General features: G+C 45.0%; 1 protein-coding gene across 4 annotated transcripts; it reads right to left on the reverse strand.

The window, feature by feature from the left end:
• Positions 1-14425: 14425 nt before the first annotated feature.
• Positions 14426-118152, reverse strand: LOC147443610 (uncharacterized). Of its 4 annotated transcripts, none has more exons than XR_015190095.1 (11): positions 118040-118149; positions 117781-117944; positions 93572-93643; positions 76937-77014; positions 76733-76852; positions 61179-61255; positions 60746-60815; positions 15544-15621; positions 15327-15469; positions 15111-15219; positions 14426-15030 (listed from the first exon to the last, which is right to left on the reverse strand). XR_015190095.1 is itself a non-coding variant. In XM_086527691.1 (11 exons), the coding sequence occupies exons 1-11, from the start codon at positions 118083-118085 to the stop codon at positions 14939-14941; spliced, it is 1044 nt and encodes a 347-aa protein (XP_086383817.1). In that variant the 5' UTR covers positions 118086-118152; the 3' UTR covers positions 14426-14938. The 4 variants fall into 4 exon arrangements, 3 of the variants coding, with proteins under 3 accessions (XP_086383817.1, XP_086383816.1, XP_086383818.1); XM_086527691.1 differs by having other exon boundaries at positions 15317-15469; positions 117781-117929; positions 118040-118152; XM_086527690.1 differs by having other exon boundaries at positions 15317-15469.
• Between the last annotated feature and the right edge of the window lie 26027 nt (positions 118153-144179).

Raw genomic sequence — 144179 nt, forward strand, 5'->3', positions numbered from 1 at the left:
CTCCTACAGTCCCATCTCCTAGCAGAGGTGGGAAACATCATCGACATACAACTTCTCGGACGAGGGTACTACCAGATCAAGTTTGAGACTCTCGAGATGGCTGCCAAGGTCATTTTGATGAGCTCGTTCGCCATCCGAGCGATCAGGGTCGCATTTTCGACAGTGGCGTCATGGTTTCGACCCAGCTTTAGATGTTATTGTTGAGGAAACCCATCTGCCCATCTTGGTCTGCTTTCCTAACCTGAGGAACACTCCTAGGCTCAAACATGAGCAGGGGTCGTACTTCCACTTCTAATTTGGATCAATGAGAATTATATCGTGAAAATGATCCAATCTTTCTACAAGATTTGGAGGATATTGCAAAAGATCATTCCAAGATTGAGCAACAATGTCAACTCTAGATTAGGAATCCATTGCCATATTGGAAAACTTTAAGTAGCATTTCATCCATTTCGTGAATAAACCCAAAGGTGTTTTTCCCAATTTGAGTGCTCCTATGCAATGTAGCTAAGCATGTAGCTTTGGGTCTAGAGACACTATCCATGCTCTTACAATATGTAATAAAACCGCTTATTGCATTTTTCTCAGTGTTTGCATAAAACACTAAACCTAATAGAGGATTGATAGCAGAATGTTGTTGCTGCTCGCCTGCATCCCCCCCCCCTCGCCTTCCTTCCTTGCGCTGCCCTCTCTACCTATCCACCTGCACTATCCGCAACCCCCATGTCCCCCTTCCCTCGCTAGCTAGCTTGCACTCCACCCCCCTCGCTGTCCCTACTTGTTTCCGCCCCTCCTCCCCCTTATCTCTCTATTCCACACGCCACCCCGCTCCACATTGCCTCCCCCTTCCCATCCCATCCATCTTGTTGCATCCTCTCCTCGGCGGGAGTCGTCAGCGGCTCCTCGGATTTGTCGTAAAATTTCACCCCAACAAAAACATTTTCTGTCCTCATTTGTAGTAGCAGACATAGATGGAAGCTCATGCTCCGTCTCAAAGGGACTCAAATGAAGACTCCTTGCCCGACCCCGCCGAGCCCACCATCCGACTTCCTCTGTCACCAGCAGAGAAAATGAGCCTTCTAGCAAAGGTGGAGCGTCTATAGGCTACCTCTGTTATCTGTAAGATCATTGGTAGTTGATCCAATAGAGGTGAGGTGCGCGACCTCCTACAGTCCCATCTCCTAGCAGAGGTGGGAAACATCATCGACATACAACTTCTCGGACGAGGGTACTACCAGATCAAGTTTGAGACTCTCGAGATGGCTGTCAAGGTCATTTTGATGAGCTCGTTCGCCATCCGAGCGATCAGGGTCGCATTTTCGACAGTGGCGTCATGGTTTCGACCCAGCTTTAGATGTTATTGTTGAGGAAACCCATCTGCCCATCTTGGTCTGCTTTCCTAACCTGAGGAACACTCCTAGGCTCAAACATGAGCAGGGGTCGTACTTCCACTTCTAATTTGGATCAATGAGAATTATATCGTGAAAATGATCCAATCTTTCTACAAGATTTGGAGGATATTGCAAAAGATCATTCCAAGATTGAGCAACAATGTCAACTCTAGATTAGGAATCCATTGCCATATTGGAAAACTTTAAGTAGCATTTCATCCATTTCGTGAATAAACCCAAAGGTGTTTTTCCCAATTTGAGTGCTCCTATGCAATGTAGCTAAGCATGTAGCTTTGGGTCTAGAGATACTATCCATGCTCTTACAATATGTAATAAAACCGCTTATTGCATTTTTCTTCAGTGTTTGCATAAAACACTAAACCTAATAGAGGATTGATAGCAGAATGTTGTTGCTGCTCGCCTGCATCCCCCCCCCCGCCTTCCTTCCTTGCGCTGCCCTCTCTACCTATCCACCTGCACTATCCGCAACCCCCATGTCCCCCTTCCCTCGCTAGCTAGCTTGCACTCCACCCCCCTCGCTGTCCCTACTTGTTTCCGCCCCTCCTCCCCCTTATCTCTCTATTCCACACGCCGCCCCGCTCCACATTGCCTCCCCCTTCCCATCCCATCCATCTTGTTGCATCCTCTCCTCGGCGGGAGTCGTCAGCGGCTCCTCGGATTTGTCGTAAAATTTCACCCCAACAAAAACATTTTCTGTCCTCATTTGTAGTAGCAGACATAGATGGAAGCTCATGCTCCGTCTCAAAGGGACTCAAATGAAGACTCCTTGCCCGACCCCGCCGAGCCCACCATCCGACTTCCTCTGTCACCAGCAGAGAAAATGAGCCTTCCAGCAAAGGTGGAGCGTCTATAGGCTACCTCTGTTATCTGTAAGATCATTGGTAGTTGATCCAATAGAGGTGAGGTGCGCGACCTCCTACAGTCCCATCTCCTAGCAGAGGTGGGAAACATCATCGACATACAACTTCTCGGACGAGGGTACTACCAGATCAAGTTTGAGACTCTCGAGATGGCTGCCAAGGTCATTTTGATGAGCTCGTTCGCCATCCGAGCGATCAGGGTCGCATTTTCGACAGTGGCGTCATGGTTTCGACCCAGCTTTAGATGTTATTGTTGAGGAAACCAATCTGCCCATCTTGGTCTGCTTTCCTAACCTGAGGAACACTCCTAGGCTCAAACATGAGCAGGGGTCGTACTTCCACTTCTAATTTGGATCAATGAGAATTATATCGTGAAAATGATCCAATCTTTCTACAAGATTTGGAGGATATTGCAAAAGATCATTCCAAGATTGAGCAACAATGTCAACTCTAGATTAGGAATCCATTGCCATATTGGAAAACTTTAAGTAGCATTTCATCCATTTCGTGAATAAACCCAAAGGTGTTTTCCCAATTTGAGTGCTCCTATGCAATGTAGCTAAGCATGTAGCTTTGGGTCTAGAGACACTATCCATGCTCTTACAATATGTAATAAAACCGCTTATTGCATTTTTCTTCAGTGTTTGCATAAAACACTAAACCTAATAGAGGATTGATAGCAGAATGTTGTTGCTGCTCGCCTGCATCCCCCCCCCCGCCTTCCTTCCTTGCGCTGCCCTCTCTACCTATCCACCTGCACTATCCGCAACCCCCATGTCCCCCTTCCCTCGCTAGCTAGCTTGCACTCCACCCCCCTCGCTGTCCCTACTTGTTTCCGCCCCTCCTCCCCCTTATCTCTCTATTCCACACGCCACCCCGCTCCACATTGCCTCCCCCTTCCCATCCCATCCATCTTGTTGCATCCTCTCCTCGGCGGGAGTCGTCAGCGGCTCCTCGGATTTGTCGTAAAATTTCACCCCAACAAAAACATTTTCTGTCCTCATTTGTAGTAGCAGGCATAGATGGAAGCTCATGCTCCGTCTCAAAGGGACTCAAATGAAGACTGCTTGCCCGACCCTGCCGAGCCCACCATCCGACTTCCTCTGTCACCAGCAGAGAAAATGAGCCTTCCAGCAAAGGTGGAGCGTCTATAGGCTACCTCTGTTATCTGTAAGATCATTGGTAGTTGATCCAATAGAGGTGAGGTGCGCGACCTCCTACAGCCCCATCTCCTAGCAGAGGTGGGAAACATCATCGACATACAACTTCTCGGACGAGGGTACTACCAGATCAAGTTTGAGACTCTCGAGATGGCTGCCAAGGTCATTTTGATGAGCTCGTTCGCCATCCGAGCAATCAGGGTCGCATTTTCGATAGTGGCGTCATGGTTTCGACCCAGCTTTAGATGTTATTGTTGAGGAAACCAATCTGCCCATCTTGGTCTGCTTTCCTAACCTGAGGAGAGAGTACCTTGCACTTCTTTTGAGGATTGGTTTTAGGATTGGGAAAATCTTGGAGACCTTGTGCACGGCAGCTGCAGTTGTTTCCAAAGTTGTAGGTATTCCCAAAGTACGTGTTTTGGTTCGAGACACTCGAACCCTCCCAAAGGTAGTCCTTCTACCTAGGGTGAGTGGTGGGTGGCTACGCCAAAGGATGAAGTATTCGGGACTCTCAAACCAATGCTTCATTTGGAGACACATGGGCCACTTAGCAAAGGCATGTCCTCGCATGAGATCTCGACCTATAGCGCATGCTCAACTCCCCAAGGTTGAGCAACATGCAAAGCAGACAAATACCCAGGACACACAGGTTTGCACTTCGACAAAGGCCAGCGCGACTAGCCAGCTGAGGGCTAGCAGTAGTTGCACGACCTCTATCAACAGGGAAGTGCTCGCCACACCCCCCTGGTGGTCGACCTCCTACAACAGGATCCAACTAAAGAGAATCCCTCCACCTCAGCTTCAATGCCTCCAGATAGCCCTCCCTTGCCCCTGCCTACCGACTCCTACCGGGCGCATGCCACCTCACCTGTCAAGTCCGCCAAAACGACCGCTGGCCGCCGCTGCCGACAAATGCCTCTGCTCACAGCCAAAACACCTCCTGGCTCTGCCCGTCGCGGCCGCACGCAGAGCCATGGGCGCCACCGCAACTCCCTGCCATCGATGAGCTCCTTAAGAACTCTCAGCTACATACAATTTGAAATGGGCTCCCGTCCCTAGAGTTATAAACCATCTTTGGTGCCCAAATTTTTGCCTGAGAGATATTCCACCCGCCACATGGCGGATGCTGGTGAATTGCTCCCCTTGGGTGGGAAAAACCTCCCCCAATATGCAAGAAACAACTTCTTTTCTCTCCTTGCCTTTAGGGCTTTACCCATCTCTGCTCCTACACCTAACTATCAAGCCATGAAACCCGGCCAGATCCCCACCATGTCAGCTACGAACCATGCAAACTCCACCCCCCTTCGACTCCTCCGAGCCCACAAACTAAGGCCATAGAATACGAAGAAAATCATTTGCGTACGCCCCGTCACCAAATACTCCCAACTTTACCAGGCCGTAACTCGACGCTCGTGCATCCGTTTGCCAAGCCGTTTCTTCCATCTAGGCTCCATGCATCACCCATTACCTTCTTGAGCTCTGTCAAGGTTCAAAAAAATATAGATGACATGACTTCCCATGTGGTCAGTTGGGCACAAACCGGCCCTCGGCAAAACTTCAACTAGCCATAACTTGATGAGGCACCGAGGCTTTGGATATAATGGTAGGATTTTCCTTTCTGTTATGTGGCAGTTATCATACGGAATGGATTTTTCACATAGTCCTTGACTGGTTTCAGGTCCAGGCTTTATAGTTCTCACATCCACAGGGGACTTGGAGGTGACAAATTTGACACAGACACTTTGGCCGCTAGGTAAGTTCACTGTGACGCCACCAGATGCAGCTGGATGTAGACACATTGTGATTCACTTTTTCGTCGACACTCAGAGATTCCCTTACTATGTATATGAGGATTCTTGGAGTGAGGATGTAGCCCTACTGACTGCAACTCTTCTTGGGCCTAGGTGGGATAGTCAATTCAAACATGCCTATCTTGAGGTCGCTCAGATGGGGATTACTCTCTATCCCAGGCGACCTCAAAGATAGCAAGGTTGGTTGCTATTGCAACATCGATCTTTTATCATTGATCCCATCACGATTGTCTCATGAAATGTACAGGATTTAGGTGGACCACAGTTTCACTGTCAGGGGGATCGCTTGCGTCAGGAGCTTTAGAAATGCCTTGTGGGTGGTATAATTTATATACTTATGCTTCAATAGCACCATCTTTGTGAGATCTGCATTCGACAATGTGATCATATTCTATATGGTTGCTATGATACCATTTGGTCAACTGCTTTTGGGCTAGAGGCATCCAGGGAGGTGTATGTATGACTATTGCGGACTCATGGCAGCAAGCCATTGTGGGCAAAGGTATTATTGTGCCAGGTAGGGACAAGTGGATTACTATGTAAGTTCACGGTAGCCTCATGGGCTTCCTTAACATCTATGCATCCAACTAGGCGAGCGAACGAGCTGAGTTTTGGTTACACATTGTGGAGACTTTGTCTCATGAACAATAGTAATGTGTTGGGAGGGACTTCAACATGTTGGAGGACCCCTCATATAAGATTGTGCTACTGTGCACGGGGCCGAGTTGGCAGCTTGGGAGCACTTATGTATGACTTTGAGGATTTGGCAACATGCACGCTTTGTGCAACCACCAGATAGCCCAAATCTATCTTGGATAGATCGCTTCTATGCCAGTGACTGCATCTATGACATGGGAGGATCTGTATGTATTTTGGCAAGGACTACCTTTTCAAATCATGCACCAGTGATTCGTATTGCGACAAAAAGACAAAGGAGTGGGAGTGCAATGTTGCGCATCCCCGAGAGGATTCTAATGGATACAAAGCTCTAAGAGCGCGCGAGTGGTGGCACTTTGGGCAAAGAGTTTGGGCACTCAGGGTACCCCTGCTAGTAGAGTGGCCACTAGACTTGCTAAGCTTAGTCACTACTTCTTCTAAGAGTCTGCAGCTCGCTTGGCTGTAGCCAAGGAGGAAGAGAAGTGTCTCAGAGAGGACATTTCTTCCTTATAGCAGATGCAACCAAGGAGGAGGAGAAGCATTTTAGACAAGGCTTTAATTCCTTATACATTGGATGAATGACTTGACTTTCCTTGGTTGGAGAAGCAAATGCAGCAGGCTTGATAGGAGCTGACCACCATTGAGGAGTGACGTCATGAGTTTGTTTTCCATTGGCAAGCATCTCAATGGACCTAGGTGGGTGGCAGAGTTACTGGTGAGTTCTTTGAGATTGTGGGTCCTCGCCATACGCGCACCAGTGTTTGCCAATTGAGGAGACTTGATGGGTCAGTTCCTACAGAGCTTGAGGATATACATGTAGTTTCTACCGACTTTTATCATGATTTTCTTTCAACTGATCCACAATCAAAGTGCCAGGATGTATGCAAAGAGCAAGTTTGGACGCAAATTCCTTGCCTAGTTATTGATTAGAGACTAGAGATGCCTCTCCAACTGGACAACTGGAGGAGCTCCACGAGGCTCTCAGGGCACTCTCCCAAGGTAGTTGCCCAAGGGAGGATGGTTTGACTCCTAGCTTTTTCGTGGAGTACTGGGAGCTACTTGGTCCGGGTTTTTGTAGCGCTTAACAACACATTCTTTACATTGGTGAGATGCCTGATATCATGAGTGAGGGTCTGATATAACTTATCCTCAAGGAGAGAGGCTCCTTGGATGTGATTTGACAATGGCGGTCCATCACCATTCTCAACTCAGCCTACAAAATCAAAGGCTCTAAGTTTGAGGATTCAACTGATACTTGAGAGAATTATGCGAGACCCACACAAGTTTTTTCAAGGAGCGTAGTATCCTTGACAACATCTTTACCTTTTGGGAGGCAACTGCCCTCACACATCTTTGAGGAGAGGATCTTATGATACTCCTTCTCAATTTTGAGAAGGCATACAACAGAGCTGACTAGGATTTCTTGTGCGCAAGATGGGGTTTTTAGATGCTTGGATCAAAGGAGTGTCAACTCTCTACAGATGTGTGCACATTCAGGTGCTCTTGGCAAGGGGAAGAGGGGAACACTTCATGCTCATTCATTTGGTTAGACAGGGTTGCCCCATTCCTTTTGCTCTTCTATGCTGAGGCCGATGAGCCGATTCTTAACTAAACAGGAGGTTGGTTTGTGTGGTTTAGAGCTTCCTATTAGGGAAGAAGAGCTATTGGACACTGAGTTTGCTGACGACTCAGGCATGTACTTGGAGGGCCAGGAGGCCAATCTGCATAGGTGTGAGTAGGCTCTTGAGGTGTTTTGTTGTGCATCATGAGCACTGATCAACCGGAGGAAGACAATGGCTTCTAGGTTGGCAGTGCGCCTACGCGCGATTGGTCGCCAGGAGAGGTCTTTAGGTGGATTCTCCCAGGGACTTCTATATGTTACTTGGGCAGTCAAGCCGGCTTGGATCTGTGTCCGGAGTAGCAAACTGCTCCTCTCCATTAGGAGGAAATTGCTACATTGGAGCTCGGCATGGCTCTCTTTGGCTGACAGAGTTGTAGTGCCCAACCAGGTACACCACGTCTCGCTGGATCTTCTCAATCTTCTGCATTAGCTAGCCGAAGAGGCTCATAAAAAAAAAAATTGTGGTCAGGGCGCGACACATAGTCGGCCTAGGTCAAAGTGTCTTGGCAGGTCATCAATTTTCCATGTTCTCAAGGAGGCCTGGGATTTATCCACCTAACAGGGCAGAGTAGAGCCCTCCTTTGAGAAGCTTCTGGTCAGAGGAATTCTTCCAGGGAAGGAGCCTTGGAAGGAGCTGTTGCTACACCAGATTCACGCCCCTCATACGGACAACCCTTGCACCTATCCATCAACTGGATTTTTACAGAGATACACTGCATTGGCTTGAGCATGAGTTGGGAGGACCGCTTTGCTGTGAGCGTGCTTAGGTCCTAGGAGTAGCTGAGGAGTGGTGTGGAGAATCACCAACCCACATGCATGGAGGAGCGCTTGAGGTAGCCTCTTGTTTGGAACCCCATGTGTAGCACACAACAAGGCCACCTGGTTGGTAGCAGGCCTTATGTTTCTTGGGGTCCCATGGTAGAGGGTCCAACCCGCAAACTCGCTATATTTTTCAGGCCTTTTGGAGGAGATTCAAAGAATCCGCTATGAGGCAAGATGGGGGTACAAAGCATGTGTCAAGATATTACAATGGCTATACCTCTTTAGTGGCACACCTCTCTTGAAGCAGCAGCTCCCAATTGGATGGGAGCTTTCATGCGATTGAAGGTCCTCATGGCAATTAGGGCTTGCTCAGAGTCAATAGCCTACATGTTTTTTGAGGTTCAGGGAGAGAGTCGTCTTCACAGAGTCTCGGTAAAGGCACCACAGGTTGCAGAGTGCTATTTTCAGAGGATTTGAATTGTGGGCATCTGTGGGAGGACTTGTGTCATAGATCCAGACCTGACACATGGACACTGACCTCGCGAGATCCTTTCTCCTCAGTCGATCACCCAGGGACTCCTTTCTCCGAGTACATAGCTCGTTTGGGGCGCCACATACTGGCAGCACAAAGCGAGGCTCGCCCTGCTGCATCACTTTACTCGTAGGAGAAGGGTCTTACAACCGTGTTCTTGTTAGAATTCTGGGAACGGTTGTGAGACAACAAGCAGCCAAGGAGGTCTACCATGTTTCAGTGGCTACTTGCGCATAGAGCTACTACAATTGGGAATTGGTTGGTACACAACGGCTTCTCAGCAACATGTGCAGCCTGTGGCCACTCTTTGGAGAGTCATCGTCATTGTCTGTGGGACTGCCCCATGGCACAATAGGTTTTGCTTCGTATTCTTTGGCTAATGACAACACTTTTCATAGCCCGACAATACACTTGGGGTGTTGCAGCCTGGTCCACACTCTCAAGCCTTGCCAACAATTTTCACAGCCCGACAATACACTTGGGGTGTTGCAGCCTGGTCCACACTCTCAAGCCTTGCGCCTCTTTTTGAGATGGCTTCCACTAGCAGGATGATAGTGATTCAGAGGGGTCGACCTACACTTCAGCTTGCCTACAGAGCTCATCCCCTAGTAGTGGTGCAGTGATAGAGAGTGGTGTCAGGAGCTCATCTGCGGCTTGACACTATGGTTCATCTGGCGGGCCCGTTGCTTTCACATCTTTGAAACTTGGTATGTCCCACCAGCCACTATTCATGACATTTGGTTGGAGCTGATCCATACACTCAAGGGTTAAAGTTAGAGAGACTTCAGGGCAACAACGATCGCATGCGGGAGCGTTGTGAGGCTTTCTTGCAACTTTGGCGCCCAAGACCATGGTTTAGGGTGTGCCTAGATGGCACTACCGGCTGCCAATAAGGTTGTTTCCTCCTCCCATCTCATGATTTATCCCTCATTGTACATAGTGTGTCTTCTCACTGGGAGAGTCTCCCCATGTTTCTGAGTAGCCCTCTCTAGCAGAGGTTGGTTGTAGCCCTTGGGGCAGTTTTATTAACCAGGGGAAGGATCTTTTTCTTGTTAAAAAACAACACTTAACCTAAAGACCACTTTATGCTATGGTATAAGAAATCCCCTTTAGGGGGGATGTCTGGCCTCTAAGCCGTCCAAAGGTTCTGTGTGGCTCAATCTCTGAATCTCAAAGTAGATGCCTTTAAGCCAAGTAGGCTTTTGTTTAGCTCTTGAGTCATGCATGGTTAGTTTATCTAAGGTTGTGTTGACGCATCATCTCCTCAGAACCATTTTTGGGGTCCATGCTAGCTTCCTTTCCATTTCAGTCCAATATTCTTCTTGCGCATTGTTAGCCCTTCCTATGAGCTGAAGGGAGGAATGTTATGCGGGATTCATACCTATGCTAGCTCCCTAGACCGGAAGTAAGCACGAGGTCAGCACATCCTACTTATGATGCAATCAAAGAGGTCATTTACATTGATGTCCTACATTCTTATGTGTTTGATTTAGTAGAGATTGACTTGCGTGTTCTTCTTCCATCTTGTGTCAAATCTCTCTCTCTCTCTCTCTCTCTCTCTCTCTCTCTCTCTCTCTCTCTATATATATATATATATATATATATATATATATATATATATATATATATATATATATATATATATATATATATATATATATATATATATATATATAGGATCCGTTGGTAGAATTTTGTGCTATGCCATTCATGTCAAGTTTTCATGAAGCTCTTTGATCGCATCGTCTTTTTTGGACATACATGTCTTTAATTTTCCCATCCAAGACTTGAAACAAGCAAGCATATAATCTATTTTGTTGTCAATCATAGATTCCAATACATTTATCTCCATTATCAAGAGAGAGTGCATTTTCCCTTTTATGGTTGCAAGCATCTCGGATCTCTTTCCTCATTTGGACGTACATGTCATTCCTACGAGCTTCCATAACTACATACATTTTCTTTTCCATGTGTAGCCTCATGTTGCTACACATTAGGAACATTTGTGGTTTACCTCAACACACCTTTTATATTCGAAGATGTGTTTCTACATGAAAATTAATAATGAGCCAATAGGACAAATGAAGCTAAAAATTAATATGATGCTCTTTTTCTATTACATTGGAGAATCCAATGATGAGGACGAAAAATATCTTTACCTAAAGGAGCATTGAACACACAATATCGGAAATAAGTGGCCATGGTTTCATGTTAAAAAGCTAGTGGTGAAGATTGCATTGTCAGCACCACTAATGAGCTTGCAAACCAAACAATGCACCAACTACTGAATTTTTCTATTGTAGATCTTGTCTGGGAATTTATCCCCATTACAAAATCCTATGTCATTCGGATCTTTACTTCTTGAGCTTGTTAGAAAGAAAAATACTTTTAAATGGTCGTGACAATGAATTTTGGTGAATAAAGATATCCCAATTGGTAATGAGAATCCCTTATGGTTGAGCCAAACGAAGCTAGATGTTATGTGAGATTCTCGAAGACATTCTACTATGTGGAGACTATGAAGATGCAAAGGATCGTTACCCAAAGGTGCATTTATCTTTGACAAACAATAGCTAGGTGATGTTTATGTGATGCAAAGAAAATCGAAACTCGATCACATTTCAGTAGGGGTTGGTGTGAAGATGTACTCAATGATAGTGGTTGAAATCGGTAAGTATTGCATCATGAGCACCATTGGTAATACTTGTGCAAGTCAAAGAGAATGCATCATGAGGTTCTTTTCTAATTTTTCTCAGTATTGGGATGAGGTCATGGATATCACCCTGCATATAAGAACCTCATGATGCATTCTCTTTGACTTGCACAAGTAGTACCAATGGTGCTCATGATATATATATATATATATATATATATGTATATGTATGTATGTATATATATATATATATATATATATATATATATATATATATATATATATATATATATATATATTGAGTCTCTCTATTCCAAAATAAGAGTTTCTTTAAATGAGTTGTGGTATTATCCCATGTTACTTGATTGGCATGTTTTGTAGTGGTTAGATTAAGCCAATGTACAACAATATTAATATTATCTTTTCATAGATTCTTTTGGTGGATGGGTTATTTTTAAAAAGTTATCTTTTCACTTGCATCTCCCTTTTTTAATTGCGCATGGATTTCATTTTAGGCCTTATATTGAAAACATGCAAATTGTGATGGCATTTAACTTCCAGTGGCCATAGCAAGGCCGACTCCATTTTCATCGTAGAAGCAATTACACCAAACTTGGGAAGGGTCACTATATTTTTGCGTTGCACTTGGAATAGGTGGAGTAGGTCTTCTCAGATTTTGGAACATTCCCCACCTCTCCATGCATTATGTCTTATTGTCCTACTTTGGTACCATATGGAGTTAGCTACGTACATGCATCTTATGATTGTATTCCTAAGCATATGGTCCTCCTCTAGATTTAAAGCTTCCTTCATCATTACACTCTGCCCACAACAATCCAAAATTGTGAGGTGTCCTTGTGTTTCCTATAGAAAGTAATCTTCCATTTGTGCCCATCCCTAAGGAAAGGGTATGGTCCAGTTTTCTCTTCATGTATGGCTTTCTAGTATCGTGCTTGGATTTCTCATTTCTCCCTCTAATGCAGTCTTTGAGCTCAGTACCTCCGTTCCCTGGTCGTCTGCAAGCTTAAACGATCTCTACCTCTTATAATGTGATGCCCCTCTGGGTGGTAGGAAAGGGTTTTAGAGTAGCTCTTTGAAAAAAGTTGCTAAGCTAAACTATTGACCTCCATTAGAGGTGGACACTATCATCTCTCTAAGTGTTGTCTATCATATGAATAGCAACATAAAGTGACTTTTATGCTCTCATAAGTTAGGCATCTACATGCATAATGCACCTCACTCTCTACTCTTCATGCTCTATATATACTTTAATCTCAAGAAATTTGTGTAGCCCAATCTACCTTAATCTCTAGCCTCTTCGATAAAAATTTGAGTTGTCCTATCACAACCAAGACGTGTAACATGTATGTGTCCATTTATCCATGAACCCATCCTCCATGGTAGTCAAGGATTGGTCTCTATAGTACATATTCGGTGGAAGAGGCTTTCTAGGTTTGATCCATGTCTTTGTGATGTGTGTGTGCGCTTGCACGCGCGCACACACACACACACACACTACAAAAGACTTTGTTGAGGACCTAAAGGATTCATTTCACGCACGCACACACACACACTACAAAAGACTTTGTTGAGGACCTGAGAGGATTCATTTCACTAATACTACCACCCCGTACTTATATACCATAAAGAAGTCTGTGTTACCCTCACTAACACATGCTTTTAAATGAATTGTAGGCTCTCTTCCAAGCTTCAACATGAAACATAGTTGGAAGCTCATAGCCAAGGTAGATTCTTTTTGAAATGCATCGAAGCTCACTATTATGCTTCATGATGATGTGCAACACATTGATGCCATTTGTGGTTGGTGGGAACCTCAAGTTATACTCTTAAAATTTCCCCTTTGGTATACGGCAAAACTAGGAGTACGACATTAGCGGTAAGAACTTCCACTTCAATTTCTTCTTCTTGCATATACTTGAGGACCGCGTGCTCCAACTCATCAATGCACTGCCAAAAGAGAGTTGGTGAAAGTGAACACCTTCGAAATTACATCACTTTTTCATATACCTGAAATTGCATGCATATATTCACTTACCTACTGGCTCTCTAATAATTAAAACCCATTACTTTCTTAGATGCTTACGCTTCCCCCCCCCCCCCCACCTCGGCACTCCATTCTCCCCACCTCCGCGGACTCCACGCTCTGCTGAAACAGCGCCTCCCCTCTCTTCCGATGCGAGTAAAGACCTCTCTCCAAATGCAGTCGCCTATGCTTGCACCTTGCTGGCCTCCTGTGCAAGCAGAGGATAGATGGCCTGCGCACGAAGTAAAGGCCTCTCTCCAAATGCAATCGCCTATGCTTGCACCCTGCTGACCTGCGCCAGCTTCGCCTCCACCTCTACCCACAAAAGACCTCTCTCTCTCTCTCTCTCTCTCTCTCTCTCTCTCTCACAGGCTGCGCACAATTCAGGCTACCCTGCACTCTCCATGCCCTGCAACCAAACAGAGGCTAGGCGCAAGGAGACACAAGCTGCTCCCTCCCCGTGACAGAAATGATATTAAAAGGCTGGATACACTGCCAATGCGGGTGCCCGTCACTTTTGATGATGGGCGGGCATGCATTACACACTGGCTACATTATTTTATCATAAAGCAAAATCATTTTCAGCAGCTGCGTCCATCGCATTGGTTCGCCGCCTGATTTTGGCTGACCTGGTAAAAGCTCAACCCCCGCCCTAGCCTCGGCAGGGGGTATCGCCTGTCCAAGACCTTGTCCTTTGCCCTTTCTGCCCTGCGTATCAGCAAACGTCGCCTAGCCTCCACGTCCGAGCGCCCAAGGTCTATAACCAGCCTAAGTCCTTCCCCTTTTCTTTCCACACTCATACATCATTTTTACAATTTATCTCAGCTGGTACCTCCTACTCACTTGTAGTCCGAGTTCCTCCACGCAACTCCAAAAGATTGTACCACGTCAAAAGTCTTATAAAGAAACAAAGTGCAATCCAATCACATGTTTTCTTTCTGGTTTATTTGAGCGTTTCTAGCTACATACCATGCAAATCATGTACCTTACAATTTGCCTTTTCTAAAAAAAAGCCACATAAATCCTTAATGGTCAAGGGAACATGAAAGAGATATATCGTGGCATCTCACTTGTATTTGGTTGAGCATATAGAGAACATATCCTGGCATCTCGCTTGTATTTGGTTAACTTAAAGCGAAAATTCACTTCAAGCCAAAAAGAAGCGACCCACTTGATGCCATACAATTTATAGGATTACATGTCATCTCTTAAGACTCTCTCAAAACTGAGGGGGAGTCAGTGACACTCATGCAGCCAATTTACTCAACACTTGAATGTGGATGGAAATTTTGCCCTCTTTTATTGCACTGGCTGAAGGGTAGACAGACACTTGCCCTGAAGGCTCCAGATGAGGACTTGCACAGTGGTGTGGCTGGTAAAAAATATGGCATCTATGTTCACTCAATTCGCCACGTCTGGGCAGCTCCTATTTTGACGATTCCTGCAAAATTGGTTCCAAATCACTCTTACCAAAGTGTAGAACTTCTGCGCAAAACTCACAACGTACTTCTACATGCCCTGCATATCACATGAGCGGTACAAATTCAGTGGGAGAAAAAAAGGGGTGAAAGGGGGGGCTTGTAAGGACATGTCGATACCTTGCTCGTCAAGAAGTTTCTGTACATCAGAGGGTCCTAACAATGCCACTGCCCGAAGCATTCGTTCCTTCAGTTCAGAGACATCGCATGGACCATACCGTGGATTCGACTGCATGAGACGAATGGCCCTTTCAGCTCTTGCCCAAAGAAAATATGCACTCACAACAGACCTGTAAGCACTTAAGCGGAGAGCTGAGGAGCCTTACAAATACGTACATGTCACCCATGCCAATACCATCCAGGATGGATTCTAGGATTTCAAGGGCATATACTTCTTCACTTGTCTCAGACAGGGGCCGCATTTTCTTTATATTCTCCTCCAGCTTTGTTAATGTTTCTTCAGAACAAAAGGGTAAGACCTGATCTTTACACATGATGTCAGTTCTTAGAGAAACAGTAGTTTGAACACAATGGAAATGCCAAGTTGACACACCTGCACCAAGAACCCATGTGCTGACTGGACGGAGCCATCTTTTTTAAGGGTCACACCGAGTCCAATTGCAGTGTTCACCTACAAATCCAACGACAGTAGCAGCAATTTTTGAGATACAGACAAATAAACTGTTAGAGCGAAGTTTCTTAATTTGCAAAAAGAGAAAAAGCACAACCCAAAAAAATTCCACCCAAAAACAAGCATGTCTTTACCCTTAAGGAAACATTTCATGAACATAAATTTTAAGTCACTGAGGTGATGAAACCATTTAGGCTAACCATCCACCAAAAGAACAGAGAAACCTCTCAATAGTTTGAGAACAATCCTGAGACCAAATCAATCCACCACTTGTAATTGAACTCAAGACCTTGTATCCTTGAGAAATCGTAAACTATCTCCCTTGCAAAAGCTCTCCTCTGCTCTCCAGCTCTGGATACAGGCGGTCCATGCTCACCTCAAGGTATGATATTGGTGCTAAATACCTACATTTTTGAACTTAAAAGTTTGTTTTGAGTGTCTTAAAGTTTCTCGAGAAAATAGTGGCAAACAATGGCAATTCTTTCACACTTGTTGATGCACTTTATGTGTCACGGATCAAAAAGAACCTTTTGTCTGTATTTGCACTTGCAAGACTTACAATTCATGATCTCAGTTCCGGTGATGAAATCGTTGCATCTGACATTTTGTGTTGTGGAGTGTATAAGCTCACTTTGTAAGACAAGTGTGCATAGAATTTTGCAAATGCATTTGTGTATTCAAAGATTGTTTCAGTTGCAAACTTTGGCATGCACATTTTGTGCATCTGAATTTTGCCAAGCTTGCTGCATTTGCAGAAATCTGATCTCGTTGCAACTTTGCCGCCTCTTGAAGCACCTTCTAAGCATGTTTGTGAAGGCTTTATTTTGGGTAAGTTCATCGTTCGAAGTTTCCAAAAGAGGGTTCAGTAATGGCTACATGCAGGTTACAACTTGTGCATAGTTGATGTTTGTGGGACTATGCCAACTCCATCCTTGGATAATTACCTGAACTTCGTGACTTCCATTGCTGATTACTCCAAGCATGCATGGGTGTATCCGCTTGAAGCTAAGTCCAACGTATTCATGTACTTCAAGCAGTTTTTGGTTCTGGCCGAAAATGTCTCTAAATGTACTATGGGTACCCTGCATTCAAATTCAAGGGGGGAGTATATATCTCATGAGTTTAAAATGCATTTCTGGCTAGTCGTGGAATAAAACACCAATGTACAGTGCGTATACGCCTCAACAAAATGGTATTGCTAAAAGAAAAGCAGGTCGCTTACGGAGACGGCACGATGTAAAGAGTCAAGCTTTACTACATTTGTTTTGGCTTGAGGCTTCCTGTGTGCTACTTAGGTACTTAGCAAGTGTCCTACCAAAGCCTTGCAGTCTAAGACTCTTTATGAAGCATAACATGATAAGAAGCCATCTATTGATCACATGAGCGTCTTCGGTTTCTTAGCTTATGTCACAAGGCGGGCACCACGTGCCAATAGAAAAAACAGGCTGAACAGACTTTTAACCTTCAATAACAACTGACCTGAAAGAGAGAGACGACACGCAACACAGAGTGGCGGAATTCAACCCCAGAGAGTATTGGCCCCAAACCTTGGCGCCCATTTCGGTATTTCTTTATATTGCATCAACACAGTACAAGCCGATACTCCAGACTCTGCACCTTCTCCAGGAAGCATGCTAGAGAATGAGCCCTAACCTCATATTTAAAGGCCCTTGGCCTGAAAAGCAGTTATAGTGAAAAGCCTTCAAAACTCAAAAGCTTCTGGTCCAAAAAGCAATGCCAAAAGCTGCCAGCATAAATTACGAAAAATTCGTACAGCCTGCCACGTCATTAGCCAACGAAAAACGCGGATTTCCTTACAGCATGCCACATCATCATGTCAGCACAATTTTCGAAAATCTGCCACGTCATCAGCTTTTGTGTGTCTGCGGGTCCTGCTTTATTTTAATCCTTTGTGTCACTTGGGGCCACATCAGACGGGGTCCGCATAAGTTGGTAGGACTTCTTCTTCTGTTACTTGTTCTTCTTAGGGTTTAGGCCCCTTGGCCGACATCTGCAAGTTGACTCCATTCTTCAGGGCTTTGACACGTCAGCAGTTTGTTACATCTCCCCTTCTTGAAAGAGAGTAATCGTCCGCGATTACAACATATCTGCAAAACAACTCAAGTTAACTATAAAAAAAAAAATCTGAGGGACAATCAATTTGCTCTTTTTATTAAGGAGTTAGCTTCTCCTTTCTACTCCTTTCTACTCTTTTGATCAAGGAGTTAGCTTCTCCTTTCGGCTGTTTTGATCAAGGAGTTAGCTTCCCCTTTCTGCTCTTTTGATCAAGGAGTTAGCTTCTCCTTTCATCCAGATCGGAACTCTTGATATTCCGGTGTGGTAAAATTAGCCATCACACCTAGACCGTACTAATCTTCCACGGGTGTCTTGATGAACTAAAAAAATTACAACCCAAGGCAATCTCATCCAATTAGGAATATTCAGTAATTGGCACATCACAATGCAACACAAATGCTGACATATGCATGTTACAAGACATAGAAACATAAAGCCGCCGATGAACACCCCCCCCGCAAATAAACATCCAGGTCCGGGCCATGAGCTGTTCAACGACTCCCTCATCACTCCTCCCGCAAATAACCTAAAAAGGTCCGAGCCATGAGATATAGAGGCCTTTTACAACAAAACGCCCCCCAGACCGTACCCTGCGTCGTTTGGAGGTGCTGAGAGTAACCACTGCTCAGACTTCTTAATAATCCCCCCGTAAATAACCACAAGGGTCCGAGCCATGAGTAAAAACAACACTTTTCAATCATTCAATACTCCCCCCGCAAATAACCACAAGGGTCCGGGCCATGAGTATGAACAAGCATTCTCAAACATCTTTTCTCACTACTCCACCTGGGAGTAAAATCACCAATCATTGAAACCAGTATTAAAACCAGAGTGAAACAATTCAAATCGGCACCAAGACAGGTTCAAAACAGATATCATTCATTTCAAACAAAGCTTCAAACAATACTTTCTCAAACAAAGTTCAAAAGTATCTAACTATAGAACAACTAGAGAGTTCATTCAGGGTTTTGTTCGGACAACCGAACTTTGAGGACGACTGGCTTGCCCTTCTGCATCACGATGATGGTTCGGTTCCGAACTTGGAGAGTCGCATCGTTCTTGTCATGCCAAGGCATGCCTAATAGAACGTCACAATTGCCCAACTTCATAATGTGGAAATCGGCTTTTCCATGATAATCTTGGATAGTCACTGGAAGAGCACCAATGAGTGGTACCACTTTGCCCTGTGGCTAGCTCAGCTTCAATTCTCCACCCTCTGCATCATAATCAAAGTCCATCTGCTTCAAGAATTGTGGATGGATGAAGTTCTCTGTAGCTCCTGGGCCAAAGAAAATTAGGGCTTTCAAACCATTGACTTTGCCATACGCTCGACACAATTCATTTGTACTTTCAAGGCGTATGCCATAGATGTCAGGTACTAATCCAATGGCCGGTTTAGCTCGTTTGGCTGGAGATGGTCCTAGGTTTCTGTCGACCGTCGACGCGGGAGTCGACTCCGCAGGTCTGTCAGTGCGTTGGGGACAACCAAAATAGCTATGTCCTGTTTGAAAGCATCCAAAACATCGGCCTTCTTGTAGTAAGGTGTCTCGTTGTTGAGGTGTCAAACGAGGCCTTTGTGGTTGACTTTCACGAGACTCTCAAGAATTTGTTCGTTGTTGTCGAGAGTTGTGGTTAGTGGCCAGAGATTCTTATGTGGTAAACTCTAGCTTTCCCTTCATCAGTTTGTAGCCGACCGCGGCATGGTCCATAAGTTCTTGCATGGTAGAGACTTGCTTGGATAGACAATATTCCTGCAATGGTGATGGTAGTCCAATGGTGTATCGCTCGCATTGGGCCTCCCAGGGAACAGATCTAAAAAAAGACACCGGAAGGTATACATTGAGAAACCTTTGGTTTTATTCGTCCATGGTTTCAATGGCTAGCATTTTCAAGTTGCCCCACTCTGCCAAAATCCGGACTTTAAACATCGAAGTCATGTAACTACGTGCAAAAACTGTCTTGAAAGCATGCCAGGTCCTTGGAGCATGTTGTTGTGTCGCGATTGAACTCCATCATTGCATAGCATTATCTTTAAGAAATCCTGCTGCTCGAGAAATCTTTGATTCTTCTGTATAGTTCCCCAAAGCATAGATGTTGACGAATTGCTGTAGGAACTGCAATGCTTTCTTGCGATTTTTCACCTTGGAAAAAGTGAAAAAATTCACTGTCATGCCACCATCTTTGAAATCTTTGGGTTAGTTAGGCGCATATCCTGGGTATGGATAATAAGGGTATCCATATGGGCTCCAACCATTGTAGCCTGGTGGCGATGGTGGTGGAGGTGGGGGCAATGGCGGTGGCAAAGGCGGTTGCACTGGATCAGGGTCAGATGGCTGCACCATATTCTTGAAGACTCCCCGGATTGGAACAGACGGCTAAGAAGGTTGCCGGTTGGAAGCTCTCGTACTTTTTGCTGCCAGAGGAGGAGGTACCACCTAGGGCATCAGAGGGGGTAATGTAGTTCAAAAATTGTTGAAAACTTTGCAGCATCGGAAGATTTTGCTGAGGATGCCGCGAAAGAATGTCGTGGAGTTAGCTGAGCAGGAGCTGCAAATATTCTGTTGAATCCATGAATTCCAAGTATTGGGTTCTTAATTGGCTTATGCCCTGTAAGACACTGCGGTGAAGACGGGAGCGCGCCCGATACGCGATGAAGTAAGGGTGGGAGTGGCTAATAAGTCCGGGTTGGAGGGCGAAGATACCTCAATTAAAATTCCAATAGCTTTGTCTGCTCTTTTGTAGGACCGGTATGCTTTCAGAAAAGCACAAGGCGGGCACCACGTGCCAATAGAAAAGAACAGACTGAACAGACTTTTAACACTTCAATAGCAACTGAACTGAAAGAGAGAGACGACACGCGACACGGAGTGGCGGAATTCCACCCCAAAGAGTATTGGCCCCAAACCTTGGCACCCCTTTCGGTATTTCTTTATATTGCATCAACACAGTACAAGCCGGTACTCCAGACTCTGCACCTTCTCCAAGAAGCATGCCAAAGAATGAGCCCTAACCTCATATTTAAAGGCCCTTGGCCTGAAAAGCAGTTATAGTGAAAAGCCTTCAAAACTCAAAAGCTTCTGGTCCAAAAAGCAATGCCAAAAGCTGCCAGCGTAATTTACGAAAATCCGTGCAGCCTACCACGTCATTAGCCAACGCAAAACGCGGAATTCCATACAACATGCCACGTCATCATGTCACCGCAATTTTCAGAAATCTGCCACGTCATCAGCTTTTGTGTGTGTCCGCGCGGGTCTTGCTTTATTTTAATCCTTTGTGTCACTTGGGGCCCCATCGGACGGGGTCCCCATAAGTTGGTAGGACTTCTTCTTCTGTTACTTGTTTTTCTTAGGGTTTAGGCCCCTCGGCCGGCATCTGCAAGTTGACTCCATTCTTCAGGGCTTTGACATGTCAGCAGTTTGTTACAGCTTATGCTTTGGTACCACAAAAGCAGCACACAAATGATAAGGCTGCCCAATGCATTTTTGTTGGTTACAATCCTAAAATCAAGGGTTACAGGTTTACCATCCGCAAACAAAGCGTATCTTGGTTTCACAAGATGTTGTATTTGTGGAGGATTCCGCTTAGCTCTTGTTATCACGTACCAGAGACAATAATGTAAGTTCATAGGACATTTATGAAACTTTGTTGCCTCTTTTTAATGGTGGAAACTTAAACATAAGTTCCAGTAAGACAACAGACTAGCCAATTAGGGTTTTTAAAAATGTCACACATCAACTTATTACTGATATAGATGTACATAATGTACTTGGTGTGGAAAGGGTTGAGAATGAAGAGGCTAGGGTTATGCCTAAATGGCTCGTGCATACTTTGCATGACAATGAATTGGATGCACCTATGTCTAGTCGTACTCGTTCAAGTTCTCGCCATGCATCATATGCATCAGATTGTTATGCTTTGGAACCTCTTTCTTTTGATAAAGCGTTGGTATGAAGTGGATTTATAAGTTAAAACGTAAGCCGTATGGTCAGATTGATCGCTACAAGGCGAGACTTGTCACAAGTTGGTGACGTGGCGTGCCCAACCTGAGAGGACAAGGGGTTAGAGTTCAAAACTCTAACCCGGCAAAAGTTGTGGCCGAGGGGCCTAAGAAGGGATTAGGATTTTGAAAACCTAACCCACCAACTTAAAAAACTGTTAGAGCACCGCCTGAGCAGCCTAAACCCTAAATTATCAAGAGCTTGAGATCTGGAGTAGATTTCCGCGACTTGCATTGAGGGTGACACATGAAACTGTTGTACCAATTTCCACGATTTGCACTGGCTGAAAAGCTTAAAAGATAGCGCTTGATTTTGAGAGCAGTTTCTTTTGGTGTCCTGGTGCTTTTGGATGGGAGTTTTTGGGCATCCCTTGTACTGTTTATAAGGACTCGTTTGGTCAGTCTCTCAAGAGTATCTGCATGTCGAGTCTCACAGAGAAGTGGACCCTCATGTTACAGGCTTGGACACTCAATATCAACACACGAACAAACTGCAAAATCACTAAACTTTATGAGAGAAGAAGAAGAAGAAGAGAGTTTTAACGTCGTAGGAATCTATCCCAAGAGACCTTAAAGATCTAGCCGATGAGGAGTTGAACTCAAGACTTGTTATTCAAGAGGGAAATGGCATAACCAATCTACCACACTTGGGTGATAGAAAGGTTATACCGTTTTCCTCTTTTTATTAGCACCCACACACACACACACACCCAAGAAGAGGAGAGAGAGAGAGAGAGAGAGAGAGAGAGAGAGAGAGAGAGAGAGAGAGAGAGAGAGAGAGAGAGAGAGAGAGAGAGAGAGAGAGAGAGAGAGAGAGAGAGAGAGAGATGAAATGAAATGAAATGTTATGTTAACGTCTTCAAAAGGCCAAAATGACCTATGAAACCAATCTGTTACAAAATGGTGAATCTAGGACCATGTCTGGGTACAAAAGAACTAGAACAAAGATACTACTAGAATCCATCCTCATCTGCACTCTAGATGTCAAGAGAGTGGCTCGAATCCTCTGCTGTAGTCTTCGTCGATGCTCTATAGCCCCGCTCCTCAATCGTGGCTGTCTTGATCTCCATAGCTCCAGTGCTCGGTCGATGAGAGTGCCGGTAGTGGTCGAATGAGTGTGGGCCAAGCTCAACGGTGATGGCTACTCCTCTGGCTGTCCCATATCTAGTGAAAAGAAATCTGTAATGTGTCTTTGGGACTGTCTCTCTCTATCTCTCCCCAGTAAAGTGTCTATATCTGTGTAACTCAAGTAGATATAGCCCAAGACATCTCTGATCCTCATAACTCATGACCCTAGAGAAAGGACCGAAACCCTCTCTGAATAAGCAGTGGAAACGGCCCCGTATATCATAGTACACAGTGCAATGACATATGTAATGTAGATCTGTCTCTGGTTCTAGTTGGCATAAGCGGCATATCCTGTTGTCTGTTGGTATCCCTCTGAATCTACTAGTCTCAATCTCCAGCTGATGTGAGGATGTGCGCATCTGACCAATGGCACACCGCAAACCATGAGACATATGTTTGTCCATGTAGCTGGGTCGAATCACAAACCCATCTCCTGTGAGGTGGAGAAGATGCTCTCTATAGAAAGCCATCTTCGTGCCCAACTCCTGTGGCGGATCTATCCATGTCCTCCTGGTATCCAGCTGGATCAGGTCCTAACGAATGAGTCTAGTAATCTCCACCCGCATCGAGGGTGCTTGAAGAGAGTATCGGAAAGGGGGCAGCCTGTCCATGGTGAAGCCATGCGTCTGAAACCATGATGTCATCTGTGCATACCAGCATGATGTGTCCCCCTCAAGAGCTAACTGTCTAGAAGACTCAAAGGCCAATCTAGCATATCTGTCTCTAGTAGCATCCCACAAGCTGTGCACAAAGGAGACTGATCTGGTAAGCGCCTCAATCTCCATAGAAGGGGCAACTAGCTCTGCTCGAATGATAGAGCATGAGGTACGGATGCCTTGGCTCTGATCAATCAAGAGATCATAGATACCAATGGCCTCTCCATACGTCTCCAACCATCCTGGCCTATAGAAGGTCCCCATATCTGCACCCCATACAACATAGCTGAGGCTACCAAAGTATCAAAGAGCCATAACTTTGTCCGAGGTTCCTGGAACTGAACCTGCGAATGCATCCTCTCCAAGCCTCCCAAGGCCGCAAAAGCTCTAGTCAGTCTAGTCTCTGCTGCTCTCCCCAAAGAAAACCTCGGCCAGGTGAAGACAACCCCAAGGTAAGTGTACGCATCTGTATACTCTACAATCTCCTGACCATATGTGAAAGTCGGTGCTGATCTCCTGATCCACTGTGGTGTGGTGTTAAACACCATAACCTTGGTTTTACCAAGGTTTAGAGACAATCCACTATCCTCTGCAAAACTGTGTAATGCATCCAATTGTCGCTGCATACCCTCTGACGAGTCAGATATCAACACAATATCATCAACATATAACAACAATGGGATCCACATCCCTGCCAGCTAGGCACCTCTATCACCCTCTATGTCAATGTAATCAGACACCTCATCAACGTACATACCAAATAGAGTAGGAGACATTGGGCAACCCTGTTTCACCCCAATGGTGGAGTGAACTAAATCAGATATCCCCTCCGGAGTGCGTACATGTCCCATCATTGATTTGTATAGAGCCATGATCCCCCGAATCAACATTATGGGCACCCCCATCTCCTGCAGTCTGCGCATCCATCGAGCTCTCGGTACCATGTCAAATGCTTTGCGGAAATCCACAAAGCCACAATAAATCCGTCTCCCATGTGACCTGCCCTCCTCAATGATGGCTCTGAGTGTCAGAATATGATCAAGAGTGGAGAAGCCCCTCCTGAAACCGGCCTAGCCCTTTGCTCGTACACCCTCACCCTCTGTCCAATTACTCAACTTCTGCTCAAGAATGGATGCATACAACCATGCCAATGTGTGCCCAACCATAATAGTGTGGTGATTCCCAAGCTCTGTAGGATCGCCTGCTTTGAAGATAGGCACAATAGTAGACAAACCTCCAAGTCTCAGGTAACCCCTCACACATAGCACGATTGAACAACACTGCAAGAACCTCTACCAACATATCTCTAGCATGTATAAAGTGCTCTGCTACTAGACCATCATGATCATATGCCCTGCTGGTCCTAATCCTGTCAATGGCTCTCTTTACCATCTCAGTGGTAAAGAAGGTGCTGGTAGGTGGGCATGGCTCTGTAGGATCTGGGAGGGGGTCTTGTCCAGGAACCGTATATAACGATGAGGCATACTGGCCCCACACATCAGGAGAAGTAATCACTAGGGGAGGGGAGTGCTCATGAAAGAATCGCCATGCCTCTCCTGAGTCTCTACTCAAGAACAACTAATACAAGTCTCGCTCCATCTGGGCCAAGCAAGCTCGTTTCTTCCGTCGCACAAGGCGCCGGGAAGCAATCCGAGATTGTCTGTAAGTGATGACTCCTAAAAGAAGATCCCTCTGAAGCTGGGCTCTCATCTCTCTGCACTCCTCATCATACCAACTATTATGGGGCATGCTCCCAGAATGTCGTCTCCGACCCGGCTGAGTGTGTGGATATGCCTTTGATGGTGCAGCATGCAATGTCTCAGTCACTAAAGTGGTGCACTCCTCCACTGAGAGGCCAGGACCAGTCGTGCATAGACGACTATAGATCTCCTCTGTATAAACTGAGTCAGTCTCTGGTGTAAATGTATAATGGGTATGTGACCTGCCTCCTGATGTCTGGGTTGTACTATACTGCTACTCCTCTTAAACCTCTACTCTCATATGCGCAACTATCCCTAAATAGCCCTGCTACTCCTCTTAAACCTCTGATCTCACGACTATCCTGTGGGCTGTCTCCCCTTTGTATCCCACCACATGTGGCATAAGCTGTCCAGGCCCCAAGGGCCTGATGAGTCTATGAGAAGAAAACAATGTCCATGTCTCTGAAACTATCCTCAAAGGCACCAACTTCCAACCTCATAGATCCATTACAATTCCAAGTAGCCATCTTCACTGTGGTCCCATGGTCTCACACCGTCATGTAGAGCGCCGCTCTACAATCACCACTCTCGACCATCTTTCCCTTCTCCCTTGCTGCCGTAATCTCTAGCACTACCTCTCTCATATGCGCAAGCTGTGAGAGAGTGAGATCATCACCGAGGAAAATAACTGTCTTATTGAGAGTAGGCCTCTTTCTCAAGAATTCCTTCTTTTCTTCCAAGGAGAGGAAGCGTAGTATCAGAGCTCTCCCTTTTGAAGATTCTCCCGCGCCATCGCCCACTCTCCATGCCTTTGTGTGTGAAGGCTTGTCCACCCCCATCATGGATGCCAGGCTTGTGACCTCTTTTTCCGCATTGTTTATGTCCTTGAGGCCGGTTACCCTCACATGTAGAGCCCGCATCCTCCTCCTTTGTTCCTCTTCGAGGGTCATGTTAATAAGAGTGGGTGTACAAGGAGCTTCCTTACCTTTCCCTTTCTTGGCAACCTCAACCCATTTTTCAGCATCCTCTACTTTCTTTTGTGTTGCGGAGATGACTGCGGCCCATGACTCCTTCTCCTCACCTTCCTTGATAACCCGTATTTCTTCTCTCATGGCATTCAATTCTTCCATCATGGATACCTGAATTTCGCCTTCTTCGAGCGGCCCACTTTTTGGTTGTAGATTTCGAATGATGGAATCTTGGATGACCACTTTCTCCTCGAGCGAAGCGATCCTCCTACGCATGTCGTCTCTTTCTTCGGTCCATCTTTGAAGAACAGTGCTCCTCTCCTTCCTCCACTCTTCCACTTCGTTTCTCCATTCTCTCATATCCTTCTCTATTGCCGACATCCTTTTCCCTGTCCGCATGAAAGAGGCTTTGTGGGCGGCTGGCGACAGATGCGTCTTCTTACACGTGGGGGAAGCCGACGTGGGGGAAGCCGTTGGCACTTCGCCAATGCTTTCCATGAGAGAGAGAGAGAGAGAGAGAGAGAGAGAGAGAGAGAGAGAGAGAGAGAGAGACTCTAAAACAACAAAAAAAATACAAGAAACCCTAGAAAACAGCAAGAAACGCATGTGAAACCTTAAAAAACGGTAAAATACAGATTTGAAACCCTAAAAAACGGCAAAAAATAGTACCAAAACCCTAAAAACAGCAAGAAACGGTGACAAACCCTTAAAAAACAGAAAAAAACAGACGAAACCCTAAAAAACAGCCAAAAAATAGTTTTGAAACCCTAAAAATAGCAGAAAAACAGTGACAAAACCCTAAAAACGGTCAAAAAGCAATTTCGAAACCCTAAAAACAGCAAAGAGGAAGTGGCGAAACCCCCATGTGAGAGAGAGAGAGAGAGAGAGAGAGAGAGAGAGAGAGAGAGACGACGTGACACGGCGGAGTTCCGTGCCCAGGAGCACTGGCCCCAAAGCCTGGTGCCCCTTTCGATATTTCTTTATTATTATGTCGCAACAAGACAACTCCCGAGGGTCCTCTACTCTCAGACCCTGCGTCCAGATGCTCCGCAGCGTAAGGCGAAAGGGCTCTTTTTAAACGGGCTCGTAGGACGGTAGACTTTAGCTTTTACCTGATTCTTTACTTGAAAAACTTTACGACACAGAGGAACTCACGAATCACAAATAAACCTGTGACTGGAATTAACACTTCAAACCAACCACAGCCTAGCAACTAGAGTGCTACCAAGAAGAAAGCGACACCCTGTAGGCAAAGACTGGCACCCCTTTCGGTATTTCTTTATTCTTATTGCGAATAGACGATCCGAACACTTTCACCTAACTTTCACCAAGCTGCCCAAACCTGTCCATGGCTGTAATTGCAGGTTTTTGACCCAATTTCGCCAACATAACGACGCAAAAACCTCTGTAGGTCAAAAGTACACGTCAAGGACACTTTCCCTTGCGGTTTGGAAGCTTTCCAGTGAGCAGCAAGTCAATTTCAGTTGTCATTCCCTGTTTTGACATTGTCAGGTGCCTAAAGCCCTGCTTAAGCATCCCGAGGGTTTCCCAAGGCTCCTCTAGCGATTAACTGCAGTTTAGGTGCAAAACCCTAAACCTACAGAAAAACACAGCAGGCTGTAATTTTCTGTTTTGGATCGTTTTGGGCGGAGCGAACACGTCTACGCGTATCTTAGATGCTCCTGTACGCAATGGGATAGCTCCCCTTTAAACGGACAAGTTTTCACGCGAGAAAACTCTCCGTTTTCGCAATCCCTCGCGATGGAGTTATGCGTATCTGTGGGGGATTAGCAATTAGCTAATCCGGTTCCTGTACAGAAGGCCTTTGCCTTGGCAAACGTGCATAAAACCCCACAACTGTACATGGTCATATGAGAAGCCCAACTAGTGGGGCATTACCATATGTGCAAAGGGGAGAGAGAGATGCACGAGAGCAAATCATCGCACTACATAGAGCAAGGGAGAAGGCAAGTTTTCCATTAAAGTTGTGATCACCTACACCCACTACTCACACACACACTGTAGTCACTTATGAAGCTAAAAATCAGTCCCCCTCTCTCAAAATGGGCGCCCCCTCAAGGACGAGGCTTCTAGAGAGCGTGTAGCCTGCACGTTGCTCTCCTACTGCCATGTGTCCAGTTTGCCTCTTTTGAGTTAAATTTCCTAGTACCCACCAACTTATAGCGTGTGGCGAGGGGCCTAAATGACTTTGAATTGAGCCGAGACACCCTTTCACTGCTCGGATTCCAGTGCCGACTAGCCCGACCATCTAGTGGCGACCTGCCCTTCTCGACTGCGGGTGAAACTCTCAGCCGTCCGCCGTTTCACACTGGCCACACAATGTTTGACCATTTGTGACTTCAAAAAGAGGGTCCCAAAATCAAAGAAAAATCAAGGGAAAGAAACCAACAACTAGGGTTAGTGGTTGCCACAACCTCGTGACACTTTTAAACTTACATGGGATGCCTAAAGAGGATGAGGTCTCTTCCTCTAAACTGCAAGATGGTTTCATGTGCCTTCTAGACTTTTCTTACTTTTTTGGCTTTTTCTACGCTTCTTCTGCATTTTTCGACCTCGCTAGAACTGGAGAAAGACGAATTGGTGGAACTCTCCGAAGACGAAGAAAAATTTGGGTCGTCCACGAAACAAACACGCTTCTTGGATCTGCCCCACCATCTCGAAAGTCGATTTCCGGCCCAAATAATCGGGGGAAATCCATTGATTTTCTGCTCTAAGCTTTTCCTCAATTGGTTTGCCTTTTTTTCTGGAGCTTTGTCAAACTCTTTCTACGAGTACAATTTCTCCTTTTTTGCACTCGGCCTATCTTTCTGCTTCATTACCAACGTGAGAGGAGAATTGACGACCTCTTGTCATCTAGAATGAATCTTGTCAAGCGGGTAATTCTTTAGGTGATTCACATATTTCAGCTCCTTGGATTACTTGATCAATCTTTTCATACACATGATTACTTTACGGGCTCGCTGCTGCTGCTACACCTTCGCACGCCCCCACTCCCCCCCCCCCCCCCCCCCCCCCCCCCCCCCCCCCACCTCAGCCCGCTGCCTCCCCCCCCTGCTCATATGCCTCGCTGTCTACCCCCGCCCGCTGCCTGCCTGCCTGCCCGCCCACTGCCTGCCCCGCGCTGCCTTCTAGCCACAGCCGCCCCCGTCACCCCCTCCTGCTACCGCTAGCGCTTCGACCCTCCCCAGCCCGCTGCCCCCCCCGGCCCCGTCTTCCCGCCCGCCTCGGTTTCTCCCCGTCAACCCCTGTAATTCGCCTCCTCAGCATTGTTTCAATTTTTGGGGCAGTGTTTCCTGCGCCTGATTGCAGCGTCCACCCGTCGACCTCTTCTTACGACACAGCAGTAGACACAGATGGAGGATCCAGCTTCGCCACAGAGGGACTCGCCAGAAGCCCCCTCGCCCGACCCCGCTGAGCCCACCATTCGACTTGCTCTCTCGCCGACAAAGCAAGCGAGCCTTGCCGCAGAGGTAGAGCGATTGTGCAGGCGACTTCGGTCATTTGCAAGATTCTCGGCACCCGACCTAGCAGAGGAGAGCTGCGAGACCTTCTCCAGGCCCGCCTTCTCGCAGAGGTGGGCAAGATCTTGGATGTCCAGATTCTCGGACGGGGGTACTATTAGATCGAGTTTGAGACCTCCGAGATGGCGTCCAAGGTCATAGCTATGAGTCCACTGGCCATCCGAGCATCACGCGCCCACTTTCGACAGTGGCAACATGGTTTTGACCCGGCTTCGGATGTTCTAGTAGAGGAGGCAGACATCCCATCTCAGTCTGCTTTCCGGGTTTACGGAGGGAGTACCTACCACTTCTTTCCAGGATCCGCTCCGCCATCGGGACTGTCCTGGAGACACCTCGTACGGCAGCATCAGTAGTTGCCAAGGCGGCTGGCATCCCCTCAGTTCGAGTTTTGGTCAGAGATACCGGTCATCCTTCTGCCTCGGGTGAGTGGGGGTTGGTTTAGACAGTGTGGAGTACTCAGGCCTCCCGAACCAGTGCTTCATTTGCCGACAGATGGGCCACCTAGCGAAGGCCTGTCCACGGAGGAGGCCGCGACCTGCACCACAGCCTCAACCCTAGCCTGTCAGGGTTAGACCGCAGCCACAATCAGCGGCACAGCACACAGATTCAGAGCCACCCTCCGAGCTTGGGGCTCAAGCGGAGGAGGGGTGGCAGCAGGCCCGTGGCCGTCGACGCCAGGGGCCACAGCGACAGCCTGGCACTCAAAGTGGCCCTCAGGTGCCTACTCAACAGCAGTGGGTTCCCACGGGGAACCGCTTTGGTTCCTTGAGCAGGAGGAGTCCCCTACGCCAGCCTCCACCTTCGCTTCACCCTCAACAGCCGCTCCCCCTTCAGAGTTCCCCTCCTCCTCCTCCTCCTCCTCCCCGCCTTCTGCTCCCGTCGCCTCTCCACCTCGCCCCTCTACCTCTGTCGCCCCATCCCGCCCCTCTTCTCCTCCGCTCCCCCCAGCTCCTTCTCCCCCCCCTCCTGCTCCAGTTCCACAGTCGACTCAGGAGACTGGTCCCTCTCCGGCGGCTAGGAGATCTCTTGGCAGTGCCTTTGCCACGAGTCGCCTAGCGAGAGAGGGTCAGCCCTTCTTGCGGCCCACTCTGCAGATTTAGACATCTTCCCTTGCAGCTATCCCTCGTGGTCTGACGAGCATTGACCTCCGACGCCGCTGGGACTTCTTCGACTACGGGTTCACTTGCTTTCTCGGCGATTCCGCAGCAGACCACGAGGCAGCCTGCTTCAGGGTCCATGCTTTGTTCCTCGCCGCTAGGGGGACAGAGGCCTTGGACTCAGCAGTTGGTTTCTCCTTCCCCCTCTGTTGTATGGCCGAGACAGAGTGGTCACTCGACTCAGTGTTGGGATGGTTGCATACACAGGTCCTCGAGTTCTCTCATCACATGGGAGAACTTGGAGTTACAGATTTGCTACAGACTTTGTGGCCATTGGCCAAGTTTGCGGTGACACCCCCAGACGCAGCAGGCTGTAGGCACATTGTGGTGTACTTCTTTGCTGATACGCAGTGTTTGCCTTGCTATGTATACATTCATGAGGACTCCTCGACAGAGGAGGTTGCTTTACGCACGGCTCGCTCTGCTTGGGCTTGGGCTAGGCACTCACTATAATCACGCCTATCTAGAGGACGCTTGGATGCGGATTACTCCCCATCCAAGCCAGCCTCGAAGATAGCCCGTCTTGCTGTTGCGGCAGCATCTGTTCTCTCTCGCTCCCTATGAGGATCGTCTCATGGAACGTGCAGGGACTAGGTGGGCCCCAGTTTCAGCAACAGCGGGGCTGATTGCGTCACGAGCTTTAGCGTTGCCTTGTGGGAGGAGAGATTGATCTCCTTATGCTTCAGGAGCACCATCTATGTGAGAGCCGAATTCGGCGATGTGGTCAGATTTCGCGTGGATGATATGATACCTTTTGGTCAACTGCTTTTGGACCTGGAGGCATCTAGGGTGGGGTATGTATGACTATTGTGGATTCATTGCAGCAGGCCATTGTGGGCAGAGGGATTATTGTGCCAGGCAGGGCTCAGTGGATTACTATGCAGGTTCAGGACAGCCTTGTGGGCTTCCTGAACATCTATGCGCCCAATGTGGCGAGTGCTCGTGCAGAGTTTTGGTCACAGATTGTTGAGTCTTTGCCGCAGGCCGATCATTGGTGTATAGGAGGGGACTTCAACATGTTGGAGGACCCTTCTGACAGGATTGGAGGCAGCCATGCTACTGTGCATGGAGTCGAGTTGGTAGCTTGGGAGAGGTTGTGTATGACTTTGAGGGTCTCGGATACATGGCAGCACTCTGGCTTTGTGAGGCCTCCAGCCAGTCTTGCCTTCTCTAGATCGGACCGCAGTGGGAGGAGTGAATCTATCGCGGATAGATCGCTTCTACACTAGTGACCACTTCAGTGACTTGGGGGGATCAATGGGCATCCTCGCAGGGACATCCTTCTCGGACCATGCACCAGTGATCCTCACAGTGGGGCAGACAAGCAGAGGAGTGACGATGCTTCGCATCCCAGAGCGGGTCTTGTTGGACTCGGCACTCAAAGAGAGGGTAGAGGCTCTCTGGACAGAGGGCATGGACAGCCAGGTTCCCCCTGCAGACAGAGTGGCCTTAGGCCTAGCTCAGCTTAGCCACTTTTTTCTTCAGGAGTCTCTGGCTCGCCGGGCTGCAGCGAGAGAGGAGGAGCAACGTCTCAGACGAGGCATTGCTTCACTACAGAGGATGCAGGAGCAGCATCCAGACAGTCCATGGTTGGAGGAGCAATTACAGCAGGCTCGACAGGAGCTTGCTAGCACAGAGGAGAGGCATCATGAGTTTGCCTTCCACCGACAGGCATCTGAGTGGACTCAGGTGGGTGACAGAGTGACTGGTGCTTTTTTTGAGACAGTGGGACCTCGGCACTCGCATGCCAAGGTCAATCAGTTGAGGAGACCCGATGGGTCAGTTGCTTGTGAGCCCGAGGATATGCGTGTAGTTGCTACTGACTTTTACCGTGAGTTACTGTCGGCTGAGCCCCAGTCAGAGCGGCAAGATGCATGCAGGGAGCAGGTTTGGGCACAGATGCCTTGTCTTGTGACAAAGGAGATGCGCTAGAGGCTAGAGATGCCACTTCAGCTTGAGGAGCTGCACACGGCTTTTAGGGCCCTCCCTCATGGTAGCTGTCCAGGTGAGGATGGGTTGACTCCCAGCTTTTTCTTGGAGTACTAGGACCTGCTTGGCCCAGATCTTTGTAGTGCCTTTTAGTACATTTTGCACACAGGGGTGATGCCTGATAGCATGAGTGAGGGCCTAATCTACCTCATTCCAAAGGAGGGTGGCTCCTTGGATGAGATTCGACAGTGGCGCCCCATCACCATCCTCAACTCAGCCTACAAAATTCTTGCCAAGGCTCTGAGTTTGAGGATTCAGCCACTTTTGGAGAGCCTTATACATGGGACTCAGACAGGTTGTGTCAAGGAACGCAATATCCTTGACAACGTCTTCACTTTTTGGGAGGCTTCTGCCCTGGCACAGCTTCGTGGGGAGGACCTTGTGATTCTTCTTCTCGATTTTGAGAAGGCATACGACAGAGTTGACTGGAACTTTCTAGAGGGCACTCTACGCAGGATGGGCTTCTCAGATGCTTGGATCAGAGGGGTGTCAGCTTTGTACAGACAGGCTCACAGTCAGGTGCTTTTGGCAGGAGGTAGACGTGAGCGCTTCATGCTCACACGCTCGGTCAGACAGGGTTGTCCTCTTGCCCCCTTTCTCTTTCTGTTCTATGCGGAGGCGATGAGCAGATTTTTGGTGTCACAGCAGGTTGGTCTGCGGCAAGGCTAGAAAAAAACATTTTTCCTAACCGAAGAAAATAAGGGCAAACTTGAAATACTCCCGGTTTTTAGGTCGAAATTTGAAGCTTTTGCCGGTAATTACACTAAAACTCGTGAAAATTGCCCGGTTTTTTTCAAGGCAAGCTCAAAATCTAACCTGGATTTTAGGATTTGAACCGGTTAAAATACACTAGACCCCGGTTTTTTTCTAACACTCGTCTGCGGGGCTTAGCACTCCCTATTTGGGGAGATGAGCTATTGGACGCTGAGTTTGCCGATGACTCAGCCTTGTACTTAGAGGGCCAGGAGGCCAATCTGCACAGATGTGAGCAGGCTTTGGAGACCTTCTGTTGTGCATCGGGCGCACTGATCAACTGGAGAAAGACAGTGGCTTTCTCGGTTGGCAGTGCTCCTGTGCCAAATTGGATGCCAGGAGAGGGTTTCAGGTGGATTCCCCCAAGGACTGCAGTTCGGTACTTGGGTTGTCAGGTTGGTTTGGACTTGTCCCCCGAGCAACAGATTGCTCCTCTTCTCCTCTCCATAAGGAGAAAGCTGTTACATTGGAGCTCAGCACGACTTTCGCTGGCTGGTAGAGTAGTAGTTGCCAACCAGGTGTTGTTGGCGACTATCTGGTACATCACTTCTTGCTGGATCTTCTCGAGTTCTTGTATCAGCCACGTAGAGAGGCTGATCAGGAACTTCCTTTGGTCAGGACGTGACACTCAGATTGCCCGAGCCAAGGTGGCTTGGTCGGTCATCACACTTCCTTGTTCTCAGGGAGGGCTTGGGATCATTGATCCAGCACAGCAGAGCAGAGCCCTTCTTGGGAAGTTCGTAGTCAGAGGACTTCTTCCAAGAGAGGAGCCCTGGAAGGAGTTCTTGCTGCAGAGGCTTCGTGCCAGGGTGCCTCACTCAGGAGGCCCTTGGCAACCTTCGACCAGATGGATCTTTACAGAGTTGCGCCAAGTTGGTTTGAGCAGGAGACTGGAGGACCACTTCGCTGTGAGTTTGCTTCGATCTTGGGAGCTCTTATGGCGTGGCCTGGAGCAGAGACAACCGACGTGCACGGAGGAGCGCCTACGGCAGCCCCTCGTCTGGAACCCCATGGTTAGCACTCAGAGAGGCCACTTGGTTGGTAGTCGGCCTCATGTTTCTTGGGGTCCCATGGCAGCAGGTCCAGCGCGCTCTCTAGGTGACTGGCTAGAGTTCACAGGTTTGTCAAAGGAGGTGCAGGGTTTCCAGCTACAGGGCATGAGAGGGGTGCAGAGCATGTGTCAGGACATCTCAGAGTCAGTTCCAGCTGAGTGGCTCACGCCTCTCGAGCCAGTAGCACCCCGGTGGATGGGAGCCTTCACACGACTGGAGGTTCTCATTTCAGTCAGGGCCTGCTCAGAGACTGTCTCAGCCCTGTTCTTCGAGCCTCAGGGTGGGGGACGACTACAGCGAGTTGCAATAGAGGCCCCGCAGGTAGCAGAGAGTTGTTTTCAGAGGATCCGAGTAGTGGCCATTGTGGGAGGACCTGCGTCATAGACCCTGACCCAGCAGTTCTTGAGACTGGACACTGGAGGCTATGGGCTTGGGAGTGTTGTCCGTTGGCACGAGTACAGTGGGATCCTGGTGAGTGGCTATGGAGGGACCCCTTCTCTTCTGCAGACCACCCAGGAGTCCCGTTCTTTCAGTACAATGTTCGACTGGGACGTCATATACTAGCAGCACAGAGAGAGGCCCACCCCGCTGCAGCACGTCATTGGTAGGAGGAGGGTCTCATAGTCGAGTTCTTGGCAAACTTTTGGGAGAGGTTGTGGGACTCCAGTCAGCCGAGACGAGTCACCTTGTTTCAGTAGCTGGTCGCACATAGAGCTACAACAGTAGGGAGCTGGCTAGTGCATAGTGGTCTCTCGGCCACATGTGCAGCTTGTGACCATTTGGTGGAGAGTCAGCGTCACTGTCTTTGGGACTGTCCCTCGGCCCAGCAGGTGTGGCTACGAGTTCTTCGCCTAATGCCTGCTCTCTCCACGGCTCGACAGTACACTTGGGGGGCAGCGGCTTGGTCCACCCTCATGGGCCCGGCACTTCAGTTTGAGCTATCTTCCACCAGCAGGATGATAGTGATGCAGGGGGGGCGACCTACACTCCAGCCTGCTACAGAGCTTACTCCACAGGAGTGGTGCAGTGAGAGAGAGGAGTGTTGGGAGCTCATCAGTGGCCTGACACTTTGGTTCATCTGGCGGGCCCGCTGTTTCCACATCTTTGAGGCTCGCCCTGTGCCACCAGCAGAGACTGTTCGTGACTTTTGGCTAGAGCTGATCCATACTCTCAGAGGACAGCTTGAGGGACTACAGGGCAGCTCCGACCGCATGCGGAAGCGCCGCGAGGCTTTCCTTCGACTCTGGCGCCCTGGGCCTTTCTACACCATAGTCCAGGGTGTGCTCAGATGGCACTACCGTCCACCTGTGTGGCTCTTCCCTCCTCCCATCTCTTGATTTAGCCTCATTGTATATATGCTGTTTTTTCATTGGGAGAGTCTCCCCATCATGTTTGTCGTAGCCCTCTCTTGCAGAGGTGGTTGTAGCCCCATGGACTGTTTTCATTAACTAATAGAAGGATCTTTTTCTCAGGAAAAAAAACAAAACAAAACCTGCAATTGACGTTTGTACTCCGCTCTGTCGAGATTCCCCACCAGATACAAAGGATGCCTAAAAGCACAGCCCCAAAAGCTCCCATCCAAAAGGACTAGGGCACCAAAAGCAATTGCTCTCAAGTTCATGCGCTATCTGCTAGCTTTTCAGCCAACACAAATTGCGGAAACCCGTACAGCAATGCAACGTGTCACCCTCAGTGCAAATCGTGGAAATCTACCCAAGACCTCAAGCTTTTTGATCATTTCAGATTTAGGCTCCTCGGCCGATGCTCCATAAGTTCTTTAAGTTGGTTGGTTAGGTTTTTAAAATCCTAACCCCCCTTTTTGGCCCCTCGGCCACAACTTTGCTAGGTTAGAGTTTTTAGCTCTAACCCATTGTCATCCCAGCCTTCTCCTCTTGGGTTGGGCATGCCAGGTTACCAACTTGTGACAAGACTTGTTGCCAAAGGTTATGCACAATAGAAAGGCATTGACTATGAAGAAACTTTTGCTCCCACTTGTCGTATGACTATTGTTCGTTTTCAATGTGCATTGGCAACCTAATTTGGATGGAATGTACATCAATCAGATATTGTTACTGCTTTCGTGCGGTGCCTGCCTCCTTCTGTCCTTGGCTCTTCTGCCTTCTTCTGCTAGCACTAGGTCTTTATTTATAGGAAATAGATGTTGGGTAGGGCAAGCTTCCCAACAAAGTTACAAAAAAAAAAATCAAAAGTCACTTTTAATAAAATGACGTATAAGAGGTGTTTCCCACGATGTTGCAAAACTCGGTCAATGCGGTGGAAAATGCTCATGCTAGGTACTGTATCATGATGCTAATGCAATGGCTTGTGCAATCAAAGGTGTCCAGCTACTCTAAGTGCCTGGACATGCACGGCCTGTGCACAGGCTCACAATGGTTGCCAAAACACTTCCTAGGCTACCTAGACTCTATAAGTAGGAACAACTTGTCCATGTACCCATAGGGTTAGATGTGCATGTGACATCCCCCCCCTTTTCAAGGTGAGATACTGGTATCGAGTTGGATGGCGGCGACGAAGTGCGCCAACAACTCCTGGAATCCTACGAAGAACTCTTCACCGGCCCCTCTGTTGCGTGGGTCGTGCAATACTTGAACTTCATGAAAGTCTGCAATACTAGCTTCTTTGGCCGCGCCGAAAACGACAAAAAAATAAACTGTCGCGGCTCCAATGCTTCAACTTTGTCTATGGTCATTGGTCCACCTTGTTCAAGAATCTCCGCTGAGGACTATCCCTGAAACCACTTGAAACACAAAACCGTATACGTATCCGTTCCATGTAGAGTGACTAGAAAAATACTATTCTCCCTAAATGACTGTGCATGCAATGCAGATGAACAAAGTGACAGTGCCAAACCGTTAATCCAACACATGCAAAAAGTGAGAGTGAATCTTGACCTTTCGACCTAAACCTATCAACTGTGATAAATCACAACGGAATTGCCAATTCTTGATGGACAGTGACTGGGTTGTTGGAATCTTCGTCTCTACCGGTGCTACCTGAGGATTTGCCAACCTCCTTGAGAGGCTCGAACTTTGAGGAGAGTACCTGTAGGACCAACTCCTTCATGCGTTGGTCTCTCTGCACCTCTCGCTCTAAGTCCATAGCCGCGCGCTTCTCTTCCGTCCCTATGCGTTGAGCCTTGCGCGTTTGATCACGCTCGAGCTCCATAGCTGCCCTTCTTTCTTCACGATCGTGGTCCATGGCGACGCGTTGCACCTCTTGTTGTAGCATCATGTCCATCATTGACTTTATCAAAGTCTCCATTGGGTTTGGTGGAACCCGTGATGTAGATGGGGATGGGGGAGGATTGGGGAACAATCCTCTTGGTGTAGGGACTTCTGAATCTCCAACTCCACTCTCATCACCTTCACGCAAAGTACCCATTCCGCTTCGGGTGATGACCATGCACTGAGTTCTTGGGTACTTGGGCTTCTTGGGTTCTTGAGTTTCTTGAGTTCTTGAGTTACCTGGCACTCTTCAAAAACACAGATTAGGGATCGACATGCCCAAGTGGTCTTGGGTTACGTGCGATCACAACGAACAAAAAAAAAAAATATTGTGGTTCTTTGTGCTTCCTTCCTTGAGTGATGTACCAAAGACTTCCAAAGAGCTGAGCTCTGATACCAATGTAATGTGCAGCGGAAGTGAATGATGGTGTATGCCATAGATCAGTGGGTGCTCAAGGTTCCTTTTACTGACGGAAGGGAGAGCCTTCCTTGACTTAATGAGAGAATGTGCAATGACCAAGACAAGAGAGTGGAATGCAAACTGAGTGAGTGTGCAAGAGAGTGCTATAGAGAGAGAGCAAAGAGACGACACCAGATGGGGTCTCAAACCCCCCTCCAAGGGCCCCCTCCTCTATTGCTAGAGAGGTATTTGCTTTAGATTGCACAAAGTCTGGCACAATGATTCTAGATGTTGTGGTACTTGATGATAACTATGTTGACAACGACGATGTCGATGCACGACAACGGAGACTGACAATGACGACGATGGTGTCGTTGTCAAGTCCAGGATCTGCGATGATGGCGACGAAGGTGTCGTCGTCAAGATAGGAATCTGCGATGACGATGCAATGTCGACGATGACGGCGTCAAGGCTAACTAAAAATAGATGCTCTGCTATGGATCTGCTACTTTGGCGGTACTCCGGCTTAGATTTGCAACCGCCAAGTTGCACTTGGGCTGAAATGCAAAAACGCTAGGCTGCCTGACTGAAAATGCAAAACGATGGCTGATTTGGCTGTAAACTGCAGAACCCTGGCTGATCTGGCTATAAACTGAAAACGATATGTTGTTCTTGATTCGGCTTGGTCGATGCGGCGAGGATCTGATACGGGATGTGCTGTCACAACCCAGTGACGTGGCACCAGTACACACACACACACCCTCTGGCTAGAAACAGAATTGCACACATGGCTGGCTGCCCACAGGGCTGACGCGTGGCAGGCATTGTACGGACAGGCCGGGATTTGCGGCGCAGATTACGGGATGCTGACGTGGCAACAGCGTACCGACAGAGTGCGGCAATTTGGGGCTTTGCTTTTCTTACGCAATTCAACCAGCTTTTGGCTACGTAATTTGGCTATGCAAATTGAGAGAGAGAGAGAGAGAGAGAGAGAGAGAGAGAGAGAGAGAGAGAGAGAGAAAGAGGGCTCGTTTGCTTTATTTTAGGGGCAGTTTTTATGGACAGCTTTTGGAAGCTTTTGGGCTCTGCTTTTAGCATCCCTTGTAATCTTTAAGTATGCGGGTAGGCCTCTCACAACTCAGAGCATCTGGACGCAGAGTCTGAGAGTGAGCGCCTGCCTGCACTCTTGTACTTTGAACACAAATAAATACAAAAAGAAATACCGAAAGAAGCGCAAGTCTTTGGGGCCAATATCTCTAGGCACGGAACTCCGCCAGGCCAGTGTCGAATCAATTGTGAACTGTGAACTGTTTGAAGTAATTATTTGTGGTGTCGCGATAGATTCTCGACTTGGAGTGTCCAAGTCTGTTACAGTGGTATCAGAGCGCGGCCGATTTCTCTCCTACGGGAAATCCGATCTTTTTTTTACGTGGCACCTATGGCTTCAGGCAAAGATCAGTCGACTTCCTCTACATCTGGAGATGCGGGAAGAGATCACAACGAAGATTCACGAGAGAAGTACGGCTTGCCTCGGCCTACTTCGGCACAGCGTCAAGAGATGGAGCGTCGACAATTGATCGGCGATGCAACAAAGATGATGCTTAATTTTGCGAAGGACCCGAAATTTGCGAAATATATGAGCTAGACTTCTTTCGATGAGGTGTACACGCAGTGGCGGAAGACCACAAAACCACCCCACAAACTTGCTCTCAAGAAACCTCCTACTCCCATGAAGTATGTAGACCAAGAATTAGAAGAGGTGGTTGATGCACGAATTGCTCAGCTTTTTGACGTGCAGAACAAAGCTAAAAAGCACAACAAAAAGCAAAAGAAAGGTGCTGACTTCCCGGGTTATTTGGGTCGTCCGTTGTCACGTGCACATCTAACCCTATGTGTACGTGGAAAAGCTACTTCATGACATGGGTTCAGTTCAATACAGTTAGCTTAGGAAGTGATCTGGCACTTTTGTGAGTCTGTTCGCAGACCGTGCATGTCCAGCAACTTAGAGTAGATGGATATCCTCTAGTTGCACACAACATGATCATCAGATTTCCATCAGAACCCATCAGGAGCATTTTTACAGTGCATAGACCTATTTTCCATATTTTTGAAATTTTTCACTTATTATTTTTAAATGACTTTTGTTGGGAACTAGGTAGGGCAAATTCACTAAGCATGTATATAAGAAAACCTAACGCTAGCACTTTCTGGCAGAAGAGGCAACAAGAACCAAGGGTTCAGCAAGCCCCTTCTCAGCAAGACTCCCCACCGGTAGGAAGACTCCATGTTTTTCAACCATCAACAAGATCAGCCAGCGTTTTTGCACTTGCAGATTCCCGACGACAGCAGAATAGCAGATTAGCCTAGCGTTTTGCATTTGCAAGACAACCGGCGACAGCAGGACCACAGAACCACTAGCGTTTTTGCATCAGACAAGAATTCAGCCATAGCGTTTTTGCATTTGCAAAACCTCCGAACGTTTTGCAGATTCTTCGCGACAAGACCTCAAGAAGGACCAGTGTTTCCAGTTTTCAGCAGTCCGACTCCGCAGTAGAACCCCCGAACCTCGCAGATCTCACCTTCTCGCAGCAGATGCCTCGCCGCACGGTCACGTCCAACATAGTTTGCAGATTCAGTCCGGAACGCAGATTTCAGCATCTCCATTTTCAGCACGTTGTCGTTGCATCGTCATCGCCATCGTCACCGACATAGTGTCAGAATTCAGCAGATAAAGATTTGCAGATTTCAGCCCGTCTCATCGTCGTCCTCATCGTCGGCAAGTCCAAGCAGTGTAGAGATTTGTGCAATCAATAGTAGACCGCTCTCACCATAGAGAGTGGGGCACCACTTTCTTTGTGTTCATTGCACTCTCAATAAAGGAACGGAAGGCTCTCCCTTCCGTAAGTAAAAGGAACCCTTGAGCACAGTTCGGAGCACTCATCTTGAGCAAAGTTCAACATTCACTTCCGCTGCACCTTACATTGGTATTAGAGCTTTGGCAGTGCTCTGTATCACTCAAGGAAAGAACCGCATACTTTTTTTTTTGCTTGTTGCGGTCACACATAACCCAAGTTCTCTTGGGCGTGTCGATTCCTAATCGTGTTTTTGAAGAGTGACAGGAATCCCAAGAAAGAAGGGCTTGTCCAGCCTCCCCTTGTGCCTCTTTTTACTCATTGAGAGCGGACTGTGCACTTAGCGGCCGGCCACTCGACGTGAGGTGGGAAAAAGCAACCTTGGTGTGAGCGCAAGGCCGCCAAGGGGTGCACCCGCCGGAAAGAGAACTCCTCGGGTGAAGATCTCTAACACAGATTGCAAGCTAAAGAAGAACCTCAAGACTCCAGAACCTCAAGAACCTCAAGTCTCAAGAACTCAAGAACCTCAAGACTCCAGAACCTCAAGACTCAAGACCCTCAAGAACCCAAGAACCCAAGACCCACAAGAACCCAAATTCCTCGTGAACTTAAGAACCCAAGACTTCACTGGATGGTCATCACCCAAAGCAGAATGGATACTTCGCATGGAGGTGGTGAGCATGGGAGTGGCGAAGAAGAGTTTTCCCCACCAGGAGGTTTTTCCGATCCTCTCTCTTCCCCATCTACGCCAAGGATTGCACTAATTCCTATGGAGGCTTTCGACAAGATGATGATGGACAGTAAGCTAGAAAGCGACAAAAGAATGGCAGCTATAGAACGTAAATACGAAGAACGAATGGCAGCCATAGCACGTGAACGCGAAGAAAGATTGGTAACCATTGAGCGTAAGTACGAGCAAGCATGTTGGGAAGACAAAGCAAGAGAAGCAAAAGTTGATCGCGAGAACAAAGCAAGAAAAGAGAAGAGCGACCAACACATGAAAGAGTTCTTGCGACTCTTTTCAATTGTGCAGGCGCAATTTGAACAGAATCAGGAGAAGGAGACTCTCTCAGTCTCTTCTTCTCCAAAGCATGACACACATGAAGATTTGCATGATGATTTGAATGACAATGATAAGCATGATGAATTGCATGATAATGACAAGCATGATGATTTGCATGAAGATGATGTGATTGTTCACAAGGATGATGTGTTAGTTAATACTTTCTCTAGTGAAGCTAAAATCATTGTAGAGACGATCAATCACGAAGCACCGATCTTGGCTCTCGAGTCGAGGTCCAAAGAACCCCCTCAAGAAGAACCGATCTTGGCTCTTGAGCCTAGGTCCAAAGAACCCCCTCAGGAAGAACCCATCTTGGCTCTCGAGCCTAGGTCCACAGAAACCCACCAGGAAGTATTATGTGTTCGCATGAATAGTCAGCACACATTGATCGAGTGTTTTATTCGTGATCGTTTCCTGTATTTTAGTCAACGTCTATATGAGATCCCTATTCATAGGCATGCCATATTGTGCGTTGAGCATGATTTACTCATGAATTAGCACTGATGTATGCGGAGTTCTCATGAAACGCTGAAAAGTATGCATTCAAGGAAGTCACATTCCATGTCTCTTCCTTGGTACGACACAGTCGTAGAAAGAGCACAAGAAGGATTGAGCATCAAGCATCGGCATTTCCATTGTGATTTGCCACAGTCTATTGATTTAGATCAAAAAGTCAAGATTCGATCTCATTGTTTGCGTGTGTTTGATGAACGGTTTGGCACTCCATCTCTATGTTCATCTACATTGCATGCACAGGCTCTACAGAAGAGTAGTATTTTTCAAGTCACTTTACATGGAATGGGTATGTTCATGTTTTTGTATTGGAAGTGGTTTCAAAAATTTTCAACCTCGGAGATTCTTGAAGACGGTAGACGCACGACTATAGACGAAGTTGAAGCATTGAAGGAGCCACAGAGGACTTTGTCTCGCTTTTGGCGCGGCCCAAAGAAGCAAGCGTTCTAGACCTTTATGAAGTTCAAGTATCGCACGACCCACACATCAGAGTGGGCCCGCGAAGAGTCCTTTCCAAGATTCATCCAGACAATGTTGGCGATCTCCCTTGACGCCATACAGTTCGGTACCAGTACCTCACTTTGAAAAGGAGGGGATGTCACGTGCACATCTAACCCTATGTGTACGTGGACAAGCTACTTCATGACATGGGTTCGGTTCAATTCAGTTAGCTTAGGAAGTGATCTAGCACTTTTGTGAGACTGTTCGCAGATCGTGCATGTCCAGACACTTAGAGTAGATGCATATCCTCTGGTTGCACACAGCATGATCATCAGATTTCCATCAGAACCCATCAGGAGCATTTTTACAGTGCATAGACCTATTTTCCCTATTTTCCCTATTTTTGACATTTTTCACTTATTATTTTTAAGTGACTTTTGTTGGAAACTAGGTAGGGCAAATTCACTAAGCATGTATATAAGAAAACCTAGCGCTAGCACTTTCTGGCAGAAGAGGCAACAAGAACCAAGGGTTCAGCAGGCACCTTCTCAGCAAGACTCCCCACCGGCAGGAAGACTCGGCGTTTTTCAGCCATCAACAAGATTAGCCAGCGTTTTTGCACTTGCAGATTCCCGGCGACAACAGAACAGCAGATAATCCTAGGGTTTTGCATTTGCAAGACAACCGGCGACAGCTGGACCACAGAACCACTAGCGTTTTTGCATCAGACCAGAATTCAGCCATAGTGTTTTTGCATTTGCAAAACCTCCCAGCGTTTGGCAGATTATTTGCGACAAGACCTAAAGAAGGATCAGCGTTTCCAGTTTTCAGCGGTCAGACTCCGCAGTAGAACCCCCAACCTCGCAGATCTCACCTTCCCGCAGCAGATCCTCGCGGCACGGTCAGGATCCAGCGTAATTTGCAGATTCAGCCCGGAAAACGCAGATTTCAGCATCTCCATTTTCAGCGCGTTGTTGTTGCATCGTGGTCATTGCGGTCGTCACCGACATAGAGTCAGAATTAAGTTGATAAAGATTTGCAGATTTTAGCCCTTAGCATTTTCAGATTTCAACCCGTCTTGTCGTCGTCCTCATCGTCGTTGACATCGTCGGCAAGTCCAAGCATTGTAGAGATTTGTGCAATCAATAGTAGACCGCTCTCGCCATAGAAAGTGGGGCCTTCGGAGGAGGGTTTGACAACATTCTGGTGTCGTATTCTTCTCTCTCTATCTCTCAGTCTTAGCACCTTCATTCACACTGTTCACCACTTTCTTTGTGTTCATTGCACTCTCTCAATAAAGGAACGGAAGGCTCTCCCTTCCATAAGTAAAAGGAACCCTTGAGCACAGTTGTGAGCACTCATCTTGAGCAAAGTTCAGCATTCACTTCCGCTGCACCTTACATCAGTCTACTTTTGAAAAGGCAAGAGAGCAGAAGAAGCGTGTTTGATTTGAAGGAGTACCCAGTTCTTCTTCTGACAGTTCTTCTAGCTCATCGGACTCGAGCGAAGAAGACAGAAAAGGCAAAAGGCGAAGCAAAATGCAAAGCTTCGAATAGGGCAAGAAAAAGGCAAAGAAGTCTAAATCTCGCCACGTGGTTGACAGTTCTATAGAGGACTCGTCTAGTTCGGACTCTGATGACAGCAGCATTTATGCAAAGAAGAAGAATTTTTATCAAGCCAACCAGTATGACTTTCTGGAAGACAAAAGCAAGAAAGTCCGGGAAGGTGGACAGTCAATTAAATTTGACACGTTTTCTGGTTATAGAGATTCTTCGAAGGCTTTGTCTTTTGTACAGCAGTTTGACATAGCTTTCTCAGGAGGGCGTTACTCGGAGCACTCTAAGATTCGGAGAGCTGCCTCTTACTTCAAGGGGAATGCTCGAACTTGGTGGTCCACGCTTCTTTTAAACAAGACAGCGCCAATTAAATGGCTGAAATTCAAAAGGCTTTTTCTTTCTTCTTGGCTGACTCGAGAGTATGAACGCGACATACGAACTCCTTGGAACCATCTTCGCACGACCAAGAAGGATAGACTGGACGCTTATTGCAAGAGATTCTCGAGCTCTTTTCTACCCGCCTCTTCATTTAAGAAGATCTCGTTCAAGGAACAGTTTGAGCGGTTTACCTTGGGTCTTCCTACAGAGATCTGAGATCACTGCTTAGAACAAAAGTCAGCTTCCATTCAGGAGTTGATGAGTCATGCGAAATAGGGTTTTGCCATTCACTCAGGCAGTTTGACCTACCCCACAGATGAGATCATGACGCAGAGAGCCGAACAGACTTGTCATGATGGTATCTGGACTGTTATTGACACATTTAGAAAGCAGGCTCATTTCATTCCAGTGAAGATAACAGTTTAGCCGGATCACTTAGCGAGATTGTTTATGGCCCAGATTTTCAGATTACATGGCATGCCCGAGACCGTTGTCTCCGACAGGGACCCCAGATTCACGAGTTTGTTTTGGAAGGCAATTTGGAAGAACATGGGCACGCGGTTGCAGTTCTCGTCGTCTTTCCACCCGCAGACTGACCCGCAATCTGAGATTGCCAATTCAGTGGTTTTAGATTTATGAAGTCTTACATCTCAGATCAGAAGACTAAATGGGAAAAGTATCTACCTTTGGTGGAATTCGCCTACAACAACACGATACACTCTTCGATGGGCAAGGCACCATTTTAGATTATTGAAGGTGCTGCGAAGGTTTCACCCTTCTTAAGCACAAAAGATAAGATTTTTGAAGCCGATGAGTACACGCGCGACTTAGACACGGCTTCTGCCAAGGTCCGCGAGGCTTTGCAAAAATCTCAAGAAAGACAGAAAAAGGCAGTGGATCGCCATCGTCGTGATTTGAAATTGAAGGAGGATGATTGGGTGCTCTTACGTTTTGAGAAGGCACGCCTGAGAAAGAAGAAGGGAAAGGAGAGGCTTTTTCCAAAGCTTAGTATGCGATACTATGGACCTTTCCAGATCTCCGAAAAGATCAATGATATCTCCTTTCGACTTAAACTGCCTGACACTCGGAGGATTCACAATGCATTTCATGTGAGTCTCTTTGAAACTTTTTTTTTTTCCGAGCAAAAGATCCTTCTATTAGTTAATGAAATTGCCCATAGGGCTACAACCACCTCTGTGAGAGAGGGCTAAAACAAGCATGATGGGGAGACTCTCCCAATGACAAAACATCAACTGTACAAAGAGGCTAAATCAAGAGATGGGAGGAGGGAAAAGCCACACAGGTGGCCAGTAGTGCCATCTGAGTACACCCTGGACCATGGTGTAGAAAGGCCCAGGATGCCAAAGTCGAAGGAAAGCCTCTCTGCGCTCCCGCATGCGGTCGGAGCTGCCCTGTAGTCTCTCAAGCTGTCCTCTGAGAGTGTGGATTCTCTGCGCTCCCGCATGCGGTCGGAGCTGCCCTGTAGTCTCTCGAGCTGTCCTCTGAGAGTGTGGATCAGCTCTAGCCAAAGATCGCGAACAATCTCTGCTGGTGGCACAGGGCGAGCCTCAAAGATGCAAAAGCAATGGGCCCGCCAAATGAACCAGAGTGTCAGGCCACTGATGAGCTCCCAACACTCCTCTCTCTGTCTGCACCACTCCTGTGGAGTAAGCTCTGTGGTAGGCTAGAGTGTAGGTCGCCCCCCTGCATCACTATCATCCTGCTGGTGGAAGATAGCTCAAACTGAAGTGCCGGGCCCGTAAGGGTGGACCAAGCAGTTGCTCCCCAAGTGTACTGTCGAGCCATGGAAAGAGCAGGCATCAGCCGAAGAGCAGGATTCCACACCTGCTGTGCCAAAGGACAGTCCCAAAGACAGTGATGCTGACTCTCCACAAGATGGTCACAAGCTGCGCATGCGGCCGAGAGACCACTAGCCAGCTCCCAACTACTGTAGCTCTGTGTGCGACCAGCCACTGAAACAAGGTGACTCGCCTTGGCTGTCTAGAATCCCACAACCTCTCCCGAAAGGCTGCCAAGAACTCAGCTGTGAGACCCTCCTCCTACCAATGAGATGCTGCAGCGGGGCGAGCCTCTCTCTGTGCTGCTAGTTTGTGACGTCCCAGTCGAACAGTGTCTGCAGAAGAGAAAGGGTCCCTCCAAAGCTACTCTCCAGGATCCCACTATACTCGTGCCAGTGGACAGCACTCCCAAGCCCACAGTCTCCAGTGCCCAGTCTCAAGAGCTGCTGGGTCAGGATCGATAACACAAGTCCTCTCACAGATGCCCACCACTTGGATCCTCTGAAAACAGTACTCTGCCACCTGCGGGGCCTCTACTGCAACTCGCTGTAAGCATCCCTCATCCTGTAACTCGAAAAAAGGGAGGGAATGGTCTCTGAGCACGCCCGGACTGAGATGAGAACCTCCAGTCGTGTGAAGGCTCCCATCCACCTAGGTGCTACTGGCTCGAGAGGTGTGAGCCACTCAGCTGGACCTGCCTCTGAGATGTCGTCGCACATGCCCTGCACCCCTCTCATGCCCTGTAGCTGGAAACCTTGCAACTCCTCTGACAAGCCTGAAAACTCTAACCAGTCATCTAAAGAGCGCGCTCGACCTGTTGCCATGGGACCCCAGGAAACATGAGACCGACTACCAACCAAGTGGCCTCTCTGAGTGCTAACCATGGGGTTCCAAACAAGGGGCTGTCGTAGGCGCTCCTCCATCCAAGTAGACTGTCGCTGCTCTAGGCCTCGCCGCAAGTGCTCCCAAGATCGAAGCAAACTCAAAACGAAGCGGTCCTCCAGTCTCCTGCTCAAACCAACTCTGCGCATCTCTGTGAAGATCCATCTGGTCGAAGGTCGCCAGGGGCCTCCAGTCTGAGGCACCCTAGCACGAAGCCGCTGTAGCAAGAACGCCTTCCAGGGCTCCTCACCTGGAGGAAGTCCTCTGACTATGAACTTCCCAAGAAGGGCTCTGCTCTCCTGTGCTGGGTCAATGATCCCAAGCCCTCCCTGTGAACAAGGAAGAGTGATGACCTGCCAAGCCACTTTGGCTCGGGCTATCTGAGTGTCACGTCCTAACCAAAGGAAGTTCCTGATCAGCCTCTACCTGGCTAATACAAGAACTCGAGAAGATCAAGCAAGAAGTGATGTACCACATAGTCGCCAACAACACATGGTTGGCCACTACTACTCTGCCAGCCAAAGAAAGTCGTGTTGAGCTCCAGTGTAACAACTTCCTCCTGTCTATCAGGAGGAGGGGAGCAATCTGCTGCTCGGGAGACAAGTCCAGACCAACCTGACAGCCCAAGTATCGAACTGCAGTCCCTGGGGGAATCCACCTGAAACCCTCACCTGGCATCCAATCGGGCACAGGAGCACTACCAACCGAGAAAGCCACTGTCTTTCTCAAGTTGATCAGTGCGCCAAATGCACAATAGAAGGTCTCAAGAGCCTGCTCACACCTGTGAAGGTTGGCCTCCTGGCCATCCAAGTACAAGGCTGAGTCATCAGCAAACTCAGCGTCCAGTAGCTCATCTCCCCGAATAGGAAGTGCTAGGCCCCGCAAACCAACCTGCTGCGACACCAAAAACCTGCTCATCGCCTCAACATAGAACAGAAAGAGGAAGGGGGCAAGAGGGCAGCCCTGTCTGACCGAACGTGTGAGCATGAGACGATCGCCTCTACCTCCTGACAAAAGTACCTGACTGTGTGCTCATCAGAAAGTCCCAGTCAACTCTGTCATAGGCCTTCTCAAAATCGAGAAGAAGAATCACCAGATCCTCACCACGGAGCCTCACTAGGGCAGAAGCCTCCCAAAAAGTAAAGATGTTGTCAAGGATACTACGCTCCTTGACAAAACCAGTCTGGGTCCCATGTATAAGGCTCTCTAAAAGTGGCTGGATCCTCAAACTCAGAGCCTTGGCAAGAATTTTGTAGGCTGAGTTAGGATGGTGATGAGCGCCACTGTCGAATCTCATCCAAGGAGCCACACTCCTTGGGAATGAGGTAGATCAGACCCACCCTCATGCTGTCAGGCATCTCTCCTGTGTGCAAGATGTACTGGAAAGCACTACAGAGATCAGGGCCAAGCAAGTCCCAGTACTCCAAGAAAAAACTGGGAGTCAAGCCATCCTCACCTGGACAGCTACCATGGGGGAGTGCACTAAGAGCCGTGTGCAACTCCTCAAGCTGAAGTGGAAGCTCAAGTCTCTGGCGTATCTCCTCAGTCACAAGGCAAGGCATCTGTGCCCACACCTACTCCCTGCATGCATCCTGACTCTCTGACTAAGGCTCTGCAGATAGTAACTCGCGGTAAAAGTCAATAGCAACTACACGCATGTCCTCTGGCTCAGAAGCAACTGACCCGTCAGGCCTCCTCAAATGACCGACCTTGGCATGCGTATGCCAAGGTCCCACTGCCTCGAAGAAAGAACCAGTCACTCTCTCACCCACCTGTGTCCACTGAGATGCCTGTCGGTGAAAAGCAAACTCATGGTGCCGCTCCTTTGTGCTAACAAGCTCCTGGCGAGCCTGTTGTAACTGCTCCTCCAACCAAGGACTCTCTGGATGCTGCTCCTGAATCCTCTGCAAGGAAGCAACGCCCCGTCTGAGACGCTGCTCCTCCTCTCGCTGCAGTCAGGCGAGTCAAGGACTCCTCGAGAAAGAAACGACTAAGCTGAGCTAGTCGTGAGGCCACTCTGTCAGAAGGAGAATCCTGCATGTCCAAGCTCTTTGTCCAAAGAGCTTCCCACCCGAGTCACAGAAAAAGTCACTAGTGTAGAAGCGATCTATCCGCGATAGATTCACTCCTCCCACTCTGCGGTCCGAACGAGAGAAGGCCAGGCTGTCTGGGGGCCTCACAAAGCTAGAGTACTGCCACACATCCGAAACCCTCAGAGTCATACAAAACCTCTCCCAAGCTGCCAGCTCAACTCCCTGCACAGTAGCGTGGCTACCACCAATCCTGTCAGAAGGGTCCTCCAACATGTTGAAGTCACCCCCAATGCACCACTGCTCTGCTTGCGGCAGAGACTCAACAATCTGTGACCAAACTCTGCTCGTGCACTCGCCACATTGGGCACATATATGTTCAGGAAGCCCACAAGGCAACCCTGAACCTGCATAGTGATCCATTGAGCCCTGCCTGGCACAATAATCCCTCTGCCCACAATGGCCTGCTGTAGAGACTCCGCAATAGTCATACATACCCCACCCTGGATGTATCTAGGTCCAAAAGCATTTGACCAAAAAGTCTCATAGCGACCACGCAAAATCTGACCACAACGCCGAATGCGGCTCTCACAAAGATGATGCTCCTGCAGCATAAGAATGTCAATCTCACCACCCACAAGGCATCTCTGCAACTCTTGACGTAGCCGACCCCTCTGTCGCTGAAACTGGGGCCCTCCTAATCCCTGCACATTCCATGAGATGATCCTCATGGAATCAGTGAGAGAAAACAGATGCTGCAACAACAGCCAACCTCGCTATCTTTGAGGCCGGTTTGGATGGGGAGTAATCCGCATCCCAGCGACCTCTAGACAAGCGCGCAAGAAGTGACTGTCCCGCCCAGGTCCAAGCCGAGCGTGCAGCCCGAAGGGCTACATCCTCTGTCCAAGAATCCTCATGCACAAAAACATAACACGGAGGGCATTGAATGTTAGGAAACAAGTGCACCACAATGTGCCTGCAACTCGATGCATCTGGAGGTGTCACGTTGAACTTGGCAAGAGGCCAAAGTGTCTGCACCAGATCTGTCACTGCTAAGTCCCCTGTGTGATGTGAACTCAAATAGCCTGTGTCTGGAGCCAGTCCAGGACTGTGTACTGGGTCCACTCCGTGGTATCCCTACTACACAACGGAAAGGAGAAACCCACCGTTGTGTCCAGGGCCTCACTGCCTCTAGCTGCAAGAAAGAGGACGTGGACTCGAAAGCTGGCCTCCTCCAAGTCGGAAGAGGAATCGCCTAGAAACTGAGTGAAGCTGTAATCGAAGAAATCCCAACGTCTGCGAATGTCGAAGCTGGTCAGACCTCTAGGGATCGCTGCAAACGGAGAAGTGAGCACCAAAAAAGGTGGCCTCAAGTGGGGCTGTCCCTCACGAGCCGCACGGCTCGTAGCAAAAGCACTACCAAGAGAACGCCTCGCGGCAGAAGCGTGGCCAGTACCCTGTGTCTGAGGAGGAGTGGCGGAGGGGTCCGGAGACGAGGCTGTGGGCCCCATCGAGAAGCGGGGAGGGGCGGGGGGAGAAGGTGGAGGGGGGGGAAGGAGGCGGGGGAGGCGGGGCGGCAGCGCCTAGGGGAGGAGGAGGCGGTGGTGGAGGAACAGAAGTGGACGGGGCCTCCTCAGGCAAGTCCTGCTAAAGGGGGTCGAAACAGTTCCCAGTCGGAACCCAGTGCTGCTGAGCTGCAACAGGTCGGCCACCAGGAGGAGCAGTGGGGTGAGCTCTCCCTTGACGGCCGCGGCCAGGCACCTGCTGCCAACCATCAGTTGGCTAGTCACTGGTCTCTGTCAAAGTACCAGCCTGTGTATCCTGTGTACCTGGCTGCTTTGCATCCTCAACCTTGGGCCGCTGTGCATGCGCTGTGGGTCGAGGTCTCCTACGAGGATAGGCCTTTGCCATATGGCCCATCTGTCTGCAAATGAAACACTGGTTCGGGAGACCCGAATACTCCACACTCTGTCTAATCCATCCCCCACTCACCCTAGGCAGCAGTACCACCTTGGGGAGGGAGTGTGTCACGAACAAGAACCCGCACAATAGATAGACCTACGGCCTTGGCCACAACTGAAGCTGCCGTGCGTGGAGACTCCAAAACTGTCCCGAACATGGAACCAATCCTGGGTAGGAGGGGATGGTACTCTCGCCTCAGGCCTGGAAAGCAAACCGAAATCGGCAAGTCTGCCTCCTCCTCGAGCGCATCTTTAGTAGGGTCGAAACCGTGACGCCAACGTCAGAAGTAAGCTCGAGCTGCTCTGATGCCGAGCGGGCTCATCGAAATCAATTTGGTCGCCATATCTGCACACTCGAACTCGACCTGGTAGTACCCTCTCCGGAGGATCTCGAAATCTGTGATCTTGCCCACATCGGAGAGAAGACGGGCCTGCAGTAAATCCCGAACTTCGCCCCAACTGGGCCGAGTGCCAATGATTTTACAGATAACCGAAGTGGCCTGCAAGCGCTCCACTTCAGCCATCAAGCTCGCTTGCTCTTCTGGCGAACGAGCAAGTCGAAGGGTCGGCTCCGCGGTGTCAGGCGAGGTGGAGCAGAGACCGCCATTCTATGTCTGTTGTTGAAAGGATAGGGTCGTTGGTGTCGATGCGAATGCCAGCAAGCAGAAAAAACAGCCTACAAGCACGCAAAGGGCAAAAAAGGGATGGAAAAAGGGAGCGGGGGGGGGAATAAGAGGGCTGAGGCCAGGGAACGGGTGGTTGTATCGGCGGCAAATGGGGGCGCGGGGGCTGGCTCTACCAGCGCAGCAGCGCGCTGGAGGGCTGGACAGCGGCGGGTAGGGCAGTGCGCAGCACGAAGGAGGAGGGGGGAGGCGGGAGGAATGGCGAGTGAGCAGCAACGAGCTCTTGTATACACACAGCATGTTGTCTCTTGAAACTTTTTATGTCACGTGACACATCCAACCCTATGTGTTCGTGGACAAGCTACAATACGACAAGGGTTCAGTCAGTCCAGTCAGTCTAGATTTAGAAGTGATATGGCACTTTTGTGAGTCTATTCGTAGACCATGCATGCCCAGTCACTTAGTGTAGATGCATATCCTCTGGTTGCACACAGCATGATCATAAGCATTCCCATCAAAATCCTACAGGGGAAGCATTTAGCCTATTTACCTATTTTTGACATTTTTCACTTATTATTTTTAAGCGACTTTTGTTGGAAAGTAGGTAGGGAAAATTGAGTAAGTTTGTATATAAGCAAACCTAGACTAGCACTAATTGGCAGAAGAGGCAGCAGGAGCTCCATCACAGGCAACTTCTCATGCAAGCACCCTTGGTGGTTTTCCCTCCAAGCAAGAAGATCCACTCCCCTAGAGTTTTTGATCCAATTCAGCCTCGCCTAGAAGATTTCAGCCCTTGCGTTTTCTACAAGCATCATCGCCAAGCAGTCCCAGCCCTAGCGTTTCTCCTCCCAGGAAACATCACCACAACCCAACCCCCCTTGCTGGCGTTTTTGAGCATCACAGGATCGCCCTCATGCGTGGAGTTTTCAGCCATTAATAACCTGTCTACAGCAGCGTTTTTTGGATAGTTTTCAGCAGATCAAGTCATGACGATTTTCAACCATTAACGTTTTGCTACAGCAGCGTTTGGACAGTTTTCAGCCGCAGCAGAATTCAGACATAGCAGCGTTTTTGGACAGCAGATACGAGGTTGCAGATTTCAACCCTTAGGTCGGTGTCGTCATCACCAGCATAGCCCCGAATTGCATCATTCACATGCATCCATTTTGTACGAGTTTGCAAGGTGGAATCCGTATGTACGTACCTTACGATTCCGTACGGTACGGTACAGTACGACAAGTTTTTTTTTTTTTTTTGGGCCATTTTCTCCACGGACCACTCGTGCTAGAGGCGCTTTCAGATTGGGATAATAGGGTGAAAGGGAGAGAGCCTTAGGCTTTTTTAATCGACCAGGACAAGAAATAGCAAAGTTTTGACGGCAGCTATGTACCTTGCTGGTGATGCCATCAATTGGTACCACGCATGGCAAGAGGCACAGTTAGCTGCGCACCTAGAGGAAGCCGACGAACTCACGCCCCTTTCCTTCAATTGGGCTGATTTCCAAGACAAGCTCAAGGCGCGGTTTATGCCACCTCAGTACCTCGCACGATTGAAGGATGACTGGCGCGCTCTCAAGCAAAATGGTATGCCGGTTATGTCTTTTTCTAATCGTGTTTTGCAGCTAGGTACCCAGTTACGCAAGTCGGATGATGAACGCAAAGAGGCATTCCTTTATGGATTGGACGAGTATATCAAGTACGATGTAGAGGTGCTCGATCCAATCGATCTCAACAAGGCGGTAGGGATTGCTCTCGCATAGGGGATGAAGCACAACAAGGGAAAGCCTAAGGAGACCAAGACTTCCACAAGTACCTCGCAGACTTCTCAGAACCCTCAGAACGGTAAGAACGGTAAGACTGGTAAGAACGGTAACTCTTCTAACCAATCTTCCAACAGTCTCTCAGAAAAGAATTCTTCCAATGAACCTAAGGGTAAGGCTAACACAATTGCTAAACCTAAGCTCACTCCGTATGAAAAAGTAGCACAAGGAATTTTAGGAGGATACATCACGTCGGAAGAGCAAAGCACTTATTCTAAGGAAGGTCGTTGTTTTCATTGTCACATTAAGGGTCACATAAAAAGAACATATCCTAAGCTTGAATCTAAAGAATCCACAGAACCCGCTTCCTCTGTCAATGCTTCCTCTGTCAATGCAATTAATGATAACACGTGTGTCCCAAGTGTCTCATGACCCTCCCATTGATGATTCTCTCATTAAATGTTATGGTCATACGACGGGGCAGCGTTTTGTCATATTTTTTGGACCCAGGTAGTATACATGATGTGATCAGTCCCTCTCTTGTTGAGAGAGCCCGCCTAGAGGTTAGTCGGAAATCTCCTCTCGAGGTCTCTGGCTTTGTTTCCGGTATAGACTCTCTCATCACGCAAGAGCGTCTTGGTGTGTTGTTTACAGTTCAACAAGCTGCTTTCGAAAAAAAAAATTAGTCTCCCCTCTCTCAGGATGTGATATGATTTTGGGCATTCGATGGTTTCGTGAGCATAACCCTCTCATTGATTGGGAGGCTAACACTTTCACTCTCAATGCCAAAAGTGACTCCCATTGTCATTCGAGGAGAGGAAGTTGTTCATTCTCCCTCTCTCATTGCTAATGTGCAGGACGAGATTGAACGGATTCAGGAGAAGGAGACTCTCTCAGTCTCTTCTTCTCCAAAGCATGACACATAGGATTTGCATGATTATGAGAAGCATGATGAATTGAATGATAATGATAAGCATGATGATTTGGATGATAATGATGAGCATGATGATTTGCATGATAAAGATGTGATTTCTCACAAGCATGATGATTTTCATGAAGATGATGTGATTGTTCACAAGGATGATGTGTTAGTTGATACTTTCTCTAGTGCAGCTAACCTCATTGCAGATTCGATCAGTCACGAAGAACCGATCTTGGCTCTCGAGCCTAGGTCCAACGAACCCTCACAGGAAGTATTATGTGTTCGCATGATTGATATGCACGCATTGTTCAAGTGTTTCATTCGTGATCGTTTCCTGTATTTTCATCAGCGTCTTTATGTGATCCCTTTTCCTAGGCATGACATTTTTGTACGTTGAGCACGTTTTACTCATGAATGAGCACGGATGTATGCGGATTGTTCATGAAAAGCTGAAAAGAATGAATTCAAGGAAGTCACATTACATGTCTCTTCCTTGGCACGACACAGTTGTAGAAAGAGCACATGAAAGTATGAGTACCAAGTTGTAGAAAGAGCACATGAAAGTATCAGTACCAAGCATGGGCATTTCCGTTGTGAATTGCCACAATTGATTGATTTAGATCATAAGAAAAAGATTCGATCTCATTGTTTGCGTCTATGTGGTGAACGGGTTAGCACTCCGTCTCTTTGTTCATCTACATTGCATGCACAGTCTTTAAGGAAGATAAGATTTTTTCCACTCACTTTACATGGAATAGGTATGTTCATGGTTTTGTGTTGGAAATGGGTTCAGGAATTTTCAGCCATGGAGATTCTTGAAGAAAAAAGAAGCATGATCTCGACGAAGTTGAAGCATCGAAGGAAACACAGGAGACTTTGTGTCGCTTTCGGCACGGCCCAAAGAAGCAAGCGTTGCAGACCTTTATGAAGTTCAAGTACCGCACGACCCCCACATCAGATTGGGCCGGCGAAGAGTCCCTTCTAGGATTCCGGATGCTATTGGCGATCTCCCTCGATGCCATACAGTTCGGTACCAGTACCTCACTTTGAAAAGGAGGGGATGTCACGTGACACATCCAACCCTATGTGTTTGTGGACAAGCTACAGTACGACAAGGGTTCAGTCAGTCCAATCAGTCTAGATTTAGAAGCGATCTGGCACTTTTGTGAGTCTATTCGTAGACCGTGCATGCCCAGTCACTTAGTGTAGATGCATATCCTCTGGTTGCACACAGCATAATCATAAGCATTTCCATCAGAATCCTTCAAGGGAATTTTCCAATCCATTTAGCCTATTTTACCTATTTTTGGCATTCACTTATTATTTTTAAGTGACTTTTGTTGGAAAGTAGGTAGGGAAAATTGAGTAAGTTTGTATATAAGCAAACCTAGACTAGCAGTAATTGGCAAAAGAGGCAACAGGAGCTCCATCGCTCAACAGGCAACTTCTCATGCAAGCACCCTTGGTGGTTTTCCCTCCAAGCAAGAAGATCCACTCCCCTAGCGTTTTTGATCCAATTCAGCCTCGCCTAGAAGATTTCAGCCCTTGCGTTTTCTGCAAGCATCATCGCCAAGCAATCCCAGCCGTAGCGTTTCTCCTCCCAGGAAACATCGCCACAACCCAACGCCACAACCCAACCCCCCTTGCTGGCGTTTTTGAGCATCACAGGATCGCCCTCATGCGTGGAGTTTTCAGCCATTAATAACCTGTCTACAGCAGCGTTTTTTGGACAGTTTTCAGCAGATCAAGTCATGACGATTTTCAACCATTAACGTTTTGCTACAGCAGCGTTTGGACAGTTTTCAGCCGCAGCAGAATTCAGACATAGCAGCGTTCTTGGACAGCAGATACGAGGTTGCAGATTTCAGCCCTTAGGTCGGTGTCACCATCCCCGTCGTCATCACCGACATAGCCCCGAATTGCATCATTCACATGCATCCATTTTGTACGAGTTTGTGCAATCAATAGTAGACCACTCTCGCCGACGAGAGTGGGGCCTTCGGAGGAGGGTTTTACAACGTCTCTGGTGTCGTATTCTCTTCTCTCTCTATCTCTCAGTTTCATACACTTGCACGCACAGTGTCCACTCACTTTGTTCGTTACTCTCTCATTAAGAACGGAAGGCTCTCCCTTCCATATGAACAAAAAGGAACCTTGAGCACAATTCGGAGCACTCATCTTGAGCAAAGTTCAAACATTCATTCCGCTACACCTTACATTTTAAAGGTGATGTGGGGAGCCTGATGAGCAACCCTAAGTGGAAGAAAACAAGGAGATCCTTGTTCGTGAACAGGCACATAAGGACAAAAAGAATAAGGGTAAAGTGAGAAGGCGGTTCTTGGTTAAATTCAAGAACTATCTTGCATTAGATGCGAAGTGGATGGAGGAGGAGGACCTAGCAAATACTCCTCAGATTGTGAACCTTTACCTTGAAGCTTTTGGTTTAGCATAGTCTACTCCAAATGGAACCCCGAATTCAGCTTGGCCAGAGATTTGGTGCAGTGGGTTGCACAAGAGGGGAGTTACTCCGCTCCTTTGTCAACAGATGCCTCGATTTTTCGAATACTAGAGTCACTAATGTCTCTTTGAGCTTCAAGGATACTGAGAGCTGACAGTATTCTGTTGTATGACTTTATGAAATGGAATTCCGGATTATATGAAATTGATTTGTTCTTAACTTGTTTAAGTGCAGGAACTGATAGACGAAATGATTGCAGCATTTTGGTCTGCATAATCTCGAATAGACATGGTTGCAATAGGGGTTAGTCAATCGGGCATCTATGAGGTCCTGAGTGGATCTAGATGCGATTGCTAACTGCATTGCCGACAAGTCATGGTCTGAGATCCGAATGAATGTTGAATGTGATTTGTCATCTGATGTCTTGTGATGTCCTGTGATGTCGTGTGATGTGACTGTTGATTGGTAAATGTACTAGATGTGTGTTTCTAGTGCGTCAGTACTAACAGACAGTGTCTGCTAAGACAGTTTATGGCTTCTGTCTGTTTTGCAGGCGTAATCGAGGGCGATTACGATACTTTCAAGAGGGGGGTGTGTCACAACCTAGTGACGTGGCACCAGTATACACACACACCCTCTGGCTAGAAACAGTATTGCACGCGTGGCTGGCTGCCTACAAGGCTGACGCGTGGTAGGCATTGTACGGACAGGCCGGGATTTGCGGTGCAGATTACGGGATGCTGACGTGGCAGCAACGTACGGACAGTAGTGCAGCAGTTTGGGGCTTTGCTTTTCTTACGCAATTCAGCCCGCTTTTGGCTACGTAATTTGGCTATGCAAATTGAGAGAGAGAGAGAGAGAGAGCTGTACTGCTTTATTCTACAAAGAGAATCATAGAGAGAGAAAGAGGGCTCTTTTGCTTTATTTTAGGGGCAATTTTTATGGACAGCTTTTGGAAGCTTTTGGGCTCTGCTTTTAGCATCCCTTGTAATCTTTTAAATATGCGGGTAGGCCTCTCACAACTCTAAGCATCTGGACGTAGAGTCTGAGAGTGAGCGCCTGCATGCACTCTTGTACTCTAAACACAAATAAATACAAAAAGAACTATCGAAAGGGGCGCCAGTCTTTGGGGCCAATATCTCTAGGCACGGAACTCCGCCGGGCCAGTGTCCAATCAATTGTAACTGTGAATTGTTTGAAGCGATTATTTGTGGTGTCGCGATAAATTCTCGACTTGGAGTGTCCAAGTCTATTACATGTGTGGGTTTTCGCAGGCTAAGGCTGAAATCTGAAAACGCTGGTTTTCTGGTGCAAAACGCTGGTCTTCTTCTTGAGAAAGGCTAGGGCTCCTGCTGAGGTGTTGCCTAACGCTGGTTTTCTGGTGCAAAACACTGGTCTTCTTCTTGAGAAAGGCTAGGGCTCCTACTGAGGTGTTGCCTATCTGCTGTGGTGCTTGCCTCCTTCAGTCCCTGGCTCTTCTGCCTTCTTCTGCTAGCGCTAGGTCTTCATTTATAGGAAACAGATGTTGGGTAGGGCAAACTTCCCAACAAACTTACAAAAAACAATTCCGAAAGTCACTTTTAATAAAATGACTTATAAGAGATGTTTCCCACGTTGTTGCAAAACTGGGTCAATAGGGTGGAAAATGCTCATGCTAGGTACTATATCATGATGCTTATGCTATGGGTTGTGCAATCAAAGGGTATGCAGCTACTCTAAGTGCCTGGACATGCACGGCCTGCGCACAGGCTAACAAAGGTTGCCAGAACACTTCCTAGGCTACCTAAACCCTAGAGGTAGGAACAACTTGTCCACATGCACATAGGGTTAGATGTGCACGTGACATATTTGAAGAAGTTTATTTGGCGCTTTTGTCAAGAAAGGAGAAGAAAAGAAAGTGTGCGAATGCAAGAAAGCTTTATATTGGTCGAAACAATCTCCTCGTTATTGGTATGAGAAAGCTGACACTTATTTGGCTAAACAAGGCTTCCGTAACAGTCCAATTGAAAGCAATTTGTATGTCAAACGTGAGGGTGATGTATTTCTCGTCATCGTTTTGTCTATAGATGATTTGTTGGTTATTGGTCCGAATGAGAGACACAATGCTGAATTGAATGATACTTTCAAGATGAAAGACTTGGGGCTTTTGCATCATTGCTTGGGCATACAGTTTAAGCACTGTGATGGAGGTATTGTTTTGTGTCAAGCAAGATACATACAAACATTACTCTGTGAGTTTGGACTTGAGAACTACAAATCTATTGCTACTCCAATGAAAACAGGTTTGAAGTTGAGTCTTCATGATGTTGGAGATCTTACACGTGTCACTCTTTATCAGACTGTTGTTGGATGCCTTATTTATGTATGCAGTCTCACTAGTCAACAAATTTATGCATAGCCGAGGGTCTAAGCGTTGGCAGACTGTCAAAAGGATCTTTCGCTATTTGAGGAGCACTTTACTTCTTGGGTTATTTTATCCCAAGGGGGAATCATTGCCGCCAGATCTGCATGCTTTTCGAACTCAGATTGGGCTGGTTGTTACGACATACAAGTGTTCACAAGTTCATGGAGGTTGAGCAAGAAGCAACCTACTGTGGCCATGTCCAGTTGTGAGGCTGATCGTTAAGACCCAAAATGAACATGGCATTTTCTGCCAGCACCTTACAACAAGCATGTACAAGCCGTGGTGATCGAGCTACCATAAGCTCCCTTGTGATGAGAGATACTGCCTTCTTATGAGGATTTCAATGGAGTGATCACATAGGATGGATGTGGTACTAGACAATGGTTAGTCCTTACGGAAAAGACTGTAACGCTAGCGGCTAGTTCACTATCACCATGAAACACATTTTGGCAGGGGTGAAGCCTTGAAACTTCTGAATTTTCATGAAACACCATGTTGAATTCTTTGGCATGCTCCTGCTGACAAAATTTTCGAATACAAAGCCTGTTTTGCAGTTTTCTCACCCTTAAGTTAAAGGTTTCAAAACCTTCGACGAATCAGATCTTAAGTGTATATTGTGGGCAATAAAGGACCTCACACACGTAGCAGCAAGCATGTTATTTTCTTCAACCGACTCCTTTTCACAGAGTTTTACAAAAGGCACTTTGCACAGCACTCAGAAAAAACTCAAAACATATCTGATGAAGGATTGGAAAATCCTAGCGGAAAGGTTTATTCAAGAATGCGCTGAGTGTAACAAACAAGTAGAGCAAAGTTGAACCTGTTCACTACTTGCTAGATAATGAGCAATGTCTTCAGCAATCTCCCCAGAGAATATTGGTACTGTTCCTCTGAGCAATAAGACCAAACAAAACAAATGTTTTCCATCAACCACTGTGCACAAAAAATAGCTCAAAGAACCTTGCGTGGCAAAGAAAGGCCAGTGTTGACTACTATCATAATAATTTTGCTATTTCGGTTTTTTGAATCAAACTATCCTCTTATGGGGTAGCAAAACAGGAGTTTTGAACATCTAGAAGTGGGGACCAGTGAGTTAAGCATGTTTGAGTGAAAAGGGGTTAGCCTTATGACATCTACTTACCAAAAAAAGCTGCTACCAACTTGGATTGAAACAGAAAATGCTTGACCAGATCACAGCACAATACAAATAAAAGAAAAAGTCTTTGATATATAACAATATTCCATTCACTTACAAATAAGGCTGCTTCCAGCTTGGATGGTAACGGGAAACATTTAACATACCAGATCCCACTGCAGCACCAACATTAAACTGCACAACATGAGAAATTGAAGTCCTTCAGCTTAAACAAAAGAAAATTGTTATCCATTAAACCTAGCACATACAAGGTGATGAGAATGGGCCTTACTCAGGATATTCACATGACGTGCACATACAAGGGGATGAGAATGGGCCTTACCCTAGGATCTACCCTCAGGATATTCACATGACGTGATATGAGATGGTCCTTTGGTGCATGTATTCACTTCTAAATCAGCCCCTACATTCTAGGGTCGACCCCTCTTTCTAGAGATTCCCTATTGTACGCATTTGGACTTTTATGAGTTGTGCTAGACATTGTACTAACCAAGGATAAGCCTAGTTCATGGCTATAATGAGAACCCTATTGTGCTCTTTTTGATCTAGTTCAATAATCAAGTTTCATTTCATTCCCATTCTCTTCTTATGTGTTATTATACTAATCATGAATGCTAAATTGCTTAATCCTCCATAGCCGAACATCTAGTATCAGAGCCTAATGAAGGTTAGTAAGTTGCTAACCTATTGAGATTAATTAGCACTAGCATTAGTTAGCTTCACAAATGAAGTGTAAGATTGCCAAATTGCAATTATGTTCTCTGGTATGAGTCCCATGAGCCACTAATTGCTTTGGCTAATCAAGCATTGGTTAGCAAAGATTAGGGCAACACTTCTGTGTGTGCAGATTTCCTTCATTTGCATAATAATTCATCTAGTAATCACCTTCCATCCATAACCATTGGTGATTTTGGATACGATTACTCAATTTCATTAATTGATGATGGTAATGATTCATTGGTGAGATTTGGAAGCACTTATAGTAGGTTTCTTAAGCCCATGTTCTCTGTTTTTTTCCCTTCAACTAATCCTTTCCATAGATGCTATGTGTTGCTTCATTTGCATGATCAAGACCTCTGTGCAAGCTTTCCAAGGCACTCTTCACCACCTGATTTGGATCTCATCAGCTCTCCTATTTAGAGGCTTATCAAATTACCACGTTTAGGTGTGTGTCCACACCTATTACCCCACTCTCTCTGTTACTAAAAATTTTGCAACAAAGCAATACTCAAAAATTAAAATGGAAGTGTATGTTATCTTTCTGTTTGGAGATGATGTGACCACTGTGAGGAGTTTAGACACTAACAACCTCTTGGAGAGTCTCCAAGGTTGTTAAGACCACTCCATAAGGCATCATGGGGAAGAAGAATGTTGAAAAATTCAATGGCAAGGTTCTCATACCTGGCAGACCAAAATGAGATGGTATTTGATGAAAAAGAAGTTTTGGTCAATTGAAAATCAGATCAATAAATAAACAACCAAAGTTAGATCCTACACAAACTAGGGCATCCTCATCCTAAATTACCTCCCAATTGACTGCTTAGGATGAGCAAGCTTTAGGGAGCATAGAATTGCACACAAATTATGTCCACTTTTTTTTATGAATGTACTAGTGTAAATGAAGCCCGGGATGAATTTTGGGGCCAAAACCAAGCAAAGCAAAGTAAGCTTAGAGACATTTCTAGGCTTGTCAACATGCTAAAGGGCATTGTCACACAACTTACTTATATCAAGTGTGAGGTAGCAGAAGATGACAAAGTTGCAAATCAATAAAAAGCTCTACTCAATCAATATGATCACATAGTCACCATTCATGAAGAAAAAGAAAAAAGAAGCTACACCTACACTACAAAGGGTAATCAACTCATTACAAAAGTAAGAGAGAAGCACAAGAAAGAAGCACAATCCACTTCGTGGGGAGGAGTCTACCTCGCCTCAACATCCAAGACAAAATGCCACACATGAGGAAAGCTAGGATACATCTCAAGGGATTGCTCCAAAAACAACAAGTGTTACCATTGTGGAAAGATAGGCCATCCACCTATACGATGTTTCTACAAAGACGAACCAAAGAACAAGACCATCAACAACAAGAAGAAGCCGATGAAGGTTGAGGTAAATGTCACGAGATTGTGACAACCACTATATATATATATATATATATATATATATATATATATATATATATATATATATATATATATATATATATATATATATATATATATATATATATATATATATATGCTGGTTTCTTTCCCTTGATTTTTATTTAATTTTTGGGAACCTCTTGTTAAAATCGCAAATAACCGGACATTGCATGGCCAGTGTGAAACAGCCATTGGCCGAGAGTTTCACCCGCAAGAGTCAAGGCCAAGCAGCCACGGGGGCCGATCGGCAATGGAATCTGACTAGTAAAGAAGTGGCTAGGCTCAGTTAAAGTCATTTAGGCCCCTCGACAAGACTTTATAAGTTGGTGGGTACTAGGAATTAATTCAAAAGGAGCAAACTAGACACATGGCAGTAGGAGAGTAACCTGCAGGTCAACTCACTCCATAAGGTCTCAATATGAGGCTGGGAAAGATGATTTTTCAGCTTTGTGGTGGATTTTCAGGTTCTGCAACTATAATGGAAAGCTTGCCTTCTCCCTTGTCTCATGCAACGCAATGATTTTCTCTTGTGCATCTCTCTCTCCCCCCTTTGCACATATGGTAATGCCCAACTAGTTCGGCTTCTCAGTTGACCCTTAACAATTCCGGGGGTTTTATGCGTGTTTGCCGAGGCAAGAGCCTTCTGTACAGGAACCGGATTAGCTAATTGCTAATCCCCTTCAGGTACGCATAGTTCCATCGCGAAGGAACGCGAAAACGGAGAGCTTTCTCGCGTGAAAACTCGTCCGATTTACAAGGTAATTGTCGCATTGCGCGCAGGAGCTTTTGAGACACATGTAGACGTGTTTGCTCTGCTCAAAATGATGCGAAAACGAAATATTACAGCCTGCTGTCTTTTTCTGCAGGTTTAGGGTTTCGCACCAGAGCTGCAAGGCAACACCAGGGGGAGCCTCGGGAAAGCCTTGGGTGCTTGTACAGGACAATTTAGAGAGATTTCTTGCAAGGATTCTCGTTCTTATTCAAAGGGCAAGTGACCCTATATGTTAGGTGCAGCGGCATGAATGTTGTTTTTTCTCAAGATTAGTGATCTTTATTGCTCAAGGTTCCTTTTGGTTCTTAGGGAAAGAGAGAGCTTTCCGTCTTGTGGAGAGTGCTATGATCACGAACAAAGTGAGTGGATTGTGCGTGCAAGTGAATGAGACTGAGAGAAGGAGAGAGAAGAGATACAACACCGAGAGGTTTGTAAAACCCTCCTCCGAAAGCCCCACTCTCGTCCGCGAGAGTGGTCTATTCTTTGATTGCACAAAGGTGTACAATGCGTATGCAATGGACTATGCAACTTGGTCTATGCCGATGACGACGACGGTGATGACAACGACGACGATGACGACGACGACGACGATGGCTGAAATCTGAGATCTTCTAATCGCTGAATTTTGGGACTGTTTTGGTGGCTGAAAATGACTGTTTTGGCTGCGTTTTCTTGGCTGAAAAATGAGGTTTCTTAGGGCTGAAAACTGATGGTCTTTACGGGCTGAATCTGCTACACTTTAGGTGAATAATGCCGGTCTTAATTTGCTGCTGAAATCCAAAAACGCCAGGGGCTGAAATTGGTCCTTCTGTCGCCGGGGTTCTGCAAATGCGAAAACGATAGGCTGATCTGCTGTGTCGTGATGACGCTGGGACTGATCTGCTGTGCACAAATCGCCAGGGCTGATCTGATGCAAAAACGCTAGGTCTTCTGTGGAGAAAACGCCAGAGTAGTCGCGGGGGTTGGTCTTGCTGAGAAGTTGCCTGTTGAGCAAGGTGCTCCTGCTGCCTCTTCTGCCATTTAGTGCTAACTTGGGTTTGCTTATATAGAAACTTAGCAAAATTGCCCTACCTACTTTTGTAGGAAAGTCACTTAAAAATAATAAGTGAAAATTCCAATAAATAGGAAAATAGGCTAAATGCACTGGAAAATTCCCCTAACTAATGCTAATGGATTCTGATGGGAATTCCGATGATCATGTTGTGTGCAACCGGAGGATATGCATCTATGCTAAGTGACTGGGCATGCACGGTCTACGAATAGACTCACAAAAGTGCCAGATCACTGCTATTCTAAACTGATCGGACTTACTGAACCCTGCTGTGGTGTAGCTTGTCCACGCACACATAGGGTTGGGATGTGTCACGTGACACTATAGGTGCAGGAGCTCGAGGGCTACCCAAAAGAGTGATTGGCACGCGAATCGGAGCACAAAACAGAGAATTACAGCTTGCTGTAATTTTTGCAAGTTTAGGGTTTTGGCTAGTTTTGATGCCTAGAGTACCTAGGAGCTTTGGGGAAGCTAGGGAATCACTGAACATGTGTTTTGGTGCATTTTGGAGGCCAAAAACAAAGAATTCAACGTGCTGTTATTTCTCGCCAGGTTTTGTAAAGTGCTCTAAGGTGCACGGAAAGTCACTGTCTACTTGGAATTTTGTCCGTGGAGACTTCTACTGTGATTATGCTGCCGAAATCGGATCGGAGTAGGGGAATTTCAGCCTGATAAAAGTGGAATAGCTTGTAGTAGTTTACAGGTTTTTCTCAAGTGTAATAAGAATAAAGAAATACAGAAAGGGGCGCCAGTCTTTGGGGCCAACATGGGGTCGTTGTCTGCTTGGAAGCACTCTAGCTGCTAAGCCATGTTTTTGATTGAAGTGTTAAACTCCATTCACAGGTTTATTCGTGAAGTTCCTCTCTGTCATAAAGTTTAACAGTGTAAAGATCGGGTAAAAGCTAAAAGTCTACCACCCTACGGGCCACTTTCATGGTTCCGTCGCTAGGATAGAATCACTTTTTCCTCTAGAAGTGAGCCTTGGTTGGTTTTCGATGAAGACACAAAGCACAGGAACTTGGAATTGCACTATGGCTGACAGGACGAATGACACCAGGGAAGAGAGTTTCTCTTCACAGGACAGACAGGTTGTTCCTCCTCCAGTGTTTGAGCGTGGCGAAAGTTCACGGCCACCCCTATCTATACCTCTTGTTGATTTGAATGCTCCACAAGGTCAAGGGTTTATGACTGGGCAGCTAGACGAGGATGCGTTCAGGACAGTTGGTTGTTGCTATGAATGTGTTTTCTCGGTTGGTGCGAAATCCTAGGTTTATGGAATTTCTGCAAGCCCACTGTCACAGTAGACAAGGCAACTTTCTCATGCAGGAGAGCCCATTGAGGCTCAATCCCAGGTCCCTTGTGCGTCTCAGCAGGGCACGGAGCACTTGCATGTTGCGGAGTCAGTTGGGGCTGTAAGACAAATTCCTCTGTCCACGAACACGTGGTTAGGACGCCTATTCCCATGCTATCTGTCAGGTTTTTCCACCACACACGGTACATCCTAGGTATTTCGAGGGTGGATCTGTGTTTCAAAGCATGGCTGGCTATGCGCCTGGAGACCAGCAGTACATGCCAGGAATAGTCTTTGGGAGGATGCAAGGCATGATGTCAAACCCCATGTATGGTAATATCGGCTTACAACAACGGTTTCAGTGCAATAAGGGCCAATTTGGGGTGCCGCAAGCCACTTTTGGTATGGCTGGTTTTTTCCAACCAGCAGGTAAATATGGCACCAAGGAACCAAAATGTTGGGTACAGAAGATCCCCACCACTGTACCCATGTTGCAAACGCTTCCCTATGATAATTTGGGAGCACTCAAAAAGCCAAAAGCATACAAAGAAGGTGGTGCGGCAGTGAAGTTTGATACTTTCAACGGCTTTGAGGACAAGACGAAGGCTCTTTCTTTCCTCCAACGGTTTGATACGGCTTATACAGGGAGGAATTTTACAGAGGCCTCCAAGGTCAGGAAAACTACCACTTTCTTGAAAGGAAATGTGCGTTCATTGTCGACAACATTGTTGATGCGAGGACAGGCACCCGCTACTTGGATTTACTTCAAGCAAATGTTTGCATCAGTGTGGCTATCAAACGAATTTGAAGCCGATGTCACCACGGATTGGCACCAGCTCAATGCGGATTCTTGCAAAAGCTTAGATGAGTACAGTTGGAAGTTCTGTAAAACATTGCTCTCAGTAACTTCCTAGTTCTGGGCTGCCTTAAGGGCTCATAAATTACTGCATAAAGAATAAAGTGGCCACCCTTACTCAGCTTAAAGCATTGCCGATTGCAATTTTTTGTCATAGCCTTGTCATCAATTTGCATATCCAAGTCCTCATCACATTAGCGTTTTCAATTTTCAGCCCTTAGCCTCGCAAATCCAAGCATCTACCGCAAGGTCCCATCGACATCTCGGCATCTAGATCCATTGTATCAACATTTGTGCAATCTAAAGCAAATACCTCTCACTTTCTAGTGATAGAGAGGGGGGGCCATTGGAGGGGGGTTTGGGACACCATGTGGTGTTAGCCTTCTTTCTCTCTCTATCACCCACAAAACCATTACTCACAGTATCTCTCTATGTTTGTTGCACAATCTCACATGAAATAAAAGGAACCTTGTGTACGTACTGAGCAATCATCCTTGTGTATGTACTGAGCACTCATCCTCAGCTATCATTTTCAATCACTTCTGCTGCACATTACATTGGTATCATAGCTCTTTGGCACTGTTCGGTATCATCACTCACGAAAAGAACCGAAATAACCACGATAACTTTTTTTGCTTGTTTGAGATTGCACGTAACCCAAGACCACTTGAGCATGTTGATCTCTCTAATCAGTGCTTTTGAAGAGTGGCAGGTAACTTAGAAAAGAAGGGCTTGTCCAGAGGCAACATTGGTGTGCGCGCAAGGCCGCCAAGGCTGCACCCACAGGGAGTTGAGCTTGGGTAAGAGAAAAGCCTTCTTAAGCCAAATTGCAAGCAGTACCGAGGATCAAGTACCCACTACTCAGTGCATGGTCATCACCATAAGCGGAATAGATACTTCACATGAAGGTGAAGAGAGTGAAGTTGGAGAAGAAGTCCCTACACCAAGAGAATTGTTTCCAGCTCCTTCTCTTCCGTCCCCATCTATGCCATGGATTTGCATCAAAGTCGATGGAGACTATGATGAAGTTCACGATGGAGATAATGCTACGCCAGGAGGCTTGGCAGGCCGAAGTCAAAAGGGAAAAGGAGGCTCTGCAGGCTACAGTCGAAAGGGGAAGAATGGGTCTAGAACGGGAACACGAAGTTCAACACAGCGGCTGAAGAAAAGAGGGCAGCTATGGAGCTAGAGCATGAGGTACTGAGATACCAACACATGCAAGAGTTGTTCTTTCAAGTTTTCTCTTCGAAGGGTGATCCACCCGAAAAGGCTAACGAGTCATCAACAATCTGGTCGTTGAAAAGTTGACCTTCATTACGTATGATGGTAAGATGGATGCATCTATGACTTATTCTTGGTTGTATCAATTTAATGCTTACTTTGCTACTAACAAGAAAACCTATAATAGTAAAGTTTTGACAACCTTTTTTTTTTTTGTGATGCCAATAATTGGCCTGACAAGAGGCATAGATGGTTGTGCATTTTGAGCATGCCGTGGATGGTGAGCCATTGTCTTACAATTGGGTTGACTTCCAAGTCGAGCTCAAGGAGCGAGCGTTTTATGCCACCACAGTACCTTGATCGGTTGAAAGAAGAACGGTCAGATCTCGAGCAAAATGAAAGTCCTGTTATGTCTTTTTCTAACCGTGTTTTGCAAATTGGTGTTCAACTCTGTAAGTCAAACAAGAAGCGTAAGGAGGTCTTCCTCTTTGGTTTAGATAAGTACATCATATACAATGTGAGGGTTTTCCGCCCTACTGACTACAATGACACCGTGACGATCTCTCTCGAGCAAGAGATGAAGCACAACAAAGGGAAACCCAAAGAGAAGAACAAAGCACCTTCAAGTACCCATAGAACTCTCAAAACCAACAGAATGGTAAGAACAACGGTAATTCTTCTTCTTCTTCTCAATCCTCCTCTACACCTAAAGCACAAGACTCTTCACCTAAAAGTCATACTAAAGGAAAGGCTAAAACTCAAGAAACCCCTAAGTTGACATCTGATGAAAAATTTGTTGAAGGAATAGTAGGAGGATGGTTAAGTCTTGAAGAATGAACCGCTTATCTTGATGAGTCTCTCGTTACGTAATATGGTCATGTGAATGGTCAGCGTATTGTGATCTTGTTTGATCCTAGCAATTTGCATGATGTGATTAGTGATTCTCTTGTGAAGAGGGAACGCTTATAAGCTCCTCTAGCAACTCTCATCACACATTAATGTCCTAGTGTGCTAGTCTCTGTTCAGCCAAGTTTGTTGTTTCTCCTTTAGCTAGATGTGATATGATTTCGGTTTTAAGTGATTTTGTGGGCTTGATCCAAAAGTTGATTGGAAATAAACCGTGCTCACTCTCTCTCCAAAGGGTGCCTCTCCCGTGGTCATTCGCAATGAGCAAGGCATCCATTCTTTGCCTCTAATCCCTCATGTGTCAACCACGCAACAGCGCAATCCGCAAGTCCGTACAACTACCACGTCATCAACCCTTTCCACGCCTTTATTTTAGCCTTTAGTCCCTTGGGCCCCATGGGACAGGACCCTATAAGTTAGCACTACTTATAAACTTGGATGTCCTTCCATTTTTGGCTTCTCGGATCGGTTATGCAAGTTAGTACAACTACTTTTGCATCTTTCAGTAGGACTTTGACCCCCCTGTATCCGGAGTGTGTCTTTTAGGTCATGCCACGTCTAAACGTCATCACTTTGTGACATACCCCCCTCTTGAAAGAAATGTAATCACCCTCCATTACACTTGCAAAACCAACATAAGACAGAAAGCGCTTTAGTAGACATTGACTCTAAGTACCGACGCACTAGACAACACATATCCAGTACTTGCACGAAGATGACAATCACTAGACATTCACATGACATTCACATCACTATCCCCGTCGAGATCTTAGATGAGAATCATGATCATGGTAAAAATCAAAATTTTAAAAAAAAAAGGTCACCCCTCGGGTGAACAAATGTCACAAAGTGATCACGTGGCATGACCACCCGGATGGACACTAGTGGAAAGTGTCAGATAAATGTCATAAGTTGCTCCAACTTATGGGGTCCGTCCGATGGGGCCCAGGGGACACAAGAATAACGCAAGGACTAAATTTTGTATGGGACTGTTGATGTGGCAGGCTGTACGGACGCCCGCGAATTGCAACACAATTTACACTAGCAGCTTTTGGCACTAGCATGAGAGACCAGAGCTTTTGGGTAAAAGTGCTTTTGAACCTAATGCTTTTGGAGCTCTGCTATTGGGCATCCCTTGTACTATTTATAAGAGCCCTTGAGGCCTCATTCTGCAGAGCATCTTGACCCTCGGGAGTTGTACCTCGTTGTGATCAAGAATAAAGAAATACCGAGAGGGGCGCCAGTCTTTGGGGCCAGAGCTTCTAGGCGCGGAACTCCATCGTGCCGTGTTGTCTCTCTCTCTCTCTCTCTCTCTCTCTCTCTCTCTCTCTCTCTCTCTCTCTCTCTCTCTTTTGGGCCACTTTCTAGAGTCATGAGATACCAGGATCAAAGATGCCTCGGATTATACTTATTGGAGATTCACAAACACATAGAGGACCTCTTGAAGAGGGGCACAATGAGAGAGATCCAGCAACAGCGGAAGATTACAGATTTCTTTCAATCACAGACACAGGAGTCCGAGCAGCCCCGGCAGCATAACAACACCAGAGGCATACTGCTTGATCGGGCCATAGAGCTGGGGCGGTCACATCGCCCACGAATGAGGGGGTCCTCTCGACATCGACGCACATTGCGACAGAGGATCCATACCATACTGGCGCGACATAGGAGCCGTTCCGACAGAGTGCCTACCTTGGAGGACATTGAATCTCTATAGCCTTTTGGATACTGATGTATATGTATATGATGCCTGGACCTTGGAGGACATTGAATCTCTATAGCCTTTTGGATACTGATGTATATGTATATGATGCCTCGAGTGTCAGAGAGCTCCATTGTATCAGCTCACCCCCCCTCCCCCCCCTTTTTTCATATTCCCTTTGTATTAGCTTTTACCCCACCCCTACCCACTATTTTTTTTTTAGTTCTTTGTACTTTTTGTACCCAAACCTAGTACTAGATTCACCACATGTAACCTTTTGGTCTCATAGGTCATTTTGGCCTTTTGAAGACATTAATATTACATTTCATTTCATTTCGTCTCTCTCTCTCTCTCTCTCTCTCTCTCTCTCTCTCTCTCTCTCTCTCTCTCTCTCTCTCTCTCTCTCTCTCTCTCTCTCAAAGTTCAATGATTTTGAAGTTTCTGTTCGTGTGTTGCTATTGATTTCTGGCTTGGACTGTCCAAGCCTATTACAACAAGACCGAAATGTTGCAGCCATTTCGTCTTTCAAACATGCACTCAAAACACAACACACATGAGAGAGAATATATATCAAATTCATTTAAGGAACTCCCATTTCAAAGTACTTCTTTTCATAAAGTCATACGGCAGAATATCGTCAGCCCATCAGTACCCCTGAAATCTCAAAAGAAATCAGTGATTTTAATCCATCTCGGTAATCTATGACCAAGAAGCGGAGTAACTCCCCTCTTGTACAGTCCGCACCGCACCAAATTCAACCTGCTAATCATCGGTAACTCTTGGAATAGTCGAAGCTATACCAAAAGCCTCAAGGTAAAGCTCTAAAATTCGAGGAGTGTCTACTAGGTTCTCCTCCTCCATCCATTTTGAATCCAATGTCGGATAGTTCTTAAACTTGACTAATTACCAGCGTATCAGCTTACCTTTTACTTTCCTTTCCTTGTGAGCCTGTATCTGTTCTGAAACGAGAATCTCCTCTATCTCTTCCACTTCAGGTTGCTCCTTTGGCTCCCTCTCTACTGGCACCTCACCTTTGAGGGTCTCAATAGACTCACATGAAATGCATTGTGAATCTTCCAAGTATCTGGTAACTTTAGTCTAAAGGATACATCGTTTATCTTTTCCTGAATCTGGAAAGGGCCATAGTATTGCATATTCAACTTTGGAAAAAGTCGCTCCTTATCTCTCCGTTTCCGTAGGCGTGCCTTCTCAAACCGTAGCAGCACCCAGTCACCTTCCTTCAATTGCAAGTCGCGTTGATGCCTGTTGGTTGCCTTCTTATGCCTTGCTTGAGACCTCTCAAGAGCCTCGCGCACCTTTGCAAAAGCAGTCTCCAGATCCTTGATTAACACCCTCAATGATCTCAAATGGCACCTTCCTCGTAGACGTATGCATTGTGTTATTGGGGCAAATACTTCTTCCACTGAGCCTTTTGATCAAAGATGTAAGACTTCAACAAGTCCGGAACCACTGAATTCGCTCTCTCTGATTGCCCATCAGTCTATGGATAGAAAGAGGACGAGAATTGTAACCAAGTACCATATTCTCCCAGATTGCCCTCCAAAACAAACAAGTAAAACAAGGATGTCTATCTAAAACTATAGAGTGAGACATGCCATTTGTGAGACAAACAGTTTAGCCAAATGATCTGGTTTAACCGTCTTCTTGACCGAAACAAAATGAGCCTGCTTGCTAAATCTGTCTATGACTGTCCAAATGACATCGTGCCCACTCTCAGTCTTGGGAAGATCAAAAAATAAAATCCATTGCTATACTTTCCTAAGGTCTGCTAGGTATAGGTAAAGGTTGCAAAAGGCCTGGTGCCTTATGCCTATCAAACTCGACCCTTTGGCATATCAAACAACTACGAACAAACTTGTCCAGGTCCTTCTTGAGCCCCGGCCGATAGAAAAACCGTTCCACCCCTTTTAAACCACTTCCCTGCTCTGTAGTCGATCAAAGATGCCTGCAAAATCTGGATTTGCGGCGTACTGATCTACCATATCCTCATAGTTGTGGTGATGAACAAGCGAAACAGCCGAAACCAGAGGCTTACGAGACAGTGCATCCGCCACTACATTCTTCACTCCCTGAACATGCACAATCTGAAAGTGAAATTGTGACAAAATGTTTGCCCACCGCATCTGCTTGTCCGAAAAACTGAGACAAGAAATAGCGTAAACTCTCATGATCGATCAATACTGTAATATCGGCTCCGAGTAGATAGTGTCGCCACTAAGTAAGAGCATGGATAACTGCCAAAAGCTCCTTCTCATAAATTTTTGCAACCCGCTCTGTCCTAGAAAACATTCGGCTCTCATAAGCTACAACATGGCCCTCCTACATTAAGACCACTCCCAGACTGCGACCACAAGCATCACAATATAACTCAAATGGCTTTTGCAAGTCTAGAAAAACCAACATTGGACCAACCATCACCTTTGCCTTGAGAGTCGTGAAGGTTGCAATCTCAAATGGTCCCCATGTGAAAGAAACCCCTTTCTGTGTCAAAGCATGCAGAGGAGAAGCAATCTCCGCAATTTTCAAACCAACCGCCGATAATAAGAGCACAAACCCAAAAAGCTTCGAGCCTCATGAACGTTCTTCAAATCTCGCCAATGGGTCCATTTTGACACCCTCCACAGAGACGATGTGTCCCAAAAAGTGGATCTCTGGTAAGAAAAACTCACTCTTCTTCCCATTTACCACCAACCGATATTGCCTCAATGCCTAGAAAACTTGTAACAGGTGGTGTCGATGCTCTGCCTCATTCTTGGAGAATATGATGATATCGTCAAAAAAGGTGCCCACAAATGACCTATACTCTAGAAATATCTTGTCCATCATTCTGTTGAACGTTGCAGGAGCATTTGTGAAACCAAAAGGCATCACCAAATACTTGTACAATCAAAAGGACATCCTCAACACGTCTTGTATACATCTCTAGGAGCGATCCTGATCTGATGATAGCCACTTTTCAGGTCGATTCTACTGAAACAAGTAGAACCCTATAACGTGTCCAGTATATCATCGATCATGGGTATTGAAAACCTGTTCTTGGTAGTCAATGCACATTCTCCAAGATCCATCTTTCTTTAAAACCAACAACACTGGCGAACAATAAGATGATGTATTGGGTTGAATTAAACCTTTTTCTAGAAGTTCTTTCACTTGGTTCGTAATTTCTTTGACTCTCGTACTCCGTAAGGTGTCCGGTTCGGTGGCGTACTGCCCGGAATCAAATCAATAGTGTGATCTTCAGGATGCTGAGGAGGTAACTCTCCTAGTAAGCCTTCAGAGAAACACTCAGCCTAAGCTTGCAAAAATTCTTGTTCCTTCTCAAGGTCGGACAAATTTGACATTTTCTGGTCATCTATCTCATGTAAGAAGATCGAGTAAACAGACAAACTGGATTTCATTAATCTAGAAATTGATGTAAGTGAGATTGACATCAAGTACTCTCTCTCTTTTAAAAGGACGTCAGACCCCTCCAAAGGCATGATGTAAAAGTCCTCGTGCCCTAGATACCCCTGGCAATGCAACCGAAGTTTGCCTATGACAAGTGTAATGGCAACATCCCGTCCAAGTGCCGCTAGAACTGCCTCAGCCGGTGGTCCGATTTCATCTAGCATAATTCCAAAGTCGAGTCGCCAATTCAATCGAAATGAAGTTAGCCTTGGCTCCTCCGTCGAAGAAGATAAGGGCTTCTTGATCTCGTACTTTGCCCCACGCTCTGCAAAGCTCCGTACTTTCATCCATTTGATCAGGGTCGGTCCCTGCCAAATCCGCTACCAATCTTGCTTTTGACTTTCCTTTCTTTGCTTGCTCCTCCGCTGCTCTAGAACTCTTTGGCTTGTCCTCTGGCTGTTCTTTTGGTGGTTTGTTAGGGAACTTGGCTGACACATGCCCATGTTCCGCACAACCGTAACATTTACCCTCTTTGAAGTATTCGGCTCGTTGCATCGCCGACAGTCGAGGGCCTGAAGGTTTCTTTTCCTGTTGCTTTCCCTTCCTTCTGTTACTGTTGTATGTATCTTGTCCCGTCCAAATTGTGACCAATCTATCTATAGGGTACGTAAGAGTCCCCCATGCATTACAAACCCTTGCTTTGCATGTCCCATCAGTTGTTGCATGGACTTGAACTTCTGCAGCAGACAATAATCATGTATCTCTTTAGGTAGACCACAGCAAAATCGCTCTATCTCCTGCTTAAATGTGATTTTCTTGAAAGAAGAGGCCGGTAAGAAAGTGTCCCAAAATCTCTGACAAATACGTAACTAAGGTGCCCTCCTTGGTCATCCTCAGATGATTCCAAGCTGTGATCACATCACATTTGTATTCTTGAGTGAGCCATGAGGAAGTAAAGACTCGCTTGAACTGAAGCCACTTTGTTGGTGCCTCCCTTCGTAGAAGCAAGGTGGACCACCAAGTTTGTGCGTTCCCCTTGAGGTAAGATGCCGCCCTCCGCACCTTGGAATGCTTTGAATAGAGTCCCCAGAAGTACGCGATGTCAAACTGTTGGTTAAAGGTGAGGGCCTTGTGGGTGTCCTTAAACCCAGAAAAAGTTTCAAGCTTTAATGCTTGCTCGCCCACCTTGAAATCCTTGGGCTTCTTCCCATTGTCCTCGAGAAAATCATAATGATTGGCTCTGTAATAATGCTTCCTCTTTGTAAACATCGGCCCATCAGGATCTCAACTCTCCGAGGAAGAAGAATCCTCGTCTGAACCGTCAAAATACTTTCGAGATCTTCTATAGGATCGACTCTTCTTTGCTTTCTTCTTGCCTTTGCTATGTCTCTGAATCTTTCTCCTCTTCTTACTCTTTCTTCCCTCGTCACTGGACTCGGAGGTAGAAGAACTGTCCGCGCTGTCAGAAGAAGATGAGGATGAACTAGAAACATCCTCAGATCTCACTAGTTTCTTTCTCTTCTTGGCATTCTCAAAAGTAGATCTCCGGCCTAAGTAGCCTGGATAGTCTGCTGCTCGACTCTACTTTCCTGGCGACTTCTTGGTCTTCATGAGTCTATTGACTCATAGTTCTACCGCCTCTTCGAATTCATCCTTTGAGAACACCTTCTGTGCGGGAGTCCTAGGTACAGTCGGCTTCTTCAAGGCTAACTTCAGAGGTGATCTGATGGTGGAGCACTACCTGGAATGCATCTCCTCAAGCGGGTGCTTGGCCAAAAATTTCGCATACTGAGGATCCTTGGAATACTGAAGCATCTGCTGGGCACAAGCATCAACCTATTGTTGTCATAGCATCTCATCCTTTCATACTCAGTAGGTGGAGACGGCCCGTACTCTTCCAAATCTTCCGAGGATGGACGATGTCCATTGGAATCTTCATTATTTTCTCCCGAACCAGAGTGGTCGGGTGCCACAGTTTCCTCTTGGCGGGATTCTTCGACTAAATCCATGTGTGCTGTGAGTAAAGGGATCGGATCCTTCGTAGAGGAAGAATCGAGTGAGCTCTGATACCACTGTAACCGACTTGGACTCCAGTAGACAATCAAGGGCAATGGAAGTATGTTGGACCTTCATGTTGCCTTCGAAGAGGCCATACAGTGTTTCTCTTTGAATTATTTCCATCATACTAAAATGCGATCTTCTTTCTTTTTTTTCCAATCAAACTCATCTAGCACTACACTCCATTGAAACCTAGGCGATTGTCCAAAATAAGAAAAGAGACAATGTGATCTCACATTATTGTTTTCTTTTGGGGGAACATCACAGAGTGGGTTCTCGACAAATCCTTTTACCCAGCCATCTTTGCTTGCCACAGCTATCAACTTCCCAATGGGCCCATCTCCCATTAAAGTGATCTGCAGGTCAGCCAAACAAAAGCCCACTGTCATTCAACATACAACCATGCATACTTAATTCTCAAATTTCTGAAAAGTAAATACCTGAACAGATTCAGTATCATCCTTTAATGCTCCAAGCAACAAGGTCCCCATGAGAGCCCGACCTAAAGTGGCCAAGGCCTTCCAAACAATAAGGTTACATACTCAAATGTCTGAAAACTAACTATGACAGAAAGTAAAAACCAGAAGTTAAAAAAAAAAGAGGCTTTGTATGAAAGGTATGTTGACTTCATAACCACAAATCTTCAAGCTTCAATAAGCTACTTGGTGTCAGGACAAAAACATTGCCAGAACTAATCACCCATCCAATAGTTAGCCATCCAAAATGACCGAAAAGGTGACCCAACCCTAAAATACCATTGGTGGCCAGTCGAGGACCAAAACAGTGACAGTTCAAAGTTACCTAGAACAAGAATAGGGAACAGGAACGGGGGGCCCATGAAGGGGATGACAGCCGGAATCATGAATGGGATTCCGGAACTGGCCCGGGAAAAGAGGGGGGGGGGGGGGGGGGGGGGGGGGGGGTTAATTTACCTCATTTCAGCTTATATGTTAGGTATAAGAGCCGGGTCGCACCACCAGTACCATGGGGGGTAGTGGGAGGAAGGAAACGAACCTGGTCGCACCTCAGCTGTAGGTTAAAGGAAGAGTTTTTTCAGGAATGAATACAATAGACGTGCTCGCTGCTGATTGACAGACGCTGCCCTACAATCGAGGATACGAGATGTCTCCCTGAAATATAGCCTAAACCCCTCATTTCTCCAGCGCTAGCAGGGTTAAATTTGGTCTTCAACTTTCTTGGCTTGTCTTTCACTTTTGCTGAATGTAGTGTATACTCTCCCCCACTCTACCCTAGTGCGACCCGGCTGTAAGCTAAGCTTCTGAACTCTAGTAGTCCAACTACAATCGAATTAGGGTGTTTTCAAGTGACCTTTGCCAGTAACTGGCATTTCCGGTTGCCGACACTTCTCAACACAAAGAACCTTGAGTGTGAGGGTTGGGCCTTGCTTGTCTCCTCCTATATAGGAAAGAACGCCCCCCATGCTCAAGAGAGCGCACAAAATGGTAGTCTAAAACGGTAGCCAAAAACGGCTCAAATTTTTATTTGTTAGGTATAAGAGCCGGGTCGCACCACGAGTACCATGGGGGGAAGGAAACGAACCTGGTCGCACCTCAGCTGTAGGTTAAAGGAAGAGTTTTTTCAGGAATGGATACAATAGACGTGCTCGCTGCTGATAGACAGACGCTGCCCTACAATCGAGGATACGTGATGTCTCCCTGAAATATAGCCTAAACCCCTCATTTCTCCAGCGCTAGCAGGGTTAACTTTGGTCTTCGACTTTCCTGGCTTGTCTTTCGCTTTTGCTGAACGTAGTGTATACTCTCCCCCACTCTTCCCTAGTGCGACCCGGCTGTAAGCTAAGCTTCTGAACTCCAGTAGTCCAACTACAATCGTATTTAAGGGTGTTTTCAAGTGACCTTTGCCTGTGACGGCATTTGCGGTTGCCGACACTTCTCAACACAAAGAACCTTGAGTGTGAGGGTTGGGCCTTGCTTGTCTCCTCCTATGTAGGAAAGAACACCCCCCATGCTCAAGAGAGCGCACAAAATGGTAGTCTAAAACGGTAGCCAAAAACGGCTCAAATTTATTTATTTATTTTTACTGGCCAGCTAAAACGTGACTGGAACATGTTCCAAAACGCATGTTCCAGCAGTTTAGCGTTCCCTGTAACATTTCAGAACCAGATGGCATTTCCTGACCAGTTGGGCCCGAAACCCACGTTACAGCCGGGAACAAACATTACCGAGCATGCTAATGCCAAAGATGTGACGCAGCACACGGAGATCTCTTAACACCCCTCTGTGCACCTGCCAAAGATGAGTTGCTAAGACCTGCTGCGGTACCACCTTGGTGTTGATTTATGGTGCATTGTCTACCATAAGAAAATACTGAAATAGTAAGTCTACAGCTAAAACTTGTTCCCATAGATAGTGATATTGCACCTCAACATGTTTCATCTGAGCATTAAGTGTCAGAATAGCAAAGGGCAGAATTGAGCACACGAAACGAACTCAATGGCACTTGCAAGTAGACAAATGGGAGAGAGAGAGAGAGAGACAGAATATTTGGCAAGCCATGCCTGAGATTGCACCAATAACTTTGAATGAATGATACCACAAGTGACGGAAGCCACAGAGAAGTAGCACATTCCTCTAGCGCATATGTCACAAAGTGATGACGTGGCGGACAGCAGAAACCCTAATTTCTGCCAGAAACCCTAAAATTCCTGCAAACCCTAATTTCTGCCAGAAACCCTAATTTCCGGAAATCGCGGAGGCGAAAAAACAAAAAAAAAACAAAAATTAATGATGAGCGACGCGAATCTTGCTTTTTTACTCTACGCAAGAGAAAGGAAGAGAATGCTTTTTTTTAATAAAAGAAAAGAAGAGCTTGAGAGAGAAGAGCTTTTGAGCTCTTATGCTTTTAACTGGAAAGATTTTGGGGCTCTGCTTTTGGGCATCCCTTGTAATCTTTAAATTAGTGGTGAGGGCCTCACTTCTCAGAGCATCTGGATGCAGAGTCTGAGAGTGAAACCCTAGCCACTCTCTTGTACTTTGATCTGATTAATATAAAAAGAAATACCGAAAGGGGCGCCAGTCTTTGGGGCCAATATCTCTAGGCACAGAACTCCGCCGGGCCAGTGCAAATCTATTGTGATTTGTGAATTGTTTTGAAGTGGTTATTTGGTGCCGTCGCGGTTGATTCTTGACTTGGAGTGTCCAAGTCTGTTACAGTGGTATCAGAGCACGGCCGATTTCTCTTCTACGGGAAATCCGATCCCCGAATTTTTTTTCCGCGGCACCTATGGCTTCAGGCAATGATCAGTCGACTCCCTCTGCATCTGGAGATGCGGGCTAGGATCACAACGAAGATTCAGACAGAGAGTATGGCCCGCCTCGGCCTACTAAGGCGGAGCAAAGAGAGATGGAGCGTCGTCAATTGATTGGCGATGCAACAAAGATGATGCTCAATTTTGCCAAGGACCCAAAGATGGCAAAATATATGAACCAGACCTCTTTGGAAGAGGTACAGATGGAGTGGCAAAGAACCACAACACCACTCCCGAAACCCGCTCTCAAGAAACCTTCTGCCTCCAAGAAATATACGGAGAAGGAACTGGAGAACGTGGTTGATGCACGGATTGCTCAGCTTTTCGACGTGCAAAAGAAAGGCAAAAAGCAGAAGAAAGGCACTGACTTCCCGGGATATTTGGGTCGTCGGTCGACATTTGACAAGGGAAAGAAATTGAAGAAGCGCGTCAAGTTTGAAGACCTGCCCACTTCTTCTTCTTCTTCTTCTTCTTCTAACGGTTCTTCTAGCTCTTCAGACTCAAGCGAAGAAGACAAGAAAAGCAAAAAGCGAAGCAAGAAACAACGCTTCGGAAAGGCCAAGAAAAAGGCAAGGAAGTCTAAGTCTCGCCCAGTGAGTGACACTTCTACAGAGAACTCGTCTACGGACAGTTCAAACTCTGACAACGGAAACTTTTATGCAAACAAGAAGAATTTTTACAAAGCCAACCAGTATGACTTTCTCGAAGATAAAAGCAAGAAAGTCCGAGAGTTTAAGGAAGATGGCCACTCGATCAAGTTTGATACTTTTTCAGGATACTCATATGCTTCGAAGGCTGTCTTTTATACAGCAGTTTGACATCGCTTTCGCGGGAGGACGCTATTCAGAGCACTCCAAGATTCGGAGAGCTGCCTCTTACTTTCAGAGGAATGCTCGTACTTGGTGGTCCACGCTTCTTTTAAACAAGACTGCGCCAGTTAAATGGTTGAAATTTAAGAAGCTTTTTATTTCTTCTTGGTTAACGCAAGAATATGAATGAGATATACGAGCTGCTTGAAACCATCTTCGGATGACCAAGAAAGACACAATCAATGCTTATTGTGAAAGATTCTGGAGCTCTTTTCTACCCGCCTCTTCATTCAAGAAGATCTCGTTCAGAGAACAGATTGAGCGGTTTACCTTGGGTCTACCTACAGAGATCCGAGATCACTGCTTGGAATAGAAGTCAGTTTCTATTTAGGAGTTGATGAGTCATGCGAAGCGGGGCTTTGCCATTCACTCTGGCAATTTGACCTACCCCACAGATAAGGCCATGACATAACAAGCCGACCAGACTTCTGGGAATGAAAGTAGAAAGAAAAAGAGCAACCCAGAGGAAAAGGATGCACGACCCAAGCTTACTCCTGAGGAGAGAGCTCGCTTCATCAGAGAGGGAAAGTGCTTTGGATGTGGGGAACATTGACATATCTCCGCGGAGTGCCCTAAAAAGGCACAGAAAGAACAGAATGATAAAGACGACCACAGGCCTGAGAGTTCGAGAGCAACTGAGAAATGTGGCAGAAAAGGCAGATAGAAAAGCAGAACTGGTACCACATGGTGTGGGACCTGCACCCAATCTAATGAATGAAAGCACAAACTTTGCCGCTTTTGGGGCAAAGTGAAGGATTAGGAAGCTCTTTTGAAGGAGCCAAGGCCAATCTCTTTTCACTTGGAATTGGCGGCTCGATTTGGAATTACGCCCGACAGAATGACACCACAGGCGGAGGTAGTTCGACTGGCACCCGGATGGGATGTTGCCATTACACCGAGCATTGGCAAACTTTGTTTGCAATGACAGGGGTGTTCAGGGCACGCGAGTGACGTTCTACTCAGGATCCCTTGGTACCACAAGAACTACGCCGTGGTTGATTACCGGGCCGAGAAAGCGACTTTGATAAATGAAGGGCTTAGAGATTGTACTTGATGAACTTCAGTTTCTTACTCATTCTTTTGGGAGAGAACTGAACGATGGATAAAGGTTGAATATGTTTTGACCTGATCAAAAGAACGCCAAGATTATTCTCCACACTCATGCCGATTGCTTTTCAGAGGGCCTGAAGATCAAACCATTGATCTGATACCTCGAAGCACGCCACCGAATCGGCCACCTTACCATGTGAGCCGAGTACAGAATGAAAAGATTATGAACCCAGTGAAAGACCTCTTGGAAAAGGGTCTTGTCCAACCTAGTACTTCACCGTATTGCTCTCCACTGTTGTTGGTTTTGAAGAAAGACGGATCTTGGAGAATGTGCATCGATTATAGCATTCTCAACGAAATCACCATCAAGAACAGATTTTCGATTCCTAGGATCGATGATATACTCAACAGGTTACAGGGATCCTCGTGCTTTAGCATGATTGACTTGAAGAGTGGATATCATCAGATCAGGATAGCACCAGGAGATGTCTACAAGACAGCTTTTCGGACGACTTTTGGGTTATTTGAGTTTTTGGTGATGCCTTTTGGCTTAACCAATGCTCCTGCGACATTTAACCGGATGATGGACAGGATTTTTCGAGAGTACAGGCTATTTGTTGGCACTTTCTTTGACGACATCATTGTTTTCTCCAAGAATGAGGCAGAACACAGAGATCATCTGCTTCAAGTCTTTTAGGCATTACGAGATCACACGTTAGTGATTAATGCAAAGAAAAGTGAATTTTTCCTACCAAAGATACACTTTTTGGGACACATTGTGTCAGCAGCAGGAGTGCAAATGGACCCGGCCAAGATAGAGACTATCCGTGATTGGCCCGATTTGAGGAATGTCCATGAAGTTAGAAGCTTCTTGGGACTGTGTTCGTACTACAGGCGGTTCATACGAAAGTTTGCAGAGGTTGCTTCCCCTTTGCATACCTTGACACAGAAAGGAGTACCTTTTTCGTGGGGACCCACAGAGGTGACTGCCTTTCGGACATTGAAAGAGAAATTGACTACGGGATCTATTTTGACTTTGCCGGACTTGCAGAAGTCATTTGAAGTATATTGTGATGCTTGTGGTCGTAGTCTGGGTACAGTCTTGATGCAAGAAGGCCATGTCATAGCTTACGAGAGCCGTTTGTTCTCTAGGCCGGAGATGACAGCACAAATTTATGAGAAAGAGCTTTTGGTGGTTATCCACACTCTTACTCAGTGGCGGCATTACCTACTCGGAGCGGATTTTACTGTCTTTACAGACCATCAGAGTTTGCGCTACTTCTTGCCATAGAAGCAGCTTTCGGAAAAGCAGATGCGGTGGGCGAACATCTTGTCATAGTTTCACTTCCAGATTGTCCATGTGCAAGGACAGAAGAATGTGGTGACAGATGCTTTGTCTCAGAAGCCGTTGGATCTAGCTATTTCCACGATACATCATAGGAGCTTCGAGGATATGGTCGATCAATATGCCACAGATACAGATTTTGCAGATATTCTCACACGGATACAGGATGGGGAGACAATAGCTGGATACTCCCTTCGGGAAGGCTACTTGATGAAAAAGACTATGTTGTGCGTTACACAACCATTGAGGGAAAAGGTTATGACTGAATGCCATTGTCCACCTTTTACAAGTCACCGCGGCATTGTTACCACCATGAAGGGGCTAGAGAGATACTTTTTTTTGGCCGAGACTCAAAAAGGATGTGAAAGAGAATGTGCGCAATTGCTTAGTATGCCAGAAGGTCAATTTTGACAGGCATAAGGCACAGGGATTGTTAAAGCCTTTACCCATACCCACCCGTCCCTGGAAAAGTATTGAAATGGATTTCATTTTTGATCTCCCGAGAACACAAAAAGATCACGATGATTTTCCAATTACATGGCATGTCTGAGACGATTGTCTCCAACAGAGACCCCAGATTTATGAGTTTGTTTTGGAAGGCAATTTGGGAGAACATTGGCACGCAGTTGCAGTTCTCGTCATCGTTCCACTTGCAGACTGACGAGCAATTTGAGATTGCCAATTCAGTGGTGTTAGATTTATTGAAGTCTTGTATCTCAGATCAGAAGACTCAATGAGAAAAGAACTTACCTTTTGTGGAATTTGCCTACAATAACACGATACACTCTTCGACGGGGAAGACGCCATGTGAGATTGTTGAAAGTGCTGGAAAGGTTCCATCCTTCCTGAGCACGAAAGATGAGATATTTGAAGCAGATGAATATTTGCGAGATTTGGATACGGCTTTTGCCAAGGTTCGCAAGACTTTGTAGGAGTCTCAAGAACGAGAGAAGAAGGCAGCGGATCGCCATCGTCGTGACTTGAAATTGAAGGAGGATATTTGGGTGCTCTTACGTTTTGAGAAGGCACGCCTACGAAAGAAAAAGGGAAAGGAGAGGCTTTTTTTCCAAAGCTTAGTATGCGATACTATGGACCTTTCCAGATCATTGACAAGATAAATGATGTCTCCTTCCGATTGAAACTGCCAAATACTTGGAGGATTCACAATGCATCATTGCATGTGAGTCTCTTGAAACCTGTTAAGGGTGATGTGCCTGATGATGGGGAGCCTGATGAGCAGCCCGAAGTGGAAGAAAACGAGGAGGTCCTTGTTCCTGAACAGATTTTGGCACATAACGATACGAAGAAAGGTAAAGTCCGAAGGCGGTTCTTGGTTAAGTTCAAGAACTTTCCTGCATTTGATGCGAAGTGGATGGAGGAGGAGGACCTAGCAGATACTCCTCGGATTGTGAAACTTTACCTCGATGTTTTGGTTTAGCATAGTCTACTCCAAACGGAACCCAAAAATTCAGCTTGGCCGAAGATCTGGTGCAGTGGGATGCACAAGAGGGAGTTACTCCGCTCCTTTGTCAACAGATGCCTTGATTTTGATACTAAAGTCATTGATGTCTCTTTGAGCTTCACGGATACTGGGAGCTGACAGTATTCTGCTGGATGACTTTATGAAATGGAATTCCTGATAATGATACTGATTTGTTTCTTCACAGTGCAGGATCTGATAGACGAAATGACTACAGCATTTTGGTCTACTTGATCTCGAATAGACATGGTTGCAATAGGGGCTAGTCAATCGGACATCGATGAGGTCCCGATTGGACCTAGATGTGATTGCTAGCTACATTGCCGATAAATCATGCTCTAAGATCCGAATGAATGTTGAATGTCATGTGATGTCTTGTGATGTCTGGTGATGTCTTGTGATGTCGTGTGATGTGACTGTCGATTTTGTACATGTGCTAGATGTGTGTTCCTAGTACGTAGGTACTAACAGTCAGTGTCTGCTAAGACGGTTTATGGCTTTTGTCAGTTTTGCAGGCGTAATCGCGGTCGATTACAATGCTTTCAAGAGGGGGGTATGTCACAAAATGATGACGTGGCGGACAGCAGAAACCCTAAAATTCCTGCAAACCCTAATTTCTGCCAAAAACCCTAATTTCCAGAAATCGCGGAGGCGAAAAAACCAAAAACCAAAAAAAATAATAATAATGATGATGAGCGACGCGAATCTTACTTTTTACTCTACGCAAGAGAAAGGAAGAGAATGCTTTTTTTTAATAAAAGAAGAGAAGAGCTTGAGAGAGAAGAGCTTTTGAGCTCTTATGCTTTTAACTGGAAAGCTTTTGGGGCTCTGCTTTTGGGCATCCCTTGTAATCTTTAAATTAGTGGTGAGGGCCTCACTTCTCAAAGCATCTGGACGCAGAGTCTGAGAGTGAAACCCTAGCCACTCTCTTGTACTTTGATCTGATTAATATAAAAAGAAATACCGAAAGAGGCGCCAATCTTTGGGGCCAATATCTCTAGGCACGGAACTCCGCCGAGCCAGTGCAAATCTATTGTGATCTGTGAATTGTTTTGAAGTGGTTATTTGGTGCTGTCGCGGTTGATTCTTGACTTGGAGTGTCCAAGTCTTTTACAAATATGTCATACCTATGTCCAATAAGGCTGGCGCTTGCATGAGTGGCATAATTTTAACAACCCCTCTGCAGCTCATAGTGCACATAGTTGACAAAATAGTCGAAGCAGAAGCTACCATGGACACTCCAACCCTGGCAAAACTGGATGCAGCTAGGAGAATGTAACTAACTTCTTGCTTTGTAAATCTCTCTCTTTGTAGCCGGTCACATATAGGTTGTTGAACGTCAAGACCACCATAGCTGTCCTCACTATGTAATCCCTCTTAACTCGCCGCTAATTCCATCAAAGTGAGGATTATATCATAAGAGTCCTTCATCGAGTTTCAAATTCATAATGTTCTTCCCATAAACATTGACAAGAAAATTTTCTATTATTTTCTTGAGATGAACTTTGGGTATTCGATTGTGATAAAATCCCATAGTGGATGCGCTGCTCCAAGTTGTCAAAACCAGCAAAATGGCCAGGACTTCAAAAGTCTCTTGAACTATCTTGTGATACTTGTGGCAGTAGCTTAGGGGCATTAGGATGTTTGTGGCAGCAGCTTTTACTACAGACAGTTCATTAGTATGTTTGCAAAGATTGCATCAACCCATAGTGGATGCACTGCTCCAAGTTGTCAAAACCAGCAAAATGGCCAGGTGTGGTAATATTGTCAGAACTTCAAAAGTCCTTTTAAGTACATTGGGATGCTTGTGGCAATAGCTCCTTCTATAGACGGTTCATTAGGATGTTGGCAAAGATTGCAGCACCTCTACATGAACTAACCAAGAGTCACTTTCTCTCTTGCCTTTGAAAGGTTTTGGTCGCAGAAACTGTGAATGAGCGTGTGCGGAAGCGTGAGAGAGAGAGAGAGAGAGAGACACAAAAATGTTGGTGTGTGGAAGAGGGGGCGATCAGACCTCCATGACTACCAGAACAAGAAGACCCATACAATGATTAGATGACGTGATATGTGTACCCCCCTGGCCCCATGTATATGAGTGCCCAAGGTGGGCGCCCAACTCAAGTGGGTGACCGCCCCCAAACTCGGGCGGCCGGACAAGGTACAACCTATGCTATGGGTGGCCAGCCCGGAGACACTAGCCATACAAGGAAGTGTCCGTATGAAGCAGCAGAGTGGTGTAAATCTGACACCCCCTCTTAGCACCGGATGCTGAACAAACCATGTGAAGCCAAAGATGTGAGGCAAATGATGAAGATGTCTGCTGCTATGTCCACTTAAGGATACTCCATGAGTGTAGTAGCAATCAGGGGTGTCCCAACCTCCGAGAGGTCTCCATGGTAAAGTGTCATCACAAGCACTGTAGCAAACTGTTGTACTCCGCCGATACAGTGTGAAGATACTGCGTGAAGGTCCCAAACAGAGTGTGGAAACAACTCCTTGTCGTGAAAGAGACCTGCAAGTGTCCTGCCGTCTGGAGACAATGGGGAAGCCCAGGAACGTCATGAGAATGACCGGACGCCTGTCAATGCATGAACCTGTAACCCAGTGTGGCCAGGTGGCTAAGCTGTGCAAAACTCCAGGAAGGCCAGATGTAGCAATCTACGCCGTAAACGTCCTCCGAAACAAGGAAAGCCAGACAAAACAATCTGCGCCGTAAGCTACAGCAGTCACCGGGAGACCACAGGGACCACTAGGTCCTGTCAGTAGGTAGGGTAATCCAAGATGAGGGGAAAGCCAGACTCAACAATCTGCATTGTGAAGGACCTTTGAGAAGAGGTGTGGTCAGACCAATCTGTCTGCACCAAAATCATCCTGTAGAAGAAGGGAAGCCTAACTGAGCAGTCTGCGTTGTACGGATCCTCTAGGAAGAGGAAAGGCCAGACCAATTTGTCTGCACCGTCTTGCCTGTATTTCCTGCCTCCAATCCTCCAGTGTCAACCGAAACAAAATCCGTGCCAACCACGCCACCAAACCGCATCTCGGTGCGGCTATCAATGTGAACGAGTTGGGAGTGGCCTACTGCCCAGGTCGGGGGATAAGCCTGTTGTAAGGTTACGGAGGGTGAGTGTAAGCAACTCTGAAGGTAGAAATCTAAATGATCAGGAGGGTAGAAGAGCAACTACACTACCATCCAAGCCAAGCTCTAGGTGACTCCGGATGTAGTTGCGTAATGATGCTTGATCTCCCGCATCTCACGGGTAAACTCTCCGAGAGAGTCCCAAGAACTTAAGTCCCACTCCTGTGAAGAACTGTATATTACTTTATATTTATTTATTATATTTATGCACAAGACTAGAACTAGAAAGATAACTTTGACAAAAGACTCAAGAGACTGTGTTTGATTGAATGAATGAAAACTGAATACAAAGGGTTCCTAGGAATTGAAGAGTCGCTAGTGAAAAGGCATGTCTCTTGGTGAAGAGACATGCCTTTGGACGTAAAGACACATCCTTTCGGCGAAGAGCTGCAATTAGGCGAAGAGTCGCACCCGTAGAGCGAAGGGGTGTCACCAGTCGTCGAAAGAGTGTGGCTTTTGGCAAAGAGGCATGTCTTTTGGGCGAGGGTCGCAACCATCCAAGCGTAGGGGTCCTCCTTGGCATGGCACTTCACCTATCTGCATTTATGAGTGTATGTATATGGTGTGTATTAGTCACAATCGTGACATTCCCTCCCTCTTTAAATAAAACCCAAGGTAGTTGAAGAAAATCCGGGAGAAGAAAATGTAATTTTGTAGTGCTACTGTATCCAAATCCCACGTCATGGCACTGTTATTGATCATAACTATTTTGCCAAACTGAAGACTGATTATAGATAAGTGCCTTTGTCAAAGTCTTTTGTAACTTCAAGCTTTGTCCAAGAAAAGATTGAATCGGTATCTGCTTCGAGTGAAATTATTGGTAAACTGACTTGAGTTTTCTGTTGAGTGATGATCACTAGTTGGAAATCTGCAAGGTATTCCATTGGTTTATCTCGAACACTAAAATCCTTTTGAAGGGATGTCATAGACTGAGACAAAGTAGTGTTTGAAAGTATACCCATCTGTAAAGGCTTATCTGTGGAACAAGTTGTGCCCAAAGATTCAATTGCAGCAATTAAAGTCGTGCTGCAAGAGTCTGCATCTGATTTATTCTTTGCATCGTTGAAGGCAAGGAATGGAGTCTTCAAGTTTGAAGAATTATCATTGACCACTGCATTTGGTATTTGTTCAAAGACAAAGACTTTATTCTGCAAGGGCGGTGACGAGGCGAGTTTTTATGCCTGGATCACGACCAAAGAAGGGGTTTTGTGCTTGTCCGTTGTCACACAAGAACCGGAATCTTTTGAATCTTCAGCTTTCTCAGCGGGTATTAAGGCTTCCAATTGAGAAGGGAGAGGTTGAGGGATTTGTTGCCTCTTAGACCTCTGAAGAAGCCCCTTGCACAAGGAAAGGATCAATAAATCTTCAACTTTACCACCATCAGATAAGAAAGACTTAAATGTAGGGCATGGCTCGCAAGGGGGAACTTGTCCAGCGTCGCGGCATTCACGACCGAGTACTCGACTAGCGTCGGATATATGTGCCACTAAGTAAGTCCATCTTGATATCGTTGATGATCCTTTGGAAGCTTCATATTGCTGCTTCTGTTGTTTGTGTCTAGTTGTCTCTGAGACACCATGCTTTGGGTGAGAAAATTTGAGTTCCAAAGCCTTTGGTATGAGTGGTTCTTCCTGATCGACCATTGAAGCATCAGAAGAAGATGGCAAAGAAATTGCATGTGTAGTCCGAGAAGCAGTTGGGTGACTCCGAGAAGAGGTTTGCATCTGCATTTGATCCAAGCGAGTGTGAATCGATGCGAGGCTTGTGGAAAGTGCTGCCATATGCTCTTTGAGAACTGCCATCAGGTCCTCGCGTAAAATATTGTCGTCCATCTTGTGATTCGGCCATGCCGACTGTTCAGCAAAAGTGACTGTTTCTCCGAATAATCTTAAGAACTGATACTTCGGGAGCAGAAACTGCATCTGGAATTATGACGACCTCTGGTTTGGAGTGTCCGGAATCACGATCACCGCACGTGCAAGAGGGATTTCGGGTAAGATTTCTTCCAGAATTGCATCTATGTACGAGAGGAAGCTTAAGAGTACATAGTCGTCGTCGGCCATGGCGCACACGCAAGAAATTTGCCAGTGCCAGAAGCAAGCAGGAGAGAGACAGCGTTGGAATTCTCATATTGCTGGCTTTCTTTTTTTTTTTTTAATGTTTGTTTGTAACGTTTTTGTTTAATGGCCAATTGAAAGGGTGTGTTCAAATGGCCCTTTAATTAATGTGAGTGAGTTCACATGGGTTTTAAAAAATTGGGGTTGGTCGGCCAAGGGAACTAATTAAAGGTTCTCTTTATGGGTTAAAACTATGCGTTGCTGATTTTGCTTACGTAAAAACAACTCCCAGTGAAGAGGTTTTTTTTGACGTGATGAGTAGGCAGCCCAGCGTTCCTGCAGTCCAGCGCTTGGTGAAAGGATGCGAAGCTGTAGGAAGGGGCGCGAGCACGAAGGGGCAGCAACCAGCGTGGAAATGCAGCATGTGTTTCAGAATTCAGCAGTGTTTCCAGAAATTCAGCCAGTGCTTGTGAAAGGGTGTAATCCTCTGGGAAGGGGTGCGAGTCTCTGGGAAGGGGTGCCACGAAAGTGGAGGGGTGCCCTGGTGTCCTTTCACATGAAGAGGTGCGAGCGCAAAGGTTCAATTCAGCCAGAGATTCAGCAATTCGTCGATTTCAATAATCGAGCACTTGTGCACAATGGCATGTCACTTTGGGGAAGGGCAAGGGGTACTACCCGAGAAAAGGACGCGTGAAGAGGCACCAACAGATGGGTTCTCGAAATGCACCGGGTACGTAGCCGACACACATGTGTTCTGTTCTTTATTTATAGAATTGGAACAAAAAAATTCATGTTACCTTATACGCATATGCGTGTGTGTACCACCTTTCTTCTACTTCCATACAATTCCGGGAAATGGGTAGAGTGTAGCGACAAGGGTGAGAGGCTCACAATCTTCGGATCCTGGGAAAAATTTTGCTCTGATACCACTGTAAAGAACTGTATAGTACTTCATATTTATTTATTATATTTCTGCACAAGAATAGAACTAGAAAGATAACTTTGACAAAAGACTCAAGAAACTGTGTTTGATTGATGAATGAAAACTGAGTACAAAGGGTTCCTTTTATAGGAATTGAAGAGTCACTAGTGAAAAGGCTTGTCTCTTGGACATGACTTTAGACGTAAAGACACATCCTTTCGGCGAAGAGCTGCAACCATTGGGCGAAGAGTCGCACCCGTAGAGCGAAGGGGTGTGACCAGTCGTCGAAAGAGTGTGGCTTTTGGTGAAGAGGCATGTCTTTTGGGCGAAGGGTCGCAACCATCCAAGCGTAGGGGTCCTCCTTGGCATGGCACTTCGCCTATCTGCATTTATGAGTGTATGTATATGATGTGTATTAGTCACAATCGTGAAAACTCCAGTCTGTAGATCCAACTCCAGTCTGTAGATCCAAGCAATCAACCTATCCAAGAAGAGATCCAAGATCCTCTCCCTAGGTCCATGTAGATGCTCCTATGTAAGCAAGTGATCTAACATGTCGAGGTCAAATGGTAAGTGTCTGTCCACCCAAGATGGTGGTGTCTTCTCTGGGAATGTCGGAATCCCATGTGCCATGAGCATGGCCATATCTCGTGTGAACTCCTCTGATAAGTGCATAGGTGTGTCCATAGCAAACCACAAGTCACCACCCCCTCTGGAGTGCGCAACCGCCGAATGATGGCTGGAATGAATGGATCTCCCAAGGATCGTATGCACGTAGATGATCAAGCCGATGTAAAAGCTACCGTGTACTGCAGCACTCACTGAGACACGGACCACCATCGGATGGTGTCCTAGCAGGAGGTAACTTCATCCTTTGCTGTCCCCACCCGAAAACACATCTGCGAGATGATGAAAACACTGTTGTCCAACGATTTTCAGCATGCTCGTATGCTCCCGGCAGCGTCCGAAGTGGTGCAGAGAGTGTGGGGAGGGCGGGGAATCAATGTAGCAACCCAGAGTGGGCTGAAACAGAGAAAACACAGCAGGTGTATATGGCTGAAATCTGTAGCAAATGAAGAGGATTCTCGCCGGCAATGCACCGGATGCAAAACTGGGAAGAAAGGCAAGATCCAATGGAATAAGGCTAGCGCTGTCCCCCCTCTTGCAAAAAACGCTGCCCTGCTGTCCAAAACGAAGGCATTTCAGCCCAAAACGCAGATTTGCCAAAAAAACGCAGATCTGGCTGAAAATGCAGGTAGAGGGGAAGGGTTTTCCAGCGACGAAATTGCTCAAAAAGGCCAGCGTTGGCAGCCTGATGCAAAAACACAAGCAGCCCAGCAACAAACGCAGATCTTGCAAAAAAACGCTGGCTGATGTGATCCCTTGGGAGAAGAACCTCTGCAGAAGCGCTTGGTCCATGGAGAGCCTGACGCTGCTGATACCACGTGAGAGTGCACGTGTGCGGAAGAGAGAGAGAGAGAGAGAGAGAGAGAGAGAGAGAGAGAGAGAGAGAGAGACAAAAACGCTGGTGTGTGGAAGAGGGGGCAATCAGCCCCCCATGACTACCAGAACAAGAAGACCCGTACAATGATCAGATGATGTGATATGTGTACCCCCAAGGTGGGCACCCAACTCAAGTGGGCGGCTAGCCCCAAACTCGGCCGGCCGGACAAGGTACAAACTATGCTATGGGTGGCCAGCACAGAGACACTAGCCATACAAGGAAGTGCCCTAGACCTGTGTAAAGCAGCGGAGTGGTGTAAATCTAGCAGAAACATGGATGGATCATAATATGGATAATATCCAAAATACATAAGAGGTTAAGGCCATGTCAAGCGGCTGTAGCTGGGTGCTGGTGGCAAAGAAGTCGCAACAGTGTGCAAGGAATCTCAAAAGAAGAAATCTCATTTGCAATAGTCAGGAACATTCCTCCCATCAATTAAGTTCATTGTTGGATGGCTTTCATGTGAGTCTTCTTAAACCCTTTCAGGAGAGGGGCCCGAGGATATGACTACAGAAGAGCAACCAGAAGTTGAGAAACAGAGGAGATTCTTCACAATCCGAGCAGGTTGCCACACAAGGAAAGAAAATTATTCACATTTGACGTACTAGACAACTTGTACCGTCTATCTTGTGCCATGAACTCATTCATTTTGTTCAGGACCCGTTTGCCAGTTTTCAGCTAAATGTTGGGGCCTCTGTTTACCCATCAAAGTGACCATTTTTAGGACATTGTGGGCTGCTTTTGTGTTTGGGATCTAGCCTTTTTAGTTCTTTTCCCTCGTGCTTTTTTTTCTGAAAGACTAGACTCTAGGCTAAAAAGCATGTCTTCTATCTTTTATTGTCTGTAACTGCACGTCTTGATATGTGTACTGATTGTACTTGACCGTACGTGTCAAGCCTGCTCCAAAGGTGCTTTCTTTCAGCCCTGCCGTCTATGTTCCTTCGCTTCCTCCACGTGGGTTGCCAAGCAGACTCTTTCCTCTCCGCTTTGTGTGGTCACCAACTGTCACTTTCTATCTCCTCCTTTGAATGGGCTGATCTAAGGCATGGCAGACTGTCAAATATGCCCTTCCCCCTCCTTTCGCAAACTGCAAGGTGGAGCCTTCTTCTTCTGCCTTGAGATACAGTGGAACAAAGTAGTAACATTTCATTTGAGGTCTGTGGAACTACTCCAATTTTCTGTTTTCTACAGGATCAATGAGTTTGAACTTCACGTTACAAGAGCTAAGTTGCTACACACAAAAATAGACGGCAGCTTACCCAAAAGACAGCATCCTGACTTCCACCCCGACATTGATAGCTATTAAATCCTTGTCAAAAACTTCTTTACACTTTTTGACTGCTGGCTTACGCAGATTGTAGAGCGAGATCTTTAGTGAAACATAATTGATCAAAGCTACTAGGGAAGCTTTGATGAGATGTACCGTGGGAGTCGCTTTGTGTCGATTGTGAGCCTCTTCAACAAGATGAGTAGCAGAAATGCTAAGAACTGAAACCTATAGACCAAACAACAACTCTAATTACTTCAGAGCTATGAAACACTCAAAATAGCTATAACATTCTGAGAAGGAAACAAAACCTGTGACCTAACACCCCCTTTTCATCTCAATGAAACAAACCAAATACAAGGAACGTAATGGGTTCATTCTGCACTAGAAATGTGCACTTCCGAAAACCCTAGGACTAGGGTAAAATGCATAAGAAACAGAAACATATGTCCAGTCATTCTTAGATAACGACAAAGAAAAGCTTCCTTTCCATTGGCCCAAAAAGATATCCTCGAGACGGCATGGCAAACAGCCAAAAAATGCAACCCTACTTATACACACACATACATGACATTAATTGTTGCGCCAATTGTCTCTCTGACCCATCTTTAGATAAGTCTATTGGAATTTTCTGTGATGCACAGGTATGTTGCCACGCTTTGTGAAGAATTGCATTATAAATGTCAATTGTGCTGGCTAGGATTACCTTTTTATAAGGAGGTGAAGTGATTTCCACGCCATAATAGTTGAGACAAGTTGGGTTATCAAGAAGAACAACTCTTTTATTTGTTGTTGGGACGGGGGGGGGGGGGGGGGGGGGGGGGGGGCGCAAAGGAAAGGGGCTGTATTCTGTGTACATAAGAGACCCCTGGAGATGCTCAATAGCCTATCACCCAGAGAAAGTACAAAAGGGGGGTGACAATGTGTAGGCTATGTAAACATCAAGGTGGTCTGTACGATGAGTGTAAAATGAACCACTGTGGGGGTGCATAATGCCACGTGATGTGGGCATGATCCCGATGGAAACGAACTGAGGAGCTTGCCCATGTGTGAAGAAAGACGCATCGACACTCGTTCGCTGCCCTCAAGATGCTAGCTGAAGAATCCCATTGACTGCAAAGAGTATGCAGCAGCACAGTCCAAATGGTTGTCAAAATGGTGGACATAGGGGGGGATTGTGAGCCCAGAATGTGGCCACATCGAGCCTTCCACATAGTCCAAAGTGTGATGCTGCATATTGTGGTGAAAACCGTCGCTCGCTGGTAGAAATCCAACTGGTGACCTGCATCTAGGATTATCTGTACAATGCCCAGTTTATATCCTAAGGGAGTAAGCACGAAGACCGGATCTGTCGGCAAGGCCTGAAAAAAGGTGTGTGACCCCAAAAATTGCAAAAGCTATGCAACTACCCCCCATTCTTCTCTGGCACACAAAATAAACTGATCAGCAATAAACAAATGCTAAAAATAATATTAAACTATATCAATGTAATATTTTAGCTACGGCTACAAATAAATGAAAATGATTTTTGTGCACACAAAATGAATTTAGGAATTTATGCATTTATTGGAACCAATTATGAACGGGTAAACTAGTGCAATGTGCTATCTGGAAATTTATTCATGTCCGAATAGTATGATAAGTAGAACAATAGCCGGATGCAGTGCAGAATAGTTTAGAACAAGCACATGAATAATATGGTGTCCCGAGTCCCCTCAGAAAAGCTATAATTAAATAGTTTTGCGGTGGCTGCTCAAGAAAGTGGCCAGCCGGACACAATGGAGATACGACCCGGTGAGAGCCGGCAGTCTAGGTCGGGAGAGACATGAGATCAGCCAAGTTGTTAATAGAGTGGCCAAAAACCCGGTTTTAACGCTCATTTCTATGTCTAAGGTTTGAAACCTTTTAAAAATGGGCGGCCGGGATAGTATGAACGCGGTCAAATGACTTGACATAAAAACTAGAGCAAACTAGCATAAGGTTAGAAAACTCTAGCGCTAGCCTCTTGCAAGCACCTCTCTCTCTCTCTCTCTCTCTCTCTCTCTCTCTCTCTCTCTCTCTCTCTCTCTCTGTGGTGCTATCTGGCAAGGATTCAACATGCACTAGGCATATAAGCATGTAACATTTAATGGCCTAAAATCTTATGTGTAGCGGAAATTAGCATGAATATAGTGGGCATTTCATTAGAATAGATTCCTAATGAGAATTACAAGAGTGCTTGGGTGGAGAGAGCAACAAAAAGCATAACACCTAGTTAGATAGCATCGACAATACTTTCAAAAGAGAGAGCAATTAAGCTATTGACAACAGTTGAGGACCGGATTTGCATGGAGCCGGTCCCCCCTCCAAAAGGCTTTGTATTATGGTTTCTCCCATCAAGAGAGACATTGTACAATACAATTCTTTGTGTTCCTTCCAAGACTAGCTAGTGCAATGAAGATGGAAGCTTCATACACCAAGCAAAACACTTAATCAAACACAACTTGAATTATCCCCGTTCTCAGACCCAAGACCTCACACACCTTCGAAGATGGTGAGAGCTAGCAGGGTATGAGAGTAGATTGAGAGGAAAAAGAAGTATCTTACGAGAAAGAAGTACATCTCCTCACATAATCACTCATATTAGCATAGCTTAGCTTAGTAATTAGCTTGGTAGAGAAGATGAGCATACATTGAAGCTTGGCTCTTGGTTGGATTTGCATCCACATGCCAAGAGAGTGTTGATGTAGGCTTCTATCTCACAAGCTTGGAGTAGGTGATGAGCTCTCCATTAAAGCTTGGGAGGAGATAAGAGTATTTTCCCTTCACACATGGTCAAGTGTGAGAGTGTGTGTGTCAATGCCAAGCAAAAATCAGCCCCCCCTCTCTCTTGGGCGAGCCCTAGCTGCTAAATAAGTCTGGCCTTTGCCTCATTGGACCTCCCCAGGTCAAGCCAATAGGAATTAAGCAGCATAAGTGATAGCCTTTAGACATGTGTCCCCCTTTCCCCTTTTGTGAGAGCTTTAGGTAATTAAATAATTAAACTAAACTCTCATTGGACCCCTTTGCCTCCTGGCCAATAGGAATCAGGCAAGCCATGGGGCTCCTGAATGCTCATTGGACCCCTTGGGAGACTGCCCAATAGTCTTCTAGGAGACTTAATTCTCATTGGTTTCTTTTATTAAATGTTTTTAAATTAATTAAACTAGATTTACTCTAGCTTAATTCTCATTGGTCCACTTCAAGGGTCTTCCAATAGGAATTGGGCACACCTTGTGGGCATCTGGCCTAGGGAGCTGACATGTGTCCCTCATTCCCTTTGTGTAAAGGGAGCCTCTGTGTGTGTGTGTGGCTTTCTCTCTCATCCCCTAGCTTTGGGGCTCGCCCCCTCCCATGTAGGGATGTAGAAAGACTTTTTGGGCACACACTAAGCATCCAATTTTCCCTAGGGTTGACCTTTGGACAACCTTTGAATTTTGGAACCTTAGCATTTTGGAAGTCTTAATGGGCTGAACCTTAGGGTCTTTTTGGCCCATTGTTTCACATGGTTCTTTTGCAGATGGCCCCCCCTTTGGATCACTATTTTCCCTCCTTTGGATCCCTACTGTGGCCGGTCTGCTAACTTAACCAATATTCTAGCTTTTTCTCCCTTGGCACTTCCCCACATTAAATGATCAGTTTAATATGAGAAAATCATTTAGGAGAATTAGATATTGATTATTATGACATTACCTCTCTCTTGAAATCATAGTCGTCCTCGACTATGGTGTAGAGAAGATAAAGCATATGCATGAGTCCTTTTCTTAGCGGGTAGAGGATCCCTATGTTACCCTACGACATCATTCCATAATGGATGACTAGTCCATTTGGCGCTTGAGAGCCTGAGGCTGCCGCAAGCATGTCTGCACATTAGTCCTATCAGTCTTCCATAGTAGAGTGACAAGCTCTACTTGGTGTTCGGGAGACGTCGTCTCCGCAAACTTGATCTAAGCATGCATACTACTTCATTTTTGTGCACAAATAAAGAAAAAGAGAGTCTTATAAGACAAAAAATTTTGTTCATTTTTTTTAACATTTTGTACATTTGCTTACTCTTGGGAAGCATTGTAAGCATTGACAAGGTTTAGGTTATCCTTTAATTGTATGCCTTGCATCCATCTAGCATCTTCAAAAGGATAATTCTTAAACTTAATAAGATATCGTCGGATGGTCTTACCGCCTCTTAATACCTTGTCTTCATGTCGGAGAATGGACTCGGGCTGCAGCACCTCCTCGTGGTCCTCGATCTCCGGTGGATCTTCAATAGTTGGTTCTTGAGGTGGCTCTCCTTTGTAAGGCTTTAATAGGCTCACATGAAAAGCATTGTGTATGAGCCAATGATTGGGCAACTTAAGTTGATAGGCCATCTCATTGATTGGCCTAAGAATCTGGAAGGGACCATAATACCTTTTTGCTAGTTTAGCATAGTACTTTTGGTGGCCCATAGGATTCTTGCCCGTCGTGTGCCTTAATCGAGCCTTGGGAAACTTTAACAAGACCCAATCGTTTTCTTTAGAGGCTTGGGCTCTTCTGTGCTTGTCAGCAGCAGCCTTTTGCCTTTGCTGTGAGATAGAGATAGCATCCTTAATCTTTTGGAAAGATTCTTGTAGGTCTCGGCTATACTCATCTGCAGCGAAGATCTTCCCATGTACCTTAAGTAGCAAGGGACTTTTTGATCTTCCCTCAATTACCTCGAAAGGTGCTTTTCCTGTAGAAGTATGTACAGTGTTATTGTAAGCATACTCTACTAAAGGTAAGTACTTCTCCCATTGGGATCTTTGATCTACTTCCGTTACATAGGCTTTTAGTAGATCAAGAATGGTTAGGTTAGCTATTTCACTTTGGCCATCAGTTTGTGGATGATAGGCCGAAGAGAAGTTTAGCCTTGTTCCTAAATTCTCAAAGAGACCCTTCCAGAAATTACTGGTCATTCTAGGATCTCTATCCGACACTATGGACATTGGCAAGCCATGGTACTTGAAAATTTGTGAAATGAAGAGGGTTGCCATTTGATGGGCTTTGATAGTCTTTTTGACAGGTATAAAATGAGTTTGTTTACTGAACCTGTCTACTATCGTCCATATTCCCGTATTCCCATGGATAGACTTAGGCAATCCAAAGATAAAATCCATGGATATGCTCTCCCACGGTGAATTAGGGATTGGCAAGGGTTGAAGCAATCCAAGTTGCTTCCCTCTATCAAATTTTGTCTTTTGACATACCACACATTTGGAAACATACTCGTGTATGTTCACTTTCATGGTAGGCCAATAGAAATATGTTTCAATTCCCTTTAGGGTAGACTGAATCCCTCTATGCCCCGCATATGGGGGAGCATGAGATTCATACATTACTTTCTCACGTAGTGAGTTAGTAACGCATAGTCTATTGCCATAGAGAAGATAACCATCTTGTAAAGTAAATGGTTCTTCTTTCTTCCCTAATGCAAGGGCTGAAATCACATCTCTAAAATCGGGATCAATAGCATACTCATCTATCATTGAAGATAGATCGTTGTGAATTGCTATGGAAACCGCATTCACTCTCGGTCGTCTTGAGAGTGCATCGGCTACTTGATTATGCTTGCCAGCAATGTGAGCAATATGAAAATGAAATTGCGAAAGGAAATTTGCCCACCTCATTTGTTTGTCGGAAAGCTTGGTCTGCGTCATGAAGTACTTAAGACTTTGGTGATCCGTTCGCAGAATGAAAGGAGTCCCCAATAAATAGTGCTTCCATGAGTCTAAGGCATGTAGAACTGCAAGGAGTTCTTTTTCGTATATGCCTAGAGCTTGCTCAACAGGGTCGAGCCTTCGACTCTCATAGCCTATGGCGTGCCCTTCTTGGAGCAGAACAGCCCCAAGGCAATCACCACAAGCATCACATTGGACCTCAAATGGTTTTGAGAGATCCGGTAGTGTAAGCACAGGTTGAGAGATAAGCTTTTCTTTAAGCTTTTCGAAAGCATTGTTCTCCTTAGCAGACCACGTATACCTAACATTTTTCTTTGTTAGGTCATGTAATGGTCCCGCAATTTGTGAGAACTTTTCTATGAAGCGTCTATAGTATGCACACATACCTATAAAGCTTCTTAGTTCATGAAGATTCCTTGGTTTAGGCCATCCTTTTATTACCTCTAACTTGGATGGATCCATTTGGATTCCATCTTGAGAGATAATGTGACCTAAATATTGAATCTCTTGCAAGAAAAATTCACTTTTCTTTCGATTAACATAGAGTTTATTCTCTCTTAAAACTTGAAATATTACCTGGAGGTGTTGCTTGTGTTCCTCCAATGAATTAGAGTAGATGATAATATCATCAAAGAACACTCCAGTGAAGGTTCGATGAGGCCTGAACAGCTTCTCCATCAAGCGGTTGAATGTGGCTGGTGCATTAGTCAAGCCAAAAGGCATGACAATGTATTCGTAAAGACCAAATGTAGTACGAAATGCGGTCTTTACAATGTCTTGATCAACTATCCTTATTTGATGATAGCCACTTTTTAGGTCAATCCTACTGAAGTAGGTCGATCCTTGTAGCTTATCAAATAGGTCTTCTACCCGTGGAACGGGAAACCTATTCTTGATAGTGATCCTATTTAGTGCTCTATAGTCGACACACATACGATATGTGCCGTCTTTCTTTTGCACTAATAGCACAGGTGAGCAAAATGGAGATGAGCTAGGCCTAACCATGCCCTTCTCAATTAACTCATGCACTTGCCGCATAATCTCCTCTTGTTGAGCTTGAGAAACTCTATAAGGAGGTTTGTTAGGCGGTGAACTTCCTGGAAGAAGTTCAATTGCATGGTCGTCATTACCTCGTTTAGGAGGTAGCTCACAAGGGATGTCGTCAATAAAGACATCTTGAAACCCCTTGAGAAAATTGGATAACTCTAATTCCTTTTGGTTGCTTTTATTTTCTTTTGCTAAAGCATTAGGTTCATTTTGAGAATCTTTAACAAAAATCATGTACACGGAAATAGAGCTCTTTATTGACTTGTTGAAAGCTGGTGTATGTACAATGGGGATGGTGTTACCCATCTCCTTAGCATCTATATACATGTCCTTTTCCCTGAACTTAAAGGAGATTCTCCTTTCAGGAAATTTAACATGGGCAGCCAGGCGGTCAAACCATGGTGCCCCTAGGATTACATCCTCATGCTTGAGAGGAGAGATAAAGAAGTCCTCTTTGTCCACATAGCCTTGGACATGAAGCCTCAATTTCCCGATTAAGGGAGTGACTGAAGCTTCTTGCCCCTTGAAGGCACTGTCTGCGGGTAGGATATCTCCCATCTCGTAGGATTGTATGCCTAGCTTGGTGGCTAACTCCATAGATATGAAATTGTGAGTAGAACCAGGGTCAAAGAGAATAAAAGCATCATGTTCTCTTACCTTTCCCCAAGCATGGCATAGAGGAGATCCTTTGTGGTGAGTTTGGTGAATCTCCTCCTCTTGGATTTCAACCAAAGAAGCTCTAGGAGGATCTTGGCGGTTGTTCTTTTGGGGACAAGCGCGGTACGCATGCCCTTGTTCGCCGCACTTGAAACACCGGTTATCTTTACGATAACGCTCAAGCTCTTCAGGAGAGAGTTTATTCTTTCCTTTGTAAACTCCCTTCTCTTTAGCTTTGTTGGAATTGCCCTTAGGAGACTTTTGGACATTGTCCTTCCCCTTAGGCTCATTGGAACCCTTGTTTTCCGGGGGCTTATTATTTCTTTTACCCCCCGTTTGGAAATTGATTCGCGAGGCCACCATAGTATGGTGTATTACCGCCGATATGGTACGTGGCCTTTGGGAGTTGACATACTCCGCCATTTCTTCGGTTAAGCCCGCACAAAATTGTTGCTTTTGCTCTCCAAAATCCAACTTTTTGAAGACAGTGGCCTTGAGTTGTAGGTCCCAAAATTTGTCTACATATTTGTGGATGGATTCATTGGGAGAGAGCTTTAAGCTTCGCCATTCGGTGAGTACTTTGTCTTTGGCATCGGTGGCCAAAAACTGCTTCATAATGGAAGCTCTTAAAGCCTTCCATGTTCGTGGAGCTTCACCGTTGGCTCGTAGGCTAGACCACCATTGTCTGGCGGACTTTTGAAAGTGCATAGCTACATGGCGTAGCTTAGAGGACTCCGTGAAGCCCTCATCTCCAAACGCCGCATCGAATTGCTGGATAAAGGCCAAAACTTTGTCTGTAGCACCGAAGGTGCCATCATAGGTAAGGAAAGAGATGCTCTTCCCTCCCTCTTTGAATTTCTTCAGCTTGGACGGCCTCTTCCATGCGGCATAGGATTTCCTATGGCCTCTTCTTTTTGATGGTTCAAAAGTTGCACCATCACTTTCTTCAGAAGATGAAGAATTTGAAGAAGGTGGAGAAGAGGGTGACCTCTTTCTCGCCTTTTTCTTGTCTTGATCTTTGTCGTCTTCACGATAGCTTTCATAAGAGGAAGAGGATGAAGAAGATGGAGAAGAGGGTGTCCTCTTTCTCGCCTTTTTCTTCTCTTGCTTTTTATCATCCCTCTTTGAATTATGGCGTGGAGAAGAGTGTGATGGTCTTCTCCGCTTTGGTGGTGATGGAGAGCGTTTAGCCCGCCGTCTTCGTGGAGCCATCTCCGCCGAGGTGGCGGGAGACTCGCTTCTTTCTCGTTCCTTCGGTGGAGGCTCTTGAATTCTCCTTTGGGAAGGAGATGCATCATCCAGAAGTAAGTTCTTGAGCCCTTCATATGGATTCTCTTCTTCTTCCCGAATCGGAGAGAGACCTCTTTTGGTAGTCTCACAAGGAGGCTTCCTAGGTGTTCTCTCATCATGGTGATGAGCTTGGAGAATCCCGTGAGCACGGAGCTGCCGTTGCACTTCACTTTGGAGAGATGGATTGCCCATGGCTTGTTGAAGCCTAGAAACAAGATAGTTAACAAGCATTGAAGCATCATTAGTAGCTTGCTCATGAGCAAAATCAAAGTTATCAACATTAATTTCACTCTCTTTACTATTGTCAGCCATTCTAACAACTTTTAGGTGTAAACTTTTTAGGTGTACTTTGGCACTTCAAGCCCTAGTTGCTACTCCTCTTTACCCCTTTAGAAAAAGCACTCAAGCTACTGTACCCGCGGCTCGAATACCATTAATTGCAAGGAATAGAAGAGAGGGTCTTTCGACACCAAAACAGCACCGGCTCCTGTCAAGCATATAATAGCTCAATAGTGGTTAAGCCGTAGGCAAGCCCCGTAGGACTCCACTATTAAGACCATAGCTCTCGACGGTGATGCCCCGTTAACTGCACAAAGGCAGGCGCACTGCAAGGCTGAAAAATCCCTATTCTACTTACTCACAGGCAATTAATAATATCAACCATTTGTAGCTAGCTTGAGGACCTCCCTTCTTGAGCAAGAAAAGAGAAACCTTGAGCTCTGATACCAATGTAACATTTAATGGCCTAAAATCTTATGTGTAGCGGAAATTAGCATGAATATAGTGGGCATTTCATTAGAATAGATTCCTAATGAGAATTACAAGAGTGCTTGGGTGGAGAGAGCAACAAAAAGCATAACACCTAGTTAGATAGCATCGACAATACTTTCAAAAGAGAGAGCAATTAAGCTATTGACAACAGTTGAGGACCGGATTTGCATGGAGCCGGTCCCCCCTCCAAAAGGCTTTGTATTATGGTTTCTCCCATCAAGAGAGACATTGTACAATACAATTCTTTGTGTTCCTTCCAAGACTAGCTAGTGCAATGAAGATGGAAGCTTCATACACCAAGCAAAACACTTAATCAAACACAACTTGAATTATCCCCGTTCTCAGACCCAAGACCTCACACACCTTCGAAGATGGTGAGAGCTAGCAGGGTATGAGAGTAGATTGAGAGGAAAAAGAAGTATCTTACGAGAAAGAAGTACATCTCCTCACATAATCACTCATATTAGCATAGCTTAGCTTAGTAATTAGCTTGGTAGAGAAGATGAGCATGCATTGAAGCTTGGCTCTTGGTTGGATTTGCATCCACATGCCAAGAGAGTGTTGATGTAGGCTTCTATCTCACAAGCTTGGAGTAGGTGATGAGCTCTCCATTAAAGCTTGGGAGGAGATAGAGTATTTTCCCTTCACACATGGTCAAGTGTGAGAGTGTGTGTGTCAATGCCAAGCAAAAATCAGCCCCCCCTCTCTCTTGGGCGAGCCCTAGCTGCTAAATAAGTCTGGCCTTTGCCTCATTGGACCTCCCCAGGTCAAGCCAATAGGAATTAAGCAGCATAAGTGATAGCCTTTAGACATGTGTCCCCCTTTCCCCTTTTGTGAGAGCTTTAGGTAATTAAATAATTAAACTAAACTCTCATTGGACCCCTTTGCCTCCTGGCCAATAGGAATCAGGCAAGCCATGGGGCTCCTGAATGCTCATTGGACCCCTTGGGAGACTGCCCAATAGTCTTCTAGGAGACTTAATTCTCATTGGTTTCTTTTATTAAATGTTTTTAAATTAATTAAACTAGATTTACTCTAGCTTAATTCTCATTGGTCCACTTCAAGGGTCTTCCAATAGGAATTGGGCACACCTTGTGGGCATCTGGCCTAGGGAGCTGACATGTGTCCCTCATTCCCTTTGTGTAAAGGGAGCCTCTGTGTGTGTGTGTGGCTTTCTCTCTCATCCCCTAGCTTTGGGGCTCGCCCCCTCCCATGTAGGGATGTAGAAAGACTTTTTGGGCACACACTAAGCATCCAATTTTCCCTAGGGTTGACCTTTGGACAACCTTTGAATTTTGGAACCTTAGCATTTTGGAAGTCTTAATGGGCTGAACCTTAGGGTCTTTTTGGCCCATTGTTTCACATGGTTCTTTTGCAGATGGCCCCCCCTTTGGATCCCTATTTTCCCTCCTTTGGATCCCTACTGTGGCCGGTCTGCTAACTTAACCAATATTCTAGCTTTTTCTCCCTTGGCACTTCCCCACATTAAATGATCAGTTTAATATGAGAAAATCATTTAGGAGAATTAGATATTGATTATTATGACATAAGCATGAGGCTGCTCTGCAGAGGTTTACACCCCCCAGCTCAGCTCTTTCTCTCTCTCATTAGCCTTCTCTTTCTCAGAGCCCCTGTGAGAGCAGTGCAGAGCCTACACAGCTTGCGACGAAGGTGTAGGATAGTCCATAGAGCTTGTGTGCGTTCCTACGGGGAGTACACGCACTCACACAAGCGCAGTATTGGCTGCCCACACAAAATTTCAGCATTCTGACAAATTCTAAAGCAATTTTCAGCCAAGAAGCACTCGTGTGAGTACCTCCTACGAAAGCAGATAACCTCATGTGCAAAAAATTCCCGTACGAAGCAGACATAGCCGTTCTCGGCTACAGGTATGATGAATTTCAGCGAATAGACTTATGAAACCATGCATCTTTATGCATCAGAAAAGTATTTGGGACATAAACAGTGAATTATGTTCCTACTTCACGTGCATGTAACAATTCAGAAATTAATAAAAAATTCCTTCAAGGGGGTGGACCAAGCTCCAGCCCATCTAGTGCTATGTCAATTTTTTGCATTGTTTTTCTCAATTCTATGTCGTGCAAAATTCCACATGAAATAGTAAATTAGTTTTAAAAAATATTAAGTACACGCTTCATTTCTGTGACATTGGTATCAGAGCAAGGTCCTCTCGTTTCCTTCCCTAAAGAGTGACGGTCCTTGGCAAAAAAAATACCCATCATGGCAAGACAAGCAGCAGAGCTCGAGTGGTCTAGGCAACAGATGGCAAAATTGCAAGCCGCTCTTGCTCAGCCAGAAGTGCAGAAAGTACTTAAGACCCTTGAAAAAGGGAAAGCAAAGATGATGAAAGAGCCACCTCATAGTGGCCCAAGCAACAGATGGCAGAATTGCAATCCGCTCTTGCTCAGCCAGAAGTGCAAAAAGTGCTTAAGACCCTTAAAAAACGGAAAGCAAAGATGGTGGAAGAGCCACCTCAACATCCCCCAGTACCAACTCAAGAAATACCCCCAACTAAGGCTCCAACGCAGCCTCAGAGGGATCATATAGTAGGAACCTCCCGAAAGCATGAAGAAGAAAAAATCCCTCCACCGAACTATTCGTCAAATTACTCTTTTATGAAGAACCTGGATGTCATGCGCACATCGCTGTGTGTGCCACGTGGACATGCTTCGTCGACTTCCAGAGCCAATTTTCCCCTTCTTCCTAGATAGAAGTACCTAGAATCCTAGGAGGATTAGTACCGGCAATTTTGTGAGCCTGTTCATACGATCTGCATGTTCGGACGAGTCCGTTAGATTAGGTTTTCTAGTTTTGGAACTCTCTTGCATAAATGGTTTGTGCAACCGTCTTGACAGATGTTATTACACCACGACGTGCATGTAGTTTTAGGTTAGAGGAATCCAACGAGCCATTCCCTGCGTTGATCGGATTCTCGAGTGGCAAATGTGCGACAGTTTCATTCAGAAATTGACCCCATGGTCCAATTTATTAATAAATCATTTTATGATTTATTTGGTTGGATCTAGTGGACGGTTTGCCTCTACCTAAGCCTAAAGAAGTTATAACTCAACTTTTAGCCCTATAACAGGAACCTTCAGCCCATCAATTGGAGCAAGTCGGTGAGTGTTAGAGCATTGTAGAGCCTTGTGTTTTGGAGGAGGCAGCTTCAGCCCAACGTTTTCTGCAAGCTCAGCCAGCGTTGTCAGCCTGAAGCCCTAGTGGTACCATCTACAGCCAGCGTTTTCACTCTCAGCCTATTCCGTCGCCGGAATGTGTCAAATCTACAAGCGTTGCCTTCTCCCACATGCGGTCCGGTACTTCAGCAACCCATTGAGCCTCCCCTCGGCCATTCCCTCGCTGGCATCAAGTGCTCCATTTCTGTCCGTCAACCGCATCGTCGAGATATGTGTTTTCAGCCCTGCTTTACGCGAGAGATCTGCTGTGTTTTATGTTTCAGATATGCGTTTTTGCAGCCAGCTTTCAGCCCTTCATTCCTCTCACATCGGGAGTGCAAATCAAGTTTCAACCCTAGATCTACCTCTTGGTGGCCATCCGCAACCCCCCACATCAAAAAGGATCCAAAGGTGTATCAAATCAGCCCCGGAGGTTGCCTCATCTTGAGGAGTTACCGAGGTGACAGTCATCATTTGAGTCGGTAGAGTCTGTACTTGAGGTATTGCATGTGTGTACATTCCATTTACGCAATCTAAAGCGAATACCACATCGGTAACGGTGTGGGGAGCCCTTGAGGGTTGGTTGGGACCCCATCGGGTGTCATTTGCCTCTTCTATCTCTTCCTCTCTCCCTCCACGTCTCTACCACACTCTCTCATTCCCTCTCTTCAGGGAAAATTAAAAAAAACCATCATTCAAGCTAAAAGGAATCACTAATGCAAGGAAAGAAAGCAAAGGATTTGTGGAAGCGTAAAACCTAGATCTTCACCTCCACTGACCTTGACATTGGTATCAGAGCTTTGAAAATTTTTCCCTAATCTGCTAATCTTTGAAGAAAAAAAAATCCTCTAGTTTTAAGTGTGTTGCGGCGTTTCGCCCAAGGACACTTCTCTCATTCAAGGAATTGCAAGGCCTGCCATTGCACGTAGGACCATTCGCCTTGAGCATAGGAAATGCAAAGACTGTATACCGGGGGTTACAGTTGTGGTGCGTCTGTGAGAGGGTAGTTGACTTGGTGTGTGCGCTCAGCCACCTCGACATAAAGGAATCCTAGCATGGATATTTGCAATCATAAATTCTTTGCCATGACAGATCGCATCATTGAAGACATGCATTGGAAACATGAAGATGTTGATTGCGAGTATAAGTTTTGTTAGCGGCCATGACAACAAAGGAAGGTGCCATCCAGATCAGCCTATTAGCTTTGGAGTCTTGGCATTATTTAAACAACCATCTCTCCCATCTGCTTGGAGAATTCCATCCTTAGAACAGGCATTTTATCATCATTGATCTGTACACATCTTTGGCAGCACATCATCTACATCTTCTTAGCAATCGGTAGCCATCCATCCGGAGCCAAAGGGTTCCAATCCGAGGCAACCACCACAGGAGTTCGCAGGCATCGTGAGCCTACATTCACAACCACATCCATTGCAAAGACGAGGATTTATCTAGAGCTTCCATCATACGGCAATCTAGCCGAAGCCCCAAGAGGAGCCTCTATCTTGAGGAGTTACTTGGAGGTTTCATGAGACATCATACATAGGACTTGCCATGGTTCGTGGGCATTCCAAAGGACATATCCATCTTCATCTCCCATTCTGTCAGGTGCAGTGGAAGTGTATAAGGATTTAGCTCGGATCTAGTACTCCGCACAAACACAAGGTTACTTCACTTCACTTGAAAGAACTAAACTGAATTGAATGGAAGAGAGAGACACGAGAGAGAGAGAGAGAGAGAGAGAGAGAGAAAAGAGACCACCGCATGTCGGGTTCCGAACCCTCAAGGGCCCCCTTACTCTGTTGGCAGAGCAAGTACTTTCTTTATTCTTGCACAATGCTGATACAATGACTAAATGCTGAGATGTTGATGTCGACGGCAATGACGACGACGAGAAATTGATGGGTCTATGTCAACGATGATGACGACGACAACGAGGTACTCATGGGTCTATGTCGACGACGATGACGACGAGGTAATGATGAGTTTTGTGGATCCTTATGCCGAGCCAAGGCACAAGGGGTGCTAGGTGCTAGGGTACTGTGTCGATGACGATGACGACGGCGGCAACGATGACGCTATGGCTGAATGCCGGTATTGCTAGCGATGTCAATGGCTAGGAATTTGCAACCACAAAGAAGCTAGGCTGAAATCTGCTGGTGCTTCAAGATGAAAACACTGGCTTTCTTGGGCTGAAAACACTGATCAGGCTGGCTGAAAAACGCTGGTCTTCTGGCTGAAAACGCTGATGAGAAGGCTAGAAACGCTAGATGCTCTGACCTACAAGCACTGAGTCTATTGCTTCTACTTCTTCTGCTTCTTATTGGCGCCAAATGGCTGCTTTTATAGGTGGTAAAAGGTGGGTCGAACAGGGTAAAAGGAGACCCCACGATCAGTTGAAATTCAATTAATTGATAAATGCCAAGTTAGAGGTGGTTGACACGTGGCAAATTACCTACATGCTGAGATACTATTCTGTGCAAGAGAGGGTATGCAACTATGACCGACCTAGACATGCACGTCCTATTAGAGGCTCACAAAGTGTCGGGCTAAGTCCTAAGCTAATGACTCATGCTAGACTGTAGCAGAAGCATGTCCACATAGCGAAAGTGAAGTGCGCACGTGACATCCCCCTGTTAAAGGTGAGGAACAAGTGCCGAACTTCTTTCTATGGATTCTTTCTGTAATTTTGATGTTGATTGCTTCTGATGCTTCTGGATGCGGAACCAATGAAAACTCCTCCAAACTCATGGGTATTGTGGATGTAGGTCCTGTTGCCATGTAGACACCGACCAATCGAGTTGCTAGGTAACCTCACTACTCTCGCAGAATACCAGCCTTCATGCTGACTCTGCCTTGCAAGCAAGTACTACCACTCGAATAGTCCTGTCGTGAAAACATTGCGAGTGAAGCTGAAAGGTAACGGTGCTTGGAGGTATTTCCAAGGGTTTCTTTTCAACGGAAGTGGATGCACACTACATGTGAATGCGAATGCAAAAGAGGGTTAGAAATCCTGTCTCCAACTCCTTCCATATCCGCACAAGAGGCAAGTAGATCTTGGTACTCAAGATCTGGATTGTCATGTATCCGGTGTCGATCTTCCTTCAAAGACATGGCAATGAAGATAAGAGCTAATAAGTCCATGATCGGGACTCAAAGATTCTTTACGGAAAAAAAGACCGCGAGAGGTTTCTTTGGGTTCTTGGTTTTGCTTGGGTTCTTGATGGTTCTTCGGTTCTTGGGTTCTTCTTTAGGTTCTTCCCTTGAGTTTGCGAGGTCCAAGCACGTACAGAGCTCTGATACCAATGTCAGGTGTAACAGAAGTGTTTAAGAATTTAACTCGGATCTAGTACTCCGCACAAACACAAGGTTACTTTACTTCACTTGAAAGAACTGAACATAATTGAATGGAAGAGAGAGACACGAGAGAGAGAGAGAGAGAGAGAGCTACTCATGTTGGGTACTGGGGTTCTACTGGTACCGGAGATACTGGGGTACTATGGTACTGAAGGATTCTATGTCGACAGCAATGACGACGACGAGGTACTGATGGGTCTATGTCGACGACGATGACGACGACGATGAGGAGGTATTGATGGGGTCTATATCGACGACGATGACGTCGACGAGGTATTGATGGGTTCTGTGGATCCTTATGCCGAGCCAAGGCACAAGGGGTGCTAGGTGTTGGGGTACTGTGTCGACGACGACGATGCTATGGTTGAATACCAATACTGCAACCACGACGAAGCTAGGCTGAAATCTACTAGCGCTTCAAGATGAAAACGTTGTTTGTCTTGGACTAAAAACGCTGATCAGGTTGGCTGAAAAACGTTGGTCTTCTGGCTGCAAACGCTGATGAGAAGAAGGCCGGAAATGCTAGATGCTCTAACCTGCAAGCACTGAGTCTGTTGATTCTACTTCTTCTGCTTCTTACTGGCGCCTAAGGGCTACTTTTATAGGTGGCAAAAGGTGGGTTGAGCAGGGCAAGAGGAGACCCCACGACCACATGAAAATCAATTAATTGATAAATGCCATGTTAACGGTGGTTCACGTGCGGCAAATTACCTACATACTGAAATATTGTTATGTACAAGAAAGAGTATGCAACTATGACCGGCCTGGACATGCACATCTTGCTAGAGGCTCACAAAGTGCCATGCTCAGTCCTAAGCTAATGACTCATGCTAGATTGTAGTAGAAGCATGTCCACGCAGCGCAAGTGACGTGCGCACGTGACACATTTGACGTTGCTCTCGTCAATCTTCCCACGTAGGGGCAGCATAGGCTGGCCGGTAACCTTTGTGGACTTTGGCGTTTGCATCTCTAGTCATTCGCTCTATGAGCATCCATCCAATTTGTAGTTTGGTTCACACCATCCGAGTTGGGGCAGCAAAGGTTATTGTTGGCCGGTAACCAACAAGGGCATCATTGATCCAAGAGGCAGTCCATTGTTTGCGAGTTGATGCATCATCACCGTCCCTGTGTTTTGGACATTTCCACATCACCCAGGGGTGCATCTCTCTCAAAAATCGCCATGGAGGACATCATCTAAAAAGACCTTCATCCGAGACCATCTTATGGCGTGCATGGAGTTCGGTACCCGTACCTCACCTTAAGCAGGAGGGAATGTCACGCGCACATGGCTCTGTGTGCCGTGCGTGGACATGCTTCGTCGACTTCCAGAGCCAGTTTTCCCCTTCTTCTTAGATGGGAGTATCTAGAATCCTAGGAGGATTAGTACCAACAATTGTCACGTGACACATCCAGCCCTATGTGTCCGTGGACAAGCTACAGCATGATCAGGGGTTCAGTCAGTCCAGTCAGTCTAGATTAGAAGTGATCTGGCACTTTTGTGAGTCTATTCGTAGACCGTGCATGCCCAGTCACTTAGCAATAGATGCACATCCTCTAGTTGCACACAGCATGATCATCAGTATTCCCTTCAAAATCCATCAGATTCAGTCAGGGAAATTTTCCAGTGCATTTAGCCTATTTTCCCTATTTTTGGTATTTTTCACTTATTATTTTTAAGTGACTTTCCAACAAAAGTAGGTAGGGCAATTTTGCTAAGAAAATATATAAGCAAACCCAAGTTAGCACTCAATGGAGAAGAGGCAGCAGGAGCTCCCCGCTCAACAGGCACCTTCTCAGCAAGAACCCATCAACCCTAGCGTTTGCAGATTCCCTCTCCAAGCCCTGGCGTTTTTGGACATCCTCAGAACTTTCCCATCCCTGGCGTTTTGCAGAGTTGCTTGATCGCCACAGATTGCCTGGCGTTTCCAGTTCCCATGATCGCCAGCCTACTAACCTCAGCCATAGCGTTTTTGGATTTCATCAGCAGTACCAGTTTGCTAGCGTTTTCCAGATCTGCCAGCATTTTTGTTTTCAGCATTCCGGACAGTAGCAGATTCAGTCCTAGTTGGTTGCACAAGATGGCCATTTTCAGCCATAAAAACACAGCCAAAACAGTCATTTTCAGCCACCGAAACAGCCCCCAAAATTCAGCAGATAGAAGACCACAAATTTCAGCCCTAGTGTCAGCCTCGTCATCCCCGTCGTCGTCAACATAGCCTAGACTTGCATCGGTCACATGCATTCCCATTGTAGCAGTTTGTGCAATCATAAGTAGACTACTCTCGTCAACGGGAGTGGGGCCTTCGGAGGAGGGTTTTACAACGTCTCTGGTGTCGTATCTCTCTTCTCTCTCTATCTCTCAGTCTCATACACTTGCACGCACAGTGTCCATTCACTTTGTTTGTGATCATAGCACTTTCCATTAAGATCGGAAGGCTCTACCTTCCATAAGAACTAAAAGGAACCTTGAGCACAGTTCGGAGCACTCATCTTGAGCAAAGCGCAAACAATCGTTCCGCTGCATCTAACATTGGTATCAGAGCTTTGGCAGTGTTCTGTATCACTCAAGGAAAGAACCACAAGAACCACAAGATTTTTTTTTTTTGCTTGTTGAAGTCGCACGAACCCAAGTTCGCTTGGGCGTGTCGATTCCTAATCGTGTTTTGTTGAAGAGTGACAGGAATCCCAAGAAAGAAGGGCTTGTCCAGCCTCCCCTTGTCTCTTTTCACTCATTGAGAGCGGACTGTGCACTTAGCGGCCGGCCAATCGACGTGAGGTGGGAAAAAGCAACCTTGGTGTGAGCGCAAGGCCGCCAAGGGGTGCGCCCGCGGAAAAGAGTAGAACTCGGGTGAAGAGAAGATCCTTCTCAAACGCGGTTTGCAAGCGAAAGAACACCTCAAGAACCAAGACCCCCAAGAACCCAAGTTCCTCGTGGACTTAAGAACCCAAGACCACAAGAACCCACAAGAATCCACGACTTCAGAATGATGATCACTCGAAGCGGAATAGATACTTCGCTTGGAGGTGATGAGCATGAGAGAGGTGAAGAAGAATTTTCCCCACCAAGAGGTTTTTCCGACCCTCCCCCTTCCCCATCTACGTCAAGGATTGCGTTAACTCCTATGGAGGAGTGGGACCAAGAAAGAGAAGCAGAAAGAAAGACCTACAAAGAAGACATGGCAGCCACAGAACGTAAGTATGACTTGCAAGAAAAAGAAAGTCGAGCAAGATTTGATCGCGAGAACAAAGCAATAGTACAAGAGATGTTGCGACTCTTTTCTCAAATGCAGGCACAGATTCAACAGGATCCGGAAAAGGCGACTCTCTCAGTCTCTTCTTCTCCAAAGCATGATACACAGGATTTGCATGATTGTGTGAAGCATGATGATGATTTGCATGATGATTTGGATGACAAAGATAAGCATGATGATTTAAATGATATTGCTAAGCATGATGATTTGGATGCCAAAGACAAGCATGATGATTTGCATGATCAAGATGTGATTTCTCACGAGCATGATGATTTGCATGATCAAGATGTGATTTCTCACAAGCATGATGACTTGCATGAAGATGATGTGATTGTTCACAAGGATGATGTGTTAGTGGATGGTTTTTTTAGCGAAGCTAACCTCGTTGTAGATTCGATCAATCACGAAGAACCGATCTTGGCTTTCGAGTCGATGTCCAAAGAACCCCCACAGGACGATTCGATCATTCACGAAGAACCGATCTTGGCTCTCGAGCCTAGGTCCAGAGAACCCTCACAAGAAGTATTATGTGTTCGCATGATTGATACGCACGCATTGTTCGAATGTTTCATTCGTGGTCGTTTCCTGTATTTTAGTTCGCATCTTTATGTGATCCCTTTTCCTAGGCATGACATATTGTATGTTGAGCACGTTTCTTTCATGGATGAGCATGAATGTATGCGGATTTCTCATGAAAAGCTGAAAAGTATGCATTCACGGAAGTCACATTCCATGTCTCTTCCTTGGCACGACACAGTTGTAGAAAGAGCACATGAAAGTATGAGCACCAAGCACGGGTATTTCCATGGTGAATTGCCACAATTGATTGCTTTAGATCATAAGAGAAAGATTCGATCTCATTGTTTGCGTGCGTGTGGTGAACGGTTTGGCACTCCGTCTCTTTGTTCATCTACATTGCATGCGCAGTCTTTAGCGAAGACAAGATTTTTTCCACTCACTTTACATGAAATAGGTATGTTCATGGTTTTGTGTTGGAAGTGGTTTCAGGAATTTTCAGCCATGGAGATTCTTGAAGAAGAAAGAAGCATGACTCTCGACGAAGTTGAAGCATAGAAGGAGCCACAAAAGACTTTGTGCCGCTTTCGGCGCGGCCCAAAGAAGCAAGCGTTGCAGACCTTTATGAAGTTTAAGTACCGCACGACCCACACATCAGAGTGGGCCGGCGAAGAGTCCCTTCCAGGATTCCAGATGCTATTGGCGATCTCCCTCGACGCCATACAGTTCGGTACCAGTACCTCACTTTGAAAAGGAGGGGATGTCACGTGACACATCCAGCCCTATGTGTCCGTGGACAAGCTACAGCATGATCAGGGTTCAGTCAGTCCCGTCAGTCTAGATTAGAAGTGATCTGGCACTTTTGTGAGTCTATTCGTAGACCGTGCATGCCCAGTCACTTAGCAATAGATGCATATCCTCTAGTTGCACACACATGATCATCAATATTCCCTTCAGAATCCATCAGATTCAGTCAGGGAAATTTTCCAATGCATTTAGCCTATTTTCCCTAGTTTTGGTATTTTTCACTTATTATTTTTAAGTGACTTTCCAACAAAAGTTGGTAGGGCAATTTTGCTAAGAAAATATATAAGCAAACCCAAGTTAGCACTCAATGGAGAAGAGGCAGCAGGAGCTCCCCGCTCAACAGGGACCTTCTCAGCAAGAACCCATCAACCCTAGCGTTTGCAGATTCCCTCTCCAAGCCCTGGCGTTTTTGGACATCCTCAGAACTTCCCCATCCCTGGCGTTTTGCAGAGTTGCTTGATCGTCACAGATGCCTGGCATTTCCAGTTCCCATGATCGCCAGCCTAACCTCAACTATAGCGTTTTTGGATTTCATCAGCAGTACCAGTTTGCTAGTGTTTTTCAGATCTGCCAGCGTTTTTGTTTTCAGCCATTCCACAGCAAAAAGCTCAGCGTTTTCAGCATTCCGGATAGTAGCAGATTCAGTCCTAGTTGGTTGCAGAAGATGGCTATTTTCAGCCATAAAAACGCAGCCAAAATAGTCATTTTCAGCCACCAAAACACCCCGAAACTCAGCAGATAGAAGACCACAGATTTCAGCCCTAGTGTCGGCCTCGTCATCCCCGTCGCCGTCAACATAGCCTAGACTTGCATCGGTCACATGCATTCCCATTATACCAGTTTGTGCAATCATAAGTAGACTACTCTCGCCAACGAGAGTGGGGCCTTCGGAGGAGGGTTTTACGTCGTCTCTGGTGTCGTATCTCTCTTCTCTCTCTATCTCTCAGTCTCATACACTTGCACGCACAGTGTCCATTCACTTTGTTTGTGATCATAGCACTTTCCATTAAGATCGGAAGGCTCTACCTTCCATAAGAACTAAAAAGAACCTTGAGCACAGTTCGGAGCACTCATCTTGAGCAAAGCGCAAACAATCATTCCGTTGCACCTAACAACAATTTTGTGAGCCTGTTCGCAGGACTTGCATGTCCGAACGAGTCCATTAGAGTAGGTTTTCCAGTTTTGGAATGTTGTTGCCTAAATGGTTTGTGCAAGCGTTTTGACAAATGTTCTTACACTACAATGGGCATCTGGCATGTCGTGCATATAGTTTTAGGTTAGAGGAATCCAACGAGCCATTCCCCGCATCGATCTGATTCCCGGGTGGGCAAATGTGGGACAACTTCATCCAGAAATTGAACCCCTGATCCAATTTATTAATAAATCATTTAGGATTTATTTTATTGGGTCTAGTGGACAGTTTGCCCTAGCTAAGCCTAAAGAAGTTTAGAACTCAATTTTCAGCCCTATAAAGGGAACCCTCAACCCATTGATTGGAGCAAGTCAATGAGTGCCAAAGCATTGCAGAGCCTTGCGTTTTGGAGGAGGCACGCTCAGACCAATGTTTTCTGCAGGGTCAGCCAACGTTTTCAACCTGAAGCCAGAGCGCTACCATCTACAGTAGCAAATCAGCCAACATTTTCGCTTTCAGCCCATTCCGTCGCCGGAATGTGTCAAATCTGCAAGCGCTGCCTTCTCCTAGATGCGGTCCGGTACTTCGGCAACGCATTGAGCCTCCCCTCGGCCATTCCCTCGCCGGCATCCAGTGCTCCATTGTTGTCCATCATCTCCATCGTTGAGATCGGCATTTTCATCCCTGCTTTATGCGAGAGATCTGCTGCGTCTTACATTTCAGATCTACGCCCGAAACCACAAGAAGAAGAAGAAGAAGACGTTCAAAGTTGGAGGTAAGGATGTCAAATTTGAATGCTATAATGGAAAAAGGGTTGTTATGAAGGCTGTCACTTTCATTCAATTGGAGGTGGCCTTTGTAAAAGGTAATTTCTCAGAGCACTCAAAACTACACCATGTTAGCATGTATCTGAAAGATACGGCTAGCAACTGGTGGCTTACCACAATTCTTAAAAAACTCTGCTACTTTCAAAATACACTTAAAAGCCACATAACAATGCACAACCATAGGTGGAAAAAAACCTTCAAAATCTCCAAGGAACACAAAATTGGGAGGAAAAACCAACGGATCGATACAAAGATCAACAATTGTGCAAACAGGGAATGTAGGAAGCTGAAGAGGCTAATGACTCCAGTACAGTGCTACATTGCCTAAGACATACTGCAGCCCCCAAGTGGTACAACTCTACCAAGACAACTCCCCCGACTAACTAGCAGCACTCACCGCCAAGACAACATCAAGCTAGACCAGCATCCACACCGATAACAACAGGCCATACTGAAGATCTTCAATACTAAAAATTTGAATCCATCACAAGGAAAGGGCCACATCAAACTTGCACAGAGATCTTCACAGCAGCGAGACAAGTTGATGAAGACATTAAAAGGAAAACCACCGAAACTTGCATAGAAATCTTCAAAGCCAAAGGACAAGTCGATGACGAAGAAGCTTGCATACAAAACTTCAACTAAGCAAGACAACAGCCCCTTAACAAAAAACCCCTCAACCACCCTCCAGACACCATAACATCGACCATGGAGAACTCCAAAAATGGGAGTAGAAAACAACAAAACAAGCAGATAATAGGCATGCAAGCACACCACACACTCACCCACAACACAGCACATGCAAACATGCAAAACACACACCAAACAGCCAGACAATCCACAGTCAAAAGCAGGAAGTACACACAAAACAAACAAAAAAACCGCAAGTCTTGGAAAAGGAAAGGAGGAAGGATGAAAGAGGGAGAAATGGGGTCCCCCACATGCACCTCCATGCACGCAAGGTCTCTCTCTCTCTCTCTCTATCTCTATCTCTCTCTCTCTCTCGATTTCAACACTTGTCAGATAGATCTTTGAGCACTACCACTAATACAAAATTACAAAAAATGGGTGAGACATCAAAAGCAAGAAGCAGGGGAGTAAGGGAAGAAGGTAACAAAGAGTTACAAGAGATGGGTGAGACATCAAAAGCAAGGAGCAAGGGAGAAGGGGAAGAAAGTAGCAAAGAGCTTAAGCAGAACTTCGAATGTAGAACTCCAAGGGCGAACAACACATCCTAGCAAAATAAACATCACCACGGCATAAATACCCTGCATCAAAATCCGGGAGAGAGAAGGCCTCTAATCATCCCTGGCAGTGCTATGGTTTCAACAACTTGCAGAGGCCAAGCCGAAGACGACGAGGCTATAATCCTTCCCAAAACCACCCGCACCCACATCCCTGAAACCACAGCCAAACCTTCTAGCAACTGCCTGTGGATCCACCAAAGAAAGAATTTTATTTTATTTTATTTTCTGGTCATTGCAGGTACTAAGAGAGTCAAGACACCCTGATCATCAGACTCTCTTTGCAGCCCGTGCATCCCTTGAGGGAGATCTTCATCGACGCCTAGTTGTCCGCAGTTTCGGGCTGATCAGTCTAGGTGCAGAAAGAGATTTTCCGGTTGCTACCCAACTCATCCTCTGATTGCCCTTTTCCATTGCAACATTGCCAGATAAAATGTGTCATAATAATGACATAGTTGTACGCTTCAGAAAACCAATGTGTCCGTAACAATGACGGCGTTGTATTTATAAAAAGGCAAGCAAGTGTGCATTCGTCCCACAGTAAAGACTTTCAGAAGTCACCTCTGCAGTCGTTGAAATGCACCTCAGGATAACATCCTGCCCTTCGTGAGTCTTTTCACTTGTGATCAACCTGACAGCTCTGCACCGAAAATGTGTTGGCAAGGCCGACTCATCTACTGGCTGCTGTTTGTGAAGAATTGTACGCCTTCCTGCATAAAATTGAGCTAGAACAAACTTGCTTTTGTCAAGTAACAATCTCCATTAGTGTGGGTGCGTGCGTGTATCAAAGCTATCTTGTTAGGGAGAGAAAAGTACTGACCGGCACGTAAGGCGGGTGAGCAGAGGCGCCAGCTGACGGTGGCCATCGTTACTCTCCCACTTCACGTTCGCTCTCGCTCGCTCTCTAGTAAAATAGTAAAAGAGATGGCCAAGCTTCATGAAGATAGAAAAATGAGTAACAAGAACATTTTTCTTTTTTTCTTTTTTTTTAGCAAAACTCACAATTGTGACTGAATTATATTGAGCAGCCCAAACAAATTACAAGGTCATGCTCATGTTGAGCCATGACATCATCGAGAGACTATAATTACATAAGGGCAGCCACCCCCACCGATACACATGGTCCAAAAAATTGTCCTTTTGATCTTTACGCCGGCCTAGGCATTCCATCTGCTGACAACAATGCACAGGTAGTCCTAGACCAATCCTCCGAGTGATGCTTGCACCCGAGAGTCCATATTAGCACTTTGCTTTCTTGAGTAATTTCTACGAAGCTTGCCACCTCAAAACCTCCTTCAAACACGCGGCGGTTCCTTGTCTGCCATACATTATGTAAAAGGAAATATCTGACGATTTGAGTGCTGACGAGGAGGGCAGGACTTCTTGAATTCTTGCCTCCGAGGAATAGGTCAGTCTTGAAGAACCTAATGTTCTCGAACATTTTTCTAAACAAATAGAAAAATTTGGGTTATGAAAATTTATTTATTTATTTCGACCCACCAGAGGGCCATTGCACCTGTTTACAAATATTTCAGCATCCATAAAGAGTGTAGGCCACAAAATTCTAGCAAACATTATAAACTTAGCCATTCTTTCAGCTCAAAATGGCCTCCTGCTTGCCATGAATGTGTTTCCCACAAGATCGGTATGTACTCGCTTTCTGATGCACAAAGTCTGAGTTGATTATCTTTGCAACGTTTATACAATTGGTTGTCAATCAATTCATATGAGTATGTTTTAGCTCTAATTGCTTACATTCAACTGTGAAATCAAATTCAAGCAAGAGGATGAACCATCTCACTATTTGGCCCATGTTGCATGCCTTGTTGACCAGATACAACACTGCTTGGTGATCCACAAAGAAAATGAATTGGTTGGCTAGGAGATAATGCCGAATTTTTTTTACAACATAAACCTTTTCCGATCCTTCCCTTTCCATAGTGGTGTAATTTTTTTCATCATTGTTCAATTGACAACTAGCATAGCAAATTGGAAAATCCATAATCCCCTCACCAGGTTGTTGCTAGGATACAACCAATGGCAAAAGCAGAGGCATCTACATGAACATGAAAGATTTTGTTCCAATCTGGTGCTTTGAGAATTAATGTTGATACCAATGTCTGCTTCAATTTTCGAAATGATTCCTCACAATCTTCTGTCCGCTCAAAGGTTACAATCAAACCATAGAAAGGCTTAGAAATGATTGCATACATGCAAATAAATTTTATGTAGCATCCACAATGTCCCATGAATGATTGGACCTCCCTCACTGTTTTCAGACGTGGCATATCCACAATCACCTTGATTTTGTCCATATCCATGGATATTCCCTTCGCACATGCAATATGACCTAGGATCTTGCCCTGTCTAACCTTGAAAATACATTTTTTTGGATTCAGGCAGATTCGATAGGTGCAACATTTTCCAAATGCTTTTTTCAGATGCCATATATGGTCTTCGCGCAACATAACATTGAGTTTATACATAAGTCATCCATATAGATTTCTAAAAATATACGCAGATACTCTCTGAAAGCATGAGCCATGAGTCTTTGGAAGGTGGCTGGTGCATTTGCAAACCCAAAAGGCAACACCCGATGAGCAAAAATTCCCCATTCAGCCGCAAAGGTTGTTTTGTGTTGATCTTCCGATTTAATCGCCAATTGATTATTACTTGAAAGTCCATCCAAAAATCCATATGCACGCTTTCTCGCCACTCTTTCCAAGTCATGATCAGTAATTGGAAGAGGACAATTGTCGCGGATAGTAGCTACATTCACTTTTTTGAGATTTACACACACACTCAACTTACCATTCTTCTTAGGTACCACTACAATTGGGGATACTCAATGTGTGTGTTCAAATTCGTAAATGAATTTAGCTTCCTTCAGGTTATCAATTTCCTCTTTGATTTTCTTTGCAAATGTCTCATTGTAAGTGTAAGGGCATTGTCTGCTTGGCTTAGCATCAAGCTTCAAGGGAATTGTATGCTGACAGGCAGGATCAACCCCCTTTAAGTCTTCATAAGACTAGGCGAACACATCCTTATACTCCTTGAGTGTTTGAATGAACAACTCTTCTTCGTCCCGATGATAGATCTGTAACAATGTAAGTTGGTTTAGGCTCTTCTCCCGGTTCTGCTAGATCTATACTTTTAGCATCCCCGGATCCATCATAAGATTTTCTTAGTTCAGCTTTCTCTCTCATTGGCTGTTCAATGATGATTTTGCTATCTTGAATAGTGTACTTCTTGTAATGAGAGGGTATAATTATTTTGTCTTTTCCTGACCCTTCCCCATTTTCATTCACTCTCCATTTGGGTTGTCCAAACCTCTTTCAATGTTCGTTTTAGTTCATTGTACTTCCTGTTTTCCTCAACCTTTGTCCGTTTAGGTTCACTAGCAGCATCCACTGTCTTTGATGCGTCTTTTGGTGGAGGTTTTGTCTAGGTTTTTTCAGCTGTTTTTTTCTTGGTTTCAATTGGTTTAGCTGAGAAGGGGTTGTCAGCTTTCCTGTTACTTTGCCTATATGCAATCAAGGGCCCCCACTAGTTTCAAGTATGACTATTTCCCTTCGATATGTGGCATTGGATTGTTTCTCATCCCCTTTTTTGTGTGTTTGTTCCTGTAATATCGTTTTCTTCTGGGGTTTTGATTTGGGAAATCAAAGAACTTCTCCAGTTTTGTTTCGAGATCACTCTCATGACCTTTTGATTTCTCATCATCTCCACAAAAATCTTCATATCCTTGAGCATCAAGGGTGTCATAGTAAAATCCGTCACTTGATTCCCTATTTTGCTCCAAGATTTGGCTTGAATCAATTTCCATGGTAAGATCTCTGACAGAAATCTCATCCCGGATATGCAAACATTGCACTTTAGTTTCCAATTCTTGTACTTCACCAGTCTTGATTGTTTCTTGGTGATTTGTGTTTGGATCCACTCTAATCATGTGGAAGGGAACCAAGTCCAAGCCATTTTCATCACAGAATTTGGTAGGTGTGATCTCATTAACACACACATCTAAGGTGCCCAAAATTTGATTCCACTCCAATGGTTCCATTTTTTTCTTCAGGAAAAGGCTCAGGTATATAGTCAGGATCTTCAAAAGGTTGTTCTTGCTTGCAATCGTCCTTGACCAAACTATTGCAATTTGAAGCTCCAAACATCCACAAGTGAGCTTTAGAGTTCAACCATGCAAATACTGCAGAATCTTTAGTAGTTGCAAAGTCAAAGTCCTTCACCGAGTGTTCTCCATACATTTGTATAGTTATGGTCACTTAAGTTGATGCGTGTAGTGGTCTCCATGCGGTGAAAGTAGATATAATCATAACCCTAGTCCTGAACCATCTTTAACTAGTGCATGAACAACCTTCCTAAAAATACATCATGCATATTCTTAGTACCAAAGTCTACTATAGCAAACGTATGTTCATACTCAATTCCACAAGAAGTCATCACCACCTATTCCAAGATACCAATAGGTTTTGCAATATATCCATTAGCTAGCTACAGTTTCATGCGAGTTTTCCAAAGGACAGGTTTTTCCCATTTCTTCCGAATCAATTTCGTAGCAATGGCAACCCCTACAGCACTATCCAGGATTGCAATGGTTTTTACTCCCTGATACTCTTTAGGCAGTGTGCTATTCCCTTCTTCTCCTTTGCAGTAACCACCCACCTTGTTTAGGGGAACTCACTTTGCATTCTTTTTGGGCTAGCTCCACTCCTCCATTTCTAGGTCTAAAGTTTCAACTCGTTTTTTTATTCCCATTTTCTCAAGGCATTTTCCAACCTCCTTCCACATATGTGGCCTGATTTTTAGCAATTCAGCCACAGTTAGCGTGCATCTCATTGGTCTTGACATAAGTTCTTGCAACCTTTGAGAATCTATGATTGGTTTGCGGTCTCATCACCGCTTTCAGTGGTATTTTTGTCTCCGTTTCTGATCCACTTGAAGATGGTAAAACCTCCACAATGTTCATTGTCATTTTTCCACCTTTATCTCGGTTTTGCGGACAATTTAGGCACATGTGTTTAATCCCGCACTCTCCACAATATCATCCATCACTCTTCTTCCCTTGAGGAGTATTGACTATAGCATTTAGTTGATCCTCAGGGCAGCAGTCTCTAGCCCAATGGTCTCCACCGCACTAGAAAGAAGGTCCCAGAGGTCTCTGTTGTTTAGGTTGTTGGGCACATGGTCTTTAAGGATATGACTTCAATCTAGATTCACCCTAGTTAGCTATGAACATCAATGTTCCTTGACTTAAGGTAAACCCTTCGCTTTGATTTACATTGCCCTTTATCGACTTTGATTCTCTAGAGGGCAAGACAACACTTTCTTGGTCATAGGCTTCCATGACCCTTGATGGATAAGGATCACTCTGATGACAGTTTTCATGGTATGCTTCCTCGTGATACATCTGTATTGGTACTAACACACTCTCCTCTAGGTATTGATATGGATACATATACCTCATTGTTGCATGATCTTCTCCTAAGAGTGGTGGTTGTTGACCTAATATAGGTCTTGGTATCTCTACTCTTGATTGTGCATTTACTCGTCCTGAGGCATATCTTGGTGGTGGCAGTGTTGATCTATTTGGTTGTTACTGAGGGTTTGCTGGCGTGTTTTGCTCGTATTGAGGGTTAGGGTGATAATGCCTTGGCTTCAATTGTAGTAGCATTCCTTGATGGCATGGTTCGTCTACTTAGTCTCAATGGCACACCACTTCTGCTTAGGATATGGTTGCGGTAGCATAGTGCACTATGGTGTCAAATGATCTTCTCCACAAGTTAAGCATTGCCTCAACAATGGTGCTCTCTGATTCTAAATTCCCAACTTTTGCCCCATTCTCCTCACAAGTTCCTCAACAAGCTCTTCGGTGTTCATGGGTGTTTGTTGTTGTGACGACATCTTAGTCGTGCTTGGTCCACTAATTGCATATCAACAATCTGTTGAATTGGTATATGCATCTCATGACACTTCTCCATAGATTTGGCAATTGTCCACTAAGTAGACAGATTCTTTCGTGACCTCATCCAGTGTCATATAATTTTTCAAGTGTAAATCCTTCTTGAGGTGTTTGTTCTTGAGCCCCTTTATGAATAGTACTACTTGATGATCCTCCTGAGGTTTCTCACGTGGGGGACACCTCTCAATGTATTGCTTAAATGTAAAATCAGCCTATTGGCCTTTCTCACCCTCTTTCTACTTGAAGGAATGAATGTGTGACACGGTATTGTGTTTGATTCCTCTCATGGAAAACTACTCTACAAAATCCTGTATCAATACTTCTATATTCCCACAGTCTTTCTTTTTTAAAGGTTGGAACCAAGTAAGAGAAATGCCTTCCAAGGTCAATCCAAAACCTTCAAACTGGATGTGGCAATTCGTGATGTATTTAGCTCTCAATACTTGTTTAAAAGATGTTGAATGTGCATGAGGATCCCCTGATCCATTGTACTTTGATGCCATGCCTTTTGCAACTCGGGAAGGATGCATGGGCCTTGGCTCAGTGACATATCTCACCATTCCCGGAGCTCCCACAAATGCTTCCTCATGTGGAAATGCTGCCATTCTTGGAGTAGCTCCCGGTCCTTCTCTCATAGGTATATTTGGCCTTGCCTTTTCAGTAGGGTGTGGCATGGATGACCATGTGAAGGTCTTGTAGCCACCTTTAGTAGGGTCTAGTTTTTACAAGTGACTCCTTCTCATCCACGGATATGGAACTTCTAGTTTGCTTGATCCTGTCTTGAGAGTACTTTCTACATGGGGTCCTTTTCAATGGGCTTTTTGTGGGTCATTTGGTTTAAGTAGATAAAGCTGGAGTGCATTGCACATCTAAGATGGAAAGGGCAGGTAATGACAAGTGATAAAAGTTGGTTTGAAGTGATAGACGTGAAGATCTTCAGTTGTGGAGCGTGTTGGTCTTTACCGATCGACGAGCAGAGTCCTGGTTGTCAAGTTACAGAGGCTTGAAGTTTTGTCGAGGGCCGGTTCTGAGCCGGTTTGACCTCTTTGGAAGATGTGCCATCTGGGAGTTTTTGGGCCTTGACATGGTTGTGAAGAGTAGTTTGCAGCATGTGGAGCTAGCAAGAAGAAACGGCATGTTATTCTGAGTTGTGGGTGCCATGTTAGAGCCGATTGAAGTAAGATAATTATGGCGACAGTGGGAATCTGGCAGTTTTTTTCCCCATTTTGGGGCACTTGGTTTGAGGTCATCGAGAATTCAAAGTGTAGCGGGGTTGATACGGGTTGTATCCAAGGACTCAATCTACAAGTGGATTTTTACAGCTCGAAGATCAGAGCTTTGAGCACTAAATGGAAAGCATTGAAAGGCAGGAGGGAAAAACTTTTTTGAATGAAGTTTTTTAAGTGCTTTTGGAAGTTCCCTTGAAGGCCTTGGGGGGCATGCATGCCACGTGGACATGAGATTTAACCCATATGCAAAGGAAGTAATATTGAACTTGTGGTATAAGATCTACAGTGGAGCACCATAGTCGACCAACGAGGTAATGAGTGTGAGCTTGTGAGCTCAGGATATGGTGGAAGCGTCCGCAGGCACTACGTGTGGTGTCGTAGTTGGGGTAGATGGCAACGCTGGCGTGCTCACAGCCGTTCGGTAGTGGTGCTGACCATCAACAACATTTGAAACACTAGTGATGTGGTCGTGCCTTTCTCGCCCTCGTTCCCATGCCAAAGGGAATAAAATATATTATAGATTTGGTAAGCATAATGGATATGTCAGTTGTAATCCATCATGATGCTTTACAATCGAGTACATCTAGCATACAACTCAAATTTCTAAAAATTGTACCATAATCTTTGTACATAGCTTTCCACCAATATCAATCTTTGATTTTGGCAAAGGTGGCCCAAACACCCCTATGTCCCATAATGACATGTGAAATTCTTTAAGTACATGCAATTGTGTTACCCTGCCACAAACTACTCCATGAGGAGTTCCCCTTTTTTTCTTTGGATGCTTCCACATGAAACCATCCTATAGAAAATAGCCTTCTTGCAGATACAAACTCTTGATTGCTCCATCTTTGTTGCTTTTTTAGTGTAAAATATTGCCCAATCAATAACCATTCACCTTCATACTTACCCTCCACAAAGGACTGTAGTGCATAAACCATACTTTCACATCCTGCATGCAATTTTAAGGAAGTAAAGAACCTCAAGCTCACATCTGCATCGCCAATCTTCAGATCATACATGATTACAGAGTGAGCACCTCATTTACACAACCGCCACTATAGCCGCATTGATTACACATGTATTCAACCGGGCTATAGGGGAGGGCTTCCCAAAGGAGTGGACTCGACACACCGTTTTGCCAATCCACAAATCTTGAGACACCCTAGACCAAGGGAATTACTGGACTATCATGATTGTTCATACAATGGCCAAACTGTATGGGGCAATTATTGAGGCTGAGCTCACTTCATATGGAGAGGCTAAGGGCTTACGGGCTCCTAGCGCCAGGAGGGGTTCAAGCGGACCTTCTCCATCATTGACCATATCTTCATTCTACATTGCCTCATTGATGGGGCAAAGGTGTAGAAGAAGAAGTTTTATTGCTGCTTTGTGGATTTTCGCAAAGCGTTTGACATAGTCCCACAAGAGAGGCTCTTTCAGTGACTTCATATTTTGGGGATACCATCAGAGATGATATGGACCATCTATGCTCTCTATGAGAGAGTGACAGGGAGAGTTAGATGTCTAGGCATCCTGTCAGAGTCTATTGCTAGCACGATTGGTGTTAAGCAAGGATGCCCCCTCTACGTCGATGAGATCCCCAACTACATCTTACGAGGAGGAGGGTAGGAGCAATATGTTGATGACATTGTTTTGATTTCAGAGTCAACAAAGGGCTTACAAAGCCACTTGAGCACCTTGGATGAGTTTTGTACATGTAGAGGACTACAGTAAACTTTGGGAGCACCAAGTTCATGATCTTCCACACCTCTAGATCGGTCCAGTGAGCAGCCACATTTTCAGCAGTAGGAGGACCAATTGAGATGGTCACCTCCTATATCTATCTATGAGTCACCTTTTTCCCCTTGTTGATCATCCTATCCAATAGCCCGTCCAATACGTATAAGGCTCGTGTCAATCATCACAGTAATGTTTGTTACCATATATGAGGTAGTGATGTGTGTGAACACACTTAGGACCGCCATGGCATTTTTTCCCTCACAACGAGGAGGTTTTTTCTCTCATGCATTATATATACGCCCATCATTGTAGGGATAAATTATCTTTCCATTGTACACTAAGAAATATACTCTTTATTGTGTGCCTTGAGCTTCTTCATCTTCTTGAAGTTGTGTGTGTTTCCGTGCAACCTAAATCCAACGATTGGTATTAGAGCAGGTTGCAGCCTCCTGAGCATAGTCGTCGACATTGCTAGCACACGCATGATCACTTTCTCCAATTTGGGTAAGCTTTGATGAGCATCAACAAGTTGAAAAATACTCCAGGTGGATTTGTAGAGAGCTTGGTCTATTCAAAATTTTGATTCGAGCTCATTTCGTCCTCCATTTCCACTACAGGTAGTACTACATAGGCAATTTAGTCCTTTTGTGCAAAAATTCTATCTCTATGATCTCTTGCAGAAGAGATCCCTTACAATCTTCTTTGGGTTGTGCTACATAGCACGTGTTGGTCCTACTTTGTTTTTCCTCTTTCCGGACATTTTTCACATCAAGTGCAGTCACTAGCCATGGTTGAGAAGAACACATATGTTTTCTGCTGAGGATAAAACAAATGGAGATAACTACCCAATGTGGGCTTACATGATGCAACATGTTCTTGTTTCAAATAGCATTTGGAATGTTGTGCAAGGCATTGATGCATGTTCGCCTTCTGTGGATACATGCTCTCTTAAGAATGTTGCAAGTTTTGGTGGCAAGACTATTGCTGCTAGAGTTGTTTTGCCTATGGTTGAGTAGTCTCATTGGGATGTTAGAGATGCCTAGGCTCATGCGTTGATTTTATTTTTTGTGAAGTGCACTATTACTCCTCACATTCGCTCATCTAAATAAAAAAACAAGCTTGGGATATTCTTGTTGGTCTTTATGCAAGTCGCAATGAGGCTAAATTTGCATTTCTGCATAAATAACTGGAGTCAAAGATTATGCATGAGGAAGATGACATAGACACTTTCCTTGCTAGTATCAATGATAATAATGAGAAACTCATTTCTGCAAGCGAAGTCATTTTTGACCATTTACTTGTGGAGACTCATCTTTATGCATTGCTAGATTCTTACCAGACTTTTGCAAGTACTTGGAGACTTATGACCCAAGGAAATCTTGATGTTGTCATGTTTAATGCATTATGCACATTGCTTTTGCAAGAGTCGCTTTCAAGAAAGAACGGGGCTAAAGAGCATGCAGTTGAACAGGCTTTTTTTGCTACTCAAAGAAAAGGTGGTGTCAAAAATGTAGCCTCTTCTCATGGTTCCTCAGCGAGTGGCAAATTACATATTCCTAGTGATTTTGATGGTAGCACCTCGCTAGGGAATTTTGGTGAAAAAGACAAGAAGAAGATGCATTTTCATTGTTGCAAGCCTAACTATCACTTGATTAAGTAGTGTCCTAAATTCAACGCAAAAGAGGCCAAGAAGAAAGAGGCTGGTTCCACTACAAGTGCAGCTATTATAGAATCTTCTATGAACAGAGATTGTGGTGATGATGTAGATGCAAAGTGAACATTTAGTGTAAATTGCACTTTTGATCCTTGTATTCATGATATTGTATGTCAGTTGCTGCAGTGATTCACATGTGTGGTACTTTGATAGTGGTGCTACAAAGCACATTACTTCACAACGTGACTTGTTTACCTCTCCTGAGTCCGTTCCTCATTGGAATACTGTCACTTTGTGCCAACAATGTCTCTTATCTAGTCAAGGGATTGGAAAGATTAAGCTGGCTGCTGCGAATGGTAGTTCTTTCACACTTGTTGATGCTTTTTATGTACCTGGGATCAAAAGGAACCTTTTGTTTGTACCTGGACTTGCTAGACTTGGATGACTTGTCAAATTTGTGGATGACAGTTCATGATCTCAACTTTGGCGACGATGAAATTGTTGCATCTAGTATTTTGTGTCGTGGGTTGTACAAGCTAACTTTGTATGAAAAATGTGGGTAGAATTTTTCAAATGTAATTGTGGATTCAAAGGCTATTTCAAATGCAAAACTTTGGCAAGCCCACTTTGGGCATCTGAATTTTTCCAAGTTGTTGTGTTTGCAAAAATTTGATATGGCTGCTTCTTTGACGCCTCTTGAAGAACCTCTGAAGCATGTTTGTGAAGGCTGTATTTTGGGTAAAATGTAACGTTCAAAGTTTCCAAATGATGGTTCAGTAAGGGCTACATGCAAGTTACAACTTGTGCATAGTGATGATTGTGGGCCTATGCAAACTCCATCCTTTGACAATTACTTGCACTTCGTGACTTTTATTAAGAATTACTCCAGGAATGCATGGATGTATTTGCTGAAAACTAAGTCCGAAATGTTCATGTACTTCAAGCAATTTTTGGCTATGGCTGAGAATGTCTCTAACTGTACTATGGGCACCCTCCGTTCAGATCAAGGGGGGGAGTATATGTCTCATGAGTTTAATGCATTTTTAGCTAATCGTGGGATAAAACACCAATGTATAGTGCCATATATACCTCAACCAAATGGTGTTGATGAAAGAAAAAATAGGTCACTTATGGAGATGGCACGATGTATAATCAAGAGTCAAGTTTTGCCACATCGGTTTTGGCTTGAGGCTTTCATGTGTGTTACTTATGTACTTCATAGGTGTCCAATGAAAGATTTGTAGTCTATGACTCCTTATGAAGCATGGCATGATAAAAATCCATCCAGTGATCACATGCACATTTTTTATTGATTAGCTTATGCTTTAGTGCCACAAATGCAACGCTAAGAGTTGGATGATAAGGCTATTAAATGCATTTTTGTTGGTTACAGTACTAAAAGCAAAGGTTACATGTTATACCATCGACAAACAAAGCGTATTTGGTTACACAAGATGGTGTGTTTATGGAAGATTATGTTCAACCTTTTTTGTCATGTACTAGAGACAATAATGTAAGCTCACAGGACATTTGTGGCAGTTTGTCGCCTCTTTTTAATGGTAGAAACTTGAATGTAAATTCCAATGGTGCAAATTTACAGCCTATGGGGGTTTCTTAAAATGCTATAGATCAGTCCATTACTGATGCAAATGTACATGATGCACTTGATGTGGAAAGGGTTGAGAATGAGCAAGCTAGAGGTATGCCAAAATTCCTAGTCCCTACTTTGTTTGACAGTAGATTGGATGCACCTATGTCTAGTTGTACTCATTCAGGTTCTTGTCATGCATCTTATGCGTCAGATTAATACGCTTTGGCTGTTTCTAGCTTATGTGATGTGGAGGAACCTCTATCTTTTGATGAAGCACATAATTAAAAAAACCTCGATGGCTGCCATGCAATCAGAATATGATGCACTTACAGAAAATGACACATGGACTTTATGTGATTTGCTTTATGGCAAAAATGCCATTCGTACAAGGCTAGACTTGATCGCTACAAGGCTAGACTTGTTCAAAAAGGTTATGCACAATCGATTTGAGAGGGAAATGGACTACCGACATGGACCATGGGTGACATATATAGGTTGCCAATGTGGATCTTAGAGATCTTTATGATGGATGCCCATAACATCAAGCTTACCATAGGGGATATGAGTGATGAGAAAAATTCCTTTGTACAAGAGCATTCTACTAATCCACTTAATTTAGGTCAACCTTTCATTACTGTTCTGAGAATAGAGACTAAATCTTTGGATGATAAATCTGCTTATGCCAAAATTCAAAGCGAAGATGGTTAGAAGCTTTGCAATTTTTGACCGTTTGTGTTGATTATACCAGGAACATGGATAGTATCTAAGATCATCCTTTGCCAAAATTGACAAAGGAGTTCAAATTTGAAATTATGATGGCATACAAACGGACAAATAAAAAATCCATTGAATCACATTGGCAAAAACTTTTCATACCACACATATCTAGATTCCAAATTCAACACTTATTTTTTTATTGTTTAATGTATAGGTTGGTTTCGTGGTGGATGCTCCAAAGCCCTATATTTGTATTCCAAAGTCAAGAATTGGTTAAGTGATTTGCACAAATAAACTTTGTTAAAATACATTTGAACAAAGCATAAGTACCAAAATGTGAGTCCAATTTGTATAAAATTAGTGTGTAAGTTAACAAAAATTAGTGAAATTTAAAGGAGATTAGTGAGAAATTAGAGTGTGTAGGCACACAATTAGAGATAAGTGTCACATTAAGGGATATTGAACACATTGTCATATTCACACACATCCAAAATCCAAAAAATAAGCAACACACAAATCAAATTAGTGAAGAAATTTGTGAGGGAACCTATAAAATTATGTCAAGATTACAATAGCACAGGCCATCAATCCCCAAAAATGGTGCCAAAATATTGGGGGTTTATCATAGCATGGCTCCAATGACCAATAAACAATGTCAACTCAGAGAGAGGACCTACCCAACTAGGGCATGGAAACACACAGACATGATTAGTGAACTAACTCAATAGGCATTGACCTCTAGCTATGGATGGAGAATAGCTTAGGGCTAGAAACCAAGAGTCTAGGGTGCAAATAGAGTTAATCAAGTGCTAGTAGAAAAGTATAATGATAATTAGCGATATTTTGCAAGAGATGATATAGATTTAGAATGTAAAATATGATAAAAAGTAGTAGGAAACAAGAATGAACATAGAATTTAGGCTTGCAAACAAAAAAAGCTTCTAATTGCTGGTCTCTAATGGTAACCAAAGTTACAATTCCATTGCACATGCCATTGTTGGTCTACACCTTGATTTGAATCCGCCACATTAGAAATATTGAACCCAAACCTATTGGCAAGATCAAGCCCTTTGGAAGCAATATGCTTGACAAGCATAGATTTGAAACAAAATTTGATGAAGAACAATGCCACGAATGGAAATAATTGCCTTCCCCACTGTAGAAAACCCCAAACCGAAAAGCAAGAGTGAGAGAAGATTTTAAAGATCCTCCCCTTGGTTGTTGTCTTTTCCGCTATGGAAGCCTCTTCTTCTTCTTCATGATATGCGCTTACAAAATTCATTTTTGTTTCATCTTCTCGCTTGTTGAAAACTAGCCGTAAGTTGTTCCAAAACTTTCCTCTCTTGTCTCGTTTTCCATGCCCTTCCAAAATATATTTTTTATTTAAAAAATTCCCCCATGTTCAAGAGACCAAGTTATGTTTTTCTTGACCACACTAAAGGGGAGGAGTTGGGAGCACAGCGGAAGATGAATACGCACGTACACACTCACTCACACACCACCATAGCCACACACACACGCGTTGAAGGGGGAGAGCCAACGTACTGTGTGCCCCATTTCTTTCTTCTCTATCTTATGCACTAAGGCACAATACTCATTGTACTTAGTGTTAGTGGCTCACACAAGTGTATAGCTGTACACTTAGGGTTAGTAGCACTAGTGATGGGTGGTCGGCCACATGGCCATTAAACCTAACATTCCCCCACTTGATGGCCAATACGGGATACCATAAGAATGGAAGAGAACCACTCTTCACACAGATAAGAAGAGCAGGACTTCCCAAATTCTTGCCACCAAGGAACATATTAACCTTGAAGAATCTGATCTACCATGTCCTTTGGACCCATTTGCAGATTTTCCCTACCATGCCTCTGATCGCCTGGCATTCCATGAATAGATGGGCAATTCCTCTCTCTTGGATCTTTACGCCCGTAGGTAGAGCTCCCCACATCACCTTCCATAAAAAAATCTTCATAAATTGCGGCCACTTTTGCTTCCAGATGTACTCCATGACTCTCTCCCACCGTTCTTTCGACCATTGCCTCTTCCATAATTTGTTGAGGGGGCTAGACCAATTATGCTTGTGTATAATTGCATGACATATGCCTTTACAGTGGGGTTTCCAAAAAAGACTACTACTTCGCCATCTCAAGGAATTCCACTCAAACTCGGATTCACAGATTAGCATTACAACATGTAATGGAAAATGACAATTGTTTATTGCAGCTGAAAGGTGGCAAAAGATAAGGCTAGGCGAGGATATCACATTTTATGTACATTTATTATTCAGGTGCTCATTATGAGCTATGGCCATCTATGCCCTGCCGACCAATATGTATTCATTTTTTAGCATTGAAGAATCTATAAATAAATACGTGCAAGAGAGAAATGCTGACTCTTACACATGGGAAGATTGCACCCAGTGCTTGTGTCTTTCTTCTCTCCTATCCTCTCTTCTCTCTTGCCATGCCGGTGTAGCACTCTGCTTTAGAAGGTGCGTCTGCACGTGCTCTCTTACTCTCTCTCCGCTCTCTGTCTCTCTCTAAATGCGCACACTCTTCATTATCTGCTACAAGTTTCGTCAGGTATGCAGTTTAGTTGGTCTTATGGCTTGCAATATGTAGTTTTTTTTGTATTCGCGCCTTCCATTTGTAGGAGTGGTATCAAAGTGCAGTTCTTTGCTCTCGGTGGTATGTGGACCATAGCAACAAAGGCCTCTATGTATGACAGAATATGGAGTTAAGTTATGCTTTTCACGGTTGTTGCTATTTTTCTTTTGTTTATATTAGGAGAGAAATCTTGTTATTGAGAAATCTTAACGCATGTATTAAACAGTTTGTACATGTTTGTTTCCTTGAGTATGTACTTATACCTTAAATCAAGAGATTTAATAATCTCTTGTTAAAGATGGGAATAAAAATGACTCTTGCTACTTTCATTGAAGCTATCAGAAAGTTTGCTTAGCTTCAACCACAATATGCATAAGAGAATCTCTATTTATTCATGCTTTGGATGTATTTATATAATAAGAGAAAGAAGAAGTTAAAATAATAATCATAATAGATTATTTAGTGAGATGAACATGTAGACTTAGCAGTGGGAGAATGAAAGGAGGAGACAGGGATGATGTAGCTTAATAATTAAAAGAAAAGAGAATTCTAACATCGTACAAACATCTCCTTGACAACCTTGGGGATTTTTTGGATTAATCTTGAACTCGAGACTTGAGATTTGAGAGGTACTCGAATAACCAACTTACCATACTTGGGTTATTCATCATCCTTGGAACAATCCTAGGAGACCTCAAGGAATCACTGGATGAGTGTAGGCTAGACCCAATTCTAGAGATAATCAAACGAATTCACGTGGGATACCACCCTTAAAAACTCCAAAGGTGAAGGATGCCTTGGAAAAGAAAAAAATTTAAAGTTAACAGTGATGCAGAATCTGCAAACGAGTCAATAACGCTATTCGATGGTGATCGGGTCTAGCGGTGGGAGGTGGAGCATGCTTCATGACATAAGTGACCATCGTTGCTCAGGCCCTTGAGATCTCTTATCACATGGGGTAGGACAGAGCAGCACAATAAGTAGCATCAGCAACGACATCATCAGTTTTTATCAATGCAGCGCTTGTTGATTTTGACAAACACACTGAAAAACTTTGTGCATTAACAAACCGCCCCTTCTACCACAAGCCCACGTCTACGGCCAGTAACCACCAAGGCCACTGAGCCGCATGGCACATGCCACCTACCAAGCCAATTATGGCACATGCATTGTGTGTGTGTGTGTGTGTGTGTGTGTGTGTGTGTGTGTGTGTGTGTGTGTGTGTGTGTGTGTGTGTGTGTGTGTGTGTGTGTGAGTGTGGAGGGTTTTGGCGAGCTAGGAGTATACACGAAGTGGACAAGGTGAATCTAAGCCAAATTTAGCCATACAAATGGAAGACGTATATTGCTACACCACCATGCAATGACCAGTTATCTACACTACCTGCAAAGATGAGCCGCAACTACCGTTACATAACCAAATTCACCAATGCCGCTTTTTTTAAACTTCTCTCTCTAGGCCTATCTCTCGGTCTCACTCCATTAAGCAGAACCTACACCAGGTCATGGCTATCTAAGCAGCCCTCGTAGCCGCCATTCTTAACCATTGCTTCATATTTCACCTCACCCATGCAACTCACTCACTCTCTATCTCCCGATAATGGCGGCCATACAGATTTTTATTTTATTTTATTTTTCCTTTACAAACATCCGCTTCCAGTTAAACGTCATACAACCTTAGTCCCACACTTCTCCCCTTTTTGTCACCTTTCTCTTTCTATCGCGCTTTCATCCCCTATTTACTACCTAACCACTTTCTCTTTCTCTCTCTACCACAAGATTCATAGCTCTTGTCCCTTTCCAACTATTCACACAGGCCGACATCGGTTGCCAACCCTAGTCTCACAAACTACACAAACGTTAGGAGGGCTACAGCTGTAACCCATGCGACTGCATGCCTTGCAAATCCCTTATTGTTTTCTTTTTCACTTTATCCAATAAATACCTTCTCACCACCTTTCGCCATCCTCCCAACTTTTCTCCTGCAAAACGACCACCTATTTCTCTCGTTTACCTTCTCCTTCTTCCCCTCTCCCCCCTAAAAGCAAGGATATAATGGCATTGCCTGTTGGAATTAGGGTTACAAGAAAACACACACAGCTTGGAGAAGACAAAGGAAGCTCAAGGCACACAACAGAGAGTGTATTACTTAGTGTGCAATGGAAAGATAGATAGCCCTAGAGTGATGGGCATATATACAATGCACGGGGGGGAAACCTCCTAAAGAGGGAAAAAATGCCCCGATGGTCCTAGTGTGTTCACACACATCACTACCACATGTATATGGTAACAAATCCCCCCTGGAGTGATGCGGTGAACAACAGCTGGCACATGAGTAAAGGGAAGTGCCATGCCCTGAGGACATGATATCAGTCCACAAAGGGGAGTAAGCCAAAAGCTTTGCGGAAAGCTTCAAGCTTCTCACGAGACAATTCCTTTGTGAAAAGATCTGCAAGGTTGTCCTATGTTGACACATAAGCCCCGGGGGATTCACTCTATATACAGAATGAGACGCCACCTGCGAGCGGACAACTTTGATAAAACCCGTATATACGACTCTTATTAAGGAATATGACCCCCCTTTCTACGCTTATACGACAATCAATGAAGAGAAATATCGTACCCTATCTTACATATAAAATTTAGGTCTCACATGATCTAAGTGAGTAAAACTAGTCAACGATTGTGTAGCATGGTGACTGACAATGTACTAAGGAACCAATATTGTTGATAACTAGATGTACCCTCAATGTGTCTTAGTTTGACTTTCAAAGTATGTGCTGGATCAGTCTACACTATGGCTACTTGTCCAATTATGACCCATCCAAAGCTGGTGTACATAAACCCTTGACCTACTCCAAATCAGCCCTTATCTTTGTCCAGCTTGATGCAAAATTTGATCTGTGACCTGATAAAAAACTTTCCAAAAATTCATCCGAGTCCTAGTGCACACTGGTGACCAATCGTTTACAAGTAATCAACCCGAGTCAGCCCCCCAGTCTCCCCCCCCACCCCACCCCCCCCATAAATATGATATCCCCCTCCCTTATTTTTAAGCTTAGGAGATAAATTATTGGGGACCTACCCCTAGCTTATATGCTTATGTAACTTGTTAAAAAAGACCCCTCCCTTGCACTTACGTGGTGCATTAAGTTTTCCATGTGAATCCCCCCGGAAATAAGCCAACCTGATCTCTCCTGCTGAAAGCCTCTCCCTGACATAGTGGTGATGCACCTTAATGTGCTTTGTGCGAGCATGAAAAACTGGGTTCCTCGCAACTTCCAATGTGCTCTGATTGTCAGTGTAGATAGTGTTGGCAGTGTCTTGTCCAACACCCAAATCAACCATAAGGCGTCTGAGCCATACACATTTAATCGTAGCTGTGAAGATTGCTCTGTACTCAGCCTCACAACTAGAAGTGGCCACACTAGGTAGCTTCTTGCTCAACCATAATATACATGAACTATCAAGCATGAAACAAAAACCACTTGTGGACACTCGTGTGCCAAAACAACCAGCCCAATCTGAGTCCGAAAAAACATGTAAGTCTCGTGGCAATGATCTCCCTAGGGATAAAATAGGCAAAGATGTAAAGTGCCACTAGGGTAGCAGAAAATCCTCTTGACAGCCTCCCAATGCTTAGACCTTGGGCTATGCATAAATCTGTTGACCTGTGAGACTACAAATTGAATATCCGGCCTCATGTTGCATACATAAATGAGGCATCCAACAACAATTTGGTAAAGAGTGACATCTGGATGACCACCAGCATCCTGAAGACTCAATTTCAAACGTGTTTCCATGGGAGTGGCAATAGGTTTGCAATCCTCAAGTCCAAACTTACATAGCAATGTCTCTATGTAACTTTTCTGACACAAGGCAACACCACCATCACAATGATGCAACATCCCATCTTGAAAATAGCATTCAAATCAGCTTTAAATACATCAATATGTCTCTCATTTGGTCCAATGATCAGCAAATCATCTACATAAAGAACCACAATGAGAAGTACATCACCGTCACGCTTTAAATACAATGTGCTTTTTGTTGGACTGTACGAAAGCCTCGTTTGACCAAATGAGTGCAGCCTTCTCATACCAAGCACAAGGAGATTGCTTCAACCCATACAAAGCTTTGCTAAATTTTCACATCTTATCCTCGTGTCCTTTCTTGACAAAACCGTGAGGTTGCGTTACATAAACTTCCTCAAATATGTCACCATTCAAAAAAGCAGTAACAATGTCTGATTGATGTACATCTCAACCAAAATGAGCTACCAATGCACATAGAAAATGCACAGTAGTCATACGACAAGTGGGAGCAAAAGTCTCTTCATAATCTATGCCTTTTTTTTGTGCATAACCCTTTACAACAATTCAAAACACACGGTCATCAAAAATTACAAAAGGGCATGAGTGTAGTTGTGATCTTGCCACAAAAAAACCCAAAAATAGCCCACAAAACTCAAAAAATGAGCATTTAAGCTCGAATTTTTTTTCAAAAAAAATTATGGCTAAAAAATCTTAAAATTTCTACGTCATGCTTCATTTAACAATGAATTATCTTGAAAACAATGGAGAATTGACGAATTTACAATCACATGTTTAACTAAAAAAAAATACATTCCCATAATCACATCAATTTGTGACCAATTAATAAAACATAAAATTTGTGATTTCACTATTGTGATGAAAAATGCAAATAAAACACATGCTTATAATTTACAAACCCCAAATTTTGCATCTAATTTTTCAAAAAGTTAAGTAACAAGATTATCTCTACTTTTGCAAAAAAGCTTCACAAACAAAACTAAAAACTAAAATAATGAAGCAAGTTTAAAAGCATATTTCTTCTCTTTGTCATTCACAATTTGTTTTTCTTTCGCTTGTAGAAGACAATATAAGATATTGTGCGAGGTATTTTCTCTGACATCAACAAGATAACCTATCACTTTGAAAACGCTTTCCTCATTGTTGAGACCTTTATCATCAACGACATAAAGAAATAAGAGGTTCAATAATTGTTTGATTGTGCTCAAAAACACCTACTCGAATTGACCAAGAATGACCTTCAGGCTTCTTGTGTCATGCATGCTCCCAAAGGATTTGAACATCAGAGTTGATGTTTTTTTTTGCTTATGAGAGGTAGCAAGTATACCTCTAGGGGGGACAATGACTCTCTGTAAAGGCACCATTGGTAAAGTCTCGTCAATACCTTGAGCTTGTTCTAGAAATTGATGAGCAACTAACAAATGTCATCGAGGAGCACAAGTTTCAAAAGTGAAAGAAGGTGCAAGTAGTTGTCTTTTAGAATCTGCTCCAACAATTGACACACGCATCCTAAGTGCTTGAAAGTGAGGACTGATGGGAGCAAGTTTACTACGTGATTGAGTTAGTAAACTTGTACGACCTAAACCAATTAGAGAAGATGAAGATTAATTAGCGAGATTAGATTGTTGACCTCTTCTTTGCTTCTTAAAAACATGAGCATCACAAGAAGGAGAAGGCTTTACAAAGAAGAAGCTGCAAGCCTGCAAACATCGACAAAAGAACCATAAATTCTTGCTATCAAGCAGGCCAAATCCAAAATATATACTTAAAAACAACAAGAAGGATATAAAATTTGCAAAAAAATCAAACAAAGAAGATTTAAAAATTCATCATATTTAAAGGCTTTCTTAAGTAGAAAATTAAGAATTTATGTGTATTTAAGCAAAAAAATCAAAGTATGTCTTTAGTTATGGCACAATAGATCTTTATATGTTAACAAAATAATACCAAAAACAAGTGTATTATGCTATTTACATCTCCCTTGCTCTAGTGTCTCAACAACAATAGGTGCTACAATAGTACTCACACTATCTCTTTGCGGAGTGGTTAAAGCAACACTCAACAGTTCAATCTCCAAGCCAACCACATAATCTTACAAATTTCTTACAACAAGTAATTCTTTGACCAAGGAAGACCAAAGAGAGTAGTTTATAACATTTAACCTACAGTCATTGAAAAGTACATCAAGAATAGAAGAATCACGCTTGCTTTCTTGTTGTGTCCTTATGCGTATAACAATAAATTCGCACCATGTGTACAAAGATCTACACAACCAATGTATCAAACAACCAATGGAAACTTTTTCTGCACAAGATTGACAAAATATAGCTCTCTTTTTGTATCTACAATCCATCATGCATGTGTAATTCTAACCTCCACACCAATACATGTTTTCTATAAGATAAAGATGAAGTTTTTTTGTATGGCTGAAAACTATCTTCTACTGTGATGCTCAAAACAAAATTTTGAGGGCATAAACAGCTCTGAAAGGGGGTTAAAACCCTAGGATGCCTGCTGGAGAATTTCTCGGAACGTTGAATATGCTTATCCAAGTTCTCGACCCAAAAATTGCCTTTAAACTTCGCGAGCGTGCACAAAAACGCAAAAATGATTTATACATAACCATGCAAATTACACACGTGAAGATAAAGCAAACTCACACAGAGAACAAGGAGATGGAGAACACGAAGATGGAGATGGAGATGGAAAAGAGATACCTAGATACGACCTTTGGAGAGAGCAAAACCTTCTTGTTGTGTTTTGGAATACAAGATTGCAGCAAAGTAGTATTCTTGAATATACCTATGCTACAAACTTGTATTCCAGAATACACTTGTGCTATAAACTTGTATTCCAGAATACACTTGTGCTACAAACTTGTATTCTAGAATATGCTTGTACTTCAAACTTGTATTCCAGAATACACTTGTGCTACAAACTTGTATTCCAGAATACACATGGGTTACAAACTTGTATTCTAGAATACACTTGTGCTATAATTTTGTATAATTTTGTATTCTAAAATACAATATTGTTACAATCTTGTGTTCTAAAATAGAGAAGTGCCCTAATTGAACCATCCTTTGGAAACTTTAAACGTTGCATCTTACCCAAACTACAGCCCTCACAAACATGTTTGACAGGTGCTTCAAGAGGCGGCAAAGAACCAACCATATCAGATTTCTGCAAACGAAGCAAACTGGCAAAATTCAGATGACCAAAACATACATGCCAAAGTTTTGCATCTGAAATAGCCTTTGAATACAAAACTGCATTTGCAAAGTTCTGCCCACACTTGTCATACAAAGTGAGCTTATATAGACCACGACATAAAATGCCAGATGCAACAATTTCATCACTGAACCTGAGATTATGTATTGTACAACTATCATCCACAAATTTGACTACAAGACCAAGTCTAGCAAGTGGAGATGCAGACAAAAGATTCTTCGTGATCCCAGGTACATAAAGTGCATCAGCAAGTGTGAAAGAACTGCCATTTGTAGCAGTAAGCATAATCTTTCCAACCCCCTGAATCGGATAAGAGGCAGTGTTGGCACAAGTGACTGAATTCCCATGAGGGACAAACTCGATAGAGGTGAACAATTCATGATGTGAGGTAATGTGCTTTGTAGCACCACTGTCAAAATACCACACATGTGAATCTGCAGTAAACAACTGACATGTATGCATCATGGACAACAGGATTGTAAGTGCACTCTGCACTAAAAGCCCATTCTGCATCAACATCAGCATCACAGTCTCCTTTCACAGAAGACTCAACAAGGGTTGCATTTGTAGTGGAACCATCATTTGCAGTGGAACAATTCGCCAGCAGAAGCATTAGGAACAGATGATTTTCCACTCGTAGAAGAACCATAAGAAGTGGTTGCATTGTTGTTATCACCCTTTTTTTGAGCAGCAATAAAAGCATCTTCAACAGCACGCAATCTAGTCCTATTTTTTTGGAAAGTGACTCTTGCAACAACAATGTGCGTAATGCATCAAACTTCACAATTGTTTTGTATATTTTGCAGATTGAATGTGATGAGTAATGGTCTGCTTCACAGACAATGCAATCAATGCATGAGCCTAAACATCCTTTACATCCCAACTAGCTTTTTCTACCGTATGCAAAACAACTCTAACAACAGCAATCCTTGCAGCAAGACCTCCAACATCCTCAACATCGCCTACATCCTTGCAACCAGGACTTACATCAATGCCCTGCACAATATTCCAAACGTTCTTTGACACAAGAAATGTTGCATCATATAAGCCCACATATGGTAATTGTCCCCATCCAATCTGTCCTTAGCAGCAAACATCTTGAACACATCTGTGTTGTTGTCAGCCATGGAAAATGCCTACACCTGATGTGAAAAATGCTTGAAATAATGAGGAGAAACTCAGTGAGACTAGCACGTGCTATATAGCACAACCCGCAGTAGACTGCATGGGACCTATTATGCAGTATTTGGCACTCACACAAATTCTGCACAAAATGACAAAATTGCATGTGCAGACGTAGATGTAGTGGAAACGGAGGCCAAAATGGGCAGCCGTATACTGGAGCTGCTGGCGACTAAGCCCGAGAGGATGCAAACTGCTCTGATTCCAATTGGTTGAATTAGGGTTACAAGAAAACACACACGGGTTGGAGAAGACAAAGAAAGCTCAAGGCACACAAAAGAGAGTGTTTTGCTTAGTGTGCAATGAAAAGATACATAGCCCTAGGGTGATGGGCATATATACAATGCACGGGGGGATAAACCTCCTAAAGAGGGAAAAAGTGCCCCGGTGGCCCTAATTGAATCCTTTGCAAACTTTGAATGTTGCATCTTACCCAAAATACAGCCGTCACAAACATGTTTGATAGGTGCTTCAAGAGGCGGCAAAGAAGCAGCCATATCAGATTTCTGCAAACACAACAAACCGACAAAATTTAGATGACCAAAACATGCATGCCAAAGTTTTGCATCTGAAATAGCCTTTGAATCCAAATCTGAATTGGCAAAGTTTTACCCACACTTGTCATACAAAGTGAGATTATATAGACCACGGCATAAAATGCCAGATGCAACAATTTCATCATCGAACCTGAGATCATGTATTGTACAACTGTCATCCACAAATTTGACTACAAGACCAAGTCTAGCAAGTCGAGATGCAGACAAAAGATTCTTCGTGATCCCAGGTACATAAAGTGCATCAACAAGTGTGAAAGAACTGCCATTTATAACAGTAAGCACAATCTTTCCAGCCTCCTGAATCGGATAAGAGGCAGTGTTGGCACAAGTGACTGAATTCCCATGAGGGAGAGACTCGAGAGAGGTGAACAATTCATGATGTGAGGTAATGTGCTTTGTAGCACCACTGTCAAAATACCACACATGTGAATCTGTAGCAATTGACATGCATGCATCATGGACAGTAGAATTGTAAGTGCACTCTGGACTAAAAGCCCATTCAGCATCAACATCAGCATCACAGTCTCCTTTCACAGAAGACTCAACAATGGTTGCATTTGTAGTGGAACCAACATTTGCAGTGGAACCACCCTCTTTCTTCTTAGCCTTTTGGCCTTCAACTTAGGACACTGCTTGATCGAGTGTTCATTAGCTTTACAATAATGTCAACGCATGTTCTTTTTGCCCTTATTATAGAATTTCCAAACGAATTGTTGTCAGTAGAAGCATTAGGAAAATATGATTTTCCACTCACAAAAGAACCATAAGAAGTGGTTGCATTGTTGTTATCACCCTTTTTTTGAGCAACAATACAAGCATGTTCAATTGCACGCTATCTAGTCCTGTTTTTTTGGAAAGTGACTCTTGCCATAACAATGTGCATAATGCATCAAAGTTGACAACTGTTTTGTAGACTTCGCTGAACAAATGTGAGGAGTAATGGTGCCCTTCACAGACAAGGCAATCAATGCATGAGCTTGAACATCCTTTACATCCCAACTAGCTTATTCTACTATAGGCAAAACAACTCTAACAACAACAATCCTTGCAGTAAGATCTGCAACATCCTCAACATCGCCTACATCCTTCCAACCAAGACTTACATCAATGCCTTGTACAATATTCCAGACGCCCTTTGACATAAGAAATGTTGCATCATATAAGCCCACATATGGTAATTGTCCCCATTCAACCTGTCTTTAGCAGCAAACATCTTGAACACATCTGTGTTGTTGTCAGCCATGGAAAATGCCTACACCTGATGTGAAAACTGCTGGAAATAATGAGGAGAAAGTGAGTGAGACTAGCACGTGCTATATAGCACAACCCTCAGTAGACTGCATGGGACCTGTTATGCAGTATTTGGCACTCACAGAAATTCTGCACAAAATGACAAAATTGCATGTGCAGACCTGGTTGTAGTGGAAACGGAGGCCAAAATGTGCAGGCGTGTGCTCGAGCTGCGGGCGACTGAGCCCGGGAGGATGCAACCTGCTCTGATACCAATTGTTGGAATTATGGTTACAAGGAAACACACACAGCTTGGAGAAGACAAAGAAAGCTCAAAGCACATAATAGAGAGTGTTTTTCTTAGTGTGCAATGAAAAGATAGATAGCCCTAGGGTGATGGGCATATATACAATGCACGAGGGGAAAAACCTCCTAAAGAGGAAAAAAGTACCCCGATGACCCTAATTGAACCATCCTTTAAAAACTTTGAACGTTGCATCTTACCCAAAATACAACCTTCACAAACATGTTTGACAGGTGCTTCAAGAGGCGGCAAAGAAGCAAACCATATCAAATTTCTGCAAACGAAGCAAACTGGCAAAATTTAGAAGACCAAAACATTCATGCCAAAGTTTTGCATATGAAATAGCCTTTGAATCATAAACTGCAGTTGCAAAGTTCTGCCCACACTTGTCATACAAAGTGAGCTTATATAAACCACGACATAAAATGCCAGATGCAACAATTTTATCATCGAACCTAAGATCATGTATTGTACAACTGTCATCCACAAATTTGACAACAAGACCAAGTCTCGCAAGTGGAGATGTAGACAAAAGATTATTCGTGATCCCAGGTACATAAAGTGCATCAACAAGTGTGAAAGAACTGCCATTTGCAGTCGTAAGCATAATCTTTCCAACCTCCTGAATCGGATAAGAGGCAGTGTTGGCACAAGTGACTGAATTCCCATGAGGGAGAGACTCGAGAGAGGTGAACAATTCATGATGTGAGGTAATGTGCTTTGTAGTACCACTGTCAAAATACCATGCATGTGAATCTGCAGCAACTCAAATGCATGCATCATGGACAACAGGATTGTAAGTGCACTATGCACTAAAAGCCCATTCTGCATCAACATCAGCATCACAGTCTCCTTTCACAGAAGACTCAACATGGTTGCATTTGTAGTGGAACCAACATTTGCAGTGGAACCACCCTATTCCTTCTTAGCCTTTTGGCCTTCAACTTAGGACACTGCTTGATCGAGTGTTCATTAGCTTTACGATAATGGCAATGCATGTTCTTTTGCCCTTATCATAGAATTTCCAGACGAATTGTTGCCAGCAGAAGCATTAGGAAAAGATGATTTTCCACTCGCAGAAGAACCATAAGAAGTGGTTGCATTGTT

This window comes from Adiantum capillus-veneris, chromosome 13 (genome assembly GCF_014529385.1).
Source record: "Adiantum capillus-veneris isolate H3 chromosome 13, ASM1452938v2, whole genome shotgun sequence".
In the NCBI taxonomy this organism is placed as follows: domain Eukaryota; kingdom Viridiplantae; phylum Streptophyta; class Polypodiopsida; order Polypodiales; family Pteridaceae; genus Adiantum; species Adiantum capillus-veneris.

Coding starts and splice junctions, on each gene's coding strand:
- LOC147443610 (XM_086527690.1), bottom strand. CDS start 118,085: ATGGCCACCGTCAGCTGGCGCCTCTGCTCACCCGCCTTACGTGCCG. Junction 15,622..60,745: donor ATCTAGCAAGTAGTGAACAG/GTTCAACTTTGC, acceptor TTGGATTTGTAG/GTGAACACTGCAATTGGACT. Junction 15,031..15,110: donor GAAACTTCTTGACGAGCAAG/GTATCGACATGT, acceptor TGTGATATGCAG/GGCATGTAGAAGTACGTTGT.